At 37.7% G+C, this 144,179-nt stretch overlaps 1 long non-coding RNA gene across 2 annotated transcripts; it reads right to left on the bottom strand.

Annotated features, from left to right (window-relative positions):
- Positions 1-29,286: 29,286 nt before the first annotated feature.
- LOC138816351 (uncharacterized) lies at positions 29,287-114,882 on the bottom strand. Of its 2 annotated transcripts, XR_011368624.1 has the most exons (6): positions 114,824-114,882; positions 100,951-101,018; positions 90,956-91,071; positions 65,014-65,166; positions 31,207-31,257; positions 29,287-29,364 (listed from the first exon to the last, which is right to left on the bottom strand). It is a non-coding gene; the product is annotated as an uncharacterized lncRNA (long non-coding RNA). The 2 variants fall into 2 exon arrangements; XR_011368622.1 differs by lacking the exons at positions 29,287-29,364; positions 31,207-31,257; positions 65,014-65,166 and adding an exon at positions 85,914-86,075.
- Positions 114,883-144,179: the final 29,297 nt, after the last annotated feature.

Below are 144,179 nucleotides of genomic sequence, written 5' to 3'. Positions count from 1 at the left end.
TACTACATTAAAAACAACAGTGACAAAGATAAAAGCTCTGTATCCATATCTTGGGGTTCGTTTCTCTTAGCATCATCTTATATGGTCATATGTATATAGCTTTTGACCTTGTCTGCTTGTCTAGTAATATTATCCTAGACATATACTAGTTATTGCAAATAAGGGAAACCATGGGACCTATATTTCTTTGGGTCTGGCTTATTTCACTTAATATATTTTTTCCAAGTTTTTCCATTTCCTAACAAATGGGGATGTGTCATTCTTTCTGATTGAGGCATAGAATTCCATTGTATGTATATAACGTATTTTCTTGATCCATTCATCTACTGAGGGGCATCTGGGTTGATTCCTTATCTTAGCTATGGTGAATAATGCTGCAATAAACATAGTTGTTCTGGTAGTTATACTATTAGCTAATATATCTAAAAAGATTAGTTATGTTATTTAGCATTCCATTTTTAAATTTTGAAAGGAAGAGAATTAGCAAGGAAGGAGGGAGGGAGGAAGGGAATGAGGGAGGGGAAATTTAAGGTCAGGCAGTACAAAAATGGTTATAGGTTTTTGGAACATGAACAGTAACTTTGTGGCTGAAGTCTGCTACTGAAGAGGCTCCTGATGGCAAACAGATGTCTTCATGCTCCTGGGTCTCTTGAGCTTAAAAGAATCAAACTCTGTGACAAAGCATTACCAATATTTACAGTTAAAAAATTTCTATAAAGCAATATCGTTATATTTGTCCTTCATTCTTGGTTAGTTTATGTTTTGAATTATTTTGGCTATTCAAGGTGCCATAAATTTCCATATGAATTTCAGAAACATTGGGGTAATTCCTACAGTACTCTTGTATGAATCTGCCTGAAGTCACACTGGACATTCACTAATTTTTAAAATAATTGCCACCCTAATAACATTGGATTAAAATTGGAGAGATACCCTTTATATATGGTCATAACTCACTCCATGAAGCTAAATGGAAAGCTTCTCTTCACACCCCTCAAAGCTTTCTCTGACCTGTTATTCTGCAATGAGAAGTCTATTCAACGTTGTCTTCCAAGACCCTAGCATTCCTCCCTAACTCAAGAAATCAATTTTCCTTAGACTTTGATTCCTTTTTCTACTGCTGGACGTGAAAACTCTCTCAAAGAATAAACTATGACAATTTAGGGCTTACCTTAATTTCTATTTCTCAGAAATAATTGTCTTCTTGGTCTAATGTCTTTAAAATTCTTGGTTCTTATATCTTGATTACCATTTGATTGTCTCAGTAGGGTAGGGTAAATTTGACTCTTGTTTCACGTTCTTGTGGGAAATCAAATTCAGTCATTTAATGAAACTTCATAAAATTGGAAGGACTTCATTTTTCTACATAATATCTGCAAACATGTCTTTTCTTTGTATGGATGGTGAGCTCCTTCCATAATTATTTTTTTGTTTGAAGGATTTAAAAACTAAATTCTTCTAGAGATAAATGACTAGAGACTAGTTCTTTAAGCTTTCTTTTGATTTATATAACTCTTCATTTTGCTTAAAATTTTAAATATACTTTTGCTAGGTGTAAAATTCCAGACTGACTTGCTTTTATTTATTATTTCACTCAGTACTCTGACACTGTTTCTTTGTTGTTCTCTAGGTTCCAATTTTCATGATGTGTAGTCACTTCTTATCATTAGTTGTCTATAACCTATATATTTTCCTTATGTATGTGGTTTTAAATATGTGCACATTTATGTCAGTCATATTAAATATATATATAGATATGCATATCAGATATATTCTTTTTATATGTAGATACAATACACATATACATTTGCATAATATTAGTGATAAGATGTTGAAGCTGCTCTTCGAATTATGAGATGACCAATCACTGACATAAGAAAAAGAAATTGTTATAAATAAATTATGTATATGGTGGATCACAATCACAAATCTTCTTCAATAAGATAAGAAGGAGGTAGGAGAGGTATGTCAGAGTCATGTGAAGAGCATTCAAAGGTTATCCCTGCTATTGATAAAAGTAGTTACAAATCTGGGAGTTCAAAAATATTGAAGGTGCTGGAAAGTACATGGGATGATTTCTCCCTTGGGGCTATCATTAAAAAAATACCTTGATTTTTAGCTCAATGAAGCCTACTTCAGACTAATAACACTTTACTCCACTTAGTAGTGATAATTTGTTATCTGAAGATGAAAACTAATACAATAAAAGAAAATGTGGTCCATTTCTTCCATTTATTTATTGATTTATTCATTCATTAACTTACTCATTTACTGTAGTTGAGTAACTTGATGAGCATTTATTACTTTTAGGAGTTAAAAATCAATATTATTTTCTATTTTGTTATTCAACTCATCCTAGATTTGGCCAATGGGAATTTCATCAAACTCACTCTTATGTACTTTGCCTCAACAAGAAGTCATCAAGACACCATCTCAACAAGAAGTTGAGTGAGGTGATACAATTGGTATGGGCAGCTAGGGACAAAGCTTAGGGGCATAGGTTGAAAGGCTGGTGCCAGGCTATCCTAAGAAAATAAAAAAACAAGGCTCTATCTCAAAAATAATTAAGACTAAAATATCTGGGAACATGACTTCAAGTCATATACCTGATGCTTACAAAGCACAAAACCCTGCATCCAAAAGCTATTTTGATTAACAAAGGAGAATAAAATGAATAGAGAAAAATTCTAAGACCAGGAAGTATTACAAAGATAGTACTTCATGGATTTTCTAAAATGGAAAAACAGAGAAAAAAGATCTTCCAATAAGATAAAACAGAGACTAAGCAATCCAAACCTTCAATTCAGTCAGTCCACTCTTAACGGATAACTCCAGAATATAATCAGGTAATTTCTGCGTCACTCTTTTTTTTCATTTTTAGTGTTTCCAGGAAGAGAGTATTTGGGGTGTTCTTAAATGTCACATTTTTCTTTCAGAGAAGGGCAGGTTGCAAGAGACAGTGGAGACAGGGCTTAGCATTTTGCAAAACTCAGTTTGGAGCAAAGCACAGAAATGGAAAGTTTGGGCAGTGAATTTAGTCTGATGAGAGTAATGTAAGTGGAATGAAGGAAAATTAGAAGTGCGGCTTGGACCTAGACTGGTCTTGCTGTGTAAATGTTTAGAGTCTTATCATTTTCAAGTGTAATTTTTTTAAACCTTGCACTGTGTTTACTTGTAGATTTATAGGCACATTCTAATTACTGCAAATGAGGAAAACCTGCAACCTATGTTTCTTTGGGTTGGGCTTACTTAATATAATTTTTTCCAAGTCTTTCCATTTCCTTATGAATGGGGCAGTATTATTTTTCTGACTGAGGTATACAATTCCATTGTGTAGATATACCTTTTCTTGATCCATTTGTGTACTGAGGGTTATCTTGGTTGATTCTATATCTTGGCTATGTTAAATAATGCTGCAATAAACATGGTTGTGTTGGTAGCATCTGTGTGGCCTAGTTTGTGGTCAGTTGGATAAAAGCTCAGGAGTGGGTCCTGAGGACCTGAGGACCAATACAATAGAATAGAAGACCCAGATATGAACCAACAGACCTACAGCTACCTAACTAAGGGAGCCCAAAACACAGGATGAAAAAAGACAGCCATTTCAACAAATGGTGCTGGCAGAATTGGCTATATACATGCAGAAGACTGAAGCTAGAATTTATGTATCACCGTGTAGCAGAATCAATCCCAATGGATCAAAGACATCAATGTAAGATCAGATACCATGAAAATATTACAGGAAGGGATAGGGGCAACACTAGGGTTTCTAGGCATTGGTTGCAACTTCCTAAGTAATGATTCCAGAATCAAAGAAAGGCTGGATAAATGGGATTGCATCAGACTGAAGAGTTTCTGTACAGAAAAGACATAGCTAGCAAGATAAATAAAAAAAACCACAAAATGGGAGATCTTTAATAGGTATGCATCAAACATAAGCCCAGTATCTAAAACATTCTTAGAGTTCAAAAATTAAACTCCCCCAAAACAAATCCTCAAAGGAACAATAACCAAATTAGTAAATGGCCTAAAGAGAGGTTTCTCCAATAGACACATGAAGAAATTGCAACAATGATATTTTTTACAAGACACTCTGTTGGAAATGAGCTTTAAAACTTGGAGGGACAGAGTGGGGGAAGAAGGGGAGGGAAGGGATAGGAGGAGAAAAACAAAAGAGAGGGTAAAAAAAATGCTTGACAAGAAATGTACTCATTGCCTTACTGATGCAACTGTAACCTCTCTGTACAGCATCTTTACAAGAAAATAAAAATTTTAAAATGGAGAGAAAAATGAGGGAAGAGGTGACACTGTTCCAAAAGAAATGTATGCATCGCCTGTCTTTCGTAATTTTAACTCCACTGTGCATCACCTTTACAAGAAAAATAAATAAAAAAGAAATGAAAATCAAAGCCACATTGAGATTCCAACTCACCCCAGTTAGAATGGCCATTATCAAGAACACTAAAAATAGCAGATGTGGGGTGGGGGGGGGATGTGGCCTAAAGGGCATGCTACTACACTGTTGGTGAGAGTGTACACTTGTTCAACCACTCTGGAGAGCGGTATGGATATTCCTCAAAAGACTAAGCATAGAGCTACCCTGTGACCCAACACATGATTTTTCACCTGCAACTGGTTGATGCAGCCTGCACTTTGGATACTTATCCCCGCTTTGGACATTTTACCTGCATAAGTGGAGTTAACTGGAGAATAAAATGAGAAACCAAAAACAAGGAAAGAAACCCAACACTCATCAAATTGGATTTTTCAGATACACGGTACAATATATACCATTGCTTGCAAATGAGCTTGTCATTGTTGCTTGTTATCAAATTATCCTGACAGGAATCTCATTCACAAAACAGTGCATCTCTGAGGGTTGTCAAACATGGATATAATGTTGTTTGTGTGGTGTGATAGGAAGATCTTTCCAGTAGAAATGCTGTTGGAATGTACAAAGTAAGAAGGAAAAAGATTGAGAACAAACCTAGAGCAAGAGAGATAGGGAAAGATGGTGACAAGGGGAGAGAGAAATAAAGAGAGAAAGGAGAGGAACTTTGAAGATCATATAACACTTATTTATATGGGAGACAAATCCAAGCTTCAGACATGGTGAATATGGAAATACAGAGAAATAGAAACAGAAACAAGTTATCTTCAATATTGACAGCAGCCAGGTAATACATATGGCTAGATTCAATTTTTATATTTCATTATAAAGCTTATTCTCAGGAGCAATAGAGCATCCTAACATAGATTCTCAAGTAAGTTATATAAAAGAAGTACTGTTAAACATAGCCCTCACATGGGAATAATAACACCAACACCTGAATCGTTGCCATGCTAGCATGTCAGCTTTGATGATGAGAGAGGCAGAAGAATAGCAGGAAAGAGGGAGAGGAAATAAGAGATGAGTGGAATGGGAATTGAGTCATGTTCCTTCTAGGAAAATACTGATCCCAAACTATCTGATGTGAAATAAAAATACAAAAAACATAATTATAAAAATGAATAAGCTAACAATGCACTCATACTTATTGAGTAGTTACCACATCAGTGAGTGTGTGATTAATTTAAATGTGCCACCATGGGGTTGGGAAGGTGGCTTAGTGGTAGAGCACTTGCCTTGCATGCCTGAGGCCCTGGGTTCGATTCCTCAGCACCACATAAGCAAAAAGAAAAATCCGGAAGTGGCGCTGTGGCTCAAGTGGTAGAGCGCTAGCCTTGAGCTGAAATGCTGAGGAACAGCGCCCAGGCCCAGAGCTCAGGCCCCACGACCAGACCCCAAAAACTAAAAAATAAAAAATAAATGTACCACTATATTCAACCTTTCTAAAAGTAACCTGCCAAAGACCTACAAAATATAAGTATGTCTGACTACACTGTTGCAGAAACTGGATTTTTTAAGAATGGAAATGTCCTCCATGCCCTTACCTCAGTTGAAATCTATTAATAACTGGTAATCCAAATTCAGCTATCACAACTTATCTCCATGATATTGGCTCTTCATATCTCAGCCTAATATCCATGACTTCCTAAGCTCAAAGAGTAACCGTTTCTACAGTCCTGCTTCTTTTTAATAGTCATTACTGACAAACTGTTTTCTCGCTATGACAGGCAATGGATGCTGTGAGGCAGTGTGTGTGTGCGTGTGTGTGTTTGTGTGTGTGTGTACGTGTGTGTGTGTGTGTGTGTGTGTGTGTGTGTGTGTGTGTGTGTGTGTGTAGGGTGGGGACTCATCTTCAGAAATAAGACTGACAAAAAGAAGATGAGACTTGAACTGTTTTCAGTGTCTAGTGTCTGAATGAGGGAGGGGGATTTCAGCAATGGTTAGCAAAACAAGCTCACTTCTGCATAGGATCCCTACACCTCTTTGTAAAATGCTAGGTATATTATGGACGCCCCAACTTCAAATGATCTACATAGAGGTTGTTGGTGATCAGCACAAGAGCTTTGTTGGTAAGTGTGAAAAATGAAAACAAAGCAAGAAATGGTCAAGGCGAGAATAAACCAGACAACTCAATTTCCTTCCACAGGGACTCAAGTATTTAAAATAAAAACAATTACTCATATACATAGAGCAGGTCAGCACATTTTTTCACAGAACAAGGGAAATGCACAACTCCTCAGAGGCAGTGGTATAAATATTTTAGCTGATAGTACATCCAGGACCAAGAAGGTAAAATAAACTAGATTTAAACAAACAATTTGACACAGAACTGCAAAAGGCATTTTGAAATTCTGCAAAATTGCAGATCCAATTTCTCTGGAATATACTTCAGCCTAGCAAAACCTTGACAATTATTCATGTTGGAGAACCAGGCCGAGACGCAGACAATCGGAAAACAAACACTCAATCATCAGGTTACAGAATGCCACAATGTCCAGAAAATGCCTATGTTTGCCTCTTTTTCCTCTGAAGCCTAGAACAGGCCTCTTAATCCTTAAACCTCCCAATCCATATTTATATCTATATATTTATATATAGATATAGATTCCATTAATAATAAACATGGGCTCATGGGGAGAGGCTAGAAAAAAATGCACTGGTTATAATAAGTTTTTGCCTTCCTATTGGTAAGACAAGATTCTCTACATTTGGGGACATTATTCATCATTTGCCTACTGATTTTGTTTGTTGCGAAGTTACTATGTGCTATCTAAAAAGAACATTTCATTTGTTTGGCTGCTTTATTTGTAATAGGATCCTGCAAGAAGACTAGAGTACCATTCAGACTTGCTCCTGTGGTACAGCTTTTCTATGTTTTATGATTTCTCCTTGTCTTCTTGTCTTCAGGACACACTTCTGTGTACAACTTTGGGTGAGTTGGGCACACCAAGTTACCCCACTCTTTCTTTTCTTGTGTCCTTTAGTCTCACGTCTCCTTCCTGATGACTATAAGCTCTGCTCATCATTCACACAGAGCTAGATGGTGATCCATAGAATACTATCTCCAGAATATGTAAATGGTCAACCACAGTAGAAAGACCCTAAACAAGACTGTCTCAGCTCTCTGTTCTAGAGTTGACTGGTAGATGAAATATTTCTAAACTGTACTTATTTTTTTAAATAATAAATCCTGCAGCATCATAAATTTTGTTCCTATGATGGCCACTTCTTTACAATTCCACTCTGAGTTTTGTCTTCTAGAAGATGAGAAGTGAATGTCTTACAGTCAATGATGCTGGCCTAATTCACAGATTATTTTGAATACATCTTGAATTATCAGTTAAAAAATTGGACTTTTAGTAGATTATGATTTTCATTTGCCTTGTGCTAGCTCATCAGTGGGACTGTTTCTATAAGTTCTTCATATTGAAAACATAATAGGAAACTAAAGACTACAGTTTAAAAAGTGGGCAAAGTAACACTGAAAAATTACTGAACTTGAACTTCATTTATTTTTGGACCCTTTAGTTATTGGGTTAGTGGGTTTTTCTAGACCTGGAGCTTGAGCTCAGGAGCTGGGGGCTATCTCTGTACTCTTTTTTGCACAAGGCTAGCTCCCTATACTTGAGTCATAGTACCACTTCCAGGTTTTTCTGTTATTAACCAGAGATAAGAGTCTCATAGACTTTTCTGCCTGGTTGCCTTTGAACTGTGACACTCAGCTCTCAGCCTCCTGAGTTGCTAGGATTACAGGTTTGAGCCACTAGCACCTGGCTGGTTAACAGTTTTGGGTTTCAACTTCCTATTTCTTAATTAGTTGAAGTAACTAAACATATAGTTTCTTAGTTAACATCTGAAGTTCTATGAATTTCATGAATTTTTCATAATTTTATAAATGGTAATGAAGGTGTTTGTCTCAGTTCCATTGCATCTCTAGAGACGTTCTGGAGGTAATTAAATGAAAGTAGTGTCTCCAAGGACACCTTGGCCAATATCTAAGTTACGTCAACAACATTAGTTCGGATAGAAAGTCTCAGATTACTATATTCTATACTTAACACTGGGCAAGTGTTTTGGATTTGATACACATTGCAGATTTGTGATGTTCAGTGAAAGAGTTCTAAATCATATAGCAATAGTTGTTCTGAGATATTGTTATATCTCTGGCATCAAAGATGACAGTCATCTTGGGTGTCTAAAGTTTAATATGGGCTTTGGTTTCTCGTTAGTTTATGTCACACAAAGTATACTTTCATCAGGTTTTCATTTTCTAGGGTTGTGTTAACAAAACAAGTGTAAAATCAGTAATACAAGAAGAAAAAGTCAAGCCAGGTTAGTGGCACATGCCTGTAATCCTACCTACTTGTGAGCTAGAGATGCAATAAGCTGGACAAAGTTCATGAAGACCCTATCTCATGTATGAGAATGTTGAAAAGGGTGACATTGATCAAGATCATTGTATTCATAAACTGCTTTGTTAAATGGCAACCTCTTTGTACAAATACTTAAAGATAATTTTAAAAAAATTCCTAATTATAAAACAAACAAGTTAGATATGTTGGTTTATGCCTGTGGGTCCCAACTACTTGGGAGGTGGATGTAGGAGATTTTTGTCTGAGGCCAGCCTGAGCAAACTGACAGACTGTCAAAACAAACTAAAGCAGAAAAGATGGGGAACATGGCTCACTGTGTCATAAGCAAAGAAAACCACTGGTTAATCAAAGCACTTCACTGTCAGTCCTTCCTTCTAGTCAGAACCTCTTAGAAAGTCCAGTTCTGTCTACCAGATGCATGCCTTTATGCAATGTATTTAGCCTTTCTGACATTCAGGACAATTTTTTTCCTTGTCAATAAGGGATAACAGAAGCTACCTTACATGGCATTGGAGAGTTGTTTTATTTTTTTTAAAGTAGAGTATATCTTTCCTCAAATGTATCCCCAACATCAAATATGGCATCTTGTGCATAGCAAGGGTGGAGTGTTTTTTCTGTGATTTCTTTTTTTCCTCATCATTGCAAGCCAGTTTTAGCTTTATAAACAAATACTAGCTCCAATATTCCATAGGATATCTACTGAAAGAATATTTAATACCTTTAAAGTTCCAATTACATAGCTATTTCTCTCCTCTTTTTCCCGCCATCCCTCCCTCTTCTTCCCCCCCCTCTTTCTTTCCTCCCTCCCCTCTTGGGTGGTCGTGGGGTTTGAACTCAGGGCCTGGGCAGTGTCCCTGGACCTCTTGGTACTCAAGGCTAGCGCTCTACCACTTGAGCCATAGTGCCACTTCCAGCTTTTTTGAGAAGTTTATTAGAGATAAGAGTCTCACAAAGTTTCCTTTCCTGGCTGGCTTTGAATCACAGTCCTCAGATCTCAACTTCCTTAGTAGCTAGGATTACAAGTGTGAGCCACTGGCACATACCATTGTCTCTTGGTATATATAATAAAATGCCCTGACATGAGACTCTATTGAGTTAGTGTATTCAGAAATACAACATTGATTTTTTCATTTGAAAACTATTGGTATTGGGAGATCACTCGGGTTAGCTAAGTTTTCCTTATAACATTGACATCTAGACCTCAGAAAAGAGAGGGTGGAGGCTCCACTGTATGGAATCTCTTCAGTGAAAGACACACCAGTCAATATTCTGTTTTTTCTGAATAGTTCTTTTCTAGATAATTTTTTCTCTAGTCTTCCACTGGGAATCCAGCTGCTTTTAGCCTTATATATCCTTCCTTCAGCCTGGGAATCTTATTCCTCTTTGTGGGTTTTGTTGTTTGCTTGTCATGTTGTTAAAGGGCTTTGAAGACATGCTCTTATTTAATCTCCTCTTTTCAGTGTTTTAGTGGTTATGCCTAAGTGACACACACAATTAGCAAAGACCTCAGTTAATCAAAATCTGCATTCCCATGTTGAACAAGCCATGAACATTAAAATTCTTTTACTTTTAACTGCTCCTTAATACATGTGCTATTTGTTCTATGATATTTAAGTGGTGTCTTGGGTTGTTTTCATTTTTAATCTCAAATTAGGCACCATTAATTCTTGTTCAGAGAATGTATGTTTGAACACACTCAAATGCCTATGGTGTCTTTACATCATTGGCTTTACCTCTTGGATTTTCTCCTTAGGAATACCTTTTATGAGAATCTATTCACACCCCATTTAGTATTTATGTGCACAACTGTTTTTACTTCAGCCTTAGTTTTGAAAGGTAACTTCATGGGCTTCACAGACTTGCCTTATTTTCTAATACTTTCAAAGTATTTTCCCATCTTATTAAATCATTCTCAATCTACTAGTGTTCTATTATATCAGTGTGGTTTATATGCAGTCATTCAAACATTTTATGATTCATTTTATTTTTTAAAGTATTTTATGGAGGCAATGAAAACCATAGGCAAAAACTGAGGATTGGGGCACTAAGAAAGCTGAGTTTTGGCCTCTAGATTGCCATTTATAAAGCAGGTGACTTTGACATGGTGCATATCATCTGATCCCATTTGTTTTCTCTGTGAACCAAATTGTAAATATCTTTTGAAAGAGCTGTAATAAAGTCAAATTATGTCGATTAGTATAAAATGGAGGATATTGATACTTCCTTGGAAAAACCTTGCAGGTTGTGTTATACTTGTTTTATAGTTTCTCAGCCAATGTTAAAATCTTGTATAGTATTCAATAAACATCAAGGATTTACCTTTCAAGGATCTCTTAAATAGTTAAAAATAGCAATCCTCAAAAAATGTATAAAACAAAAAAATAGCAAACCTCATACCCTGTTAGTATGAATGTAAACTAGTACAACCACAACGGAAATAAATATTAAAAGTTCCTCAAAAACATGAAAATACATCTATCATATTATTCTTGGGCACATATCCAAAGAAATATAAATTAATATGAGTATTTGCACACCCATATTTATTGGGTGTTGTTCACAATATCCAAGCTGTGAAATTACCGAAGGTGCTCAACAAATGATAAATTCATTTTGAAAAAAGGTGTAAGTATACCATGGAGTTTTATTTAGCCACAATGTAAAAATGAATGTCCAAGAAAGTGGATGGAAGGAGATATCATCATGTGAGTGAAATAGGCCAAGATCAAAAAGCTAAATATCTCATTTTCACTCTTTGAATGATCTAGAGATAAATGATGATGATGGTGGTGGTGATTATAGTACTAACATTGGGACATAGTATAAAGAGTACCAGGAAGGTTCAGCAGTAGGGGAAGGAAAAAGTAAAAGACAATGAGGGAGAAAACAGGAGCCAAGTGTGTTACATATATGTGACGTGATGTGTGTTCTGTGTAGCAAAATACAACATTTCAAACATTATTTGAGAAAGTGGAGAGGAGGGAAGATGAGTATAGTAATACAATGGAATATGTGAACTTGTTCAGCGTACACTATACACATCTGTAGAATAAGTACAAGCAACCGTGCCCATATTTTTAACAAGTGTTAGTTCAAATACAAAATCAAATTTAAAAAAATATAAAACAATTTCCACTCTAAAGTCTCTGGGGATTCTTGATCTAAGAGGCCAGGAAAGTACGAATCCATGGAATGTTCGGAGCAGTGCAAGACCTGGTGTTTTTGAGTAAGGACATCTGTCAGCTATTGGCTAACCTTTGGCATGGAAAATTACCCAGGAGTACGCTAAAAACACAACATGAATACATTAGGTCGTGTTATAAATATTAGATAAAATAAACAAGCTGCTCTTTTTGCAAGGCCATTTTTAGTGCTTTCATAAATCACAACATGCCTTTATTATGTTTAAATTTAGAAAGTGCAACACCCTCTTGGATTTGGGCAGGAATGATACCAAAAAAAAAAAAAGGTAGTGATTAATGCTGTAATTGCAGCTTAAATGTCTACAAATTCTTAACTCCTGAAGGGGTTAAAAAATGTGTCTTGGTTTTCATTGACAGATATTTTACCTAACAGTTACTTCAAAGAGCTACCAGGGTAGAAGTCAGATGCTCATAACTGAGCTTTAATAGAGACCAGAAAGAAAGCTATCAAGTAGACCCAAAGAGAGGTAGAAGGCAGAAATTTGGAATCAACGTATAACCATCTTTGGAATCCTAGCATCATTCTCGTGTTTCCAGATGAATAATTTCTCTGTGCTTGTAAAACATAGAACCATGTATATTTAAGGGTTGAAAATGACTCTTAGAAGTAATACCATTCAAACTTCTCTTTCAAACAGAGAAGTGCAACCCAGTACTGAAAGTGAGCTTTACTAAGCTACATAGTACATTGACTTTGAAGCTGGGAGAAGGACCCTAGATCCTCTGGTGATCCTTTGTCTTTAGCATTCTACATAAATTACAGATCTTTATGAACAGTGCCACTCTTATTGAATTAAACTCTTTGAAGGTTGGTGCAAAAAATTAGGAACTAGCTGGGCACCAGTGGCTCATGCCTGTAATCCTAGCTACTCAGGTGGCTGAGATCTGAGGATCGCAGTTCAAAGCCAGCCTGGGCAGGAAAGGCCATGAGACTCTTATCTCCAGTGAACCACTCAGAAAACCGGAAGTGGTGCAGTGGCCCAAGTGGTACAGTGCTAGCCTTGGAGCTGAAGAGCTCAGGGACAGTGTTCAAGCCCAGAATTCAAGCCCCATGACCAACAAAAAAGGAAACAACTCAATAATACTTTTAATATTCATAAGAAACAATATACCTACTTGATGTCAGAGATAACAGGATGATACTCCACTCTGAAGGATGGAGTAAAATTATCTGTAATTTGTTTAGCTTTTGCTGTACTACTGAGTATTATTTTGAGTGCTTTGCACACAAAGTCAAGGTAAATACATGTACTTATAAATATGTGAATATCTACCATACATAAAAATATAAAACAGTAAAATATGTATATTGCACAGCAATATACATAGTATAATACGCATAAAATACCTAGTATAATGTGTGTGTATCTACACTTAAAGTTGACGTATTCATTCATGTTTACAACTATCTTGAAAATAGAAGTCACATACTTAGCATTTATAACACACTTTCAGAATTAAGTAGTTGTATACCATTCTATTAAATTTTTGTTATTTTGTTGACTCATATATACTGGCAAAAAATATCATATAGAGTCAGCTGTGGTGACTCATGATTGTAATCCCAGAAATGTGTGAAGTATTGGGAATGCAGTTCAGGGTTTCCTTAGGAGAAAAGTGTAAGACCTACCTGAGATGTAATTAAATCAAAAGGGGCTGAGAACATGGTTCAACTTATAGAGAACTTGCTTAGAAAACACAACCCCTAAATTCATTCTCCAATATAGCTTCCACAATAGAAATAATACAGAGGAATCCCATGTATACTCTACATACTTTCCTTCAATAATAGAAGTTTGCAATACCACAGTTGTATTTGTATTAACAGACTCTATCTATTTTGTTCAGATTATCCAAGATTTTCATATATATACTTATGCATGTGTGTATGCATGTATGTTTACCTACATGTAATACTGTCACACATGTAGTGTTGTTCATCATGGTCCAGAAATCAAGCAAGTTTACCACCATCAGGGTCACTCTGTGTGTGTGTGTGTGTGTGTGTGTGTGTGTGTGTGTGTGTGTGTGTGTGTGGTCTTTTGATGAACACATTCACATTCTTCCCCATGATCCCATTCTTCATTCCTGACAGTCATCCATCATTTCTTCATCTCTTGCATTTTGTCATTTCATGGACTTGTATACCACGCTATATTTGACAGTGAGCTGTTCTTTGACATTTATACAAGTTGTACCAACAGTTCATTTTTATTATTGAGTAATCCTCCATGGCATTGATGTACCACAGTATGTTTATCCAATCTTCATTAAATCCATCTGGATTGTTTTTCCATTACAGCTATTGCAAATAAGAATGTTATGAACACTCATGTACAGGTTTTTATGAGAAAGAAAGTTTCTACACTTAGGCTTAAATGTCCAAAGGTACAATTTCTGAGTCATATGGCAATCACTTATTCAGCTCAAGAAGAAAATGCAAACTTTTCCAGAGCAGCTGGAAAATTTTAGATTTTTACCAGCCATAGATTAGTGGCCAGTTTCTTGAAACTTTACTGGTATTTGCTATTTATTATTTATTTTGATAGCACTTTTTTATCTAATTACATTATTGTATATTCATATAATGCCCTTTATATTAACTTGTTGTCCTATTATATTGTATCCTCCCTCCTACCTCTCTCCCCACTCGAATTGTCAACCTAGGGATCAGAACTCTTCCTCTTTCTGTCTCTACCCACTTCTTGCATCCCACTTCTTTGTCTCTTCTCTTATTTCTCTATGTCTTTTCTTTCTTTTCTTTTCTATTTTTTGGCATTCTTCTCCTCTTCACTTCTATCTCTTATCTTTCCCTTATCTTTCATTTTCTTTTGATACTTTTAGGAAGGATATAAGTAGGAAGAAATAGAATATTGGCTTGCTAGGACTATTTTAACAAACATCACTAATGAATATCTTATCACAAAATTTATCCTCTTACAATGTCAGAAAGCCTAAAATCTAGCCTGAAGACTGAAATCAAGGTGTAGGCATGAGATGTAAACAGAGTTGATTCCTTCTGAGGTCTGTGAGGGGCTGGATCTGTTCCAGTTGTCTGTTGGTTTATCAAAGGCTAACATCTATACCCCTTCACATCCTCTTCCCTCTGCTAATTTATCTGTGTTCTAACTTCCTCTTATGAGGATATCAGTCCCAATCAATTAGGAGAAGAAAAATGAATAACCTCAATTGAGAAGACTCTGTCTCTCAATCAGATTACACTGACAGGTACCGTAGCTAGGAATTTAGCTTATAATAGGGTTCAACCTAGAACTTACAGATTCCTCACGCTCATCTCCTCCTTTTCTACACCATCATTCATGTTTTATTAAACCATTTTTAACCAAGAGTAAATGTAATGACTCCATGACTATTCTCAGTGAATGTTTCTTCCAGAGACAGACTTCTTCTTTTTTTTTTTTTTTAACATCACCACCATACAGGCCTCCAAAGCAGAAAACCAACCTCGATGCATGGACAGTACCCTCTCTACACCCAACGTGAATGTTCCCAACTCTAACTGTGGCACCCATCTCTACACTCCATGCAAATGTTACCCAATGCAAATGCCAAGTCCCGTTCTGGGAAAGGGTATTTCTCAAGATGTGTATCATTTTGATTTTTAGGTATTATCACTCTACTCCCCTTTTTAATAGATTTCAGCTTTTCTCTGTTCTTGAAAGTCTTTAAGAGTACGACCCATTTATGTTTTTATAGAATAGCTTTCAAATGAAACCTGTCTGTCTGTTGTCATGACTTAATACAAGCCAAGCATTCTTGGTGGGAGAACTATATTTTTAAACTGTACTCTTCTCAGCAAGTCACGTCGAGAGACTCATGATGTTGACAAGTAACCAGAGTTCATTCTTCTGCATGGCTCACCTGGTTATGTTACTGATGGACAACTATCTCCATAATTAAGTGGAATTTTCTGTTAAGGGGTGTGTGAATTCCCCCTCAAGTCTTTTTTTTTTTATACTGTATTTTTTTTATTATGAAAATACCGTACAGAGGGTTACAATTACACAAAATCTCAAGTCTGTTTTTTGCCTGAACTCTACTTACTTGTGACTCCTGTAAACTAAGAAAAGCTACAATCTGTTATAAATCCTAATAAATACCCATTTGCTGGAACAGGAATTTGCACTTGCATATGTATATATGTGAATGTAGGTGAACCTATGTGTGTACATTTCTATATGCAATGATGATTGCAAATTGGTGATCATTCTATTTCCATTATGGGTTCTACATTTACATAGGGGGTTCTACATTTACATGGGGGCAAATTCCTTTCATTCATTTGTTGATATGGTTTTTTGCTGGTTTGTTTAGATCACTGGTAACTCAACAAATTCCTCCTAATTTAATGCATTGTTGCAAGTTATTATTGATATTTAGTTTAATGCTTAATGAATCCCATTTGGGGGCCATTAATGATAGTTTCAAAGTGACCTTCATGATTTTTTTTGACATAGTTTATATTTTATTATAGTTCATTATTCTTTGGCCATTTTATTACATGTCCTCACATTATCTCATTGTTTTCCCACACTCCAACATGGAATATGCCATGTCTCTAAGGATTTTTCAATCCTGTTTTTGAAAGAATATATCTAGAAGCCAGGAGTATGTGAGTGTTCAGTGTGCTCAGCACTATTGCTTTGTTTGGAGGAAGTCCCTCCCAGTGAACAAAGGTAGGAGAAACATGTATAGAAATGTACACACACAGGTTCACCTACATTCACGTATGTTCCTATTGACTATGATGTTAACTCATAAGAAAGATTCTCATGGCTGCCTTAGGGGTTTACAGTTGGTGATGACTCTTGCCATTGATATAAATTATGTGCCTTTTCCTTTGAATCTCACTAACCTGTGTGACAACAGTGATGCTACTTGGGTATGGAGTTGGGGTTAGAGCAAAGTATGCAATTTCAGTTTGGTTCACGGGAATGCAATCCAAGAGGATCATATCCCCTCAGGACTCCAGATGGCTCCAGCTGCTTTCCGTGGTGTCCCCTGGCCATCAAGTTTTCCCAGCTGAGGCCAGGTTATCTTGGGGAAAAGTCAGTCTGTGCTTGTGGTCTTTTCCTGGATCACTGACCCATACCATGTGTAAGCAGAAAAAGTGATAATTCTGTGCCGGTAGATTTTGAAATAATGTATCATGAATAATGAACAAAACTTCTAATTCAATCAATGTGCTTTCTAGACATCTTAATTTTTTTAATGTTGGCCAATCATTTTTCCCACAGTGAGAAACTGAATCTCACTATTTTCCAATTATTTACACATTAGCTTCATCATTTGACTTATTTGGCTTAGTGTAAATTATCTTCCAAACATGCTGGCTTCATCTTCTTCTGTCTTTTTGTGTCTTGTCTGATGTCCCACTGCTTTGTGTCCCCAACCACCATTGTCCACAGATATCAATAACTCTTGTCCAGCTACATATACTGACTTCTCTGTGTAGAAAAGGAAATGGGAAGAAAAGTAAGAGTAAAGGTGGTTGAAAACTCTGTTGGTCCTTTTATTTTGTTAGAGCAGCAAAGCAATCTCAAGACCAGAGTTTGACAATGGCTGGTAAATTACAACTCTACAGACATGGCTGTACACCCTTGTATAAGTCTGATTCAGCCAAGGAAAATTAACTGAGAATCTCAATCAGAGGTGAGTTTCTCTATGCATTTTTTCAAGCAAGGCCCTCTATCCTTTTGGCTTTAGCTGCTTGGCTACTTGAGGGTCTGCTATGCATTTTACTGATACTCGGTTCCATCAAATGCCTCCCCATCACTGTCTGTGGGGGGTTTCTGTTTGCTCAATTGGTTTCACACTGAGGATAGGGAAAAGTAGAATGTGAATGTAGTGCACCCTTCCTGAATAACCTTTCAAAATACCTGAATGAGGCTTCTTGAGGAACTGTGGGTTGCATAATAGTGCCTGGGAATGAGTGCCAGAGGAATTCTGTTTTATTACGCACAAAATGATCCTGTTTTTACAACCTTAAGAGCAGCTCTTAGGATACATACGCATTTGGAAATGAAAAGTGTTGTTTATCAAGTGTGTAGTCTTTCTTTTTAATGCAATATTTAACTGAATTTCAATCCCAGTTTCTGTTTAGGAGTTCCATCATACTGGTCAAATCATTTCCTTATCCCCAGCCTCAAATTCATATGGAACAAAATAAGGAAATGAGAGAATTGGTACCTGCAGAAAATGGCAAGTGTCCTTAGACCTTCTAGGGAAGTTTCTTTGCAAAGAAAGGCTCTACATCCAATCATTTTGGTCATTGTATCCTTATGAGTTCTGTGCCTCCTTCATTTGTGTTTATGGGCATTTTTCATTGGATGTCAACTCCAGAGGTTTAGATTCTCTCCATGTCCTTCCCAGGGTCTGTCTTTGTATAGAATCTTCCCAACTGACAACCTCTACTACCCTTATGTCTATGACAAGAGACTACAATAACTTGGATTTTCAAGTAAGAATATCAATTAGAAATGTCCAGTTAACTTTAAAAGAAAAATACAGATTTCCCTAGTGTCATCTTATAGAATCAGCATGCAGTATGCACAGCTGGAACATGCTTATCTTTTATGTCCAAAAGTGCTAATGCAATTTAAGATGTAGCCACCCCATTAACACCCATTACATGAGCCAGAAAACAGCCTTAAAGAGATGCATGCCATAGTAACTAAAGATTTTGTCTGGGGAGTCAGATATACATAAGTTCCAATGTCCCCATCTCATGTCCTTACCTGGGTGAGGTTTAAATCTAACCATCGATCAGGCTGGGAAGGTAGCTCAGTGGTAGAGTGTTTGCCTTGCATGCATGAGGTCCTAGGTTCGATTCCTCAGCACCACATAAGCAGAAAAAGCTGGAAGTGGTGCTGTGGCTCAAGTGGTAGAGCATTAGCCTTGAGCTGAAGAGCTGAGGGACAGTGCCCAGGCCCAGGGTTCAGGCCCTACACCCGACAAAGAAAACAAAACAACAACAAAAACTATCTTTCAACATTTTCTGAGAGATGAAGTTAGCAACACTAAGATTCATCAATATGTTTTAGGCTAGCTGAGACTCTTCCACCAAAACAAGTAACAACAATAAACATGCGCGCACGCACACACACACACACACACACACACACACACACACACACACAATCTCCAGTGTGGTCCAATATGGTAGAAGTCTAGGGCTCTTCTCACCATGTATGTGACTCTTAGAAGATGCTTGGTTTCCCTTTGGATCTGTTTCTCTTCACTCCCTCTTCCCATCACTGCATTACTTTCAGGACCATTTCTGCTTCAGTTGATAAAACAGTGACAGCAAAATTACTCCATGTTCCAACAAACTGGGCAAACTGGACTGTGAATTTAGGAGGGTTTCCCAGAAGGCTGAGCTCTATCTCTTCATAGTCCTCAGTCTCTTGTCTTTCTTTTCTTCCAGTTACATTCTCCATCCTACAAAATCACCAGCGCAGGATATTACAACTGCTTTTCAGATTGTGATACTAAGCAAGTTTATCCCAAAGCACTCAACTTTCAGAACAATAGAGAATGTCCTGTCTCCCCCATACTTTGAACATAGTTGTGGGATAAGAATTGCAAGCAGACAGTCATGGCTCATTTTCTGCCTTGCTTCTGCTCTCGCTACACATGTTAGGCACTTACTTAATGGAGAAGTGACTCCTCTAACATCTGCATCATGTGTGACACAGATTCTCATATGCAGCTCAGCCACCCTCTCTTCCTGGAGCTGTTGTTTCTACTGTGTCTGAAAAGGCAGTCAGCTACATCTAGGGCAAACCAGCCAGCATCCACCACAATGTTTGCATCCAACTTAGTATGTAAATACAAACATAGCCAGAGAAGGCCATCTGAGTTTCAGGAGTCCAAATGTCTAAAATCTGATTCTAAATATGTAACAGTAGTAAAATGACAACCAGGCACTTCCTGTACAGTATCTTTAATTTTTATTTGCTTCTCTCTGTACTCTAGAGGGAAACTGAGGCTCGGAGATTTAAGTACCTGAGTTGAGATTTTAATTCAGATTATGATACTATAAAAAAATCTTAGTTCATATACTATGTTATTACATGTGTATCTATAAAATCAAACAAAAATGTTTAATGCGGGCCTTCTAAAACATAAACTGGTCTAAAATAACTATCATACAGCACACATGGATCTGAAGATATAGTACTTATAAATCAATTATATTTTATTTTATTGTCAAACACTAGAATCCGTCCCTATATAGCATGTCTTGCAATCCCTTTTCGAAACAGCTCATTTTACAAAAGAGATGCATGATTCAATTTCTCACAATCTCATAATGACTAATTGTGTAATACGACTGATTAATTTTGTAAATTCAGCAGGATAAATGGCAGGACAAATAGTACCTTGGACAAAATATAGGTGATTCACTTATTTGAGGCTTCGTGACCCAAGGAGACAGATATAAATATTTGTGGCAACTTCTGTCTTAATAATTCTGAATGCCAATTTGGAAAAAGAAATAGAGAGAGAGGCATAAATGGGTATGATACATGGAAACATATTACAGAAAGGCCTGTCACAGATAGAACTGACATTTATATATTACTTTATAGCCCATAAAATACACATTTACTGGCCCATTTCTTACTCATAACAATCTTATGAGGAAAATCTTATTATCATCATTTAATAGTTGAGAGAATTTCGACTCAAAAGCCAGGCAGGATTGCTCAAAATGATACAGTCAGAACAAGCAGACAGAGTCAGGAGTTAAGAGTCTTCTGTGTCTCAATTTCACGCTTTTACTATTATATAACATTAGAGGAATGCAGATGAATAAACATTATAAAGTTTTGCTGTGATGTATGGAAGTTTTGATAGATCAAATCAGAGTTTGATCAATTGTGGGGAAAAAAACAAACCATCTTCAGGAATTGAAGATCAACCATTTCTTTGTTCAGTTGTGGTTTCTAAAGTTCTCACAGTGTGGCATATATATGTGATTAGTTGTGTGTGAATGAAGGAGGGACAGGTTTCAAATGGTGTGGACCTTCAGGGAAGAGAGTAATTAGGGAAGCATGAACTCTGACCATTTTTAGGTCCATCAGAAGAGTAGACAACCAAGGTTTATTTCTAAGTTTACCTAAGTCTTGTATTGTTAGATGATTTCATTAGCAAATTCCTGGATGCATCCCAAATCACTATTCAGAGATCTGTGACAGACTTGTGAAAACACAGGTGGTGCTTCTTCCCTCTCACCCAGTGGTTTTTATGCCCTGGTATCTTATACTGGCACCTTCTTATCTAACATATTCCTTATTTAGTTACTTTTTAAAAAATCAAAGATAAGACCTATTGGATACTAAAGCCAACAGTATCTAGATGCTAGGTGAAATCCATTTCTCATTTCCAAATTTTCTTCTCCTTTTTTTTTTTCTTGGTGTGGGGTGGGATGAGGACAAGAGGGCTTACTGTGTTGCCAAGAGTTGCTTTTGAAAGATTAGGCTCAGATGATCCTTCAACTGTTTCCTTTAGTATATTTTCTGGCATTAAAATACCCTTTGTAGGCCCTTGATGCATACAAATAGTATATATAAAGTTTATGTATGTATAACTCACAAAAGACATACTCAGCACTTTAGAACTCAATACCTAACCCATAAAATGTGCCTCTCGATCCATATCTGTCTCTAGCCTCCATCCTTTTGCAGCCCAGTGACTTAATTTTTATCCAGGTAATATGTGAAAAGTTCTTTAACATCCTATTGGTGTTATGACACTTAACAAAGAAAGCCATCTTTTGTCCCTTCACAATGATTCCTGTTTCCATGATGCATTCAATCTTAACATTTTGGATTTTCATCTCCCTTTTTCTCAATTATGCATATATGTGTTATACATATTATATGGCTGTATAAAACATTGTTTTATACATTTTAGCCATGTCTGGGGAAGATGTGGCTGCTAGGTTGTAATGTGCCCCAGGACACTTTTTATTCCCTTAACTTTTTGGGAGAGTTCTATCATATTTTTAAATTGAATCAACATTCAAGACATTTATTATTAGGCAGTGTAAATATTTTCAGAGCTGAGCCATAAAACATGACATAATTTTTTCCTTTCTTTCTATTAATTTTCTTCCTCTTGAATTCAACCTAGCCTCATTAATCCATTTGTTCAGGGATTTATTTCCTAAGTCTGAAAATATTTACCAGAACAATACTACTTCTCTTATTATGTCTAAGAACTATTTCTATGGTATAAAAATTCATCTGTACATGTACCTATGTACATGTACATATCCATCATCTATCTCTCTATCATATAAAGTATGTATAAATATAAGTATATATGTATATATATAAACATATGATCATCAATCTTTCTACCTCTTATGTGTCCATATATCATCTATTTGTAGATCTTTCTCCTGGGGACCACTATCCTCAGGTTCCAAATTAATTGCTTTTCAGTCTTTCAAACAATTCTTGGTTCTGAATTATTTTTTCTTTGTTTTCCCAGAACAAGCTACTATTCTCTGATTTTCATCCTTTACTAGTTTACATTGTGGCTCCTTGTTTTATTGAGATATATTTAGGTTCTCAGTAAAGTTTTCCATACTGAAATATCAATCTGTCTTTATTTCACCCCTGTATGAACAAGAACTTTGATACTATTTGTCTTTCATTTTACAATTTTAAAGATATGTCTCCATTTTCATCTAGCATCTGGTGTCCTGTTGAGAATAGTGATGCCATTTCCATCTTCAGTACTTGGTGCATGAGTCCCTTCTTATTTCCTCTTCTCTGAAAAAAAAATCTTATGGTCTTCCAGTATCCTCAGTGTTTAGAAATTAAATTCTGGCATAATTTTACTTTTGTTTATATAAATCATGATGCCATTGTTTCCTCCCACCCTTTGGGATATTGGTCTTTGAACTCAAGGCCTCATGCTTACTAATCAGTTGCTCTATCATTGATGCCTACAACCTCTTTGTCTTCATTATAGAAGCATTGCTAATTTTTCTGGACTTTCTATTCAGTCCTCCAATATTAAAACATCTTTTATCATATTTTCAGAATATTTACCTTTTTCTTCTACTTTCTAAAGTATTCTCTCAATATAATTTTAATTCAATTTGAAAGTATTTTTGAGGGGCCAACACAAAGTTAATTCCTAGTGACTTTTATTTTCCATTCTCAGATTATGCCAATTTATAACATTATGTTCTTGTTTGGTGGATATAAAATTTCATTTAGCATTAATTAAATACTTCTGCTTACAGTTTTACATTGTAAGTTTTGCCTTTCCTGAAGTCTTTCTTAAAATGCCTCAGAATACTGTTATTCATTTATATTTACAAATAAAAGATAAAATAACTAGGGCATAGTGCTGTTTGTTGACAACCTCCGTGTATGGTGATCTATGCTCTTAAGGTCATGACCCTGTGATTATTTTATTGGTCTAATCAGTATGATGGAGATAAAAATCTCCACCATCACAATATTCTGCATGTATTTATTAGGAAAAGAGGAAAGGTGGGTAGTATCTAGCTACCTTTCACCCAATTTTATTTATTTTCAAAGTGAAATTTCATTTTAGCTTTTGCTTGCTTGGCCTCTGCATTTTAGAGTACTTTTTAAAAGTAAATGATCATTTTACCTGCTTCCTGAATCATGAATGGGGATTGCTAATGAATCTGTTACAATCCTCATTGTAGCCCCATACTTTCCCAATTATCTAGTACCTTCTTCTTTTTCTTTCCTTCTCAAAGTTCTATAGTGCAAATAAACTTGGTTTTTTAATTAGAATTCCTTTTGAAAGACACTTGGGTTTAAGGATTTTCTAGTCTGTTAGATCAGTTACTACTTACCCCATCTGCTTTCCATCTTCCAAAGATTTGTTAATGCTTCTTTTTCAGTTCATCTTGTTTCTGGTTTTCTTCATCCTCATACACTTTAATTTCATTATTATCATTTTCATGGTGATTCAGAAGGAAACCTAGAAAAACACATGTCTTAGGTTGCCATTTTAGCTGGAATTCTGTCCTATATTGACATATTATGAATTTGTATAAGGCAAATTACATGAGTAAAGGCTATTTAATTAATATGACTATAGACTAGGATAATAGAAAAGAATCATCAGAATGCAACAAAAAAATACTGAAATGTGTTGCTTTACTATTCTTTATAGGAAACGTTCTGTACAGGCATTTTTTTTTTTTTAAATCTCATGTGCCTTTTCAACAATGCTTAACTAAAGTATTCTTTGAAAAGAGCACCCGACTTCACAAAATCGCTTGTTGAGTTGTTGTTGTTGTTGTTTTTTTCAGGTAAGGGGTAGGTTTATTCATCATTCCTGGCTGGCACCAGGCCATCCTGGCCCCCCACGCAGCAGGGAAAGGCCTGGAAAAGAGAGCATCTGGGCCTGGGCTAGGCCTTATCTAGGGTATGGGCCGAGAAAGGTGTGGCCACATCAAACTCCGATGTGACCTCAGCAGATGCAGATGTGACCTCTTCCAGGTGTGCCAGTTGCCTAGGTAGTGCAGGTACTGGGTGGAGACTTTGCTGCGAGGAGGGTGGAGTCTGCTCGCCATCCAGGAGCAGACCTTACATTCCAGCCTTACATTCCAATCATGAAATAGGGCAAGGATTCTCTCTGGTTACTTCTTGCTGACAAGGGGCATCGACATTAGGGGCTGGAATTTGGTTCCCTCCCAGAGAAGGCAGTGAGCAGCAGCTGTCCCTTGGTGGCGTGAGTCCTTAGCTGAAGTCTGGAGAAGTCTCATGAGGCATTGAGGGCTAGAAAAAAAAATACTAGAGAGCAAATAAATGGCAATAGGAAGAACTTGGGGCTGAAAATGTTGGTAGAAATGTCCCTAGCTACTTCTGACATCTGGCAACTAGATAGAGGAGAAGTCAGGTGACAAAGGCAAGATAGACAGGTATGGACATTAGATGGGCAGGCTTCTTACTTCCACTGACCTCCCGGCTCTAGTTAATTTTGAAAGGGCAGGATGTGACATCATCTCCTCTTACTCCTCTCCATGTTCCCTTGTTCCCCAGACTGGCTGAGTCTAGGTGCTCGTTGCTGGGATGGCTTGTCCCAGTTGGTATTCAAGGAGGTTTCAACTCAAGGTGTGGGCACTATCCCTGAGTACTTCTGCTCAAGGCTAGTGCTCTACCATGTTGAGTTACAGTACCACTTCCAATGTTTGGCTGGTTAGAGATAAGAGTCTTGAGCCATGCTTCCAGCCTGGCTCTTTGCAGTTAGTTGGGATATGGAGTCTTAGGAATTTTTCAGCCCAGACTGGCTTTGAACTGCAGTCTTTGCCACAAAAGCCCTTTATTATTTCCAATTAAAGCAACAAGGAGATCAAGTAGAATAAGTAGAGATTACCTGCTCCTTATCAAGAATTGACCGACAAATATTCTGGAATGACAAAACTTCTTAGATGTGAGAATCTTAGCACAGATATACCCAGTATTTTAGAACCACATAGTCAGTAGTAGAATACACAACACAAAACACAAAAGGCAAAACTCAAAACCTAAAATTTTGACAACGTTTAGACATCTTTGCTAACAAAGCACATCAAATGGTTGGGTCTCAGTTACTAGGGCCTGTGAAAAGAGCAACTTGTTAGCAAGGCACCTTAGAATAGATGGATGGAATTGTAAGCTTGGTTGAAGGTTAAAGGTCAGATGGGGCCAAACCCTTAACCCACCATGTGGCCAAGATGGCGAATTCAAGATGGAGAATTTCTGAAAAATGCAAAGAAACCCTGAACAAATAGATCAAGCCTACATTGGCTAGCATTTGAGAGGGAATCTAGAGGGGGGTCCCTGGGACCCAGCCTGCATTGCACTCTTCCAGGCACAAGCCAAAATGTAGAAAAGAGAAAGGGAAAGTAGGGAAAGTTGGACATGACTGGCAGAGAGAGAGCAAAGAGAGCCTGAAAGTAAACAGACTTCTGACCATTTACCATTGCAGTGGCAAAAACTGTCTACATCTGAGAATGGCATAAAATTAGGCGCTCTGGCTTTCCAGGGAGCATAGGAGGCATTTCAAAGGTGTTTCACAGCTCAGGTGTTATTCGCAGCACCCCATTAAATGTGTAGGAGAGTCAGTCTGGTGAGTGAAGGAGAGCTGACCAGGTAGAAGCGGTGTCCCGACTTCCCCCACAGCACTCTAGAGAGAAATGGCCAAGCCCCCAAAACCAAGCGTCCTCAGCTTCAGAGGTGACCGGCCTTTCAGCTAAAGGCCATAGGAGCTTTCTGGCATGGCACCACGTCTGGACAGAGACTGAGCAACAGAGAACCGTGGAGAGTAGATTCACTCACCAGAGTAGAGAAGTGGTATGGACATGGATGTGAAGGCAGCAAATGGTATCGATGCGCTGTTTCCGTAGCAGACAGACAGGTGCGCAAAAGGCCGTCAGAACTGTGGGTATTCCTCAGAGCAAAAAGGGAAGAACAAACAAAAAAAGAAAAAAGAGGAAAAAACCCACAGAGGAAGCCCACCTATCCTGACTTTAAGCCCTTTATCCTAGTCACGGCACCATTTATGTTAGGTTTTTAAAAAGAGGTAGCCGAGTAAGAACAGCACCACACACGTGGTATTCAGGTAAGGGGTAGGTTATTCATCATTCTGGCTGGCACCAGACCATCTTGGCCCTCCACACGTGGGGAAAGGTCTGGGAAAGAGAGCTGGGAAAGAGATAACTGGGAAAGAGGTGGAAAAGAGCACTTGGTGAGTGCTCTTGGTGAGTGGCACTTCAGGGGGTCTTAGGGAACATTTGGAAGGGACCCTCTGGAATTGCAGATTTTTCTGAATAAATGGCTTTGAGGTTGCAACAGACAGGATGAATGAGAATTAATCAGTGTAACTTAATTGTGTGTGTGTGTGTGTGTGTGTGTGTGTGTGTGTGTGTGTGTGTGAGAGAGAGAGAGAGAGAGAGAGAGAGAGAGAGAGAGAGAAGGGAAGAAAGAGAGAGAGACAGAAGAAGTGAGAGAGAGTGCATTTACTGATGGTGAGATATAATGAATGAGTACCATCAATTAAAAATAATGATATTGCATCATTTGTAAAGAAATGACAAGACCTGGAAAGAAAGATGAAGTAACGTAAGTCAAACCCAGAGAGACAAAGATCACATGTTTTTCCTCATAGGAAGCTAGAATTAGCTTATAAACTTATAAGTAAATACATTGAGTGCTATGGAATGTATACAAATATACTAACTGAAATACAGTAGATTCAAGGGAGAACTCAGTGTAAATCTTCAGACAGGCAAACTCAAAATTCAATATAACAAACAACAGGAAAGGAGTATATGTCTTTATTCAAAGACTTAGAGGAGGTCTTTAACCTTCCAGCATACATTATGAATTTTCATAAGAAACTTATATTGTGTGATAACATCCAAGATTTTTGGGCCAAGGTCCTCATTTCTGTGGAGAAAACGCAAGAGATTAGTGTTCTGCAGAAAATTTCAATAACAATTCCTCCTGGATAAGGATAAAATATTGCAATGCTCAATAGACAGAAGCCTCTTGACGTTGAAAATCTCTGGTATGAATTGTTCGTGGCTTTACTCATTTTTTTTTTCAGATTTCACATTTTTCTCCTTTGCACAGCCACTCCGTGGTGTCATGAAGCTAGCTCACATCCCCTCACAAGAGACCATTACTACATTTTTAGGAATTCTGCAATCCAGCTGCCATCATGTCAATATTTTTAAAAGGACTACAGGAAGAAGAGTTACACCACAGAAACTGGCAAATGCTACAAATCTGAGCTGCCTTATTTGGGAGAACTGGTTGCTGAACATTTAACCACACAGTACAAAGATTTGAACTCAGACTGTACTACATATCAAAGCAAATCTGCCATGCTATCTGAATACAAGGGACTAGCTATCTAGGAAGTAAAACAACAATAACAACAAATGAACTAAAGACTATAAAACATAAGTGATTCTTAATAATTATAATAAGTAGCATTTGTTAGCCACTTGTTACATGGTACGAATTGCTTCAAATGTTTCTTGTGAACTAGCTAACAAATCAAAAGAAAAAAATACAAACCTCAAGGTGATTGATACCAGTAATCTACCAGAGCAAAGAAACAAACTGAAATGTGGAGCGGATAAATATTTTTTAATTATGTTGTTAGATGTTGGGATTAGAAATCTAACTCAGACTATTCAAACGCTAGAACTCAGGCCACCAGCATTTTGCTTGATCTCTTTATCCCCATGCCTTAAGAAAGAGTCGAATAACAGTGTGAGTGGGTGTTCTGATGTAGGAAAATGATTACAGAGAGCTGGGAAACATGGTAGCTTTGTGCAATAAGTAAACGCAGTTCCTCTCCCCTTTCCACCTGCACTCCTTATACCTACACAAGCAAAAGAGAGTGAGCTGATATGAACCATGTCATTAGAGGCCTAAACTCCAATTGTCCTTCTCTCTGGCCTGAAGCCAGATCTCTGCTTCAGTTCGTGTCATTTTTCTCTGAGGTATGCATAAAGTAGAGGTTATTTGTGTCACATCTGTTCCTGCTTTGTGGGTTCACTGGGGGAAAAAATATCACTGACTTTATTTTCCAAGGGAGACTCCTTTTAAGAAAGACCGGATGCAGGGTGGCCAAGAGGGAAACCTGTGCAGGTTCTTAAAAGCAAGCCTTTCAGATTTTGCATTCATAAAGCATACCTTGGCATATGTGCTCAGACTCTAATGACTCCCCCTGACCTCTGTCCAGGTTTAGAATTTCAGAAACGTCACAACACTGCATTCCTTCTCTGCAGAAGAAATCCAACCTCTATGTCTATAATATATACTCATATGCAAAAATCTTCGGCTTGGATTGGACTTTCTATGATTTTTCACTGGAACAGATTTCAGTTTTAAAATACACCCTTGTAATATTTGGGGGGGGGGTTCTGGCTTCTTAATGAAAAGCTTTTCCTCCTACCTAAGGGCCTTTGTTTGAAATAAAGAGTATTATTAGACATCATTATTTTATAATGCTTTATATCACCTTGTCTGTTCCTCCTTTTAAAATACTTATGGCATCCAGCTACACAAAAATTCACATTTGAAAGAATATCCTTTGAAAAAGGATAGACCATTTTCAAGACAATATGCACACAGTCTTCAAAATAAATAGATATGGTGAAGGTAATCTTACTTTTCCTATAATGATACATTAGTGATAATTTGATTAGACAGTTAACAGGTAAAATTAAAACCTCGAGCTGCATACAGCAAGAGCCTTACTTAGGGGGAGCTAAGCAGCTCTTGAATGTCAAGCATGAAGTGCCAACAGTGTGATCCATAATTTCAGGATGTCCTCTCAGAAAATTCCACAGAGAACCAGATATGAAGAGATCCTAGAATTGGAGATTGGAGAAAGGATGAGTAAACTGAACATTTGCCATATATATCATCGAAGTAAGAGTGGAGATTGATCTTCCTTATGACAATGTTTTACTAATTCATGTAGGTGGAAAACATAGGGCTGATGCATTCTTTCCTTTAGCCTTGGTAGGATAATTCTTTCAGGCACCCTGCTATGTATCCTCAAATATTTCCTAGATGCTTTGGGGAAGTAATACTTATGCTTTGCAATTATACATAGCCTCCTGTTTTCTCCAGTACTTTCTATTCAATAAGCATAATATTTAATTTTTCTATGATGACTAATGATACCTTCCCACCCTTTTCTTGCCTTTTCTCAGTCTGTTCACCTATTTGTCTGTCTCTCCTACTTTTACCATTTAGCCAATCTATACTGGCTCTACCATTGAAGATTTGATGTGGTAGACAACACCAAGTTTTCTATCTCCATTCATTTCTTGAAACAGATCCATTCATTGGAGGTCAAAAATGTCTTAAGTTTCTATTTCTAACTCTGTGATCATTTAAAGGATGTAGGTCAAAATATTAACTGATATCTCTACCGATTCTTATCTATAAAATATAAGTATTAAATAGAATAGAATATATGCACAGGTCTTGCACTAGTACCTGGCATGTATTAAGCATTCATGAATTTAATTTTCTTTCCTTTCTCAAATTCTTTTGGCCTGTCTCATCCTAGCTATTTCAGTCAGCATTTTTAGCTTTTGGCATCCTCCATTCTTGGTCTCATACAAGATAAGTAAAGCAAATGAGTACAAACCAACTATAATTTCATTCCTAAGAAGACATGCTTGGTTGGAAAAGAATATTTTCTTCATGTTTCCTTATCTGACTATGACAGGTGATTATAATACATTGCATATCTTCATTTACTGGGCCAGTTATTTAGTCATGTTTATGTCCTACAGCAATTCATTTGAAATCAAATTTATCCTCACTAAATGGGATAGTCTTTACACAATGAGGAAGCCGGCTGAAAGGTGATGGAATACCATCCATCATGTGTGCATTATGTACTTCTCAGTCAGGCTAACCCCAGAGTGTCCATGGGAGCTTCTTTACTGTACACCCATTGTCCGAATACCTTTACAGATTCTGATCAAAAGTGGGTGATGGCAGGTAGCTTTAAGGTGAGGGATATTGTCTTTGACCCAAAGACATCAAGTACAGAAAACAAATATGAAAAACTAAATGGGGCAGTCCCAGTTTTGAACATGGGATGCTTTGGAGAACAAAAAGAAGGAAATAAAGCCAGGATTCTTCACAAGAAAGTAAAGAGAATATGAATAAAAGTAAGTGAAAGCATGTACAATGCTAGCACAGATGGACTTTAGGAGCTTACTTGGGACTAAATTTTCCTGCTATTAGCCAGGTTAGTAATGGGCTGCAGAAGTACCCAGTATCCTATAGCACAGTACTAGGAACCAGAATAAGACTCTGTATGGCTTTGATCTCCCTTTAATACTCTTCTAACTTTATTATGTGTCCATGGGACCTGGAGAGAAGTTTCACATTATGTTCTAAGTAAACAGACCTTGCCATGAAGTTAAGATGTTTACCAGTAATCGCTATTACACAAGGATGAGGGAAGGGACAGTACTGACAGTGGGACAAGTTAGAATACCATACAGGTATTCTAGAGGAACTAAGCAAAGCAACTCACCTTGAACAAAGTGACTAAGACTTTACACTCTGCCAAAATTAGTCTCTGGATGCAAGCTGTACCAGGGCCAGAAATAAGTGATGCAGTACTTTTCATGATCATGTGAAACCTGAAGTTTTGCTAGTGAAAGCTAACTACTTCCCCATACCTGGAGAGCATGCTCTTCCTTTAAGTGGAACTGGATGGCTCCTCTTGGTGCCTATCAGAAAAGAACTAATATTTATGTTCCACATTTTGCACTAAGATACTATATACAATATATAAATTATCTTTGATGTTCTTCCAAACATCTTTTGAACAATGTGTCATTATCTTCTATAAGTTCCTAAAGTTATGAGCCAGTTTCTTCATAGCTAGGGAATATCAGTAGACCGACCATCTTTCATGTACCGTCCTATGCATCCTGCCAACATTTACGGTGCCATCTATGTGGGAGATGAAGAAGAGGCATTACAATCACCGTTTGTACCAGGAGAGAGCTCAAAAAGACTTAGGCTATGGTTTTGTTTTTGAAGTCCGTCCATCGGAGTCAAAAGGTTAACATCTGGGTTGGTTTTATAGTGGCCAGTGATCACTGAGCAAACAGACCATTTTGCATTAAGCTTGGTGCACTCACCCAGTCTTTCTAAAACATTCTTCCTCTTCCACATGGAAGATAGTCTAATATCTGCTTAAGAGGGCTAAACAAAACACATATGTATGTGGTGGATACTAAATAATAGTCATTGTGATCAGTGCCTTTGACATTGGACTTACTCTTTACCTGAGGGAATTGGGATAAATGAATTCTTATTAATGTATTCATGTAAATGCAACATTTTGCTTGCGAAAGTTACTCAAACTTATAAATTCACTATGATAATGTCTGCTTTTCTCCCAAATGGAAAAAAAATACAGTGAATCCAGGATAGTAAACTGGTCCGTGCATATATCAGATTATTTCCTAGAGACAGGAATCCTATTTCTTATGGGTCTATGTGTGTATTTGTGTGTATACATATTGTATATATATACATATATGTATATACATATACATATATAGTTTAAATACATTAGATTATTTGTGCTTGTATCTTCATACTGTATAGAAGAAAAATGAGATTGCTATAATAGTCTTATCCCCATATCCTGTACTAGATCAAATCCAGTCATTGAACTGAAATCTGTAAGTACTTCTTTAACTTATCAGAAGTGCTTCATGATGTGAACTTTCTCCCTGGAGAGAGAGCAGCTTCGGAGGTATACATACCTTTCTCTTTAATGACAGGAGATACAAATACCCCAAAAAAGTAGATCTACTCAGAGACAATAGTCTCCACAGTTCAGGAATCAAGCTGTATGGTAAGTATTCACTTCTGTGATCTGGCTCTTAGGCAAAGAAAGTAGAACTGGCAGCAAAGTAAAAGAAGACTAAATGGGTAGTAGATTCATTGTGAGTCAGTGAAATGTACAAAAAAAACCCTCCAGATCTCTTCCTTATTAAGTGAAGCTAATATTCTTAGAATAAAGAATGAAATCATGGCTAGCACAGAGCTCCTAATTTTAAAGCTAATGCATGTTCTATTAGCTGCCTATGTCAGAACACTCTGATTCATAACTCCACGAGGCCCAGAGCTATCTGTCCCAAGGGAAGCAGAAATAGAAAAGAGAGACAGAAAAAAAAGATGGTTTGTTGTGTCTTTTCCAGACCTAGGCATGTGGAAGTATTTGCGTTCTGTGTGTGACTTGCAATGCTTTAAGTCAGCTTTAAGTCCTCTATGTGCAAACCTGCTGTTAGGCAATGAATGTGTTTCCTCTTTAGGATAGGAGAACCTCCCAGTTCCATTATCATTCTTCTTCTTTGCCTCCTCCAGACAGGTCTTCCTCAACTCTGACACCAGTCACTTCTAGGACTATTTAAAAATACAGATTACTGGATCGGGCTATTGAAAGCTCAGGTTCCATAAAGTTGGACAATGAGATCTGGCATTTGCATTTATAATTAATTGTTTCATGTATTATGGAGCTTGGTGGTGTTTATGGGGTTCCTCAAAGATACCACCATTTAGAGGTTTGTATTATTCTAGCCCAAAGTATATTCGTTTGTATGGTGCCTCTCTAGTCTCATGGAAAAACCTAACACAAATGTATTTTCTTTTTCATGAGATTTTACAAGGAATCCTTTTGCAGCCAGTATCATTTTTTTCTTTTGTAAATGTTTTCCTGAAGATTTATGTAGTGCTAAAGAATACAGCACAGCAGTAATATTTCATTTAAAATAAACCGACTAGATGTGTCTCTTTTGTGGAGGGTCATGCTTTCACCTTAGTCCTATTTAGGTGAATTTCAACCCTTGTTGTCTACTGCTCTTCAAAAAAAAAAGTCTGAATTCTGGGTTTAGTCTGACCATAATTATGCAAAATTAGTACCACGTTCCTTATAATACTCAGAAACTCAAGCCTGACTTCTAGTAGATAGAGATTTTTTTTTTTTAAAGTAGCCAGCTGCTGGTGACTCATGCTTATAATCTAACTATTCAGGAGGCTGAGATTTGAAGATTACAGATTCTTCTCTCTTATTAACCACAAAAATAAACTGGAAGTAGAGTTGTGGTTCAAGTGGTTGAGCACTATCCTTGACGGAACATCGAAGGGTCAATGACGAGGGCTTGACTTTAAGCCACAATACCAGCACAAGTATGCACATAGACACGTGGGATCACACACACACACACACACACACACAGAGTCAAAATATGCTTTATGCATTTGTCATAACTTTACAAGCTTTCCTACTTCCTTGACCTCCTCCCCCAATTTCCACCCACCCTTCAAGTATCAGGTAAGATGATGTTATGTTGTCCTCACTGTTAAACATTTGAAATCATCCTCTTCTCTTATGAACTAATTCCATTTTATCCATGCCTCACACATCAACGCAATCCTGTTGGGCTTCATATTAGAGATGTTATATTAGTGTCCTTGCTGCTAAACCATGAGCACTCTTTATTGTAAGGCATTGAAATTAGCATGTGTTCTATTTTAGGGGCTGCATAATATATTCTGTATTTGATGAATAGTCTTATTAATGGGAAATGTAAACATTTATTATATAACATTGGTAACACATAGCTCTCTCTGATTTAAAATGACAGCAAAAGCAGTCCTACAGACAGTTAAGCTCAAAATAGATGTTTTTTTTAATTGGCAGGAATATGAACTTTGAAGCTTCACAAATCTTTTTATAAATCATTGCCCTCTACCATTTTACTATACATGTCAAATCAACAAAGATCTGGGGTTGGGAAAGGACTTTGCTAGCAGACTCTTTCTTAGTGCAGAGCTGGAGAAAAACTCCAGATGTTCTGCTAAAAATATTAATGCTTTCTCTCCTCTACCTTGTTGGACAATCTGCATTAATATAACCACAGACACAATTACTCCATAACCCATGATGCTTAATTCCAAAAGCAACTAGAGGGTATCATAACTCTCTAAAAGCCTGTTGGGTTTGATAGATCAAACAGCTTTTATGCTTTGACCCTAAGTGTTTCAAGGATTTCAGAAATTCCCCAAGTACTTTTTTATGAAATTCTGGCATTGACACACCCTAACTCATCACATATAAATCTGAATAAATTGGGTATATATGTGCCCAAGGCTGACCTTGGGAGAGGATTTCTCAGAATCGACCTCAGTTTTTGTGTGATCCACGAACTTGATTTAGTGTAGGAGAAATGATACTAACTAGAACCCACATTATTAGCGGGATGGTAGATATTTTAAGGAAACTTGAGATACCTGTGTCATATACAGTCTAGTTTGGGAAAGATCAGTGCAAATATCCAATTGGTTTAAACTAAAGCAACAAGCCAATGTAAGAATAAATTGTATATGGGTGTGCAGGGAAGAGAAACTTGCCATTTGAAACCAACATTTCCTTTTAAAGAGAATGGAACCTGCAAAACAAAAGAGCATATTGAGTATCTCACTACCTTTAGCTACATTTAAAAAAATAGGTAGAGCTGGGTCTGGGAAAGTGGTTCAGTGGTAGAGTGCTTGCCTTGCATGCATGAGGCCCTGGGTTGGATTTCTCAGCACCACATAAGCAGAAAAAGCTGGAAGTGATGCTGTGGCTCAAGTGGTACAGCGCTAGCTTTGAGCTGAAGAGCTGAGAGACAGCACCTGCGCCCAGAGTTCAAACCCCATGACCAACCAAAATAAAAAAAAAATGGGTAGAGCTGATATCAGGTGCATGAACACAATTTGCCCAGCCCTAGAGAACATTGTTCTCATCCAGAGTGCTTTACTTCATACTTTTCTTCTTTGTGGGTATCTTATCAGAAATCATAGGATGTGATTTATTATTTCTGGACCACCATAAGGAAGCAAGAAAAGTGGGTACATTATTTTAGGCTTCGGACAAAAACAATAATATTTGAGGTTCTTGCTTGAATTGGGTTCTACCTCAAGGATTTTCCAAGTCTTCCAGCAACAAAGTCTCCTACAAGGAAAGGGCTTTCTCTCCAATGCAGTAGTTGTCTGTGATGCTTCATCTGCAATATCTCTCTCAATAGAAACCTCTGCCTTGTGCACCAGGTTTTAGCATGGCTGAAAGCACTATGGAAATTGCGTTGTTGTTTTTTCTGTTCTTCCATTAGCATTTATCTTTTCTTTTACTGCCCTAGAGAGGTTACTAATGTGACTCCTCTTATTTTCTTATCTGGGAGTAAGTCACAGCATACTAATGTAAAAGATTAGGGGAGTGTTAAATTATCTCATTTCTTAAAAAAAATGACACATAAAAGGGTATTTCACATGACAGTACAAACCAAATCATATCTGTCCCAACCGAGTAGTGACATTTATGGAGAAACAGAGCCATTTTTGGCTGTTTGCAGACAGGAAATTGTCTTTGTCATATAATTGATATTCCTAAATCCTATAAACATCATGCTCTCTAGAGAGTTATATTTTAGAGTCCAGTGAGGTCACATTTTGTTCACAAATTTTAGGTACTTTGTAAACAAAAAAAAGCAGGAGTTGTAAACATGCAGCTTCTGAACACCAAATATTCTGAACTAGGTGTTTGATTTCTGGTGTCTCTGTGAATACAACTTCAAACCTGAAATGCATACACCTGAAAGATGATTTCAGTTCTTGAAATAATAATCTCTCATGTGAGTCAGAATCATCCAGACAGTTGACCAAAACATGTCTACTTGGATCCAAACCACCAGGATCCTGACTCGGTGAATTTGTATTGGGGAACAAGAAATTATGTTTCTAGGAAGCATTCTGTGATTCAGATGTGCTGATTCACACATCTAAATAATAATTCAGACTCATAATGATAAGAATAAAAGTCTCTTCTGGGGCACATTGTCCCTTTTATAATTTCTTCCAGTAATAGAACATTTTTTTTTGTTTGGGAAGAATTACTTTCCTTCAGTTTCTCAAACTAATCATTCCTATGGAAGCCTCTGGTTTTGTACCTGTGATTTCCTTTGTCTGAAACCTCCATGGCTCATTTTTTTCATTCCTCAGATCAAAGGACATGGCCAATGGAAAACATTCCTCACTTTTTATTATTTTCTGACCCTTTTACTGTGTTGAGTGAGCATCCTGACCGGTCTCTGTTGCTCATCACCTTTTCCTAGTGTTTACCATAGGGCAACTTTCTTGGAATTTTTCTAAAGCTCTAGACCTTCTTTAGTAAGGTCACTAATAAATCTTCAGAGCAACATGATTAGCATAGGATAGTTGAATTATAACTATTAATTGCACAAAGACCTCAGAACTCCAAGAAGTTGAACACTGAGAGCAGAGCCATGTAAATCTTCAGAAATCATCTGGTTCAACTAAATATTTTATTGGTAAGTATTTTGGGCACACTGAACTAAAAAATAGGGCTGACTTAACATAGACTAGAGCTTAGTCCCTTATTTTCCCTAGCTCAAAATTGATAAAAAATATCAGCATGTTCAACAAGAAGACATGATTTGATATCTGGGTAGCAATTTTGAATTAGAAACTCTTTAATATTTATTTGCTCCAAAATTCTCTCTTTAATGATTATGAAGTAAGGATACCTTGACACCTCTGCCTAAATTTGAGTAGGTCATTTTTCTTTCCTATCTTAATTTCAGGATCTCTATGAACCTCTCTTCTCATATCTCCACTTTAATTGTGATTTTCCTAGATGTAGTGTCACCCAATGCAGACATTAGGTAGAGGCTCATAGACAGGCAGCATATCGAGGAATGAACTCAAAAATCCCTAAAAAGCATTGAAGTGAAGAATATAGACAGAAATGGAAGCCAAATTGTAGCTCTGTATGTTTTGTATCTTTTTTTTTTTTTTTTTTTTTTTTTTTAATTGTATTTTATTTTATTTGAGAACATACTGTACAGAGGGGCAACAATTACATGGGCAGGATAATGCATACATTTCTTACCAAGCATTGCAGCCTCCTCCTTTGTTTACCCTTCACTTCCCTTCCCCGCCTCCCCCCTCCCCCCACCCAATTTTACCCCCCTCCCCCCACCCAATTATACCCCCCTCCCCCCCCACACCGAAATTGTAAAGCTGGTTTTGACATGACATTTTGTACTTCTCATTGTTGCAACAGGTCCACCTGAATCCTTAAACGACTTGTTTGTCCCCATCTCCTCCACATGTTATACTAACATCAAATATAGTGAAAGCGGGGGTTACACTGTGGGGGAGGGACATACAAAGCAACAAAGAAATAATCTTATAAATGCATTAGAAACACATGCATGAAAGAAACGAAAACATTAAAATACATATTTAAGGTTTCATTTTCCTAACATCACATTATCTGGCCTTTTCCGCTTGACTCATACCTATACTAGATATTGCAAATAAGGGAAACCATGGGACCTATGCTTCTTTGGGCCTGGCTTACTTCACTTAATATAATTATAAAATTGGAAGTCAAGGTTCTAGAAGTGGTCAGGGAAAAAAACAACTCACTGCTACTTATTGCATACCCTTACTTTTTTCTTATTTAAGTAGTCACTCAGAAATCGACCCAAATGATGCTGTTCTGGAATAATTCCTACAGATGAGGAATAATGCCTTATGATGTAATTTATTCTCAGCAGTATTTTAGTTATATTACAAGTTTTTCTCTTACTAGACTTTTATGGGATTGGTTTGATAAAATAGATAAATACCTCTTATGAATTAGGTAAGAAAACTGAGATTCACAAAGGTCCTGCATTTTACAAAAACTTCACATCTTTCCAAGGGAATAGCTAAAACATTTCAGACCTGGTTTTGTTGAAATTATATACTGGTTTATGGCTTCAACTAGAATTCGTTGCCAGAATGCAAAGGAGACTTGAAAGCATGACAGATAAGAAGCAGTAAAAAGGACCTGGGAATATGTAACAGACAAGTTTGGGGATATGTGGAAAGGGAAGAGGGAAGTCAATATTGTAATGGGCTTTCATCTACATAGAGAAAATGTTAGGATTGAGTAAAACTATGACTATAGCAAGTCAGTTGGAGCTGAATATGAAGAGTGGTGTTCTGGTGATTAGAATTACCAAAATACATGGTGAGATTCCATTAGAGTATTAATCACATAATAATTGAAACTTTATTTTCCTTAACAATAATGTGCTCAAAGAATTTATAGTTTGATAAGGAGAGATCAGGCCAAGTAAGCATTCCATATTGTAAACCCAAGCTGGACACATATAAAGCGATTAATGAGAAACCAAATAGATAAACAAAATAGAGTCAAGCCTAGAGCTTCAAATCTTTTTCAAAAACCATATGTTCCCCCTGTCATCCCCCAGCATGTGAGTAGGAGGCCAAAAAGAAAATGATTCTGCAGTCAAATAGGTTAGAAAAATACTTAAATTCAAATTATTTTGCTTCCCATGACATTTTGTATAGCTTTAAAAATGAGGACCACGGATCTCCAAGAAACTAATCCAGTAGCCACGGATGCACAAACTTACATGAGCCATGAAACCTCTTTTGCATGGAAACATTAGCATCCAATTAGAGGAGTTTAAGTGAGGTAATGATCCCTGAATTTTTTCCCTCATTTTGAAATTCTGTTGTTCGTTCCTTGAGCTCAAAATGGGCCAAGGAGCTTTGAGTTTGGTGTTCATCTTGGAACAATCCACTGTGTTTTCTTAAACAATTTCCTTTCCTTTTCTAAGCTTCGGTTTAGTGTCTCTGGCTAAAGAAAAATTATTGCTAAGACTTTTCACCTCCAATATCGTGTGGTTTTTATGAAGACTCCAGGGCATCAAAGAGGTGTTTTGCCTACTTGACAGCTCTCCTGGGCATTCCTTCTTCTAATGCTAGCAAGTCTCCAACCTGGTGGCTTTGAGTAAATGCATATTGTTTCTGGTTCCTATTCTGTTGGATAGCAGCTTGAGGACAGGAAGCCAAAAAGGACCTCCAATTCTGGAGGTTTCCAAATTACTTTTGCAGACCTCAGCAATTCAGATTGTTTGAAGACACTGCAGAGATGTGCAGATCTGCGGTTGACCCCTCTCAAACAGTACATAACTCTGAAAATCTTGGATCTCCTCCATGAAGCCATATTTCAGTTGCACATTTTAGCCATGCAATTTCAGCCAAAAGCCATAATATAGCACTGCTGAGGATTTTTTGTTGTTGTTGTTGTTGCAAAAATATGTGTTTGGACAAAACTTAGGAATGTAAAATTACAGGAATTGAATGTACCTCCAGTGTTACCTAAGTGCTAGAGGCCAAATGATCAATCATGGAACTATAGAAGTTGATGTCTTCCTGAGATTTCCCAGTCAAAAATCCCATGAAAGACCAGTCTTTCCTATGTCTCTGTGAATTCTTTGATTAGATCCTTGATCACACTTAGGATAATCATGCTATTTCTTTAATAGAGCAATCTAATATCTCTATATCTATATCTATCTATCTCTATCTATTTATCTATCTATCTATATACATACACATACACACACACACACACACACACACACACACACACACACACATCATGAAGTTAAGATGGCCTGGTGAAAGCATTATAACCACCTATGTTTCTTCTTCCCCTTTCTGAAGATATAAGAGGGAAAACACATCTGCTCCTTTGTGAAATTGTCTTGAGTTTTGAAGGCAATAAAAGTCTCTCCCTCAGGCTTCCTACCTAAACATTCCCTCTTTCTTTGTTGGAAGTAATGTCACCAACCAAATAAGTAATGTATGCTATTTGAATTCAGAACATCCTAGAACTCTAAATTCAATGTCATCTACTTGTACACAAATGACCTAGAGTTTTCTTTTTAAGGTTCTGACCCTTTGCTTCCATATTTTATACTAATGCCAATGGCATAGGGTAGTAAAAAGGAACAAGTTAGAAAATTGCAAAACAACTTCTCCATGGTAAGTAATCAGAACCCTCGACTTTATTCTCTTACTTCACATTGTCTTTTCTGCTTTCTGTATACAAATAGGATATGAGATGAGATGTCATCTGAGATGACAACCTTCTGTCATGCGATATTCTTGCTTATCACCCCAGAAAACAGAGTTCTGGAATGAACATAATTTTAGGGAGTTTTCTTACTTACCTAACTTGAGCTATTACATGGTATTAATAAACCTAGTCCATAGTGTGAAAATGTCTCATTGAGCTTCAGATATTGTATTGGAGACCAAAAAAAGAAGACCTTGAACATGTTTCAATATGATATTAATATTGATGGGAGTGCATCTGAGGCAGTCAAAGCAGACAGTATGCTTGGACGATAACTAATTTCCTTAAGGATTATTTTATTATGTGCTTGGTGTTCTGAAATGCCAATATCTGCAGATTCAGGGTGATTACTTTGCCTTTTCCATTTCAATTATTCTTTCAAAAGAGTGATCCTTTTTCATTATGAAGTAAAAAGTTCTGAGCTCTAAAACACAATAGGACAGAACCACAAAACATTATCTTTCTGTCAAGTCTGACACCAAATTTAATCATGTTGGAGGAAATGCAGGTCACTAGACTGGAATGGAGGCCTGGATCTGGAGGTACATTCTGAACCTCACTGATGTGTGGGTTGGGGAGGTGATACTCAGGGATAATTTCAGGGTTTATAATTGGACGGAGCCTGCTCAGGCATGGCCAGGCTAACGGATTTCCCCATAATAGGGGAAAAGTAAACACCCATTTGGAATGAAATGTGAAAGCTGGGGCTGCAATCTAGGGAGGCAAGTATAATCTCTTTTCAATTTGAGAGACGAAATCAACTTGTTCAAAATCTGCCTATCAAAGTCTCTTACTTACCTGGCAAATTTCTTTCCATATTCTATCATTAAACTCCCAGTCATTATTCCAGTATGTCTGGTTCTTCTGTCTCTCAATTGTTTACAATTCTGTTGATAGTAGGTAAAGAGTAGCAAAAGGCAATATGACATTTATAACAGGTCACCTTAAAGTATTGCCTTGATAGGAGGAACGATGACTTGGTATTTAGCTTTTATATTAAACTTTATTTTTCCTCTTAAAAATATTATTCTATAATGTTATGGCTGATAATTCTTGTGAAAACACAGTTCTCCTAAATTACATTATAAAATCTATAGAGCTATATTTTTTCTTTCTGTACCTTACCTGTAAAAAGTTTTATTAAAAAATAGCCACTGTCTGAATATTGTAGACTTTGATGATAGTTGTCTAGCATTTGATCTTTCACCAGAGCCTGAAGTAAACATTCTGGGATTTTAAGGTCACTTAGACTTTAGGGTAGAATATGCTCTCTCTTTTTTTAGAGTTTTGAAATTTTATTATAATGGTGATGTACAGAGGAGGTACAGTTTCATGATTCAGGTAATGAGTACATTTCCTTTTGAAGTGTCATCCCCTCCCTCATTCTCTCCTAGCTTTTTTCCCTCCTGACTTCCCTCTCCCCAGCTATATAGTTTATTTCCAACATAGTGTCTAGTGTCAAAGGGTTCATCCTTTGTCCCACTCTTTCTGTGCTTCCCTTTCCCCTCCGCAAATATGATAAACTTATATATAATACAAAGAGTAGAGAAATAAAAAAACAAATAAGCCAAACAAAAAAAAAAGAAGAAGGAGGAGGAGGAGGAGGAGGAGGAGGAAGAGGAGGAGGAGGAGGAGGAGGAGGAGGAGGAGGAAAAGGAAGAGGAAGAAACAGTACAATACTTCCATTTCTTGGAGTTCATTTTGATCATTTTATTTGATCATATACATATGTAGTTACTGAGCCCTTGTGATCCTCTCCTAAGAATATCCTCCTTTGTTCTCACTATGTGAATGTTTAAATTGCTGTTCAATTAATCATGTCCAAGTATAATTATTTGTCTTTTACTATCCATGGGGTTCATTTGTAAAGTTATAGGCACACATAATGTTAATTTTAATTAAACTTTAAATACTTTCTTTTACCTATCTGCAAATTTTAAATGGAAGTAGACCAAATACTGTAAGTTTATCAGCAAGAATCAGCAAATCAATGTAGGTAATGTGCTTAATACATTGCCTAGTCACTATTAGGTTCTTAATAGGTATTTCCAACTTATCTTTTCTGGCTTTTCTTTATGTGTTTATAGCATATATACCTAAATAGTTCCAGTTAAAAGGAGTATAACAATCTATATCATGAGGACAATTACCTTGATTATTCTCCTTATTCTGAAATGTGTAACTTTAGCACTTCCACAATTCCTCAGAGAAAAGTATGTGTTCACATCTTTCATGCTCATAGTCCCTACTCATATAATCTCTAACAATCATATACTTACTAAGTGCTGTACTCAGGAGACAAGTCTCCCATGACAGAACCTTTGTATAGCATCTGAGTTTAGTATCCCCATAACAAAATACTCATTTGTGTTGAAGGCTTAGTTCTTAATGATGATATTCCCCAAATGAAATATGATTGGGAGTTGGGGATGTAGGTCAATGTGAGAGCATATGCAAGGCCTTGGATTTGTTCCACTGAATGGCAAAAAAATTATGTTGGCGTGGTGATGATATAAATGAATCTTGGATGTGTTGGCCAATGGGAGATGGAGCCAGGTTGGGGGAGGTAGGTCACTAAGAAGATGTCTTTGAGGGTTTATCTTGCCCTTGTCCTATCTTCTCTGTGTCTCTTTGTTTCTAGGCTACCATAATGTGAGCAGCTTAATTCTGCTAAGGCCTTCTACTACAGTATCAGGACATACAGAAACAAGGAGCTAAGTGAACACAGGGTGAAACCATTACCAACATAAATATTTCTAGCTGGGCATTGATGGCTCATGCTTGTAATCCTATCTACTCAAGAGGATCACAGTTCAAAGCCAGCCTGGGTAGGAATGTCCATGAGACTATTAGCTCCAATTAACCACCAGAAAACCAGAAGTGGAGCTGTGACTTAAAGTGGTAGAGTGCTAGCCTTGAGAGAAAAAGCTTAGGGACAGTGCCTAGGTCCTGAGTTCAAGACCCATGGTGGAAAGAGAGAAAGAGAGAAAGAAAGAAAGGAAGAAGGAGAGAACAAAAGAAAGAAAGAAAAAAAGAAAGAAAGAAAGAAAGAAAGAAAGAAAGAAAGAAAGAAAGAGAAAGAAAGAAAGAAAGAAAGAAAGAAAGAAAGAAAGAAAGAAAGAAAGAAAGAAAGAAAGAGAAAGAAAGAAAGAAAGAAAGAAAGAAAGAAAGAAAGAAAGAAAGAAAGAAAGAAAGAAAGAAAGGAAGAAAGGAAGAAAGAGAAAGAAAGAAAGAAAGAAAGAGAAAGAAAGAAAGAAAGAAAGAAAGAAAGAAAGAAAGAAAGAAAGAAAAGAAAGAAAGAAAGAAAGAAAGAAAGAAAGAAAGAAAGAAAGAAAGAAAGAAAGAAAGAAAGAAAGGGAAGGAGGGAAGGAGGGAAGGAGGAAGGAAAGAAAGGAAGAAAAGTATTCTCTCAGGAATTTGTCACAGTGACAGAAATTCTAAGTAATCCACATAAAGACATTGAGATCATATTTTTTATAAGATCTACATAATAAAAGTATTTGGTACAGGTAGTGAACTGGGAAAATATCCAGTTCATTCTCTACAGTCCATATGGGGATAGCCAATCTCACAAAAGGAAATGAATCACAGAAACTGTGCAGCTAGTTATTATATGAACTAAGACTAGAACCCAATTTTACAAACTTTAATTCCTTTCTGCCACACCATTCTCACTTTTATATTACATATGTCAGGACACAATTCATTAATTTGCCTTGTGTTGCTTTGTTTTCATGGTTCACATCTGGGGTATACTTTGTTAAAAGTCAAGCTTATATGAATACTTAAAGCAAATTCCATTTGGTTATTTCTTCATAAAGCAATCAGAGTAAGAAGTATATTTTTATGAAAATAACATTATTTTTACAGAGAATAAAATCATTTCTTTTTTATTTTCAGCTTTAAATTGTTACACAAAGAGGTTTCAATTCAACATGTCAGTTTATGGGTACAATACATCTTGCTCAGTGACACCCCTTTCATCATATTCCCCCCTCTCTGCCAACTCAACCCATCCCCTAACTTTTTTTAGTTCCATTATATTTAAAATCAGAGTAAACAGATATCAGATAAGAGTAAACAGATATTTTGTTTCTAATATCTATCCAATGACTACAATGACTAACACTTAGGAAAGGCTGAGTCACAATGTCTGTCCTAGAGTGAAAGAATTTAGAGCTGATGATGTGTTGTAAATAGAGAGACATTGCTTCCTATCTATTCCCCTGACAGATAGCTGGATCCTTGCATGTTCTGGACCCTCATTATACATTTGATGCATTGAGTTGCGTCTCATCCAAGAACTCACAAAATGTGGGAACATCTATATTGGTTAATTCATCAGTGTTTTGTCAACTTCAGGTGATAGATTATGCCTAGATTATGAAGAGCCACAGTGGGGTTATTAGCTGTCCTGAATTACATTGATAAATGCCTCATGCTACCTTTTCTCATTGGAACCACAAAGGCCATCCACTACTATCATCCCCATCCAGAAATCACATGGAACACTGAGTATTGTCTCTCATGACCATATGTACCCAAGTCATCTCCTCCAGCCCAAATGTCCTTTCTTTGGGTTCAACAACTTTTAAATGTGTAGTAAAAATGTTTGGTCTTTTTCTTTCATAGAAAAATCCCTTTGATTTACCATGAAAGATTGTTTTCAGACTCCCAAAATGACAGGGTAAGTTGACCAGTTACAAACATATCATTCTAGGGTGTCTGTCAGAAACAGTCTCATTCCACAGCATTTCAGTGTGTGGGAAAGGAAATAGCATGTATGCAATACCTACTCTGTTTGGTCACATTATATTGATTAACTCCTGGGATCATCACAACAATCCTTTTAAGTATATGCATATATATATATTTTTTAAGTACATGCCATTATTTATAGGTGATAAAACTGAGACTCTATGGTTCAGATTCTTCTAAACCAACCAGCAAGGACGTGGTAGAAATGGAATTTGAACTTAGGTTTGTTGCATTCCTCAGGCCTTTCTCCTGGCATTGTCCAGTGGTCTTCTCTCTCAGGATGTGCAAGTGTGGTCAAATCCTTGTTTCTTTAATTTTCCTGTGAATATCTCCCATGAACCATAAACAATGTAGCCTTCCAGTAACTACTCCATAAACTTACTAGAAGGGCCACAAGTGGCCTGTTCAATGTGGATCTTGCTCGGTGATCTGAGTTTAAATATGATTTCAAAGGAAAGTACCATGAAACCACAGATACTCTGTACATGATCATAAGAGAAAACCCCAAACCGAATGCAATGTTCAACATTTAACATTATTCTCCTTGTGATGTTTTCTTTGTTATAAATGCAATAATACCTGTCTTGTCACTCCCTTCTTTTGGTCACCTTTCCTTCACACAACCAACCCTTTCTGGAAATTCTGCCCACAAATAACTTTTCATATCCTATCTTCATTTCAATGATCAATTACTACGATGACTATTAGTCAGTCTTATCCATCATCCTACTTGGTCAACTTGAATGACTTGAGTTGCCTTCACTACAAGTCATCCTCCACAGTACATTGAAAGGTCATCCAGAATGGTATCTGAGCAAAGTCACCTCTCTGCTCAGAGAGTCTTCAGGGCTGTCTGAGGGTAGGAGAGCAGTCATCATATCCCCATTTAGCAGGATATTCTAGTCAAGTAAGCAGCATTGCTTCTCACCCTAATTTCACTTTGTCTTTCTTATGAATGCTTAGGTAAACCAATTATTAGAGGATGGAATTAGGCTGACTTATCTTAACTAAGTGGAGAAAATCTGTTGAAAGACTACAAACATTAAAAATTAACTTCTCAGAACTATTCGGGGACCAGTGGAATATACTAACTCTAACGCGAGAATGTATGCATTGTGGAATTACAATTTTCTCCAGTTCTGTTGTACCAGTCAGTAGTCAGTATGTGTGAGTTTTGCTGCCGTGAAAGGCATACCCCTCTCACAAAATCTCAGTGACTTCAAATAATAAGCATGTGTTTCTCATTTAGCCTGTCTGTTCTTGTCCAGTCAGCTTCAAAGACACAGCTTCTTGTCATTTTCACCACAGAGAAAGATTGATGAATGGCTATAGATCTGGATCATGATTGGCCATGAAGACAGAGGTGAAGAAGATACAGATGTACTGAGTCTCTCACTAGCCCTTAAAGCTTCTTCTCAAACCCATGTCATCTCTGCTATTTCCCACTAGACAAACAATATACTGGGCCACACCTGCCTTAGAAAAGTTAAGGAGGTATATCCTAGCACATGTAATGGACAACCTTAAATAAAACTGAACACAATCACAACACCTGAATCATTTCCCAAGCAAGAGTATAAAAAGACAGTAACACCAAGTATACTTGATATCACAGTTTTAGCCAAATGACCCAATTCAGTATTAATTCATTAGAAAGAAAATTCTGACATTTTGAACTAATGATTAGATAGGAAAGGTTAATTTATTTCCTTCTTCAAAGCATCTGAGCTATGCAACAAGGACTAGAAGCTAAATGTTTTCCCACTAAGTCAGATTGGCTCTCAAGCCTTGTTGCCTATGTCTAGCAAAAGTAATTTCCCAGTGCAACATTTATAGATTTGAATCAATTTTACCTGAATCACTGGTCAATCTCTCTTTGAAAATGCATTTTTTACTTCAATGAACACAAATTTCATCTTTATTCTATGGTTAGGAAACTTTGAGATTCTTAGTGCATAAGTTTCATAATAAACATGTCTCTGACTCTTCACTCAGCCTGTCTGTCCGTACAGGCACATTGGTTCCTATTTGGCTGTCCTACCACCAGACTCCCCAAAGAAGAAATGAAAAGCAGACAAATGTCTTAGGAACAGGAAGGGCCTCCACGTGCCACCCCTCATTCTTGGTTTAATTTTAATCCATTTCCCTATTTCTAGGCCAACTATTTTTTCCCTCAAAGCCCAGTCCCATTTCTCTCTGGAGGAAAGACGAGGTATTTCTTGAATTCATTTAATGTGTTTTTCCTTTTCTTCAGTCATCTTTGTTAGTAACGTCTTCCATATGTCCGTGAGCCGCTCTGTTAAAGAGCTCTGCCCAAAGTCCTTATTTATTCTGAGCCGATTGGAACAGCAGCCTTAAGTCTGGTATTCCCTCACGTTTGACAGCTTGAATTACAGACTTTGGGTTCATTTAACGTAATCCATTCATGTGGAATGGCTGTTGTTCCTCTCATAGTAGTTGGAAAAAATAAATATTTACAAACCCCTAAGACAAAGGCTCTTACTGACAAGGGCTCTAAAGCAACAACTCCCACGTCAGGACCCTTTCCACTTGGAGATTTCCACTGACAGAGTCTCAATTCTCCTGGGTTGTGTGCACTTCATTTATGCTAATGGGGCCTTCACGAAATGGTTGAACTATACCTCTTGTACATCCAGAAAGGAAAGGGATCAGAGTAGGAGTATTGAAGACAGCATACAGTCAGCTCCTTTAAGCCTAGTCAGACACAAAGGCCCAGAAGTGTAGGGAATGTCAGGATCCAGGGGAATTCCTAGTATTTGGACCTCTTCTCTTTGAAGGCACTGTAAAATTACTTTGTATGCAATAATTTATCAGTATCTCGTACCTTTATCATTAGTGTAGTAAAAATAAGACTTGGAGGGAGAAGGAGGAATACTGGGAGAACAACAAAGGAAGGCAGTAACAGTGCTCGACAAGAAATGTACTCATTACCCTACTTATGTAACTGCAACCCCTCTGTACAGCATCTTTACAATAAAATAAAATTAAAAAAAATAAGACTGAGAGATAAATGGGCTCATGCAATACCAAACAGCTAGCAAGTGGAAATTACAGAGGTTTGATTACAGACTTTGTCTTTTTGCATAAGATTGGAAGGGCTAGCAAGTATAATATATGTAATTTGTTTGGGTGCAGATATACCAAGTAATGGTGTAAGATTCTACATTTCTGAAATGTTTTCCCTTAACTACATTTAAAACTTTCGATAACTGCATTAGATTGCTTCCATGCATGCAAGATTTTCTTAATTCTATCAACATTTAACTCTTTCTATTCACTCTCTTAAAGATCTATCCATATGTATCCATTTAGATTGTTTTCAATTATATATACATGAAATAAATAACAATTCCTTGAAAGAAGAAAGATCAGCCTTAATTAATTTGAAAGTATGTAGTGAGGAGGAGGTAGGAATTGGAGTGGTAGCTCTTTCATGTTAGTAACATAGGGGCCTTTTACCTCTTTACTCTCATCAATGAGATATAGACATCAATTTCACATGACAAAATGTCTGCCTCAATGAATACCTTGCCTCAAGCAACAGGGAAGAATAAAGAGGAAAGGAAGGGCTCATAACTTCCCCTTTAACAGGGACCATCTTTTACATACAACTTCAGCTTGTCCTTTTAGTTATAATGCTGTACCATGTCACAAGAATTGAAAGGGTGGTCGGTGCAATCTTTAACATCAGTGCTGATGCTGCTCAGCCGAAAATGTCACTCAGTATTACTGGGAATAGGAGCTGTGAAAATAAGTCTAGTTAAACTATATTGGGACCACCAAAACTAGAAATTATAACTATTTTTTCTAGAATTTATGTCTTAGCTAAAGATAAACTTAGCAGAAGAGACATGGGAATCAATTAGAAGTCTGTGGTGGAATATCACATTTCAAAACCTAGTTTCAATATCAGACTAAGGAAGAAAGAAGAAACACTGACTTTTACCTTAGACAGACATAAGTTCAATCCTAGTTCTCTTTAAATGGATGGTTATAATGCAAAGATGTGTTCAAGTATGTGTGTGTGTGTTTGTGTGTGTTTGTGTTCATCTTCTTGAAAAATGAGGCTATGAAGCCTCTATACTATACAAGTTATTATATCACAATACACAATGGATAACAAAACAGGAACAATTTTCCCCTTAAAATCTAAATGAGTCAAAGGGTCCATTGGCACCACCTGCCAGAGAAAGCTCAGGGCTCCAAAGAAGCAGTGTACAAGATCTAAAAGAAAGTGAATAAGTAAGCGCAGAGGTCACACCAGTGCTTGTCCTTCTCCAAAACAAACATGTTAACTTAAAGCATGGAAAAATAAAGGAAACTGATGATAAATAAAACTCTGCCACTAATGGAGAGGAGACAGAGAAAAAAGCAGAGTCCCGTGGTCAATAGAAAACTCTAGAATACACTGTTGGTGAGAATGTAAATTTGTTCAAACACTCTGGAAAGCAGTATGGAGGTTCCTCAATAAAAGTAAACACAGAACTACCCTATGATCCAGGAATTTCATTCCTGGGCATTGGTCCAAAAGCTTACTATCCAAGATACATGCCATTAGCATGTCATTGCAGCAAGCACTATTCACCAGAGCCAAAGTATGGAATCAATCCAGATACCCTCCCATGAACAAATGGATCAAAAAATGTGATATGCATGTGCAATGGAATTTTACTCATCCATTTGTATCATTTGCAATGAAATGGAAGGAATTGATAAAAAACTAGGTTAGGTGAAGTAAGTTAGGCCCAGATAGACATATATAAAACTAGAATTTATTTATAAACATATAAGTAGATATATCAGGTAGTTTACAAATGTACTGACAGGAATATGGGCTGAATGAATGAGAAGGTTGCTAGCGGGGACATTGATCTAGATGCACTGTATTCATAAACTGCTTTGTTAAATAGCAGCTTCTTTGTACAACTCCTTAAAGGCAATTAAATATTTTAAAAAGCAGTTTTTGAAGAAACTGAAAGTGTTTTGTGTCTTTAGTGTTCATATAAAAAATGCCCCAGCTGTAGACATGGATTGCGTGCCCAATATAAAGTCCAATATAAAGGCAAAGGCCAATGTACACAGAGACTTGAGCTCTAGTAGGAGATCATCCTGTTGGACCGGATGAGGATGCCTGGCCCACAACTGAGGACATCAAGTTTGGCTACATCCTTGAGAATCTGTGGTCACTGATACATTAACCAGCCTTGGAAATCACCAAGTTTTCATTGGAGTCACTTCCCATGAATGTGGCCAAGAAAACTATCAAAACAAAGGAAGAGACAAAAAATGAAGAAAAATCCAAGTCATTCATTGGAAGCCAAGCATTCACAAAGAAACCCATGGGATTTTAACTCTTTCTCTGCTGATAATATTCTTGTTCCATTGGTATAATGTGTTAGACTTAGACTCAACATTGATGGGTCATGATTAATATTTAAGCCCCATTTCTTGCTGTGGACCCTAGGTGCGTTCTGCTATGTGTCTAGTCCTTACTGTTGTAGTATTGTAAAAAGAATATCTTCCTTATAAGGTGGTTGTACAGATTAAATTCAATGAAGTACTTGAAAAAAATCTGCAAACTGCAGGGCACAATGTTCATGTAAGGTAATTTGAGATGAGTGCAGAAGAGTTTCATAGCAGTCTTCTTTCCAATTCTGACAATTCATTATCCATTCACCTTCTACAGCCTGTCATTCTAATTCAGCCAATTTATTTATTGCACTATCGGTGGTTTCAGAACAATAGCAAAGTTTTATTGAGTTCATATAGCCAAGTAGTGATACCTTATTGCTTAACGCATTCCCTTTTACATAGCATCTATGGGAATGGAGCTGAGAGCGATTGCTAACACAATAACTATTGAGAAGAATACTAGAAATTTTTACATTCATGACTTGAGGAACAGTGATCTTTTTTAGGGCACCCTACCAGATTTGACAGCAAAACACAACAAAGAACTTCAAATGATTGTGAAATTTACCAGAAACAATAAGAACTCAGACCCTTAATCCTAATTTTAAAAGTTTGGAATCAGTAAATGTGACATACTATGTGATGATGACATAATAATGTGTAAATGATGTTAACATTATTATGGCATGATCATGTGTTAATGATTAAAGATTTTAATTAGATCATGAAGATGTTAAAATTTAAAAAGACTCTTCTCAATCAAATTATTCAATATACTTGTAAATTGATAGGCAACTTAGTGACATGCTTTCATGACATTCCTCCAACAATTTCCATGAAAGTAATATCAGTTTACAATATACCTAGTGATCTATGGTTTATCTACATAGCCACTATTATAAGTCATCAAAATGTCACCCAGAAGAAGGATGAGAATGGTACAGGTAGAAAGTATAAAATCAAAAATTTTGAAATGGAAATAGTTGGTGAGTGATGGAAATATTACAGTGTACTATGAACTAAAAGATAACCAAAAGGTCGGAACTAAGTTTTGGGTGATCTTGAGAAAGTTAGAAATAATTTGAAAGTACTGTGGTTTGAATATTTTTGTCTGCTCTTAAAACTACCACTGAAATTAAGCACCAACCCAATGATTTGGAAATATATAGGGCCTACTGGAAGATGCTTGTATTGTTCCACTTTTCTGTCCAGTGAACATAGAACTGATTCATGGCTTTGTCATCTACCTTAGGTGGTTTGAGGGTACATTAAGACCCTCAACAGATACTGCCACATTAATCTTGGGCTTCCTAACCTCTATAATTTAAGAAAAGAATTGTCTAGCCTTATAAATTACTCAGACTTATATCTCCCATTATAGCATCACAAAATGTACTAAAACAGTTAAGCCAGTTGTCTCATCAGAAAAATTGAACCCACTCACAGTGATATTCCAAACAAAAGGAAATAGATGCCTTACAAGCAAGCATCAGCATCCTGTATGACCTCAGGGCACTTCTTCAAAATTTTGTGCTTAAAAGTTTTCATCTGAAAAAGTAAACCTACTAGAACCTGTGCTGTTAATGGTATGAATATTAAATGTCTTAAATATTAATCTGCATCACTACTTAATGATTAGTAATATTAAGGGTGAAATGGTAACAACTAATGTCTATATGCAAAACTTGATATATCGAGCACAGCGCATTATAAATACTATATTTATTCAAGAATACTTTCTTTTTATACTTCACCATGAAATGGCAAGATGAAGCCCATTTTATAGATGGAAAAACACAGCATTAGTAGTTTGGAGATAGTTGAATCCCACATACACCTGAGAATATAACCTCAGCTTTCTGAATTCCAAAGTATCATTCCTTATAAAGTATTTCGAGAATCAGCCAGAACCTCTGGCTTCTCAAAGAACATGCTATTCCCATTAAAGCTTTCCTCATTCCAAATTTCAATCCCCAGACTGAAAAGGAAAGTTAACTGCTATAAACTGACAGTTTGGAATTCATTCCACTTGTCCACGTTCTTGAGTTTCATATATATGTATATGGAAGTTAACTATATTTTCTTGAATGTGATTTACGAGGACTTTCTAACAAGGTTCAAGAGGATCATTCCCCATGTAATCCTGGACTGTATGCCATAATGTAAACATTGGAAGGAACGTTTGAGAAAGCAATTCCCCAAAGGCTCACCCTCATTGAAATCACAATATCTTGTACTTGAAATGTTGGCCCCCTAACATTCCACTTGTCTTAGAATTGAAATTGACTAAAGTTATTATAACTTTGTGGCTTATCTGGTTTACGTTAAATACCTAAAGGGAAATGAATACATTCATGGTGTCAGTGGGAGAGTAAACTTGGTGTAGGCCCTCCTAGCCCTGGGGAAGGAAGCTTTTCTCAAGGAGAGATAAGTAGAATTACTTCCTTTTACTCTTCTGGGAGACAGATACGGAAGTCTAATGACTAAATAGGGAATGACAATGAAACAAGGCTAATCTCAACAGGACCTCCTTTCTGGACTACCCTGATTTAAAGTTATGTTCTATGTTGCTTACTATCATAAACTGGTAAATTCTCAGATTATGGCAGTGTGAGGCCACAAATATCAGTGGACCTCTTATTTGCCCATCAGAATCTTCAGGTACCTTTCAAAGGTTCTGTATCAAGTTGCCTCAAATGGCAAGCATTGGTAAATCCAAGTCAAATTGGCTTCAACCATAAAGAGGGTTTACTGACTCACGCAATTTTAAAGTCCAGAAATAACACTCATCTAATGTGGAGCTTAATCCGTTGGCTCGAAGAAAAATGTCATCAGGCCTTAGTTTTTCTCTTTATTTTCAGCCTTGCTTACCTACTGCTGGCTTTTTTTTTTTTCATTTATTTTCCCTCTGTCCAGGAGCTTCAGATTTCCATATTGACAAATGGTAGAGACAAAATGTAAACAAAGACCTCACTGTAGGACACATTGAAGATGCTTGCTCAAAATAAATTGTAGAATATCTTCTTTAATTCCACATACTGTGATCCAGGAACAAACCACTTTTAGCATGGGAATGAGGTTTAAAGATAAGTCCAATAATCAGGACATACCTGTACAGGGCTAGGAATCAGGCTAATCCCATCAAATCTTTAAGACTCAGACAGCTCGAAGTTGACAATGACTAGATAAAGAAAATGGAGTACAAATGCATCATGGAATATCATTTATCAACAAAGAAAAATGAGATCATGTCATTTTTAGGAAAATGGGTAGAAATAAGTGAGGTAAAGACAAATATCAAATGTTGTTGCTCATATTGAAGAATCCAGAAAAAAATATGTCATGGTAATGAAAGGAAGATTGCTCAGATGGTAAACAATGAATGAGGGGGAAGGGAAGCGAAAATGATGGGCGTAGATGTGATTAAGGTACACATATATGTAACATTTTATATATATATATATATATATATTAGAGTATACATATACGTGGCATTATATATGTCAAACATTATAAATTACATATACGTATATGTATGAAAATAATATAATAAAATCCACTTCAACTGTTATGAAGCAGGAAGAAAAGGAAAAGGAATTAAAAATAAGTTATATAAATGAAATGGATTTAATCAAGTTACATAGTATATATATAAGTGAGTTTAGGTATAAAGACTATAATGAAATCTTTTGAAATATTAATTTATGATGATACAATATGAGACAAAAATAAATGTGGAGGTTGGTGGGCTAGGTACTGAAAAGAAATTCAGAAGGCTTTCAACTTGTGACCTCAATCTATTTTTCCCCATTATCTCAAGGCACAGAATTAAACAGAAAGTTCTTTTTTTCATTCTTCCATAACATCACTCTATTTAGATTTTACCTTATTTAGGGTACAGCAAGAAAATAAGTCATATTTTACAGAAATTAATAGTTTATAAACGAAGGAACTGCATGGAAGGAAAGTGAACTAAAAAGGTGTCATGGTAGAGGGGACATCACTGAAAGCCTTGGATGCCAAGGTCAGTATCAAGGTCATTATCCAGCAGCTTATAGTGAAGGTATTGAGACTTAGACTCCATGTAACAAGGTAGCATTTTTGTTCACTTTGATGTGTGTCTATCAACTTATTTTTTTTTAGTATGAAGGAAAAAGCCTTCTATTGACTTTCAAATTTGCACATTTAAAACAAAACTAAATTTTGTTCCTGAAATGTCATTTCTGACTCTTCTGTGCTTTGGGCTCTATACAATAATCCATTAATAAGCGCTGTATTCTATTTCCACGTACACCATTGAATCCATCCATCAATCACTTAGTCCAACAGCTACTAGATGGCTTTGATAGTCACCCCATTGTAATTGCCAGTCCTAAATCATCTACAAGACAATCTGGCCTTTGACTCCTCCAACTTTTAGTTCCTCCCACTATTACCTTTGTATATGCCATTCACCATGTTCAGGCTGTTTATAAGGCTGTTTATTTCATGTTTACATCTCAGATAAAATATAATTGCCTCAGAAAGTTTTTTTCCATCATTACCCTGGCTAAATCATAATCTCCTCTTACTCTCTAACGTTTTCCTTGTTTACACATTTTAGTGTGTGTTTCTCTAATGTCTTTACTTTTACTGCTTGCGTAAGTAGGTTATGGTGTAAGTTTACAGAGTAAGGATTGTATTCGCATTCTGTATCATTCCCTAACTTTGTTACCATGTCAGAGATGGATTAAGTACCTATTGAACAAAAGGAATTGTACCAAAATTCTCTCCCAATACTGAATTTCAAAAGATGTTTATTGAGCCTAAGCTCCCTCTGAATATGAAAGAGAGTAGATGAATGTAAACTCCTTTACTACCTAAATAATTAATGGCTTTTTAAAATATTCATTTTTTATTATCCTTAAGTAGTTGTATAAAGGGGTTTCAATTCAACACAGCAGTTTGTGAGTCAAATTCATCTGGATCAAGGTCAACCATTTCATTATTGTCCTCCATCTCCCAACCCCACTTAACCCCTCAATTTTCCTGGTGTCATTTTCACACTGGACATTATGATTGTATTCTCTCTTCCTTTCTTCATTAATCTACACCTCCCTTTGGCCTCACGCTCTGACATCCAAGTTCTAGCTTCCTGGTATTCATTTTGTTAGAGAGTTGTTCCAATGAGTTCCACCACTGGAATTCTTCCCTGCGCTTACCATATGTTAATTAATACATTCATGTAATATATGCATTTGACCTTGTCTATTTATATTATAAATGATTCTTAAGAATTTGTAGCAAGTGCATTTATTGCCTTACCTATATAAATATACTCCCTACTCATCACCTTTTCAATAAAAAAGAATTACTATATTGAATCCAAATATTGTAAGTTAAAACAATTTGTAAGTTAAAACAGTACCAATGCCATTTTAAAAAAATTATAAAGCCTATCAGTGAAAACAGGAATCAAGTGATAATTTTGAAATAAGGGAATAAGGATAACAGAAACAATATTTTAAGAATTGGTCACCTTAATATTCTATTTGGTTGTCTAAATGTACGCACCTGCAATTGCACATTATAGTATCATTTTGGCAGCCAACTTGCAATTTTATGATTTCACCAGTCATGTAATTTCAATAATAAAAAGTTTTGTATTTTTACATCTCAGAAATAAAGTGGGGCAAATATTCTTGAAGTTCTTAAAATTTCAACAAAATAAACTGGGTAAATCTTTCTGCTTAAATACCTTTGAGTTTGAAAATTCTCCAATTTACTTTCTAATGATGATCGAGTCTCCTATATTAAATCTTATATTTTCAACCTTCAAAAAAATAAGAATTTGTAGGATTTCAATCTCCTTTACTTAGTGGGAGTTATTTCAGATAGAACTGAATACATTTGAGGCATATCTTAAGAAACAGTAACAGAATATGTGTTTGTTGGTTTTTTTTAAAGGACAATTTGTGACCTTATATGGCAAACCAGATTTTGCCAAACAAAGATTCTCAAAACCACAGAGTCCTTGTGGTCTGTGATATACCACTACAATTTGCCCAGTGACACTGAACAGAATTTGCTGGAGGGTGAATGTATTGCTTCCAGCTCTTGTCATAGCTTTTCTTACTTCTTACCCTAATCCTTTTTCTTAACCCTAGGGTTTGCCAAGGTCTAATTCCGTATCCCTCTACTTTTATGCTCTACTTCTAAAGCAAAAACAACCCATCTCATCTTGGCAGTTTTTTCCAGTTCTGTTAGCCAATCTTAAATCCAAATTTCTAATCCCAGGTTCACCTTTTAATCAGCAATATTTTTCAATTAGCCTGCATCATGGATTCCAAATTCTGTTCTACAGACTGGATTTGTATCTGAGCCTCACAAGTCTACATCAATCATACCTGCCTTAAGCCTCAGTTGCTTTCTACATAACCTTGTATCTTTTACCTTATTATACTGCCCTGTTAGCACATAAAAAGAATGTTTCTCTGTCTCATTTTGCACCATTGAAAGGAGTGTGCACTGCACAATTTGAGAGGGTGCCATTGATACTGCAGCCTTTGTGAATGGTGCCATCTGGAGTTGTAACTGGAAATATCTCTGAGTCTTTCTCCACTTTTTTCCATGTTTTGTGCCAAATGAAAGCCTCTGTACATTCAGTGCGTCAGGTAAAAGTTGTTGACACACTGTTTTTGCCAAGAGTGAAGACCAAAAAGTGTTAGAGAATGTCACATACACACCCTAAATCTTCTTTACTTGTTTCCGTGAAACACTTGTCAGGTTACCCATCTCAGATAATTTGCTCCATTCTAAAAAGAAGGTATTTAGATTAAGTATTGTCAACCTATCTCTTGCTTCCTTGTCTAATCCACCTATTGTATGGGTATAGAGCTCATGGAAGAAACTCAAAGCTAAATACAAGTCACTTCCTGAGGGCTCTGCCCAGAGATTGGTCATGGTGGTTGCTGAATTAAAAAATTGGAACATAAATTTCCTATGCTGATCACTTAGATAATATATTTACAATAGTGATTGGCAGAGGATGCACAGCCAGAGGCCCTCTGTGAACAAATTCAGGAACAGATTCCATGCCCTTTAGCCTGAACAAAGTTGGAATCAGTCTTCATAACAGTAAGAGTGTCCAAAATCCAATCTGATTCAGTGCAAAGGATTCTGTGTAATGCTAAGCAGACACATAACAACAAAGCACTGTGGAGTTACATTTTACATTCATGTAGATTTTACCCACTTAGGTTTCTTTCTTCTCATAAGTTGGATTTTATGAATCTAAACTAACTAAACTACCAGGATACGTAGAATAAAATGATACATTTGTCTGGTTTCTCATCATGATCAACTTTTGCAATAATTTCCTCACACTTTTAGTATGCTATCTATAGATGACATATTAAATGTCATTAAAAGAATTAACACAGCTAACCTTTTGTTACGTTTTTCATTTTTATCCTGTTTGGTGTTCTAAGTAAATATTTTGGCAAATGATAGATGTTTTAACTACACAAGTAAATGAATGAATCATTGAGAGTAAGGTGTATTACCCAACTAGTCAGAACTTTGGGGATCTGTCTTATTGTAGTATTATATGAATAAGCTCTGAGCATTCTCGTGGTCAAGCCAGAAGGTATTGCAAAACAGATAAGAAGATCTCCATGCCTGTTAGACAGACATTCTGAGTGTACAAGGAGATAGAGAGAGATTAAGGAAAGAAGCTTGTACTGAAAAGCCTCCAAGAACTTTTCTAGCAACAACTCTCTAAGTTAACTCACTCTATGGTTTAGAATATATCTGTCTCTGCAATGGAATCAGTCTGGGCGGCCTTGTGGTGAAAGAAATGTCACTGTCAGCCTTAATGTGACCCAGCAGAATTATGCATTCCACTTCCTCCAGTACCTCATAGCATCTTAACATTAGCCCATCCAGTTATGTTTCCAGGATTATCCATATTGACCTCATTTTCTCACCCCAAATCTTTCCTCCTTTGGTTCTGTTCTCCTTATCTTCCAATCTTTTCCCAACATTTATTGCATATCATCCATACTCCAGGCTCTACCTCAGACAACATGTCAGCCACCAGTGTTACAGAAATCAGTATATTGTATGCCAAATATTGATCCTCACAGTTAGTGCTTGGATGTCTATGCCTGTACACTATTTTGCCAGAATAAGCTATATGAGAATAGGCTCTATTTTAATACCCAGTACAAATGTACAATATATGATATATCATTGTTGAACTAATAAATCTAGTTAATGCCTTCATCTGGGAATATATGCTTAATAAAGGAGTCGGTTGGCAATGCAGCATCCTCCCTCAACTACTAAATAGTTAGGAATTATATTGTTACTAAGGACTCTCAACAAGTCCTGTAAGACTCTAGCATGTTTAACTTAATACATGCCATTCCTTTTCACATTTTTACCACATTAAAAAAAATACAACATCACATAAGAACAGTTTAGAAAATGTTTGAAGTGGTCCTTTTTCAGCAAGATAGTAAGAGGTGGGGAATTAATGGTGACTGGATGTTAGGATAGAGGGACATGAACGCTACAAGTCTTACCTAACATTTCCTAGCTTTTCATCTTTTCGTTTGAGTTCAAGCAAGTAAAACCATGTGTAAGCCATTTTCCAAAAACCTGAACTGCAGTACCTGTCTTCATTCCTTTGTCTCTGCTGTTTTCCCTTTTACTGGTCAACCTTCTCCTCCTCTCCTGGATTCCAGTGTTTTCTGCCACGTTCTTTCCAAATTGTCCACAATAAAAAAACTTCTTTTGACTGAACACATGCAATGATGATAGTCAGTATACTATGTGGAAATGACCTTTGTAACTGTGGGCAAGGATGGAAGGGGAAAACTGGAGAAAGGGAAGGTTGACATTATCCCAAATAAAAAGAAGTGTACTCATTACCTGACTTTTGAAGTGATAGCCCCTCTGTACAACACATGAATAGTAACAATAGAAATATTTTTAAAAGTCTTTTTAAGCCTTGGGCCAGATATCTCCACTTCTTGAGGAATTCCAGTCATTTTCCTTCTTAATCAAATTCCCTCCTGCTCATTCTCTCAAAAGGAACTCATTCTACCTTTAGTAGTTATTTATCAGTAGTTTTTCTCTCTGTTTTCACAATCTCCATGGCAGACGTAAGTTCAGCTCTATGTATCATTATTTGCAAACAGAAGCTTGTCAATAAATGTGGGTGCTGGACTGGAAGCTTTATTTTTTGTTTGTTTGCCAGTGCTGGGGCTTGACCTCAGGGCCTGAGCACTGTCCCTGAGCTTCTTTTTGTCAAGGCTAGTGCTCTACCACTTTGAGCCACAGCGCCACTTCCAGCATTCTCTATGTATGTGGTACTGAGGAATTGAACCCAGGGCTTCATGCATGCTAGGCAAGCACTCTACCACTAAGCCACAGTCCCAGCCTGGACTGGCAGCTTTTATTTTCTATTTGATTTGCAAGGTTCAGCAATGCCCCAGAATTTCAGAGACAATGCCTTTCTAAAAGTATGACTAGCCATAAGATGATTGTGCAAATAACCAAATACCATTTTGGAAACTATCTTATACAATTTTCCAAGCTCTTCTTTATTATAGTCAATAAATGCATATATTGATGTGGTGTTTTCAAAGAACAGGATTATTCTGTTCATAGTTAATCCTTTGCAAATAGGAGAAACCCACGGCATGTGCCACCCCTTTATTTTGACATGAATATTCAAAACTTAAGAGGACTTACTTTTCTTATCCTGTGTTTATGTTCTAAAGTTATTATGTTTTTTTGAATATTTAATTTGTAGAAAGGGGATGCTATGAGCGGGGTGCCACTGGTTCAAGCCTGTAATCCTAGCTACTCAGGAGACTGGGATTTGAGGATCACAGTTCAAAGCCAGCCCTGGCAGGAAAGTCCCTGAGACTCTTTTCTCCAATTAACCACCAGAAAACTGGAAGTGGTGCTGTGACTCAAATGGTAGAGTGCTAGCCTTGAGTTGAAGAGCTCAAGGACAGCACCCAGGCCCAGAGTTCAAGCCACACAACCAACAACAACAACAAAAAGGGATGTTATGGAGAATATATGGTACATCTAGTTTATATATATACACATATATAGTTTATTTTCTATAATAACAAAAATGAGAAGATCTTTGAATTTTCATGGATGTAGAACCCTCACAGTCCCATTACCATGTTAATGGTTCCATCAGGTCTTATCTCCTCCTATCTCACAGTACGGATTAAACTTCCACATGAGTTGGGATTTAATTGGGTAGCGACATTAAAACTATAGTCTCTCACCCTAGTCAACCAAAATGACATCCTCACGTGTGAAATACATTCATTCTATTTCAGTAGCACCAAAGTACTAACTCATTGCAGTCTCAATTCAAAAGCCTGAAGTCCAATGTCTCACCTGAGACTCATAACAAACTCTTTTCTTCTGTGAGCTTGTAAAAAAAAATCATCAATTTTTAATATATAATTGTGGGACAGGCACAAGATTCACCACTCCATTCATAACAACTAGTTTGAACTCTCCACAGATTAAAAAATGGCTTCTATAACTTGAAACACCGTAGTATTTGCTTACCCCTAAGTTGTTTTTCTAACAGGAGAAGGGCATATGTAAAAGAAAGCATCCAAACACCCAAATCTGCAAACAGATTTGAACAAAAGACATCTTAAAGAATATTTACTATGAAACGGAATTTGAAGATATTTTCAAGAGAATAAATGATGTTCTCTAAATGGCATGAATCTTTCTTTGGGATTCTTAGCTTATGACCCCAGCAGGACTTTGGAACAAGAGGGCACATTTTTCCCCAGTTTTAAATAAAAAGGCATATTTGTCCTACTGCCTTTATTTTCCATTAGTAAGTTAAAGTTTACAAACTGTTCTTGGATCCTCCCAGTAGGTTTAAGTGGTTGGCACAGGAATAAAAAATAGCGAGCATTTAGAAGATGCTCTGTTTTCAAGAGAAGTTCTAAGGTCTGTTGTTATCATCATTACAAAAATAAGGGAAATGAGGTACTACTGTTTTGGTTTAGAGATGAGTCGCAAATCCAGACAAGCAAGACCCATACTTTATAGGCTTAACCAGTAGAGTACATTAAACTTTCTCCTGCAGCCTCTGCCATGCTGTTCTGAAACAATGGTTCAAAGAGGTGATATGTTGACCCCTACCTAGCCCAGCAATGCAACCCCTTGTTCTATGGGTGCTAAGGTCAATCCTCAGCACACATAGAACAATGTGGAGGGTCAGAGGCTTCCAACACACAAACCTTAAGGCTTTCTCAATCTAGTTAAGTCCCTACTGTGAACGTAGCAAACTAAACTTGGACCTTCTCAAAGAGCCACTTTTTAAAAATAAAAGTGTCCCTATAGTTTCCATCTGCAACTTTATAAACAAGAAACAATAGCCTGAAAAAAAATGGCTTATCCAAGACCTCTAATCTAATCATAGGAGAGCTAGATGACAGATGACAGTTAAGTCTGGCCTTTGCCCTGCCATTTCTTTCTGTGGAAACCATTTCTAGCTTTCACCTAACTCTTCTTGGTTGTTAAATCCTCATTCTGATCTAGGGTGGACATAGAGATTCCCTGAGGTCGTGGACTAATTCTAACCTCAAGTTTTTCATTACAAAAAAAAAAAAAAATAAGATAGCTGGGTACTGGTGGCTCACACCTGTAATCCTAGCTACTCCGGAGGCTGAGATCTGAGGATCATGGTTTGAAGCCAGCCTGGGCAGGAAAGTCCATGAGACTCTTATCTGAAATACACAGAAAAAGCCATTAAGTGGCACTGTGGCTCAAATGGTAGAGTGCTTGCCTTGAGCACAAAGAAACTCAAGGACAGTGCATAGGCACTGAGTTCAGGTCCCAGGACCAGCCAAAAAATAAAAGGGAAGGGAATATTGTCAACCTGCTACAGATAACTTTCAAGAATTAGTGAAGTAAAGAACATTGTAAGGTATTTATGAAAATACACAAACACACATGAAAAGGGGCATGGTACAAATAAACATAAACCAATTTGGAGATTGCTTTATACAAGGTTCCAAGGTATTTTACTCAGTAATATATATCTTTGATGTGGTGGGTTTTTTCTTAAGTAGTGTATTCCACTGTTCTTATTTAATTCTTTGCAGCCTTTTTCCAGAATCACAGTGCCCTTGTATTTCCATAGGAGCAGACTTTCCACATTGCTGAGATATTTAGACTACATCATATATTCCAATATTTCCTAAACTTTTCATTGCTGCCTTTCTGAATGACACCTCTATACCCTAAAGTAGAATAGACACTAACATACAGACTCTCTATCTATCTTCAGAAAGTTCAAATCCCACCATCAGTAGCCCAGTCAGGAGTAGAGATTGTGGCCAGCAAGAGCCACTCAAGGCAGGCTAATAAGAAACTAGCAAAAATTACAAGATATACAAGAAAATAATGGATTCTGACCTAGAAAAAATAGAGGGTGGTTTCAAGAAAGAGATCATAAATATATGGATATGAGAGCTACCTAAAATTTTGGAGGATGATGATGCAGGCTAAAGATATTCATTCCAAATAGAAGAGCTATGTGGGTTACAGGTAAGGTATTGCAAAATGTCAGAGCATGTTTGAAGAATAACTATTAAAGAAAGGATACTCTGGTCTCCTGTAGTGTCCAGTGATAGAAAGCGAGCATCTAGTTCTCATAAAACCTTGTACAACAGGGTAAGATATGTGGACTCTTGTGTTTTGCACAGGCAGGGCTTGAGTACAGCTGATTCGTTTCTCTGATTATAGCGTGGTATTGTGAGGGCAGGAAAATCTCCTGAAAGAAAGCAGTAGTTCACACACACTGATTGGGTCAGTGAGACTAGGTACACAAAATCACATACAGTAAAATGTGGGCCAAAATTAAGACAAAGGAGGTTGGCTTGCAAATGAGATAGAAGGAAATGGGCATTTCAAGCCACATTCGGAATGGGTGAACAATGATGAGAGGCAGGCTCAAAATACAAACTCCTGTGGGTGCGAGGTTTACTCTATGTGTGTGCATGTGTGCATGTATGTATTAGGAATGTGCAATAAACAGGGAGAGAGAGGCAGCTTTAGTTTATTTTGGCATAAGGACCATTTCATGGAGAAGGTCTGGACACATCCGATCACCATCAATTATTCGCCTGGCAACTTTTCCAAAGCATCATATAAGTCTGTGTATTATCTACTCCTCCATAATTCGTTTCACTTCTCTGTCATCCCTAACTCAACCCTAAAATTAAACAAAATCGTAATTAATTTTGTGGCACATAGAAAAATAAAGTGCAGGGAAACGTTCTTCATTTCCTGCAGGGCAATGACTCTCAAACTGCCTGAAGAAATGGAAAATGATTTTTACCATCACAGGGAGAAGAAAAACAGCAATTTCCAATTAAGCTGTTTGCTCTCTGTGTTCAGAAAAAGGAATTGGATTGCTTTGGAACTCTTTCTGTAAAATAGAATTAAAATTATGGTACACAGTAGAAGACAGGAAAATGACATGATGCTAAGTACTGAGCAACAGAGACGTAAATAAAAGGCCCAGCATAGGGTGTTTTAGTCTTTTTTTTCCTGTTTGCACTGTTCCCAAATTCTGAATATAAGTTTGTAGATTCTGGGCTGCTTATGGATGTCAGACATAAAAATTATTTCAATTATATAGTACAGCAAAATATTCCCTCATGCTTCTCATGACCCACCCACCTTTCCTTCCTTCCTTCCTTCCTTCCTTCCTTCCTTCCTTCCTTCCTTCCTTCCTTCCTTCCTTCCTTCCTTCCTTCCTCCCTTCCTCCCTCTCTCCCTACCTTCCTCTCTCCTTTCCTTCCTTCCTTTCCTTTCCTTCCTTTCCCTCCCTCCCTCCCTCTCTTCCTTCCTTCTTCCTTCCTTCCTTCCTTCCTCCCTCTCTCCCTCCCTTTCTCCCTCTCTTCCTCCCACCCTCTCTCATTCTTTCTTCTTTCTTTCTTTCTTTCTTTCTTTCTTTCTTTCTTTCTTTCTTTCTTTCTTTCTTTCTTTCTTTCTTTCTCTCTATTTCTCTCTTTCCTCCTTCCTTTCTTCATTTTTTCCTCTTCTTGCTTGCTTTCTAGGAGAAAAAAATTACAATGAAGTCAAAGAAAATTATATAAAATGTGTTTACCTTTCACTAGACATTTACAGATGTAAACTCGTTACATAGCTTTTGGTTAAGTACAATTACCGAATTTATTAAATAGGCATGGATATGATTCTAAACCTAGCATACAGACCTTACCTGAAATTTTCCAGCTGTCTCCTTGATAATCTTTTTCAGTCTGAGAGTCCAATCTCAAGTTCCTTGGATCCTCAGTGCCCTCTCATCTGGGATGGATCTGCAGTCTTTTATTTTCATTTTAATATTTTTAGTTTCCATTTGCTACTGTGGCCTCTAGAAAAAAATACATAGCAATTACTTGATATAACCTCCCACCTCTAATATTGAAATTCAGATAATGTGTTTTGGACAGTATTATAAGAATGACATTATTTTCTCAGTGCATTGCACTTAGTAATAGCATGCATGTTTGATTACTGACCACATTAGATTTCATTTTTGGTTATGGTAGGGTTCTCTCCGTGGTTTAACAATGGAAGGTAAACTTTTCCTCTTTTGTGTTTAGTGTTTTTTGGAAGAGATTTTTATATAGATATGTTCAGTTCTATTTTATACATAGACATACTGGAGTTGAAAGACTTGTGTTTTTATTGTCTTCCTTAGTAGATGGTGGCATTCCTGCCATGGATTTTGTCTTAGTCAGCTTTTGAGAGTCTAGAAACACTGCATGGTGCTTTTGGAGTGACCAGGGAAATGCTAATTACACAAGATGAAGTCATAAATTCAGGAAAAGATATCCAGCAAGAAAAAAGTCAGGATTGTTCATGAATTTAGGGATTCAACAAGCATTGAACATTTATTGTTAATTTGGTATTGGAAATATAAGATACATGAGACATAGGCTATGCCTCCAATAACTAGAATATGAAGAGCATAATTTCACCAAAAGTAAGTGGTATAGTATTTTTTGTTCTGTTCTGGGGCTTGAACTCTGGGCTTGGACACTGACCCTGAGCTCCTTATTGCTAAAGTGGTTTTGCTCAAGGCTAGCTCTCTACCACTTGAGCCATAGTGCCATGTCCAGCCTTTTCTGTACTTAATTGGAGATAAGAATCTCACAGAATTTCTTGCCCTGGTTTGGCTTCAAATCAGGATTCTCAGAGCTCAGCCTCCTGAGTAGCTAGGGTTACAGGCATGAGCTACTGATGCCCGGCCAATAGTCTTAATAGTCTTAAACTACTTTTGAGTAAGTGTAATACCTTGGACTCTTGGGGCCTTGGAATAACTGAGCGAGTGATACCATTTGCTACAGGCCTTCATTGTGAGACTGATTCTATTCCTCCTACCTCTTTCTTCTCACTGGTTTTCCTCCATTCACACATAATGTAACACATGTGGATCTTTAGATCTCATTTTACACTTCATTTCTTCTGTATAGATGCTCCTGATTCTGGCAGGGTTGATGAGTCTTCATTTGGAGTTTACTATCACTCTCTTTGTCCCCCAATTCTCGTGTTTCTTACATGGTTGCTTTTTATAAGACACACTGTACCTTCACAGATTGTACTGTTCTCTACATAATATATGTGCCTGAGGGGGAAAACTTATATACTTCTCTCTTGGAACAGTGCTCTGTATAGAAAACATGGTGGAACATGATTATGTCTCATTTCCTTGTTCTGGCAGAACAGGACAGCCACTAGGAGATAGACTAAAGTCAACTTCATCCTGCACTTAGCAAAACCATGTGATTTCAAACCATGTGCTTCATCTCTCTGCCATTCACCTCCTTTGGAATTTAAGGGAAAAGTGGTACTTACTTCAAGGTCTATGGTCAGAATTAAATGGACTACAATCAATGTAAAGCGCTTATAAAGATCAAGCAATACAAAAGCACTTGTTAGTTACGAGTTAACTATCATTATTCTGCCCTTTACCAAACATCAGGACTCCATACCTCAGTGCAAGATCTTTTTAATCCCCTGACCCCACAAGAGGCTGTCCCTTTTGTTCCATGAATCCTTCCATTCAATCTTCCCCAGTTTCACCTGTCAATTATGTGTCTGCCTTCTGCTTCTCCCTAGAAAGTCTGATTTCCAACATTGCACTGAGCTCTTCTCTTTTCTAGTATTCTTGTCATAAAGTTAGAGAATATGTAGACCCTCCTCCAGGGATTAAAGCTTCCTTTGGATTTTGACAACAAAAAGTGTGCCACTAGCCAGGTGCCAGTGATCCTAGCTACTCAGGAGGCTGAGATCTGAGGAATGGAGTTTGAAGCCAGCTTGGGCAGAAAAGTCTCTATGAGACTCTTATCTCCAATTAACCAAAAACTGGAAGTGAAGCTGTGGCTTAAAGTGGTAGAGCACTAGCCTTGAGCAAAAGAGCTCAGGGACAGTGCCCAAGCCCTGAGATCAAGCCCCACAACCGACAAAAAATAATCATAATATCAATCCATACATCCCAGATCCCTGAAATATTACATCAGAAGTCATGGGAAGACCTAGATTTACAGTTAGAGATAGCTGAGTTAAGAAACCAAATCAGCAATACAACCAGCATTAGAATTAAACCTGCTCTCTAAAACTGTGATAGTTTGTCAAACTCATAAATAGGTTTCTAAAAAGAACAAACCAGAAGATTAAATTTTCAGATGAGTGAGTCAAGATTCTCTTCTACTGTAGCCTTATGAAAATCCTTAGGATCTCTAGGTCAATTTTGGTTCATGTTTTGGGACCTATCTCTAAGGATTGAGAAATTAAACAATCAAATAGTTAGAAATTCCAGTACAATAGACATACTCTATACTCATTCTTTTCCTCTTTCAGTGCTGAAACCATCATGCATTTTTATTTGATGGTAGATATATCAACCTGTTATGTAACTGAAGTACATATAACTAAATGCACATACATACATATGCACATATGAATACATACAAATACAATCTACACCCATATTAAAATCCAAGCTTCCAGTTTGTATAGAATAGGGTCTTTAGGTGACAAAATTAGAGAAGATTATAAATTCATAAAGTGAGGATCCTAACCCACAAAGAGGATGGTCTCAGAAGGATGGGAATTCTTTCTTCCTTTCTCTTTTCTTTCTTTCTTTCTTTCTCTTTATCTTTCTTTCTCTCTGTCTGTCTCTCTCTCTGTCTCTGTCTCCTCTCTGTCTCTCTGTCTCTGTCTCTGTCTCTGTCTCTGTCTGTCTGTCTCTCTTCACCATGTGAGGAAACATGGAAAATGTGGCTATCTGATGATCTGCAAGTCAGGATAATAACCCTAGCCAGAACTCCATTTGTCTATGATTTCAAATGTATAGTCTTGAGAGAATTGTGAACAAAACAACTTTCGGTTGTTGAAGCTACCTATCCAGAGGTGATTGCTATGCCCATATGCAGAGAGATCCATTTTAAGTCTTTAACAAATGCAATCTGCAATTGACTTCTCAGGATTAGGACATGAATAGGCACAGACTTATTTTCCATCAAGTGTTCTCTAATTCTGCTACAATCAACATACATGAGGCCGGAAGGTAATGGCAGGTAAGAGTTGGGAGAGGAAAGAGAGGGACTCAGAAAGAATATTAACTGAATAGTTGTACTCTCATGGAGATGACCAATGTTTGAAAGGGAAATCATCATATAGTTCAACGATGGAGAGTTTCTTGTAGTCCAGCAGCAAATGGGCATGACTGTACTCCTATACTCCCAGTGGTACAGAATAGCTCCCAGGGGGACACTGGGATTCCTCACTTTGGTCTAATTTTAAGTAAATCAAATGAGGCGGCACATTGCCACATCTCTCTGGAAACTATTCCAAAATTGAGCAGATCTCATCTTTTGAAAATGTTTCCTGAGTAATGGAAACATGAGGAAGGGGAATATTCTACAGACCCCAAACACATCTCTCAACCACTGTGGAATGCAGTCTACCAGACACACTTTTATAGTGGTCAGGATGGACGTGGGAAAGACTCAGGAAACAGAATGATAAGTTCTGATGTCTTTTAAAATAATTTCCATTGTTAAATACTCCCAAGGATTAAATGACACAGGACTAGGCACACTGGGACAGGCTTAATCCCATTTAAACTCATAATGTGTAGTTAGTACTGGCAAGGACCAGGTGTTAACAGACTGCATTGCTATGTTTCCCATAGGTCTTACAAGTGTGAGGGATGAACAAATTCAGTTAGGAGTATTCTACATTCTACTCATCAACTTTCACACAAGCCTCAGATAAAAAGCAGGGCTTCCCTGAATCTTAAGACCTTAGTCACATTTATCTGTACCCCAGATTTACACACATTCCACAGCTGATGTGAAAAGATCTGGAATTTGTAGTAAAGTTTTTCTTTCAAATCATCTTTGTTGGGGCTGGGAAGGTAGCTCAGTGGTAGAGTGCATGCCTTGCAAGCATGAGGCCCTGGGTTTGATTCCTCAGCTCCACATAAACAGAAAAAGCCGGAAGTGGCGCTGTGGCTCCATTGGTAGAGCACTAGCCTTGAGCTGAAGAGCTGAGGGACAGTGCCCAGTCCCAGAGTTCAGGCCATGACCGGCAAAACAAACAATCAAAACATCTTTGTTTTTTGGGTTTTTGTTTTTGTTTTTGTTTTTTTGCCTTCAGCATCTTTGTGTATTTCTTCTGTCCTTCCATACCTTGTTAAATAAATCATTTTTATTTATCTCCAATTCCTCTGAAAAAGCTCATATCCCCATTCTCTCTAATGTTTGACCCAGAACTCTCTGGGGAATATAAATATGTATTCAAAAAGCAGTAAAATAAATGATTTCTAATTGGTTACTAGTTTATCTTCAGTAGCCAAAAAACAAATATTTTCAGTGGATCAAATACCAAATTACTTTCCCTATGCCATACATCTTATAGTCTTAAGCTTTTGGTCTACCTCCTCTGGCTCTAGCCCTCCACATAATCACGCCTTGGATTTACTTTCCCAAATTGTTATGGTTTGGATATGGAGTGTCCCCCTAATGGTTAATGTATGGAAATATTGGTCCCAAGGTTAGCAGTGTTATTTTCAGATATTCTGGAAGCTTTAGAATGTGGAACCTATTTGAAGAAGTAGGTCATGTAGGGGATTGTCCATGGGACTGATATTGCATCCTGAACGTCTAATCATCTTTCCTTCTGCTTCTTGTTTTCTTCAAGGTGAACACACTCCTTTTCCATGTGCTTCCGGTGCTATGATGTCTTACCTCACAATGGGATCAAAGGCATGGAGCCAAGTCATTGCAGCCTGAAACTTCTGAAGCTATGACCCCGAATACATTTTTTTTCCATTAAATGACTTCAGGCAGGTACTCTGCCATGGCCATGAGAAAGCTGATTAACACACAGGAAAACAAATGGGATGCTGATTCAGTGCATTCTAGTGAGGGATTATTAACTGATGCATAGAAACCTTTGTTCTTGGATCTTTCCCTTTGTGAGGTCATTCCAATGGGCTTATCAAGAGTTTTTTTTTTCATTAAAAGGATAGTTTTATCCTTGTGAAAAATTCTGACATTAGAACAAAATATGAAGCAAGCAAGCAATTCTCTATATTTTTTGTTGCTTCTCTCCCATTCTGTTCTTCGTTGAGTAGTGGTGCTATTAGCTGTATCTATGAATAGGTCCTGTCCTAAGGTTAGCCCCTTACTTATAAGCCACAAATCATAGGGACATTATTAACCCCTTTCTAATGTTACTCAGCCTAAGTCACCTTGACTGACCTTTGCTTTGAAATGAGGACTCCAAAGCCTCTATTAAGTGCAGGTGTCAGTTGGAAACGTGATGTGGAGTAATGGAATGCCATGTGAGTATTTAAGACAATTGCATTAAACCTCTTCTTTTTTTTGGATCTGAAATGTAGGATTTGTTTTAATATTTTTAATTGTCTTTAAGCTGCCATTCAACAAAGCAGTTTATGAGTACAATGCATCTTGATCTATGTCACCGCTTCCAACATTCTCACATATTCAACATTTCTCAACCATCCTGCCCAGGCCACCCCTCACAGTTCTTAATTTTGTAGGATATTCATTACAGTTTGACTGTAATATAACCAAAATACTAGGACTTTCTGGGCTGTTGAATAACAGCTTAGCATAAAGAATGCTTCATAAATATTTAATTATTCATTGATAATGCTATTTATTATGGCTTCACTGTCATCCTTACTAGCAACTTGTTTGGATTTTTGTAGTCAGCCTTCAAATGAACATATTGTAGGACAGCTAAAGTTCTTGTGTGTGTATGTGTGAGAGAGAGAGAGTGAGAGAGAGAGAGACAGAAAGAGAGAGAAAGATCTATTAAAAAGAGATTTGTCATGAAGAAATGGCATGTACGCCCACATGGGACTATGGAAGCAGGCCAGTACCAAGATCTGCATGTTTGCAAGTATGCAGGTATGCACGCTGGATACTCAAGAGGAAAATAGTTCTAGGTAAGCACATAATGACCCAGTAACTGTCTATGGGTCAGGAGAAACAAAAATCCCAATTGGAAAGCCAACAACAGGAAGACTCTTTTTCAGGCTAACTGTCAGTCTTTGCTTTCTACTCAGTCCTTTAGCTGATAGTGTGAAGCTTACTCAGATCAAGGAGGGAAATCTGTTTCACTCAGTCTAAATATATCTCATCCAAACATACCCTTACAGAAGCTCTCAACATAGTGTTTATCCAAATGTCTGGGCACTGTATGGCCTCGTCAATTCAAATATAACATTATAATCACAATCTCATAAAAAGAACAAGAATTCAAAGGACAGAGTCAGGAAGAGAAGTAACTGGAGAACCCAACCCAGTGGGACAGACTTTAATAGGAATCAAAGATGATCAAGTTCCAAATTAAAGTAGCAATGAGATGTACAAGACGCTATGTTGAAAATGAACTTTACAACTTCAGAGTTGGGGGTGAGGGAGGTATTGGGGAGGTGGGGAGGGAAGGGATGGTGTGGGAAAAACAAAGGAGGGGGTAACAATGCTCAATAGGAAATGTACTCATTGCCTTACTCATGTAACTGTAACCCCTTTGTACAGTATCTTCACAATAAAAAAAATAAAAGAATAAATTTTTTTTTTAAAACACCATATCCAGGTTGAGGTCTAGAGTGGAAACATACAAGTAGAGGGTAAAGGTCAAAGGGCCTAGACAACAATCCACTGGGTCCTGATCTCTGTATTCTAGTCCAGCCCCTTCTCTGCCATCTGTGCATCCTCTTCCCTAAGGGCAAACTTAAACTTATTTTTTTTTTCAGTTTAAGGGGTTTGAGGTTTTCATTTTATTTTTATAAGTGGATATTGAATGGAATAAAGCTTCAAAATTGACAGTGTAAACATTTTTAGAGTTGAGATTTTTCATTCCTATCAGGAGATATTAGACAAAAATTTATGACCTTGAAACACAACAAATCAAAGAAAGGTTGGACAAATGGGATTGCATGAAATTGCAGTGCTTCTACATGGCAAAGGACATAACTAGCAAGATCAATAGAAAGCCCACGGATTGGGAATAGATCTTTACCAGCCATAAAGTGGACAAGGGTCTCATATCTAAAATATACCTGGAACTCAAAAAATTAAATCCCCCAACAACAAATCTTCAAAGAATCAACTGCCCAATAAATAAGACTTAAAGAGAAACTTCTCTGAAGAAGAAAGAAGGATGGACAATAGACACATGAAGAAATGCTCAACCTCCCTAGCCATAAAAGAAATGCAAATAAAACAACATTGAGATACCACCTCACCCCAGTTAGAATGGCTAAAATCAAGAACTCTAATAACAACAGATGCTGGAGGGAATGTGGACAGAAGGGAACCTTACTGCATTGTTGGTGGGAGTATAAACTTGTTCAACCACTTTGGAAAGCAGTATGGAGGTTCCTCAAAAGACTCCACATAGAGCTCCCCTATAACCTAACAAAAGACTCCACATAGAGCTCCCCTATAACCCAACAATCCCACTTTTGGGCATTTACCCAAATGTTCACAAACAAGATCACACTAAAGCTACCAGCACGACTATGTTTATTGCAGCATTACTTACCATAGCTAAGATATGGAACCAACCCAGATGCCCCTCAGTAGATGAATGGATCAAGAAAATGTGGTATATATACACAATGGAATTCTATGCCTCCATCAGAAAGAATGACATTGCCCCATTTATTAGGAAATGGAAAGACTTGGAAAAAATTACATTAAGTGATGTAAGCCAGGCCCAAAGAAACACAGGTCCCATGGTTTCCCTTATTTGCAATATCTAGTATATGTCTGAGTCAAGCAGAAAAGGTCAGAGAAGTTGATGTTAGGGAAATGAACCCTTATATTTGTATTCAAATGTTTTTTTTTCTTTCATGTGAGTGCTTCTAACACATTTATAAGATTATTTCTTTGTTGCTTTGTATGTCCCTCCCCCACAGTATAACCCTTGCTTTCACTGTATTTGATGTCGGTATAATTTATGGAGGGGAAGGGGAAAAACAATTCGTTTAAATAGGGATACAGGTGGACCCATTGCAACAATGAGATGTACAAGTCTTTGGAAAACAAACTTTACAACTTTGGTGGGGGGGGGAGGATTGGGTGCAGGGGGTGGAGGGAGGAAGATGGGAAGGGATGGGAAGGGTAAACAAAGGAGGAGGCTACAATGCTTGATAAGAAATGTACTCATTATCTTGCCCATGTAATTGTACCTCCTCTGTACAGTATTTTCACAATAAAAAAAAGAATTTATGACCTCTTTGCTCATGATAACTATGGGGGAAGGGTGGTCTCTAGGAGGAAACAGAGCATGTCCATGGCTTCATAGAGACCTTAGAAGAGCTTGTCTTACCCAATCCTTCCCCTCAGGAAAGTAATGACATCTTAAATTTCTACCAATAGTTATCCCCATTTGACTGTCTCCAGAAAGGGGAACTAATGAAACCATGAGCTCTTTCTTGAATCTGCATTTTTAATGCTTTACTAATGGCCAAACTACAAGGCAATTATTGTCATCTGTAGTTGCCAGGTGAGACTATGGATCTCTAGAAAGATGAGATTAATTTTCCTACTTTCAGAAGGCATTAGTCATATAATTGCTGTCTACCATGGAACAGAATCAGAGATTTTGGAACCAGTCAGAATAGAACTTGAGTCCTAATCTTTTAGTTTTAACTAAATATTTATGGCCTCAGAGTTGCTTTTCTCATTTGAAAAGAAAGAAAGTTGAAGAGACAATACCAAACCAAAAAAAAAAAAGATTTTATAATGGCAGAGCCTGTTTTTGTGAATTGTATTCCATGGTGCCTTAAGTAACAGTAACTTCTCAGTTAGTGATAGATACAGAATCACATCATAGATTCGTATTGTTTCTCTGATCCTGACATCAAAGTCTCCCAACCTTCCATACTCTCTATGGTTTGGACATGCAACATAGAAGCATAGCTTATCTATGCTTGTGGTCAACTCTCTTTGACTATGAAGATGAATTTGCTATGAAGATGAATCTAATTCAGACAGATAGGTGATTCCTACAACAGCTACAGCCTTCATTCATTTCAGAAATTCATGTGAGAAACAGCTCTTTTCTTCTGCCTCATCCTGCCACCTCATTGGAGCATAAATAAAACTCATTATGTACCATGTTTCAAATACAAACCAAGCTTTAGCCAAACAAACAGAGGCATTAGTGTGTCCTGCTCATCAAGATTTCTGCCCCTGCTAGCTTGCAGGGGGATAGATGATTCTCATCAGAGTGACAAGGGCATCTGATGAGTGGGAGAGAATAGAGTCCTCTACTCATTGTGTTTCATTCACTCACTGCCAAGAAGAGAATCCCAGTCAAAAGTAAAAACAATCCTGCCTCTGGTTGCACCTAATTGTCCAGCAGCAGAAAGGAACGTGATGTGGGTGACTGCCAATGTCTGAAAGCTGAGCAGATGTTTTCAATTACTCTCCCTTTTGTAATTCTACCCTACAAATAAGAAATTCAAACCTGGAAAATAATAGACTTACATGAACCTCACAAAAGGACATGCATAGCAAAAATGAGACAGAATGGATAAAGTAAATGCATTTGGAAGCATCCAATGGGAGTATTTAGGAATTATTTTTCTATCAGAAAACAATTTTACCCCTAGATATCTTCTAATGGTGGGTTTGGGGATTACATGGTCTGGTAAATATATTTCCCTTAGATGATAGAAAAATGGAAAGGTTTTCTTTTCTTTCTTTTTCTTTTTCTTTTTTTTTTTTTTTTTTTTTTTGTTAATGCTATTCCTGGGGGATTAAATCTAGGATCTCACATTTTTGCTTGGCATTTTTTGCTCCATTCTGGCTCTTCACTACTTGAGCCACAGCTCCACTTCTGATTTTTTGCTGGTTATTTGGAGATACGAATCTGACAGCTTTTGTGATTGGACTGCTTTGAAACCATGTTTCTCAGATTTCCCTGAGTAGCTTATGATTGCAGTTGTGAGCCATCAGCACTAGCTGGAAAGTTTTATGATACGGGACTAAACACTGCTAATACTTTTCTGATTTTAAAACAGATTAGGTTGACATTCAGAAAGTATTGATAAATCATATTGAAGTAGGTATATATATATATATATATATATATATATATATAGTGAATTAGTAGAAGTCTATAAGATCTTTGTAGATTATTTGTAATCAGTTATCAAAAGTAAAATATAGTAAAAACTATAAAATGGAACTGTTATGTGAATTTTTCACATATGTTTTTCATATGGAAATTGAGATATGGAGCTGTCAGCTTTGGTAAGATTAAAGAATGAATCAAAGACTACATGGAACCATGGGATATTTGACATGTATAGGTAACTAATCATATTTATTTCTCTTTCATATAGTTGAATGCATTAACTTGAAGTATGATTAAAACAATTTCATCCCAGCTCTCACATTTCTATAATAAATGGCACATGAAATAAAGAGAATGCTTGTTGCATAATATAGACCATCTACCATCATTTTCATTCGTCAGTCCTTCTCTAACATCATAATGTCCAAAGAGTCAGCCTACCAGAAGTATTAGAGAAATTGACCATTTTGGAAAACAAACATTCCCAACAGGAAAAAGTAAAACATTAACAAAAAGCAAATTGTTCATATTTGCTTCTTGAAAGGAGGTATTCTGTTGCCTCTTCCTGGGAAAATACAGCCAGGGGTAGTGAACTTAGATTGCCCAAAGTGTTTCACAATGATCTCCTTGATATCAGACAATCCCAAGTTTTAGGTGTTAGCACAGCTATCACCATCTGACTTACATTGCCTATTTGGTCAGTATTCCTTGCAAGCAGCAGCCCAGATTGGATTTGAAGGCTTCACTAAAACAAAATACTTAGCATTCAACCCTCAAGAGAAGCAAAACAGCTAGCATTAAATATACATAGCTAGTCTGGAGGTTGGTCTCTCTGGAACCACACTCCTTGATCTTTGAGAGGCTGTTGATAAACTACACTTCGCAAATGCCCTTTAGATATTGCAGGTTGGGGACTAAGTATTCCCTATGTCTTTTTGTTTCTACCACCTAGTCCTCTCGATTTGGAAATCCTCTACAGTGTTTGGGCTATGAAGGTTAAGTTTATGGTCAATTTGGCTAAGACACACACCCATCTAGATCTTACCTGGGAAAATTATTTTTAGAGGTGATGTACATTTAGATCAGTACTCATTCAGCATAGCAGATTATCCTACATTATCTGATTAGGCCTCATCCAATCACTTGAAGGTCTTAAGAGCAAAGATTTTCATTATGTTTCTCTGGAGAATGCTAAATACTTCAGATACCAGATCTCCATCCATGATTGAAGAACTGAATGGAAGAAGCATCTCTGAGTGGAATAGGGAAGTATTATGATTCATTAGGATTGATGCTAAGAATAGAAACCAGGCCTTGAAGATGATAAATAAATAGTCCCCAGATCCTTCCACTAGGATACTTAGGAGCTCATTCTCAACTGAGAGAATTTTTCAATTTTCTCAATAATTCAAAATATTTCTGGACATTTTATGAGATAAATATATTTGGGGACTACAATAAAAAAAACAATGCAAGGTCTTTTTTCCATCCTACTTCCCAAATGTTGGAAGTGACATGAACCAAATATGCGAATGAAAATGATAACTTTCTCCAGTGATGGAGATGGTAAGAAGAAGTCTTCCATACCTTCAGAGATTTAACACTTATAACCTAGCTTCACAAATATTTCTCATGAGATTCTAACTTCAATACTATAAACTAGATTATGACTTCATTTTATAGACCCAATAGAAGGCTGGGAGATATCCAATGATTTTTCCCAAGACCTCTATACTCATAAATACTAAACTTCATGTCTAACTCTTTACCTCACTGCCCTTTTCCATGGCTTCCTTTTGATAAGTAGACAGAAGAGCTAATCCGTAAGATTATTCCATGACTATATTATGCACTCATGGGAATCGGAACCCTTTTTGACCAGGAAATACAAAGGAAAAGGCCTCTGCCAAGACCAGACCATCCTTTGCCTGCAGCTATTTTTGTTCATTGAAGCCTCAAGAACGCTAGAACATCAATGGAAGCATACATTGGGAAATAAAAGACGTGAGAAAAGTTCTCAAACTGGCTAGTTTTCATTTCCTGTTGGCTTTTCCAACACATTCTTGGCACCAGATGAGAGTAATGTGGTAATGTGGTAAAGTGTTTCTGTGAGATCCTGACCGTTTTGAGACCGGGGACAGTGAGATACCCCAACCCATGAAGCCTCAAGGGTTTGTCTGGACAGCCTGAGGTTTTCCCGGTAGCCACTGTGCTGGACTATGGGTCATATCAAGTATATTTGCTTTTCAGGGACTCTCATAGCATTAACACAATATGACTTTCTCTTTTTCCCTTGCTGGCTCTTATTTGAAATGCCAGTAAAATAGGTTTGCTTCATGTTTACTTGATCTCTAAAGAGAACGAACATGCCCATTCTTGTCTTGTCCTAACAGACATAATTACCCATCATGCTATGCACTTCATGGGATTAGTATCAGCAACAAGAAGTCACATTGTGTCCTACTTTAAAGAAAACAAGTGGCCAAGCCTTGAACACAACACAGGAGGTAACGTTCACATTTGAAAAGAATTCTCATGTTTTTATATAAAACCCGAAGTGTACCTACTATGAGCCAAGTGTTTTGTAGATGTGATCTTTAGTTCTTAGGATGACCCTGCAAAGCCTTGGAGAGAACACTGATATTTAATGAAAGAAGTAGCTAAGATCACATAGAAAAAAATATTTAGCCAGGAAAGATTCTCTAGCAACTGTTTCTGCTACGACCCTGAAGTATTTGCCTTCAGATCATATATAAAACATATTATTTGTAAAAAAATGAAAACTCTCTCCTTCTGTCCTTTCTTCCCTCCTTTCTTACCTATCTCTCGTTCTTTCTCTCTCTCTTTCTTTCTGAACCCTCCCTCCCTATTCTCCCTTCCTAACTGAAATGGGATTAAAATGACATTTATGAAAAAAGAATCTATCTCATTGGGAATGATAGTATGGTTAGCTTTTAGGACCTATCCAGAGCTGTCACTTTCTATTGGGTATTTACTATTTATGAAATTAGAAATGCATCATTTGTTCTAACTGCTCTCCTATGTTGCCTCTAGAATCTTCTTGTTACTTCTTCCATTAGATACACTTTAAAATGTATTAATTTCGTTGTCTTTAAATAGTTGTACTAAGGGGTTTTAATTCGATATGTCAATTTATGTCTACAAGGCATCATGATCAGTGTTATCCCTTCTATCATTCTTCCCCTCCTGTCTATCCCAACCCCTTCAAAATGCTTAAAAGAAAAGTCATCGATTCTTCCAGGGAGGATGTACAGAGCATATACCCTAGTCGTGGATATAGGAAACAGGGCACTGCATTGGAGAAGAGACATTAGCTTTTTAGAGAGGCCTTCTGAGAAGACAGACTTTAAGTTAGCAATGTCAGGGAGTGTACTAAACCCTCTATTGTGTGCACAGGTCCTCACACTGCACAATGGAAGACCTGACCCAGCACTCAGGAGACAGAAAAGGCTAGAGTGGCCTAGTGCTTAGCCAAACCAAGATTCCCTTTGATTTTTATACTCTCTTTCATCCCAAGAGAACTTCAGTTGTGGGTGATTTTTAGATTGTTCTCTCAGAACCATAGGCATATGAGGTTTATACATACGTAACTTTCTGTAAGAGTCAGATGTTGTCTCCATCTTCCCATAGAATAGGGTAGAGAACTGAAGACCCCAACTGCTAAGTGACACTTAGAAACCTTAGACCGAAGAGCACACAGAACTTGGGAGAAAACCGGAGACATCTTCAAGTACCAGTCCAATCCAAGAATTGAGATGCAGGTCAAGAGCTAGCGAGAGAATGCCTTGGTGCTGGGGAAGGGCTGGGGAGGGCGTGAAGAAGGCAGGGCTGCTGGAGTCTTCAGAATGGAAAGGGAGAGGTGCCGACTGCAGCCGGGTGGGAAGAGGAAACTTTGGAGATGCTTATGGATGAGACTTGAAGTGATCCAAGGCTCCCAAGTGCCCAGTCCTTTAGTGAAAGACAACTGAACCTAAACCTCACCTTTCTGACAATGCTGTTGCTTTCCTTGTGGCACCCCATGAATCTGCACTCTCCTCAGAGCTGAGCAAGGTTATCACATTTTTATGTAAATATCTCTCCAGATCCTATATGATTTTATGACTTTCCATTTTAAAAAGCCCATCTCATTTGACCTTGGCCCTGGAAAATGTGAGCGATTTCATAATTATTTGTAACACTTTTAAAATAAACCTGCCCGAAAGCTTATTAGAATTTTCTCCAGAGGTATACCACAATGTCCATTCCAATACTTGGTTATTAACTTCAGCCCACATATAAAAGCTGCTTAGCCTTTGTGAATCTGATAGAATAAAAACAGCATATCCTATTATATTTTTGTTGTATATGATCGTGTCCCCGCCCCCCTTAAGTCAGAGACCCTTCCATGTGTGAATCAACTCTGGTTGTTTCAACTCTGAATTACTATTCTGTGTTTAACATATAATATCTATTTTTCAGTCCAGCTGTTCTTTTTGAAAATTTTGTAGGGGGAAAGGAGAGGGTGATGGGGGTGGTGAATATGATAGAAGAGCTTTCTCTGCAAGTATAAAAATAGCATAATGAAACCGGGTACAGGTGGCTCACAACTGTAATCCTTGCTACTCAGGAGGCTGAGATCTGAGGGCTGCAGATCAAAGCCACCTGGGGCATTAAAGTCCGTGGGACTCTTAGGTCCAATGAATTACTCAAGCAGGACATGGCAATGTGGCTCAAGTGGTAGAGCTCTAGCCTTGAGCAAAAAGAAGCACAGGAACAGCTTCCAGGCCCAGAGTTCAAGCTTCAGGACAGTCAAATAAATAAATAAGTAAATAAAATAGCATAATGAAACCTATGAAGGAGGGGAGGGGTAAGAGGACTAAAACTGAGCAGGTATCCATGGGGAAAATTTAGTCAAAGTATACTATATGCATGCTGCAAATATCACGATGAAACCTTTTGCATATTAAATTTATAAAATATTTTAATTTTTTTCCTATTGGCATTTACTTATATGTAACATTTATACAGTATGCATTTATACAGCGCCAGGTAACACTTTCAATGTTTGGCTTGCTACTATTTATTGTATCTTTATGATAAATCCTAGAGAGGGACAGAGAAAGACTGCGTCACTGATATAGAGTCAGAATGCAAAGATCTTCGGTGCTTAAAATTTCTGTTTGGTACATCCACTGACTCTCACTTCTGTTGAATTATTTTGTTGAATTATTCTGCATTGTGATTAAAGACTAAGAGCTTATCATCAGAAAGATTTTATCTGAGAAGTAACCCTCTGGACCAGAGATGAAAGCATGCTGTTTCAAAAAGGTTTTTCATTTGCCTATAGTAGACATTCTGGGAATTCCACTGGAAATTTGCAGCAGATTTATTGAGATAGAATTTATATGCCATAAAATTTACTTGTTTAAAGTATACAATTCAAAGGTTTTTTGGTATATTTATGGATTTGTACAACCAACAGCATTATCTGATTGTATAATCTCTTTATTATGTCCAAAGACAATCCTGTATGCATTAGAAGTTATTCTCATTCTTTCCAGTCCACTCACTAATCTATTTGATATCTCTGTATATTTACCTACTTCGAACATTTCATAGGAGTGGTATCATACAATGTGAATTTTTGGGACTGTCTGCTTTTACTTAGCAAAATATTTTGTATTATTTTCTCATCAAGAGGATTAATGAGAAATGCTTGTTTTATAAAGTAAATCTTCAAAACCACATAATATGTGAGCTCTAGATACCCTTTCTTTTGCCTAGAGAACAAGCTATGCGTCAGTCATGTTTACAGATTGGCTTGGTGCATTTTCAAAGCTCAAAACTCAACAAAAGGGATTTCTCCTATCCAGGGCTGTTCTCCTTCAAGCAGTGGTATTGCACCTAGCAATCTATAGGAAGTTACCTCTGGTCTAGAGATCTTTGTCATCTCCTTCCTTAAGCAAGTAGGTTTGTACATTATTTTCACAAAAGTAATATTCACATTTTCTGGGCTCATTGATATCTTTCTAACAAACACATTGCAATTATTAGTATGGACGGCACATTATAATAACAGAAACTACTTAAAGGATATAAGTAGTAGGTTACTGAACCAGTCATGAATCCAACAATTGCTGACTACTCACTTGTCCACCATTCTTTTTTTGGGGGGGTTCTAGATATTTATAAGTTCTACCCTATAGATAGAGAGATAGATGATAGATAAATAGATAGGTAGGCAGATAGATAGATAGCTAGATAGATAGCTAGATAGACAGATAGATAGATAGATAGATAGATATTCAGAGTTGAGGATATGAGATAGAAAAGTAACAGGTCATGCCCAGAAAGCTACAGAATGATCTATCAACTCTTCATGGGTCTCTCCTAGCTCAAAGCACTGCCCAGGACAAGTCAGCTAGATGTCTCAGGGCTTTACTTTCTTGATGGGTGGCTCTCATTAAAGACAGAATGCTATAGTGTGAGAGGTCAAATTCAATCGTCTTGAATAAGAGCAGAGTGAGAGATGCCAAACTCAAGAACTTTTACCCCAAATCACACTCCTGGTTGGTTTTATCCATCTCTGTCCTGCTTTTCCCTCGTCTGTCTCTCTTAGAAGCATTCTTTCAGGTGTACCAAATACAGTATTCCTCATTGAAAATACTGCTCTAGAGGAAGCTGACCCAACATGGCAGAGTGAAAATTTCTGTCTCCAAATTTCACACATTTTCTTGTTAATACCATTAGAAGGAGGAAAGTAAGATTCAGAGGTTCCTATCTTTATACATTTTATATTATTGTATTGTAAGGATGATGACAGAAGGTTTGCATAAATAAGGTCGTGAGTACATTTCGTGTCAAACATTATTACCCCTCCCTATTTTTCTCCCACTTTCCCTCCCTCCCACACCCCTCCCCCAAGGTTTAAAGTTCATTTCCAACATAGTGTCTTGTATCCCTCTTGCATTGGTTCAGTCTTTGTCCTTTGTCTCACCATTTTGTTATTCCCCTTCTTTTCCCCAAATCAGATAAATGTATATACCACACACAGACATGGTACCAAAATCAAAAACGGTGACAATATGGAATAAATCAAAGGGGGAAAATGAAAAAAAAAAACTTTACACAGTACATTAAAACAACTAAAGAAAAGAAAAAACCCTTGAATTTCCATATCTTGGAGTTCATTTTGATTAGTATCATTTTATATGGTCATATATACATAGCTATTGAGCTATTATGGTCCTCTGCTAGGAATATCCTAGACATATACTAATTATTACAAATGAGGAAAATAATGGGGCCTATGTTTCCTTGGCTCTGGCGTACTTCACTTAAGATGATTTTTTTCCAAGTCTTTCCTTTTCCTTATGAAAGGTGAAATGTCATTCTTTCTGATGGATGCATAGAATTCCATTGTGTATATTTGCCACATTTCATTTGCCTAGGGGTTGGTTCCATATTTTAGCTATGGTGAATAATTATGCTGCAATGACCATAGTAGTGTTTAGTGTGGTAGCTTTAGTGTGGTCTTGTTTGTGATTTTTTGGGGGTAAATACCCAAGAGTGGGATTGCTGGATCATAGGGGAGCTCTATGTTTAGTCTTTTGAGAAAAGAGATTCCTATTGGAATTCCTATTGGGACATGCTCAAATCTAATATTCTAAAATCTTCTAGTTGTACACATTGCCTTATAAAGATCTTTTATAAAGATGATGTATTGAGAGGTTAGAGTTACTTAAGTCAAATAATGAGTACATTTCCTTTTGAACAGTGTCACTCCCTCATTTTCTTCCAGATTTTTCCCCTCCAGATTTCCTTTCCCCCAAGTTGTATAGTTAATTTCCAACATAGTATATAGTGAGTATCACTGCTGAATTGGTTCACACTTTGTCCCACTGTTTCTGACTTTCCCTTTCTCTCCCCAAATCAGATAAATTACATTGCCTTTTGAAAGTTGTACAGGGAATTAAATCTGTAACAATGAGCTTACAAAGATTTCTCAGAATCTCCCATTTAGAACTGTGCTTATGTTTTTTGTTGTTGATGGTGGTGGTGTATTTGGTTTGGCTTTTGTTTTCCCTTACACTGATCTCACTCTGTTACTCAGGCTGGCCTTGAAGACAAAAATCCTTCTGTCTCAGTTTTCTCCAGTAGCTAGAATTACAGTAGTAAACCATTGTATGTGGCTGGACTGATATTCATAATCTCAATTTCTCTAAGTTATACCAAGGAGTGATTTTGTTCAGTGTCTTTTTTTCCTTTTTGAAAGCTTAAATGAAATATCACGAGACTTGTTTTTGTACACAGCTTAGTGCTCAGTATCTGGTTGTTTTTCATTGAAAAATCAGGATAAAGAAACTCTAACCAAATAAGGCCTCAAACGGTCCAAATTGTTTTCACCAACCACAGTGTTTCCTTAAAGTAAAACCTCTGTCTGAAAAATGCTAAAAAACAACAAATAATCTTGACATCGACTGTAACATTTTCTTCGTGGATCTGAAAGATTTTATTTTTAATGGTAGCTTGTGTACTCAATAGGTTTCTTAATAAAATCCAGCCCCACTTCCCAAGGAAGAGAAGCCACAGAAGCTAGAAATACCACATTAAGTCAGTAGTGACCCAGCTAGCCTTTCCTAACTGCTAACTAGGCAATTCTCAGGAGCCCAGGAAGGAAATCCAAAAGGAAATAAACATGAAATAAATCAAGCATCCAATTGGTTTTGGGTTCTTTAATCTTTTTCTTTCCGTCTGTTTTGTTTTTTTATTTGTCTGTGTATATGTGGAGTGTGTGTGTGAGAGAGAGAAAGAGAGAGACAGACAGACAGGCAGAGAGAGAGAAAGAGACAGAGAGAGAGAGAGAGAAATAAAAAGTGTATTTTTTAACATCATCAGGACATTAGTATTCAGAGGCAGGAAAATGCCTCTTGAATGAGATGTTTGTAGGGAAAATTACAAGGGAGAGGACGTTGACTTTGACCGAGCAATGCCCTCTGAGGATTGGGGTGGATCAGAATGGTTTCTCATGTTTTTTTTCTGCTCCCCTAATGGAAGTAAAATAAAAACATGAAATACAGGGGGTGGAACAGCCAGCAGGAGGATAAATACCAAGGAAGCGATGTAAACACACAGCCCCCAATTTCCCCAGCGAGTAAGAGAATGAGGAATGTGTTATTTATCTCTCTTTGCAATCTGCAAGGCAGTGTATGGAGCTACCCCCTTTGGGAATATCTTCTATAAATAATCAAAGAATTGTAGGACAGGAGTTTGAGGTGAAGTGAAAAAGAATCCAGTAAACAAAAGTTCTCCAAATTCCAGATCTTTGCACACCTCTTCCATGAGACCCACGTATTATTCTTCCCAAGCAGTGAATGAACAGGCCCCTTAAAACCAACAGATGTCACTGAGGAGGCTTAGCCACCAGTGTTAGGATAGAAAAATCATGCTATGGTTCATGACTTGATTGCCTACATTTACAGATGAATAGGTCATGTAGGCTCTGGAATTAAAACCACAGTCTCCAGTCCTACATACATTATTTGTTAACTGAACAAACTTGGGACCATGCTTTGTTTTTCTCATCTATAAAATGGAAGAAGACCAATAATAATTCTTACTTAATGTGATTATTATAAGAAATAAATATGCAGGTCTTCACACAATAACTGCAATATATAAATAACTGTATAATGCCGGAACACTGATCTTGCTTTTGTTATTTTTACTATTATGAATATTTGTTGATAAAGAGATGCAGAAGTCAAATGCATATATTAGAGCATTTCGTTGTTCTAACACAGAAGGATATAGGTCTGATTTAATAAGACTTGTAGAATTTTCTCAACCAGGCCCTAGCTCATGTCAACCAAATGCATCTCCTTAAATGTTAAAGAAGGAAATATGGAACTGTTTCATCTTCATATAAAGAAGAGAGATGTAGTTGCCATAACAAATAAAATCTATCATCTTTGATAGTATTTGTTGACTATGAATCAGTGAATACAATATATTCTTCTAAAATAATCTTGGATCTCTTTAAAAAGAGACAGGGAAGGTTGAAAAGGCAGAGTTTATGCCATCAGTAGGTACTGGAGGAATACGTGGTCCTGAGATGAAGGAAGGAGGTAAGAGAGGAAATTCTATGTGAGCTAAACACATGTCACGTTTGACATATCCCCGTGTCAAGAATATTCTTTAGCACAGAAATGGAGGAACAAATGGTGAACAAATGTAGTAGAGGAACTAACTACATACTATGTTGAAAATGAACTATACAACTTATGGGTGAGGACAGGAGGGAAAAACTGGAAGAAATCCAAGGAAGGGATGACATTGTCCAAAAAGCTGTACACATTACCTGACTATGTAACTGTCACTCCTCTGTACATCACTTTCATAATAATAATAATAATGAAATTTAATTTAAATAAAAGAATATTCTTTAGCCTTTAGAATTTCTTTTAAAAAATGCTTTATTTTTAAAGAAAGAAAAATTTCCTTCTTTCAAAGACTCCTCCAACTTCCTTTTGAAGCATGTGCTTTCACTTCAAACTGAATATCTATGAAGGCATGTTGAAGAAGCAGAATGGTGGATGAGCATATTCTGAATGCTTAGAGTCTTCTCTGATATGATGTAAGTTGGCTCTGGGAAAATAGAAGTTGTTTTTTGTTACTTAGTTTTGTATCCTGAATGTCAAGCACCCTGTCTAGGTAAAAAGTTGGCAGTATCATTAAACGTTTTGTCAGTGAATGAAGGGAAGAATGGATGGATATTTTGATGGATGAATGGATGGATGGATGATAAATGGGTAGATGGTGGAGTCAGGAGTCTCACCTGTATAGAAAAAGGTGATGTGCTGAAGATAAACAGATGGATAACAATATCCTGTTTCTGTTTCTAAGAAGAATGACCTTGTCCCTGTCCTTCAGGGCAAAGTCAAAGTTAACAGTATTCTATATGTTTCCTGATATTGAGGTTATACCTATAACTTTCAAGTCATTCACATAGAAGTGTTCGCATTGTACTAACTACTGCCCATGGGAAAGAGCACAAATGTGATAATGCATGAAAAGATAAGAATAAAATACTGAGGAGTTTTTGTCTTTGTAATACAAGTATCCATTGCACCTATGTGCAAGGTCTTAGGGGAGGCACAGATAAGTAAAACATGGCCTTCTTGAGTGGTAGTGATGAAGCATGAAAGAGAAGAGAAAGAATGAGGATATAAGACAGAGAATAAGGAGAAAAGATTTAAGGAGAAGAGGGAAGAGAATAAAGAGGAAATTATAGAGAAATTGGACATAATTTAGAGTATAGTAACAAATATGTTATGCATCTTATCCCACTTAACAGATGTTGAGACTGAATAACTATAAAGTTTTTGGTCAAGCCTATAGGATACTAAGTCAGATCCCTCAAGGTCTTGATACTGGATCCCAAGTATCTCCTTGCTTGGTGGAAATGCATAGAAGAAACACAGGCAGTTTTGATGACTTGTCAAGAACACAACTGTGTCATTTCCGTTTGCAGGCCAGGAATTATTCCTCTGGGGTCTCCCTCTCAGATCCCTGACATACTTTCCTTGCCCCTGCACTTTCCTATAAAGAAAAGAAAAGACACTCTTCTCACAGCAAGCCACAGGTAGAAAGACTATTTTCCCCGGTAGGTACGGGAGAAAAGAAAGCATGCAGAGGCATGGAGTACAGACAGGGCAGGGAGATGGCAGGAGACGATCAAATGGAAGCCCGGAGCAATTTGGCTCCTCTCCTCAATTCTTCCTTCCTTCTTTCCTCTTGCAGCTTTTAAGTTTCATTCACTATTTCAGTGGGATTTGGAGATTGAACTGAAGTTGCAGTAATAGAGATGCTGCAGGCAAATTTTGATTCTTCAGCTTCCAAGGAAAACAATTATCCTAATCTGGTTTGCCATCCCTGTTTTTCTTCTGACAGTGGAAATTCACTGGGCTCAGAGAGCAACATGTTTGAGGAGGAGACATGTATGAAGTTTCAGTCACAGTGGCTTATGTGATTGTACTTTTCCTCAATTTCTCTCTGTTCCTCACTCAGGCTCCATATTTCATAAAGCATCTACCCAAGGCTTCACATAAGTAGTTTTCGTTGAGCCCTTCCTAGGAATTCAACAGGATATGCTAGCTTCTTATTCAGGTTCCACAATGACCCACACATTTTTTTATGCCAGAGACATTAAATCACTTGCTCAAAGTTATAGCTGGTAAGAAGAGCCAATTTTTAAAATCAGTTGTCTGACTTCAGAACCTACATTGTTCAACATGTCTCTCAACCATAAGTGGGAGCTGAGGGTGGTCACGGGAGGTTTGCATTTCACACAGGGAATTCTGTTTGGCATATGAACCATGGTTTGGAAGTGAAGACTTGATGCTAGTCTTCCTCATGTCTACAAAACACTAGGAATATCTTTTCCTGACCTGTTCCTCTTCCAGGATGTCCCCACAGGGTCAATTAAGTCTGATTTCTACTCTCAGTTCAGAAGATGAAAACAGTGATTTTCCCCCTCCCCCGCCCCAAACACTGCTCTTCTCTAAGGAACAGAACTGGTCATATTTGAGTCTCATGCATGTCAATGATTTCTAAAGTGTGCATTTTGGTTTTGGTGGTGGTGGTGGTCATCATGGAGCTTGAACTCTGGGCCTGGGTGCTGTCCTTCAGCTCTTCAGCTCAAGGCTAGCACTCTACCACTTGATCCACAGTGCCACTTACAATTTTCTGGTGGTTAATTGGAGATCAGAGTCTCACCTACTTTCTTGCCAGGGTTGGCTTCAAACAGTGATCCTCAGATCATAGCCTCCTGAGTAGCTAGGATTACAAGTATGAGCCACCAGCACCTGGTAAAAGGGTGTATTTTTATACCCCTGAAATATAAATCCTCAGACACTAACCTATCTATTCTCGAAGTTGTTACCAAAATTACACTAGACAATTAAATAGCTCACTTTCTGATTCTGAGTTTCAATTTCTGGAAACCATTAATTCTGGGGATGAGATCAGTTTCAAGAAATGTTACTCAGTTTAGGTTGTAGAATCATTGCATTTGTGTGTGTGTGTGTGTGTGTGCGCAGGTGTGTCTGTGGGTGTACATGTTTATGTGATCATATAAGTGAGTGTGTGAGTTTGTGTTTGGATACATGAATATGTTAATACTTATGTGTGTGTGCATGCATATGCATGCACATGATTGTGCATGTTTTTGTGTGTATGCATGTGTACACACACATGTGGATATCTGCAACACTAATGCAACCTACTGGTTAGAATTTCTAGGGGTAAGGTATAAACTCTGCTTTCAGAAGAAGCAGCCAAGTGATGCCAGTGGAAACTGAAAAAGATCATTCAAAATCTGTTGATGTTCACAGAAAGTACCAGAAAGGAAGAAAAGGAAGGAATAGTTGGTAAAGTATAGACATTGGGTTTTTGTGTTCTTCTCCAAATAAACAGACTTTGATTTCTCTCTCACTTTGTCTATATATGTGTACATCTATGGATGTAGAGATAGATAGATAGATAGATAGATAGATAGATAGATAGATAGATAGATAGATAGATAGATAGATAGATAGATGTAACCCACTTGACCTCTAGAACATTAATAAATCCATGCTGTCTTAAGCCTGTAAATGTGTAGTAATTAGGTACAGCAGCAATAAGAAACTACCACAGTGGCATCTAGAAATTTTTTTGTCAGTCCTAAGGCTTGAAGTCTGGGCCTGGGTGCTGTCGGTGTGCTCTTCAGCTCAAGATGAACACTCTACCACTTGAGCCACAGCACCACTGACGGCTTTGAACTGCGATCCTCAGATCTCAGCCTCCTAAGTAGCTAGGATTACAGGCAGGAGCCACCAGCGCCTAGCTCTACTCTGTCTTTGAGGAGTCAGAAGTGACCCTCCATAGGTGCCACTTAAATCACTTTAAATAAATAAGTATGGCAGACACTGGCACCAAACAATCTATGCAATGACGCATGCCATTAGGTGCTAAGCACTATCCTTTTTTTAAATAAGTTTTTTAATTGTAAAAATACCATACAGAGGGGTTACAATTACACGGGCAAGGTAATGATTACATTTCTTATCAAGCATTGTTGCCTCCTCCTTTGTTTGTCCCCTACCATCCCTGCCCTCCCATCTCCACAACTACACTCCCTCCTACCCCCACTATGTTGTTTTTCCACATAATATCTTGTACATCTCATTGTTGCAATGGATCAACCTGTATCCCTATTTAAACAATATGTTTTTTTCCCTTCCCCTTCCCAAATTATACCAACATCAAATACAGTGAAAGCAGGGGTTATACCATGGGGGAGGGACATACAAAGCAACAAAAAAATCACCTTATAAATATGTTAGAAACAATAGCAAGAAAGAAAAAAACCACTTGTGTCCTTATCTTGGGATTCATTTCTCCTAACATCATCTTATCTGACCTTTCTGCTAAGCACTATCCTTATGCAATTGTGTCTCCCAGAATAGCCACTGGCACATGTTGATGTGGAACAAAAATGTTTGGAACTGGTTCAGTCATTTGACTTTTCCACCATGTTGTGCATACACAGTGAATACTAAAGGACTGAACCAGCGATAGGAGGCTTTTGACAATAGTATATCAACCCTGGAATGTAGTGAATACAGAGAAATGAACTTGACTTATGATGCAATTGATCTAATCAGGAAGGATTTGCTGAAGGAGTCTTTGGAAGCTGGAGTTTAGAGTGGTAGTTGGAGCCTCATTGCCTGCCATAATGGGGAAAAGGCACATGCATCTTCCTGATGACACTAGTCACAAACCTTTAGGCCTTGTGGAAGGGACTGGACCTGCAGAGTTAGGAACCCTAACACAGAGTCTATAGTATGCACAGACGGGTTAGCTATGAGTACTCAACCAAAGGAATGCTCGAGTCTGGGATGATTTGCTTATAGGGTCTGGTTATAGTGGAAGTAAAAATGGAGAGCTCCTGATGACTCCCTAGGCATCTTACAAAAGAGGCGCCCTACCTTCAATCACCTACCATATTTCCTCTAATGCAAGCTTTAAGGACACTAGCCAATAGGTCTGCATCTTCCTGTTAGTACTTTGGTGTCACTGTATTTGATTTGGGTACCCAGCATCTTGTATATACACTTATCTAATTTGGGGAGGGGGAGAGGGAGAGAAATAACAAAATGCTGAAACAAGACACAGGATGACCCATTGCAACAATGATATAAGACGCTATGTTGGAAATGAACTTTACAACTTCGGGGAGGGGGGTGGTAGTGGGGGAGGCAGGGGCAGAAAGGGGTAATAGGAGAAAAACAAAGGATGGGGTAACAATGCCCGACAAGAAATGTACTCATTACCTTACAAATGTAACTGTAACCCTTCTGTACAGCATCTTTACAATAAAATAACATTTAAAAAAAACCTGAAAAACACAGACCTTCCTGGAGGAGGCGATAAAGAACAAATTATTAACATGACACTTTTGAAATAACTAACAGAAAATGTACCCTGTGTCCAGGTGAATGCAGATTCTCATCAGAGTGTATATCTTCTTTAGTGCAGTAAGATTTCTTCATGGTCTACCCTTGTGCAGTAGTTAGCCTACACACTATTTGCAGCAGCCCTGCAAAGTAAGTGAGAGACATCATTTCCCTCTTTCTCAACATACCATGGACATTCACAGAGCAGCCAAAGAAGCCATAATTACTTTAATATTTTAAATAGTTGCATAAAGGGGGTTCTATGGAACAATGTTCATTTATGAAATAATAAACATGGGTCAATGTTACTTACCCTTTCTAGCATTCCCCTTCCATCTATCCTAACCCCTCCATTCAAGTTCCATTTTCACATAGGTACATTGAGTGTTTTGATTGTATTTGCTTATTCTCCATCTCTCCCTTCATCCAGCCCTCTCTCCTAACTCTTCCTTCCCCTTTAAGTCACACAAAACATCTTTCTGTTATTCATTTCAATCGGCTAAAATTGACTGTCACTTTACATTCTTAGACTTTAGCAAGCAAGACTAGGCCTTGAGACCTAGGAAGGAAATATGAAAATCCTCTAAGGTACAAATAGAGAATATGGGAACGTTTAGTCTCCACAGTAAGTTTGAGATTTTATACTGTATGTAGGTATGTAAAAGAAAAGTTCTTTCTACCTGTATCGGGAGATCAGTGCAATCAACAGGTATAAGTCAGCTACACATTATCTTTTAAATACATTAGTAGGACCTTTGTCAGAAAATACAGAAGGAAGAGGCGAGATAAGAATTGCTTAATGGCTTGTTTTCACTTCAGTTGTAGCAAGTTCCCCTTTTATTTGATGGATTTCTTTAGGAAATTTTACTGTATGAAAATTTGCACAGCCCAAAATCTTTGAATGCTGTCAGTGTAAGAACCCTACCTGTCATTAACTACACCTTTTGCTGTCCCAAAATGTGTTCTTGTGCTCCTCCATCTGCTCATGTTGGACTGAAAAATTCTTCTAAGAGCAGATATTTTATTTTATTCTTCGGTGTATCTTCCAGGGTGCTCTATAACTTAGATATCTCTGCATGGCTCAAAAAATGAACCCTTGACACCCCCCCCCAACCACCAATGTGCTCGGTTCTAAGTTAAATGGCAATTTTTTGTCTTCAGGTAAAGATAAGATCTCTCTTGGATAGGAGGATGGGTATATTTTAATCCTTTCCTGAAACTACAACTCAAATTTTGACCTATATTGTCTCTAGCTATAGGATTTGAAAGCAGCCTGGGTAATGATAACTCATAATGACTCCAAGTTCTTCCCAATACTGTCACTTTCAGCAGGAAATGGTTGATTTGGGGTTCACATGAGATGGAAATTATTTCATGCTAGATGTCTCCATTTTTACTAAGCAGATGCAAAATGACTCAATGTGCAGGAAACATTTAGTGCTAAGTGAGCTGACATCGATTCGGCTGGAAGGTCAGAGGTCCAAGAGAATTGTGGGAATTCAGAATGACAGAGAAAGACCAAAGTTGTCACATCAGATGAAATCAGCATGCCTGTCTTTTAGTCACTAATTCCTGTGGCATGCCATGGTGGAAGGAAATCAAGACGCTCTGTCCCGAGGCTGCTCGTGGAATGGCAGAGGCAGCAGGTGTGGAATTTTGTTCTTGTAAAAATCCTCCCATTGAATTCTCATATGATAGTGTAATCTGGTCTGGGGTTTGCCACGAACCACTGAATGACATTGTGCCAATGGTTTCCCACTTGTGCACCTATTTGTTCATCTCTGTCATATAGGGACACAAGTTGCTCCTTTTCATGTATCATATACATCTATGCATCCATCCTATAGCCATAGACATTATGATATGTCATAGCTCAGATCTCAGCTTCCAGAGTAGCTAGGGTTAGAGGTGTGAGCCACCAGTGCTCTGCTGTTGTTTTTTTTAAACTTTTTTGTTTGGTTTATTTTGTTTTCTACCACAATGGACAAAGCACCAAGGCTTCCTCTTTGTTAAGTATTCCAGGGAGATGATTGTCTGCACAGATGGCTATTCTTTGATATCCAGATCCCATGAAGAGATTACCTTACATGGTAAAAGAGGCTTTGCCAATGTTGCCACCACTAATGTGTTTGAGATACAGAGAATACCCTGGATGATCTGGGTGAACCTAATCTATGTATGAGTCCTGAAAAATAAGAGTGGATAAAAGAATGGATCCTGTCTGCATTGGTAGACTCGAAGGTAGTAAGAAAGACTTGACCTCTTGTTAATTGTGAGTGTAGAGGGCCCCTTAGCCTGGCCCCACATCATAGCAAGTAAAAGCCAACTTAGGCATTTTAACCATGCATGCATTGGTCTATTTATATTACAATAGTGAAGTACATGGATAGACTAAATCTTACAAAGAAAAGAAGTTTATTAATCTCACAATCCTATAGATTCAATCACAAGGCTGGTATCACTCAGCTCAGATGAGGACCTGGTGGTGGATAGAGGGAATGTGTATGGAAGTGGGAGGTCACAGATACAGACAAGGATCCAGCGTGCCTCAGTCCCACAATCCCTTGGAGGATATGTCCCCAGGGATCTAAAGCCTGCAGACTAGGTTTTACTTTGTAAATGCCCACCACCTGCGTACAGAAGATTAATGCCTCCAACATAGGACTTCTTGGGAGACAAACCAACCCCAAACCCTAGCAACGAGTTGCATTGTTCCAGATAAGTTGGAACATTCCTTCAAATCACCCAGCCTTCTTACAGCTCACATTTAGCAACCTGAGAGTCACACCAAACTGCTGACTTATAGGCTATATGAATAGGCTATAGGAAATATGAGGGTTTTTTTAAAAAACTCCTGTTTATAGTAACTTACTAGAGCAGTCATCAAAAAGTAATGTATCAACAATAAATTAAAAGCATCAAATTAATGTCAGGAGGAGATGAGCCGGAAAGTGGCAGAGAAGGAGAGAACATAAAGCCCTCTGCCTATAGAGTAGCAGAAATACAAAGACATTGTAAGATCCTAAAACTTGCGGTAATACAGATCTAGACTCTGGCTGTAAGAGCATTTGCTTTGGGGCAAAGTCTACAAGAAAGACATGTTTTATTTTTGGAATTGATTTCAAATTTTTAAAAGCTTAGAAATAAAATCAAAAACCCTGGCCAAAAGACAAATTAAATGTGACAGGGAATCTCTAAATTGCTTATAATCTGTCCTACTCTCCTGGGTTGTGACACTGAAGTCTGAGCTAGATTACATTGGATGAGGTTGCCAGACTTGGGAAAAGACAAACACTAATTAATTCAATGTTATTCAGGGGGGAATTTTTTTCCCTCTAGTTTGAGAGGAAAAAAAAAGAACCTGTTGGCTCAATTCTTATCCTCAATTAAACTACTCTGAGCTCTAGTCCTGGAGCTGCTTTGAATCCAACTGTCCAGGGATCTGAGAGGTCTAGTGGACATCCCAGGAGTAAAAAGAATGGCATTGGTACAGAGAGTAATGCACGTGATCTGAAGGCTCAATGGCCCTGAGCCTGGCCCAATTAGTCTCTGCCTACCTCTCTTAGTCTACATTGCTTTAACTCCCATTCACATCCCAATCTGTGAACCCTACTCATCCTTCATGAATCAGCTTACATGGTAGCCCTCTCTGAAGCCTGCCATGTGTTCATTAAATGAAAATCACTCTCTAATTCTATCTTTTCTAAACCTCTCCTCTGAGAGGCAAATTTATATGCTCTATCATCTGTTTGATGCTCATCTTTTCACTACTGGCCACAGTCAATCCATTCATAAGTTTTAAATGTTTTTTTTTATTTATTTATTTTTGGATGTACTTGGAACCGAACTCAAAGCTTCACCTGCAAGTATTGTATCACTTGAGCCATGCCTCTAGCTCCTTTTTGTGTTGGCTTTTTTCAAAGTAAGATCTCACTTTATAACCTGAGAAAGGCATAGTTGGCAAGCCTCCTGTGCATGCTTCTTTGTGTCTCTGAGGATTGCAGGTGTACCAATGCACACAGCCACTGCTTCTCCTGGAGCTGAAATAACAAGGGTGAACCACTGTGCCCAACCATTAGTTGAGATTGAATATTTGCGATGCTGGATTGACCTCAAGCCACAATGGCTCTCATATCTATTTTCCAGGTAACTATGATGAGAGGACTGAAACACTGTAACTTACTTCATTCATAACTTAGTTTTTCTTCTTTCAATATCTCTCCCAGAATCCTCACTTGGATTTGAGTAGTCTCCTAATTATTCCCTCACTTCCTCTAAAGAAGTCAAAGATATTTTAAAAATATAAATTATGTCCACCATGTGTAAATGTCCTTCAAAGCAAAATGAAGCCCTCTGTTACCTATAGAACTTCCCTTTTTGTTAAACATCCAACCTTAGCCTAAAAGTATGCTTCTTTGCAAGTTCCTAAGTCCTATTCTGGAGACTTTACAGAGAAATTTTAATATTTCCTCTAGATTATAACTATTGTATACTAGTCTTAGGGTTTGAACTCAGGGCCTAGGGGCTGTCACTGAGCTTTTTTTCCTCAAGAGTAGCCTTCTACCACTTGAGCTACAGCTCTACTTCTGGCTTTATATGATTAATTAGAGATTAAGAGTCTCATGGACTGGGAGGCTCATGGACAGCATTGACTGTCTTTGAACCACTATCCTCAGATCTCAGCCTCCTTAAAAGCTTAGATTACAGGTGTGAGCTACCAGAAACCAGGTCCAATTATAATTTTTCCCATTCATTTATGCATGCCTAGAGTGTGCGTTTTTCAAAGTTGGTAGTACAGAAACTCCAACAAAGTTGGGGTACAGAACACTCAGTTTGGGAAGACTTGTTTTACAAGATTAGACATCAAACTGGGCGCCCGTTGCTCATGCATGCAATCCTGGCTACTCAGGAGGTCAAGATCTGAGGATCATGGTTCAAAGCCAGACTAGACAGGAAAGTCCATGAGACTATTATCTCCAATCAACCACCAGAAAGCTGGAAGTGGTGCTGTGGCTCAAGTGGAAGAGCACTAGCCTTGAGCTGAAGAGCTCAGGGACAGCACCCAAGCCCAGAGTTCAAGCCCCAGGACTGATGACATAACAAAAGATTAGACATACAAAAAGGTTGAGTAATTTAGTACCCTCAGGGTCCAGCAGAGAGGTATCAGATGTGCCCAGAATGGAATACACATCCTCTGACTTTTAGACCAGTTCTCTCTCTATGTCACCTCACTAATTCCTGGCCATAAAGGCATCAAGCCACAGTCTTCATCTCAGGATGTGACATCACCTCTTAGTTCTAAGAGGTTCACGTGTCATTTCCTTCACCAAACACCCAATTTGGTACTAGTTTCCATTCCAACTAGACGCTGTCTGGAAATCATGAAAGAGTGGAAAGTTTTTACACAAGACCAGAACTCTAAGTTGGTCAAGGAGAATGTGTCCAAAGCACTTAGCTTGTCTGGAAAACATATGTAGGTACTCAATGTGTGTGTTTTAATGATAAAGGAGGGATGATTTCAAGACTAGTTTTCCTACCCAAAGGTATCACTTTGCTATATGCACTATGGTGATATGTGAAATGTAATACGAAATGTGAAATTGTCTCAGGAGATCTTTGATAATAAGAGAGCACTAATATTATCTGTTTCTTAATGAGCACATGCTGAAGTTTATGAACATGGGAAATACCATTACTGAGGTTCTAATGATGACCTCCAATTGCCTCATGTAGGATGAATTCACATGATTCTGAATTTTCTCTATTCTATAGTTGTGGGATCTTACAGAATGGGTTTGGTGTGGGAAGGATGGGGACAAAGAGGTTCCAAGGATATTTTAGTAAGAGAAAGCATCATGCTTAACTGGTATGTGAACATATGTCAGACTCAAAGAAAATGGCCCTGTGGAAAAGATACTCAGAGTCTTGCCCCAAGTTTTGCTTCTACTTACCTCCAACAAGTGGCTCAAATTCTCTAATGCTCTGATTCCCTATGTCCTTGAACTTCACTAGAGCATATCCTGTGAGTTATCATTTCTTGAGATGCTGACACCAGGAATCTTCAAGATGAATTTAAGAGATGTTGTAGGACACATTGTACTTACTGTTTTATGATGCATTTTGGCCATCAAGAGTTGTGATAAGCCATTGGCAGTGAAAATCATTTTTGCATAGAATCACTGAAGTGCATTCTATAGTAACTAGGACCTACAGAATTATTTGGAAAGGACTGAAGCACTTTCAAACATGTCTTAGCACTCATTTAACCTATGGTCTGAAAGATCCAGACAATTAGTACTGGTCCAAGATGATCTTTTCTTACTTACTTTTCAATTACAAACAAGTGTCATCCCACTCACATCCTGACTTTGTGGTGCTCAGGAAATTCAGTCTCTAAAAATTATATTAAGTGAAGTAAGCCAGGCCCAAAGAAACATAGGTCCCCTGGTTTCCCTTATTTGCAATATCTAGTATATGTATGAGTCAAGCAGAAAAGGTCAGATAATGTGATGTCAGGAAAATGAACCCTTAGATATGTATTTTAAAGTTTTTTTTCTTTCATGCATGTGTTTCTAATGCATTTATAAGATTATCTCTTTGTTGCTTTGTATGTCCCTCCCCCACAATATAACCCCTGCTTTCACTATATTTGATGTCAGTATAACTTGTGGAGGAGATGGGGAAAAACCAGTTGTTTAAGGATACAGGTGGACCTATTGCAACAATGAGAAGTACAAGTTGTCATGTCCAAAATGAGCTTTACAACGTCGGTGCGGGGGGGGGGGGGGAAGGGGGGAAGGAGAAGGATTGAGATAGGGGGGGAGGGGGGAGGCTGGGAAGTGATGTGAAGGGTAAACAAAGGAGGAGGCTGCAATGCTTGGTAAGAAATGTACGCATTATCCTGCCCATGCAATTGTAACCCCTCTGTACAGTATGTTCACAAATAAAATAAAATAAAATTTAAAAAAAAAAAAAGAAATTCAGTCTCTAGTTATAAAAAGTAAAAAAAAAAACAACCCTGTGTCCCAAAAGGGGTTGGCCTGAAATACCTGAACCATTTGGGACCAGAAACTCCTCCCATCTCTACAACTGTATGATAGTCTTCCTACCAGAAAGTTGTCTCTACTTTACCTGTCCTTCATTCTAGCATAAACTTGTAAGTTTCTTTGACTAACAAATTATTGTATAAGCGGTTCTATCCTAGCTTTGGCCCTGTCCTTAATAGGTTCCATTGCTTCTTTTTTTCTTGGCACAGATTGAACTAGACTTACTAGAAAACTTCTGGAGAGGGGGAGAGAAGGAAGGAGGAGAAGGAGAGAAAGAGAGAGATATCATGAATGAAAAACTGAGACTCTGAAGCAGATACCTAGCCCTGTTGATCCAGATGCTTGACATTCATGTCTCAGCAAGGCTCTCGACTAAAAACAACTCCCTTATTTTATTTTACCCTAGTCAATGCCATATGGTATTGACTAAAACCTCCCAGCTGCTACCCAAGTCATCAATTTGAAGAAAAGAAATGTTGTTTTATGCCACTGCACATCAGGAAGAATTGTAGGTAGCAATACATAACTTGAAAAATAAGCAATTGCAACCATAACAAAAATAAAATGCATGGCTTTAGCTTCTGAACCAGGTTATAGGCAGAGACCAGGAAGGTGGGCAGGAAAGTCTTAGCAGAGAATGGCATAGAAGCATGGAAATTGCTGTTGGAGGATGCTGAGTAACCTGTGTTATGAGTGGAAATATTATTACTTACAATAAAGTGGAAACTTTAAGAAAAGTGAACCGAACAAACTTGTGAATTTTGCCAGAAGATTTTTCAGTAAAAAATATTGACTCTTGTCATTTGGTTCATTTGTCTGTCTATTAAGGGAGTGGAGTAATAAATTAAGACGTGTCTCATTTCTAAGCACAATTTAAGGGAAAAATATTTCCAACTCAAGATTTACAAGGTTGGAAATGAAGCTGTTTTGAATTTTTCAAGCACCAAATATGGCATATAATTGGAAAAGTAAGAAATAAACCCCCAGCAAATATCAAACCTGAAGTATGGCCAATGAAATGATCCAATCTACCATGAGATTATGATACATCATATTTTTTTAAGTTACTGACTTTAAAACTTTCTCAAATAGTCCAAAAGTCTTCAAGAATTTGAAGGGCATCATTTTAGCACACATTAAGAACTGAAACAGAGACAGAGCCCTGATTTGAAGAGATGTGTAGGTAATTATTATTATTATTATTATTATTATTATTATGTGTAGGAATTATCTCATGGAGTAGACAATAATTTGGTATTTAGAGAAGCTATGGAGTTTTGTTGTTAATGATCTTTTAAATTTAATTACCTTTGTATTCTTTTGAATAATTGCGGATGCAAATTTACATGTGGTAAGGATCATCAATTTTGGGGTGCTACTGCTTAGCAGAGTGAGTATAAATAATAATGTGCTATGTATCTTTTTTTGGGGGGGTGTCTGGTTGTGGGGCATGAACTCTGGGCCTGGGCATTGTCCCTCAGCATTTCAGCTCAAGGCTAGCACTCTACCACTTGAGCCACAGCGCCACTTCTGGCTTATTTCTTTTTGCTTTTGTGGTGCTAAGGAATCGAACCCAGGGCCTCATGCATGCAAGGCAAGCACTCTACCACTGAGCCACCTTCCCAGCCCCTGTGCTATGTATCTTAAGTGACTTAAAAGTGTTTTGAGCATATTTACCATAAAGAAACGACAAGTGCTTGTGCTGTATTCATGAATATGGTATATATCTCCAATTACATAAGTCTCAATATCACTCAGTACTATTCTGTAGCCTTCAGTGTGTTCTTTCATATATCTTCAATATATCCTTCATATATATATATATATATATATTTGGTCATGGAGCTTGTACTCTGGGCTTGGGCACTGTCCCTCAGGTCTTCAGCTCAAGGCGAGTGCTCTACCGCTTGAGTCACAGCGCCACTTCTGGTTTTTTAGTGGTTTATTGGAGATACGAGTCTCATGGACTTTCCTGCCCAGTCTGGCTTTGAACTGTGATCCTCAGATCTCAGCCTCCTGAATAGCTAGGATTACAGGTGTGAGCCACCAGCGTCTGGCTCCTTCAAATATTTTATAATTTGTTGTAATTGTAAATGGTACATTTAGAAAACCAATTTCAGTTGTCTTTAACTAATCTATACTTTTTGGCTGGTATTGAGAAATCAATTTAAGGTCTCGTGTTCATTAGTCAGGTATTTCTTGATCCCTGCCTCCATCCCCTTTATATATTGGATAATTTTAAATTAATGTCTCATTTTATGGCTGGGTTGGCTGGGGCTGCCACCATCCTTCTGGTAATTCCCTGTATCTCTGAGGATGACAGGAATGCGCCACTAACCCAGCCATTATGCATCCTCCAAACATTATACTGGCATGCCAGGTGCACTCCACCATACACAGTCCTTGGTTGAGATGGAGTGTAGAGAATTTCTTTTTTCTTTTTTCCTGACTTTGAACAGGGATCAAGATCCCTGCTGTTCACCTCCCATATTACCAAGATTTACAGAATTGAGCCACCTCACCTAGGATGACAGGAACATTCTCCAGTTTCAGTAAAATACAAAAGGATATGAACTAAGTTTTTCAGTGAAGCACAAAAGTACTGAAGAATGAAGAATATTAGTGAACAAAAGTGAAGAACAGATGTTATTCAAAATGAAGATGGTAACACAGGTCCAGAGAAGGTCCAGGAGCAGACCAGAGAAGAAATCTACCTGGGCCCAAATAGTTCATTACATGAAAAGTTGAACATTTAGAGTACGGTAATGCCTACACCAGAAAGCCACAGTAGTGAAGAAGTGGACAAGAGTTGGAATGCATAAGGAAAAGGAAACAATTCTAGTGTATCAGGTGCTGAAGATGGAGCTTAAGGCCATGGATAAAAGAAGTACAAAGATCCCAAAGAGCATGAAAAGGCTCTGTAAAACACATAATAAATCAAGCTAAAAATATTGCTTAGAATTTATTAGACTGTACCATTTTCTGGAAAGGTTCACCACTTCCCTTTATTGCCAATCCAAGAAATATTTTGCACAGGACAGAATCTGAAAGAAAAAGAACATTATCATGATTTGTTTCAGGAAAACACATAAACACAAACATATTTTAAAGACTATGTTTAGAAAGTCTCTGAAGGATGACAGTAATATTTTTATTTTAACTTATTTTTGCTTCTCTTTGACATATATATTTAGCATGACAATTTTCTAGTGGAGAGAGTATGAGTAAAATTCCAAGCAGAGTTATTATACTCTGACATCTCTCTTCAAGGTTCCAAGGTAGAAAAATATATATACTTTTGTGCATTCAGACATATATATTATACTACAGGTGTCCGGAGGTAATAGATTGGATGTTCATTCACTCACATGCATGCACATGTATCAAGTATTTATTAAGCAGACATAAAATAAATCCATTTTATGTTTAGAATAACCAGAGACTCTAATGTTGGGATCTATATACTGTTTGATTTGAGATAGATCATGTTATTTGTGTGATCCTTACATAATTTTCTCAGAAGTGAAAAATAATCAGACCTGTTTTATAGGATTATATAATAAAAAGTAAAATGAGACAATTTTTGCAGGTATAAGTTCAAGGACAAACACATGTGAACTAGCATGAGCTTATCTAATATATATATATATATATATATATATATATGTGTATATAGTGTATATAGAGTTCACTTTCTTTAAAGAGAGAGAGATGAGGGGCTGGGAAGGTGGCTCAGTGGTAGAGCGCTTGCCTTGCATGCATGAGGCCCTGGGTTTGATTCCTCAGCACCATATAAGCAAAAAGAAAAAAGCCAGAAGTGGTGCTGTGGCTCAAGTGGTAGAGCACTAGCCTTGAGGTGAAGAGCTGAGGGACAGTGCCCAGGCCCAGAGTTCAGGCCCCACGAACGGTGAGAGAGAGATGAATGTGATGAAAGAGCTGAGGATTTCACTTTACCTGCACAGGTAGATAGCAGAGTGCCATCACTATCCGTCAGCCATGTAAACAAATACATTCCTTCAAATGTGGAGCTGGAATTAAAGCATTGTGAACTGCCAATCACTAGTGGCTCAAGCCTGTAATCCTAGCTTCTCAGGAGTCTGAGATCTGAGAATCACGGCTCAATGCCAGTCAGGGAGGGAAAGTCTTTGAGACTTTTATTTCTAATTAACCACCAGAAAACTGGAAGTGGTGCTGTGGTTCAAAGTAGCAGAGTGCTAGCCTTGAGCAAAAGGGCTCAGGGAGAGTGCCCAGGCATTGAGTTCAAGCCCCATGACCACAAAAATAAATAAACAATAGATAAGAATGAGAACTGAAGCACTGTCAACAGATGGGTATACATCACAATCTTTCTTTGTTGTTCCCTTGATGGATAGTGTTATCAGATCATGGTGGGGGTTTTTTCATTGAGCAAAAATGCAGCCTCAAAAATCTAAGAGTTTGTTTGGTTTTTAGAGATAGAAGAGAATGATAAATAAGGTTTGACTTATTGACAACTTCAACCAAAAGATACTGACTGCATCATGCTATAATGATGATGCTAAGATTTTGTTCAGGCTTTTCAAGAAAGAGAACCAGTAATGATACCCACTCTGTGTTTATTACTGTGGTCTTGCAGAAGGATTTTTTTTGCCTCTAAACATCTTTTCAACATTAGTATAATAACATACTTATTCAAAGTGATATTCACTGTGTTAGATCTGTGAAACAATTCAATTCAACTTAGCAAAAGTAGCCAGAGAAATAAGCATGAGGCACTATGGGAAAGGAAAGGTAGTATCATAATTGCTTCAGGGAAGAATATGTATGCTTAGACGCTTCAAAACAGGTAGCATAAAAGAGGGAAGATGTACCATTTTAACGCAGGGGTTGTTTGAATGAACAATAGAACAAAGAAAAATTTATTAAAAATGTCAGGATGAGTCATTTGTACTTTCACATGAAGGAGATCTAAGGAGTGGGGGATGGCCTGATCATTCTACTGATGTCTTTGTGCCACTCCCCACAGGCGGGGAATCAGGAAAACAATTGAGAGTAAAGCGACATGATCAGAAGTATATTATCAATATATTGGTGTGCCAACTATGGTGGTGCATGTGTGCCTGTTTTCTGAACTCAGGAGGACTGTGGTTCTAGCAGAGATCAGAAAAACTGTGGTTCAAGGTCAGCCTAGGCAAAATGTTCATTTCAACCAAAAAGCCAAGTATGGTACTGGGCCTCTGTGTTTCTAGCTGTACAGGAGGCATATGGTAGGAGAGTCTTGGTATGAGATTAGCCTGAGCAAAAACACGAGACCTTATCTGAAAAATGAGTAAAATCTGAAAAGGGCTGAGAAGGACCCAAGTAGTCAAGGGCTTTCTGCTAAGCATGAGTTCAAATCCTAGCAGTGCCATGAAAACACAAATGCACTGGCTTTTAACCTCTCCTGAAGCACTCGATTGGAAGGTACAGGGGGTTGGAAACCTCTCTCTGGGGGTCTAGTTCTTGCTTTAGACAAAAATCACTGAACGGCATTGAGAAGAAAAAATTTCCCTTCTAGAGTTCAGTCTTCTCAACTAGAAGATGGTTGAGGTGGTCAAAGTGATGCCATTTGTGCTCTTACAGATACAACAATGCACACCAATCCTTTGGCAGCTGAGTTTTTTTATTTGTTACTCCATTATCCCTTCTGAATGATTCAAGTATCTCTAGATTCCCTATCAAGCACAAAGAAAAGACATGGCTTAAGCCAAGTTACAAATGTATGCATTATCCTGCCCATGTAATTGTAGCCCCTCTGTACAGTATGTTCTCAAATAAAATAAAATAATATTAAAAAAAAAAGAAAGAAAACACTGAAGAACAATGTCAAGTCACCAGTTGGTTTCTAAATACATACTTGCCCCACTGAAATTGGGAAGAAATGTTACTTTAATATGATATATGAAATAGAGGTATGCTGCTTAAGAAAATCACATTAGTGGTCTATACCTTTCATGGGTCTAGCTGCAAGAAACTGCATGTTTCTGTAGGCTCGTGGTTTTTAGGTTCCGCCAAGAAAAAGCAAATGAACAAACAAAACCTCACAAAACAACCCCTCACCTGGGTCTTTCTTATTCTATCACAATTCCAGTTTCATTTACTTTTTTTAAATCCTGGTTATCTTTTCTACCTTTCATCCTTCCTTTTTCCCCTCTACCTTTTTCCTAGCTTTCCTTCATCATGTCTTCTGTGTATAAATTGCCTTTCTCATGCTGTTATTCTGACAGAAGTAGCAATCAGGACATATCTTCTCTTCATTGGATAACAGACTTGACATTACTCTGAGCGGTCCCAGAGACCGTTCTGCAGAAACAGAACACCAAGATGGGGAACAGAAGAGTTCTCCATTCCTCCCTATTCTACAGTCATCTTGCTGCCACATGTTGAAGCTCTGTTGGAGAATGGAGCCAAGTAGAACTAGGTGCATAGGAAATGGAGACATGGATTTCTGATGACAGCTTTTGATCCCATGACCAGCCATGTCTGACAATGTTCTTCCCATCAGATGTTCTACTTATGTGAGACAATATATCTCCTGTGCTACTTTTAAGCTTGTTTGAATTCAGACTGTCATTTGTAATGTAAAGAGCTTTAGGAAATATTTATATATGAGAATCTCATCTATGACTTTATTTAAGAAAAGATTCTTTCCCACTGTTTTCCTCTGCCAAAATATAAATTTGGGAACCACAAATCTCATCCAGTGTAATCAGTTACAGAGGAGGCAAGTGAAGCAAAATACAGAATCATTTTCCAAAGGTACAGTTATACATGGCAGAACTGACACTGGTTCATCCATTGTTGCCTGTCTTCACTCAGATGTACCTGTCCATGCATGTAATATTAACCCCTGTCATTTCTATCCAATGTCACTGTTCCTAATATCAAAATATAATATTTCTAAATGGACCGACAGGGAGGTATTTAAGGAAGTAGGCTTATCTGTCTCTACAGAGGCCTAGCAAAGGCTTCCCACATTTGCCACACACAAAGATGTCTTGAGCAATAGAAGAGGAAAATTTGCTTAATCAAGTGGACATTGTGGAAACAACCCAGTAGATTTCTTGGAAGATCTCTGACCCAGAAGGAGTTGTATTGCTCAGGCTCCAAGACTCTTATCATCATTGTACTGGAGCTCCACCTCCTGGAGCTGCTGGAATTAGAGTTTATCTTTTCTAATTAAACAAGATCTGGTAATAGCTTGACTTTAGGACTTTTGAGCCAGTAGTGGGTCCATAATGAATGACTTAATTCATTACTCTTATTTGATAGATAAGGAGAGGAGATAGGCTAGAAAAATATATCTTCCTATCATTATTGTATGAATTAAGAGAAAGAAATCTGAATTCAAATGTACAGATACCTTCTGTTCCCAATGCTTAATTCTGTAGTTATAAAAGTCGAGAATTACTCAAAGAATTGAGGGGATAATGGGGAAAACTTAGGTCAAAATAGGCAATTTTATGTTTTTTGCTGGTTGTGGGGCCTGAACTCTGGGCCTGAGCGCTGTCCCTCAGCTCTTCAGCTCAAGGCTAGTGCTCTACCACTTGAGTCACAGTGTCCCTTCCGGCTTTTTCTGCTTATGTGGTGCTGAGGAATCGAACCCAGGGCCTCATGTATGCAAGGCAAGCACTCTACCACTGAGCCACCTTCCCTGCCCATCGGCAATATTAAATTAAGATAGCTGTCAACATTCTCTTAAAGGTACTATCCCAATTCTGTATGAGTCAGCTTTAAATGTTTCCTATTCTGACATTACCTCACTAGAGCTTAAAGTTCGAAGGAGAAAAACATACCCACCTAGCTTGAGACCCTTGCCTACATATAATAAGAACATTTAAAAGTTCTTGATCAGAGCTTCATAGGAAATACCCTGTAGAGAGAGGTATTTCCCAAAGAAAATTGTAATAGTATTCCCAAGTAAAAAGGGGAGGGATGCTAGGGACACACACACACACACACACACACATACACACACACACACACACACACACACACACACACACACACACACACACACACACACACACACACACACACACACACACACACCAACAGATGTCCACTACTGGAACAAAGCCAGAGATATTACTCAAGCATTTCTAAATTAAGAACATGCAACATTTAGAACAAAATATGTGCTCAAATATAGAAAGCACCCTATGCATTGAAGGTGAGTTGGTTTTAAAGCACGGAAAGCCATGAGTTCACCACTTTTGATGATCTGATACCTCTCTTCACCAGCATTGTTCTTTCTATGGCTTGCTGGCATCCAAATGTGGATTCATTTTTTTTCAGCTACTTTGGGACCCAAACACCATGTCAGTGAACAAATGCCATGCAATTAATGCCTGGACATGGCTGACTATATATATATATATATATATATATATATATATGTATATATGTATGTATGTATGTATGTATGTATGTATGTATGTATTTTTTTCAATACAAAAAGCTCCTAAATCACCATAAATTTATATTGGTTTTCATCTTCCAAGAATGGAGTCCATTATTACCAGTAAGGATCTTTTTAGGTCAGTATTTCATTCCTTTGGTACTGTTGATATTGTGGGAATTTTCTTCTCCATTGTAGGGAATTTAGATACAATCCTAGTCTCTTCCTTCTAGATACCCTGAAACAACCTTTGAGCATGACAACTTTGTACCTTGCCAGTGATGATCTCTATGAGATAACGAGTAGGGGACAGTGAATACATTTGGAGATCAATCCAGTTTAAGAAACTAATCCCATTTTATAATACAACAAACTGTACGGAAGTGCTCTCCTTCCTAGGGAAGTGTTTTTATTGGGATAGTGAGTTGTGTTTAGGTAAATACTGACTAGAGAGGCTATAAAAAAAAACAAAGAAAGGAGGAGACATCAAGATAAATGGCTTTTGTTTGCTCAGTCTATTGGTTTTTATTTTGTTTTATTCTTAGATATGAAATATACAAATTTCAGGTGTTGGATCATGTCATTGCTATTTATCTACCAGGTATGCATTTCTCTTCAGCTCTTTTGTTTATAAAGAGTTGAAGTAAAACTCAATTGAAAAGTGGGTGCCTGTGGCTCATGTCTGTAATCCTAGATACTTAGGAGGCTGAGATCTGAGGATCATGGTTCAAATCCAGTCTGGGCACAAAAGTTCCTGTGAGACACTTATCTCCAATTAACCACTCAAAAACCAGAAGTACAGCTGTGGCTCAAAGTGCTAGAGGGCTAGCCTTGAGCAAAGGAGCTCAGGTACAGAAGCCAGACCCTGAGTTCAAATCCCATGACTGACAAACACAAAACAAAACAGAACAAAAAACTCAATGAACACAAAATGAAGTGCATATGGATGGAAAATGGAAAGGAAAAATCTATATTATTTATTGTTTGTTTATTGTGCTGTTTGCTGATACTGGGGTTTGAACTCTGGGCCAGGATCCTTTCAACTAAGATTTTTTTTTGCTCAAGGCTAGTGCTTTATCATTGAGCTACACCTGTACTTCTGGTCTTTTGCAAGTTATTTAGAGATAAGAATCTCAGAGACTTAATTGACAAGTGTAGCTTTGAACAATGATCCTCAGATCTCAGCTTGCTGCATAGCTAAGATTACAGGCCTGAGCCAGCAATCTCTGGCTTCTTCCTGACCTTTTGCTGTGACGTCTTCATTCTTCCTTGTGACTTGAGTTTGACATTGACTCAATAAGGCAACTCAAACATCTTCCTTTAATTAAAATCCTTAGGGATTTAGCTACTAATCTAAAATTTCATTTCTTTCTATAATACCAAATTCTACTTCCTGGAAAAGAAAAGATAAGAAGAATGCCCAGTTCATCATTTAGTATGAGGCAGCAATTGATCTATGTATGGACTGGCTAGTGTATTTGTTATTGTATCTTTGAATACATGTAATGAATGACTGATTAAATTAGCAAAAACAATAAAGAAAGACTATTCTCTAATAAAAAGAATCCCTAAAATAGGTTTCTCCTGAGATTTGATCTCATTGATAACCCAAGGTTTGAGGTTCTTGAACCTTAAAACTTTACATCATTGTTATGGCAGATCTAAGCATCTAATCGAAATGCGTAAGTAGACATTTGTCTTATTAGGTTTTCTTTCGAAGAATGAAAGGCCTTTTCCAGAACTCACCAGAAGTCTCACAATTATGCCCATCAGTCTCACACCTCATTAACCACAACTATGAAATGTACTATGTACCAAATGCTATCAAGAGGAATGAGCTGACTATGATTGTCTTGGACTAATGTGGTTTTAGTTCCAAGCACAAAATGGAGACAACTTTTCTACCTGTACAAATATTAGATTGTTACAATAACACAGAAAAATGTGGTTGTGGGTGGTAATGGTGCCTGATTGGCTTTGGGTTGAGTGGGCACTTTTCTATGGTCTGGGAAGATGTGATCCCATGGTACAATCTTGTTGCTTGGGTAACCTCTTGTCATCTTTATCATGGATCTGGTACCCATTCTAATTGCAAAATTTTCTAATAAGCTTTTCATGTGATGGACATGAAATTTCCTGTTGGCAGACTATGGACAGGACAGTTTCATTCAGAGGGGGTTTAGGGAGATGTTAGTAACAGGACATATGCTCAATTAAAAAGTTTTCTCTTCTATCCATTTTGTGTTGTCTTCATCTTTCCTGCTTGGTAAATTATTTTTCTTCTATGTGTTAAGCCTTTGGATATAAAAATGAAGAGAATATAACATAGAATCAAGGAAACCAATGTTATAAGGGCACAAACTAGAGGCTCTGTTAACCTCTGAAAATTAAAGTTGTCTAGCAATTCCAGATAAGAAGACATGTTAGCAAGAAAGTTTCAAAGTGTTGTAGCTCTGAAAGAAATGTCTGAAAGTAGGTTTATAAAAGAGGGTGAACCCATGGTTTCCCTTATTTGCAATATCTAGTATATGTCTGAGTCAAGCAGAAAAGGTCAGATAAGGTGATGTTAGGGAAATGAACCCTAAGATATGTATTCAAATGTGTTTTTTTCTTTCATGCTATTGTTTCTAACACATTTATAAGATTATTTCTTTGTTGCTTTGTATGTCCCTCCCCCACAGTATAACCCCTGCTTTCACTGTATTTGATGTCGGTACAATTTGTGGAGGGGAAGGGGAAAAACAAATCATTTAAATAGGGATACAGGTGGACCCATTTCAACAATGAGATGTACAAGTCATTATGTGGAAAACGAACTTTACAACTTTCGTGCGGGGCGGGGGGGGGGGAGTGGGGGTGGGGAGGATTGGGTGGGGGGGCAGGGGGAGGATGTGAATGGATGGGAAGGGGAAACAAAGGAGGAGGCTACAATGCTTGATGAGAAATGTACTCATTATCTTGCCCATATAATTGTAACCCCTCTGTACAATATTTGCACAATAAAAAAAGAAAAAAAAAGAGGGCGAAGGCCGGCTTAAAATGTCAATCTTTAGTTACATCTAAAGTAGCAATGCATTCCGTTTACATTCTCATACTACCTCCTTGTGCATCATGCCCTTTTGTTCATGTTAGCAGAGTTGATCTTTGTATCCATCCTGTGAGTCCCATGGTACATGAGGCTTTCTGCCTAAGGCCCAGATTGATGGTGATAGCAGTTCATTTTAAGTGTCAACTTTATGGATTAAACAATATCTAGCACCACACAAAAAAATTACTTTTTGGTGTGTCTGTGTAGATATGTCCACAGAACATTATCTTGTGAATCTGCATAAACCAGTGAAAATGCATGGGTGATACCATCTAATGGATCAAGACGTGGGTAGAAGAAATGCTTTTCTTCTTCAGGAACTGAGCTAAATTTTCTTTTTGACTACTTTGAGCACCAGAATTGTGGGTTCCTTGCTCCTTTGAAATCCAAGACTTACATAAGCACCCTCACCCACACACCTCTGAATTCTCAAATTTTTTCAGTCTCAGACTTAGAATTACACCACTGGTGGTATTAGTTCCTATTGGATTTGTCCTGCAACCTGCTACCAGCATCTTAGGATTCCAGTTTCCCGATAGCCTAGGCTGGAGACTCCACAGCCATAATTGAACCAGCCAGTTTCCTAGTAAATCTGTACTTGTCTATCTCTATATACATGCTATCTCTATATACATGCTATCTCTCTCAAGAAGCCAGACTCATACCAAGATTAAATCTATGTAACCTAAAATAGGTAGAAGGTAACAGAACAAACACAAGAACAGTGAATTGAGCCCAGGTTGTCTGGCTGAACACCAGGCTCTGCTCTGTGGCCATGTGCTGCCCATTGTCCTGTAATTTTTCATAATAGCAGTAAAGTCATAGGTTATGAAGTCTAATGATTACATTCAAGACCTATTTAGGTTAGGATCAACCTTTAAAAATTTGATTGTTATAAAAATGCAAATTGACTTCTCCCAGGAACACAAATTAAGTCAAACAAAGGTAACTCTCATAGGCACAAATTATGAAGAACCTACCATAATAAAGAGATAAGAAAGATCTTTAACTAGTATGCCATCTCTGTATGTGTAAGTTGTGTTTCTAAAGATATTGGAAGATGTGCTCACTTCGGGAGCACATAGTCTACAAAAAAATATATTGGAAGAAAGTTTGCTCTTTTAAAAAGGTTAAATATTGCTGTCTGTCATACTGTTTACACTGTTAATTTGCTTTCCACATCCTTTTAGCCAGATAAAGCAAAGGTAAACTTCAGAATAGGCCCTGTACAAATTATCACCAATTCTAAATTAATGAGCTTTTTGCTTTATCTGAGTTGCAGAAAGACTAAACAAATGTACCGGGATCATATATTTTCTTTCCATCTTAAAGGCTCTATTTCCCCCTTTTAACACTATTTCCTCTCAGGAAATTCAAGAGTCCACTAGTTTAAAAAGTTCAATATTTCAGCATGAAATGGACAGCTAGGCCTCCCTCCTGACTATCTTGATACTACCCAGTAGGTGACTAAGCCTTACTTTCTGACTTAATTTAATTTTTCTATTTCCCAACTCACATTTGACATCAGTCAACAGTTATGTGATTGTGTACAATGCTTCCGCTTGCTCTCACATTCTGGGATGAGATAAAGGCTGGTCAGTGAGAGTGGCACTGTATATAGTTTAACTAGAATAGCAATGGCTTGCGCTCCCTCCCTATCATGAGATCCAGGTGAGGCCAATTAACTCCTATTTGGCCATGATTCTGTACTCCCATTTATCCCGGGAGCTTGAGCCTACTCTTCCCAATTCATGAACTTGGAAATGGAAAACATTGGATACAGATGAATCCTGCTTTAATCTCAATTCTGCACCCTGAGGCAAATCACTTCCCCTCATTAAGACTCAATCTCCCCGTATGTAAAATGAGAGTCTCCGATATGATTAAGATCTCTTCAAAATATCAAAATGTTTTACTTCCACTTTGCAAATTTTTTGTCAAAGCAGTGGTCTGTAATTGCCCACATCATTGCGACTATGCCAATATTGTTCAAGCATTTCCCAGAGCAGTTTAGAAAGTTTCATTAGCAACGACTCTCTGCTAAACCCCAGGCCACAGGCAGAGAATCCAGTTTATGGCATTCTCTTGCAGGATGTCTAATGGTATCCATCATGTAGAAAAGCAAACATTGGTTTTGTGAGACATTTGCCAGAACAAATGCTTATTTTTAAAATGTATCTATACCTTCCACCATGACCAGGCTGAATGTAGATGTTCATGAGCTATGTATTTTTCCCACTGCTTCCATTTTGTTTTGTTTTTTTTACCACTTACCAACCCCATCTGGAGCATACAAATGATTATTTCAAAACATAATAAAACCTGTGTGTTTTTGTTTCCTTTTCTTTTTCCAAAGAAAATGCAACAAAAAAAAATGACAAAAAGATCCAAGTTAAAGACAGGTATATTTCATAAAACTCATCTGTCCTTTTAGAAGGACTATTCAACAACAACCAGAAAGTAAATAACAAAAAAGAACAAAGAAAAGATGTGTGTGTGTGTGTGTGTGTGTGTGTGTGTGTGTGTGTGTGTGTGTGCGCACTTGCGTGTGCTAGTACTGAGGCTTGAACTCAAGGCTGTGGGTTCTTTCTCATCTTTTTTCACTCAAAGCTGATGCTCTGCCGTGTGAGCCATGCCTCATACCTTCACTACTTGCTTTTGGCTAGTTAATTAGAAATTTAAAAAAAGTCTCTTGGTAAGTTTTCTGACCAGACTGACTTCCAACTGTAACCCTTAGTTAGATCTCAGCCTCCTGAGTAGGTTGGGTTACAGGTCTGAGCCACTGGTGCCCAGTCAAAATAAAAAAATTTAAACCTACCGACTAAGCATTACTATCACCACAGTGTCACAACAGAATATTTATGGCTTTAATCAGCATCTGTGGGAAAAGAACTTTGATTCAATAGATTCAGACCAGAGATTGTTGCTGTTTTCATTGTTGTTATTGGCTTGGTTTAGCTTCCCTGGTATTTCTACCTGCATGTCCCACAAGCACTTCTAACTGAAAATGTTCAAGACAGAATTTTTACCATCATCCTTTCCCCAAAACTTTAGTGAGTTACTTCAGCAAATGGCAAAAACAAGCTAAAAGTACATGGTATGGTTTTTATTGCGCATCTATCACAAATAACTTCCTAAGTGCTGCTGACTCTCACTGGAATTATTGCTCAAATACTTTCACTCATGAGTCCTTTCTACATGAACATAGGACATTTAAGATACTGGCCATTAAGAAAAAGATGATACTGATCCCAGATACATGGCATGAATATTATTCTTTTGAGTTTTCCAGGATGTAGTCTAAGATAGAAAATGCACAATACAGTGGACTGAGATAAGGAAATAGCATAGAAAATTCAGAAAGTAGAAAGAATCTGGAAGTCACGGAACAGATACTGAAATTAGGAAGATTCATGTAGAAATTCACAGGTATACAAAGTATCTCTTTCTGGTATTTAGTTGACTACAGGGATGGATGTAAGTAAACCACTGGAAATTGGAGAAAAAAATCAAAAGAATTAGAAGTGACAGTATACACTATTCATTCTGAACCAAGTGGAATGCAATTTTTCTCTATTCAAATGAGAAAAGTCTGTCATCCATATACATCAGGCAGAAAACACAGAAGGGTCATGTCACATCAAGTTAGAATAAATAAACATCATTAGACATCCACAGGTAATATTTATAATGTTCAACCCCCCAATCAAAAATTGCCATATAAAGAGGAATGAATGAATCAATGTAATGAAAAATTACAATGGAAGAATAAATGCAATGAAAACAAAAATCAAACACCCAGAAGCAACCTAGAATTGACACAGATATTAGAGATAGCAGCCACATTAGAACAATCAGAAGACACGCAGGAAGACAGTAAAGCAACATCTTCAAACTACTGAAACTATACTTCAAAAACTGAACATTCTCTTAAAATAGTGAACATGCTTCTGTAAAACACCAAAATGACTTTTTTGCTAAGTAGAAATATCTTCATTAAAAAGGAGAAAAATCAAGGATATTTTCAGGTATTTGAAGCAGAAAAACATCACCATCCTAAAATCTGCATTAAAACATATGACAAAGAATTCACCTCACAAATCCTTATCAACCTCTGAATCGCATCTCTTAGGCCCTTGTAAGTTCTTTACCTAGTCTCAATAGACCCATGTTAAGGAAGACACCCAGTTATTTGAAAATATTGAAACTTAAATTCTTTCTGCCATCTGTAGAATACTATGGTAATTTATTTTTGCTTTTATTAAATAAAGTCTTATAACTCACACCTATATTCCTATTTGAAGATGAGCTAGCTGTCTTCCCTCATTCTTCCTCTTCTTTCCCAGTCCTACTTACAAAGCAATGCAAAAATCCAAGTGATTAGCTGAGCCAGATACTGACCTGAAAGTTTCCATTTTCAAATTAATTCTTAATTTTGTACATATGTGAGTCAGGGTTCTTTAGAGAAACAGAAAACAGTAGGATATTTGTTTGTTTGCTTTAAAGAATTGCCTCATGTGATTTTGGAGGATGGCAAGACCCAGTGTCTGCAGAGTTAGTCCAAGATAGAGACCCAGGAGAACGAATGGATTCGTTTCAGTCTAAGATCCAAACGTCTGAGAATCTGGAGAGTCGCTGGTAGACTTCCCATCCAAATGCTAACAGGCTCAAGACTCTTGAAGAGCAAAGTGCTTCAATTTGAGTATGTAAGGAGGTAAAAGCAGATATCCCAGTTCAAATGTCATAGGGTAGGAAGAATTCTTTCTTGGGAAAGGTTAGTCTTTTTTGCTTGAGACCCATATACATTAAGGAGGGCAACTTGTTTTAATCACTTTATTGGTTAATTTATTTTTAAAAAATTCATACGAAAGCTAGCAAAATTAAAACAGTTAACAGATGTTCACCTTCTGTCAAACTGGCACTTATGTTTTCCTCCTCAAGATTAACTTTATTTCCAAATAAAGACAATAACAAATTCATAATATTGCCTAATAGGATAGAAATGTCCTGTATACAACTAAAATTACACCAAGTCTTTGTCTACAAATGGAATTAAAGTACATGAGTAATGTTAACTCTTCTGGAAATGTTTTCAGTACCATACATAAATCAAGTAGTTGAATCCTATGCTATAAAACCAACCATCTTAGTGTAGATATAAAAACAAGTGAAGGAAAACAAAGATATTGTATAATATAGGTTATTGTATATTATGTACCTACATACACATGGATATTCATAACAATTTAAGAAGAAAGTATCCATGACAGTTACAGCCCTCAGCTTTTGAGTGGTCACAGGGTCATGGCTAGTATCTATGACCACCTGCATCCCCCACTCACCTTACATTGCTTCTGCCTTCAGTGAGCACCTCCATTGGTGCTATGTGCATCTATTCTGATTTCCATTCCAGAATGGGATTCCAGAATTACAGGATGAAATAAGGGACTAGATGAGCTCACTATGGGACAATCCAGAGTGAAAATTCTCTTGATCAAAACAAATCTCCAAAAGTTCCTACTCAATTGGTAGACTCTAACTCTATGGGGGTTCTCCTGGGATTGACATCACTGGAGCCAGTGTCTAATTATTTCATTTCCCCAGTATTAGTGACTTCTATTTGATCTTTTCCAAAATACTAATGCTCAGTTTATAGGTCAGGGGGCCATCGGACCTTTTGAGGGTCACTAGGATTAATATTAATGGTACACATTTTAGCAGTGTCCTGCGGTCCTTTCTCAGGGGACACAGCCTCCTCTTCATTCATACAGTTTTATGTGTAAGCTAGTTCAAGTTGTGGAATGGTGGAGGAGCTGTGATTCTGTTTTATTTGTTTATGGTTTAGATTAAGTTTTGTTCATTTTATCTAGAAAGTTTCTGCTTATACAAAATGATGTTACACCTACAAACAACCCTGGTACATAAATCTACAAGGGTAATAAGTTTATAACTATCTGCTTTATTCTCAGAAGCACCACAATCATTTATCCAATGCTCCAGGTCTATGGAAAATCAGACTACTCTGATTGCTGCTTTAACTCTGTTGTCCATTGGAGTAACCACACCCACTTTACCTTCTATAGTTCAGTTCTTCCACTTAGCCCCTGATACCCTAGGGTCCAATTAATACCATTATATGTAGGTTTCCCAGTGCAGTGACTGTTTTCACCACAGTGTCTGGCTGCAGGGAGAATCTATGACAGAGTTCTTCAAGAATGTAGAGGCTCTCTTCACACATTTATTTTCTGTAAGCTGTGGTAAAAGGTCTTTCTTCAGAATTCTATGAAGTGGATGAGTAGGCATTCAATGACAGAGCTATTTTATCATTCTAGTCTCCTTATGTCTTAATCCCTTCCTCTAAATTAATCCAAAGCAGATCTGGTATTTCTAACTTTCTTGGTGTGGGCTGAATTTTAACCCATGTTTCATCCCACCAACCAAATCATTAGTCCTTCTGAAGTATTTGAGCTACAATATTACAATAGAATCTCTGTTTAGGGAGTTCACAGAAATAATTTGGCTGGCTGTAAGCTTTGTGTTCCTTCCACTATTATCCCTCACCCTTACCATCTATTACTACACATGACCTTGGATTCCTGTGTATATAAGTTTAAAACTTCAAGAAGTTCCTTTGAAAGATAGTATACTTTTTCATAGATCACACATTGTACCTCACCTGCTAGGATTTGAATCTAGTTATAATCCTAAAGATAAAGAGTGAGGGTAGATACTGAGTCAAATCTCTGTTGTCATGCAATCATGCCTAAGTGAATGAATTCTAGTTTCTTCAGGCAAGTTGATGTCCCACTGGTCAGTGGTCAGTGAAGCTGGTCTCACCGTCAGGATAAATGAACTTCTACAAGCAAAATATTGTCTAAATTTAGGGGCTTAAAATTCTTACCCTCCAGACATCCTCATTCAAACTTTCAGGACCCCATTCCTTTTCAAGAAATATTTTATTTTAACCTAATGCTTTCACTTTCACTATGAAGCTGGTAGTTCAACAGGCCTTCTCATTCAGCCAGTTGAAGCATAGGATTTGGGGGTCTGATTTCCAGCAACCTCAATATTAAAGATAAGAAGGGTCTCTTTCAGTGTCCGCATTGAAGATTTTGGGGTCATTCCTATTGTACTTACATCGAACATTGGAATCCTCAGTATCACTTCATCTAACAGCTAGGAACAACCATCCAATCTCATTTTATTCACTATTTTGATCAAAACATGTTTAAAACTATCATATAAGGTTATGAAGATTATTCTAAGTTTCTTTAAAGTGGTTGATTATAAGAAGCACATATATCGAGTGGCAACATTTTAAGTATCTCTATTGTTACATCATTCCATGGACTGTCATTGCTCTCATTGTTCCTGGAAATTGACTGAATTATTAACATCTTTAAATTTAACCAAATTAGGAAAAAAAGTTTCCCAAACTCAAATTCAGAAACCTGATACTTAAGATTCTTTTTGTCTACAAACAACCTAGGTACGTAAATCTACGTTTGTCAGAATTCTACTTACAAAAAGAGCTGAAGCCTTTAAATTTGGAAAGACACACAGGAAAAGATTTATCATAAGAGATTACCTCACAGGATTATGGATGATGGAAGTTCCCAAGATCTACAGAGTGAATAAACTAGCTAGAGTAGAGATAGAGGAAAGCCAATTGTTTAGTTTCAATCTGAGCCCAAAGTCCTGAGAACTAAGAAATCAAATGACTCCATTCCAAAGGCCAATGTTGTAGTTAGAATGCTATGAAGCAGGAAAAGTTCTGTTTCTCAGAAGATCATCCTTTTAGTTTGTTTGAGGCCTTACATTGAGTAAATGAAGCCTACTTACACTAGAGAGATCAATTTTCTTCCCTAAAATTACTAATTTAAATGCTAATCTCATTTTTAAATCCCTTTCCCAAAACCTCAGAGTGCTATTTGACCAACTAGCTAGTTCACATCAGAGTCAACTAAGTGAAAACATAAAAATAACTATCACAATACTACTAAATTTTAGTAAGTGGGAAGGGATTTTCCATCCCTTCCATCATGAAAGGGCCATGACTTTCTTAAGGTATAATATTTGAGCAAAAAAAGAAAAAAAAATTAAAGCCATTCATCCAGTTATAAAGAAACAGCAGTGTCAACTACCAAGAGTCTAAAAGTGCTTGCCAGAGACTAGGAGCTACAAGGATTCCAGAAAAGGTAGTACAGGAATGAGTGTTGGAAGTAGTGATAAGACAGGTCACAGATGTAGCCAGAGGTCAGATCATGAGTGTCCTGACACCAAAAGGCATATGGATTGTGTTCTCTTTATAACAAGTAGGCATTAGAAGAATTTAATCTGTGAATTTATATGAAATGCTCTGAGAGAAGTGTGGAAGGTAACAATGAAAGTAAGATGGTCCGTGAAGAGCCTGTTTCTATCATCCAATTTCATGTCCTTAACTGGGCAGTATAGTATACATGCTTCCTCATCATTCTCCTAGTCCTGGCTTGAAATCTGCTTGCCACTTATACAGCCTCATCCCCTGTATGCACTTTCCTTCTTGGTTCTGGAATGCAATATGGAAACTGGCATCCATCAAAGTCTTTGGCCACCCTGATCTCAGAGGGCAGATACTACCCTCAGGATTTCCTTTGCAGTATCAGAAGCTGTAGGCTCATTAGCCTCAAAATATGTGAACCAGTACCACAAGTCAACTTTGATTTAAAGCAAAGGAGTTGGCATTGCTAAAAGGTGAGGTCACTGGAATCGGAGCCTTGATGAAGTTTCTCAGAAAGAAAACATTGTGCTGTGTTTGTGTCCTCCCTCACATTCCTCCTTCCCTCTCGCTTCACTTCCCACCACATGTGGCTTGGCTGTTCCTCGGGCCCTAGTGACTAAATGAAAAAATCATTGAATTTAGAACATGTCAAAGACTCTATACAAAACCAAGGCGAGATCCGCTTTAACCTGAGCATAGTTTTGCAAAGAAAAATACTCAAACCTTGATGGAAGACGGAGACTGGGAGAGAAAGTTGCATTAACATGTTGAAGAAAACATTTAGTGTGTGCTCATGGAATTCACTACCTAATAAAGCTGATTCTCTAGCAGTGAGTCAGAGATTGGTTGAGGTAAAACCATAGATGAAAACTACCCTCACAGTTTTTACATAGGCATCATTTCCAGGACTATCAACAAGGGCTGAGATGAAGCAGTCTGGATACTTGAGTTTCATGATCAAATAGATCTTTGATAGAAAGTCATAGAAGGCTGAAATGGTTTTTTTTTTTTCATTCACTTGTTGTGCTTTTGTTGTCTGTTTTTGCCCACCTCAGAAACTCCATTAGAGTCCAAATTTTACTAATCTACCCAGTTGTGTGTTATACCTGGCTACTGAGCTCACAATAATGTACACGGGAAATTTGTACCTTGTCCATAATCAGTATCTTTCTAGTTGGATGAAACAACTCTTGTTTCTAGATTGTGAGAAAGTCACTGTGATAGTGCCTAGCAGGTATGAACCCCAAAGAAAAAAATCTACCAAGTCTTCCCTTACTGGTGTGAAAAGAGATGAGTTGAATGAAAGGAACTAAGAAAAAAAATCCTTCAGACTTAGGTGACAAGGGTTCTACTCAGTGTGTACTTTAAAAAAATAAATCATACTTCAGAAAAAAAATTATCTTGGAACAAATGTGTATCCCTAAATAAGGATCTTGACTAACTCATGGCTGTAAAATGGCATGTTTTATTATTATTTTTTTGTGGAATTAGGAGCAGCTCACGCAGAGGAAAAGGATACTGGATGGAAAGGAGTAGTGGTGTGTGAGCTGATATGTTCAGCATCTCCATCTGGTGGAAAGCTTTTTTTCCTTAGAGAACAAACCTGAGCGCTACAGTGGAGAGAACACAGGCTGTATGTCCTCCATGTGTTATTATTTACCGAAGTATAGAAATGTACCAAGCAATGGAGATTATCTATCCTGGATTCAGGGTACATATCCTAAGTGGAGAGAGAATGTGAGGTTTGTCCTTCAAGAAAGCATTTGCCATCATCAGCCATCCAGTGGAATTTCTCATCTTGTTGTTAACTAAAAATGACAGGAAGTCTGGGAATGTGGCTCCGTGGAAGAGTGCTGGCCTTGCATGCATAAAGCCTTGGGTTCGATTCCTCAGAACCACATAAACAGAAAAAGCCAGAAGTGGTGCTGTGGCTTAAGTAGTAGAGTGTTAGCCTTGAGCAAAAGAAGCTCAGGGGACAGTGCCCAGGACCTGAGTTTAAGCCCCAGGACTGGCAATAGAAAAGAAAAAAATCAAATAAATAAAAATGACAGGTGAGGGAAAAACAGGAAGAAAATGAGGGAGGGGGGGGACACTATTCAAAAAGAAATGTACTCAATACCTGACTTACGTAGCTGCAACTCTGTATACCACCTTTACAATAAAAATAAAAAATAAAAATGAAGCCTGAGACTAGAAGGTGTCAGAAAGAGGACAGACCTGTTCTGTCTTTTTGTGATACTGGATTTTGTTATCCTTGACACACATCCTGTGTCTAGCAGTGGAAAGATATTTTAAATCTTACACATCTCAGGATGGGGAGAGTACTGGAAATCAGTTCTTACATTTGAAGGAAGACTGAGAGCTAGATCAGCATGGCCTACGTATCCTGAACTGGTGTTCATGCTGTAGAATCTCAGGGAAGCCATTTTCTAGCGGCAATTATAAGTTATCTGTCTGTGGAGCATGCTCAGTTTTATTTTCCTCAATCTATTAGGAATGGCCCTGCACACTCGCACAGGGTAGCTAACAGGAATGCTGCTACCTCACTGAGAATACGGAGCTGGGTGGAATGGCAGTCTGGTGAGTTACCACTGGCAGCCTGCGAAGTTAGATGATGTCACAACCAAGGGGCAGATGGCGTGGAGAAAATAAGGAAATGACCCTGCCTACATGTGTTGGAGTGTAACCTGGAAAAGTCTTCTGAATGGCCAAAGGGACAGTGGGTGGGGTGGATAACCAGTTTTTGGCAATTAAGCTGCTTGAAGCTGATGCTACAATAATTTTGCTCTCAAAGTAAATGCGGCTTATTTTGGAGTCGTGAGCTACATGTCCCAAGGCTCCTGTAGAGAGGAGGGGGAAGTAGTGTCGTCATGAGGGAGCTCATTGTTGGAAGGGTTTCAGGGTCTCTCAGGAGCCACTCAGCCCTTCCTAGTCCCCACCGTGAGCCAGGCACAGAGGCTTCATTTTTTAATTCCTATTTTGGAAAATAGGCTTTTCCTAAAGCCTAGCAAGAAATCCACTTGGGAAGGAACATGGAAGGCGATTTTGCAAACTTCTGCAGCAAGGAAAACATGTTTTTTTTCTTTCATTCTGGAAGGAATGATCAAGTCAACATACACATACAGGAAAAGGTCAATTTCCTATTATACATATATGACATATTAGGTCAGCTCAGGTACATTAAAACCAACTTACACCTACTCAGCAGGACCGTGAATTTTGAGATTGATTACCCCCACTCTCTTTTTATAAAATCTTTACTATTCTGTTTGAATTTGTTTTCTCATTACAGAAGTGATGTTTAATGCATGAAGGGTATATGTGCCAAGGCTGGGAGTTTTTGCAGCTACCTTCAGTCTTACTCTTTCCATCAGCTGAGGCTCAATACGCCAGCTACCTCTTCCAAGTCCCTGCTGTGTGGCCTTTGCTGCCTTCCACACAGAAATGGAAAGGACTGTGGTGATGCTGGTAGGGATAAGAGACAGATCCACCTTTGCTGCCCCACACTTGTAGTGGATTCCTGAACATGCATGGCACAAAGTGGGTGTATTAGGGTCAGGTACCTGCGCCCTGTGGAATTTCAGAGAAGGGCATGTTAGCAGCATTCCTTGTCCCAAGTTGCTAGTGTTTAAGTGACCCTCTTGTCTACCACTGAACAAGGTAGTCAGCATATCCCAATGTTAAAGTTATCATTCTTTTTTTCTCTCTCTCTTGTCAGTCATGGGGCTTGAACTCTGGGCCTGGTCTCTGTCCCTCAGCTCTTCAGCTCAAGGCTAGTGCTCTAACACTTGATCCACAGTGCCACTTTCGGTTTTCTAGTGGGTCATTGGAGAAAAAGAGTTTCATGGACGTTCCTGCCCGGGCTGGCTTTGAACAGTGATCCTCAGGTCCCAGCCTCCTGAGTAGCTAGGATTATAGATGTGAGCCACTGATGCCTGACAAATTTATCATTCTTTAGTGCTCTCCTGTCCCAGTGGGTTGTAGCAGTGAATCATGAAAAAACAAAAGCACTGAATTTTCCATTCCTATTCCAAACATCCCACATCCTCATCGTCCTTCTAGTGGCCAATAGTACGAAAGGGAGTCAGGTGAATATGACAATTTGGGAATCGGGACATTGGACACTTAAGGGGGTCTACTCTTTCCTAGGGAGTAGCCTCTTGTCAAAGAGAAGATGCCATTAAATGGAAAACACAAAACACCATGAGATATGAGAGGGACACTACCAGAGAGAGAAGAATACTGTATCGTAGAACCTTTCTGACATGATGTTATGCTTTTTGAATACGGATCCTCAGAAATGACAGAGCCAAGCTTGGTTATATCATAGTTCCTTGGCTTTCCAGATAACCCCTGCATTCCTGCCTTTAGCCTTTATCTGGCCAGCAAGGCAAACCGAGACAATTCTCACAGGCAATTGCCAGGTCTTAGAGAGTCAGAACTGAGAAATTTGGTGGGGTAGAAATGGGATGGGTCTTCATTGAATGTGTGAAGAGTTGTCCCCAGAGTTTAACTTCAACTAGCTCACTTTCTAAAAATGGGTGGGAGGGGCACTATACAAAACCTACCTAGACACAAATCTCCGGTTCTGTGAACTCAAACATGGCTTAGACAATGCAGGCTTGTTTCAGTTGGTTGATTGCAAGCCAAACTTCCATCTTGTATTTGCAAAATTCTGGAATATCAGAGAGAGAGAGAGAGAGAGAGAGAGAGAGAGAGAGAGAGAGAGAGAGAGAGAGAGAGAGAGAGAGAGAGAGAGAGAGAGAGAGAGGAGAGAGAGAGGGAGAGAGAGAGGGAGAGAGAGAGGAGAGAGAGAGGGAGAGAGAGAGGGAGAGAGAGAGAGAGGAACATAGCAAGAGTTGTAGAGTTTTCCCCATGCAGCATTTGCACAGGAGGACAGGGGACCTGCTCATAGATTAGAACCAATTGGTCTGTGGAAGAACTTGGGAAAGAACCTCTGAATCTCAGTCCTTGATTGTTTCCAATAAACCTGAGTTCCTGATACCTTTCCCTAATTCTCAAACATATTAAATGTCCCAAAGTTAGAATTTACTGTAAAATTGTTACCACATATAGAATATCTATTATATGCCAGGTACTTAGCATACATAAATCTCTTCTCCTTGCTTCTTCATCCCTCTCCTCTTCTCTTCCCCTCCTCTCCTCCCTTCCCCCCTCCTTCCCCTCTCTCTTCTCTCCGCTCTACCATCTCCCTCCTCTCTTCCCTTTCCTTCCCCTCTTACCCCTCTCCTCCTCTCTTCTCCCCTCCTGTTCTCTCTTCTCCTCTCCTCTCTCCTCCCTTCTATCCTCTCCTCTCTTCTTTCCTCTCTTCTCTCCTCTCCTCTTTCCTCTCTGCTCTCTTCTCTTCCCCTCTCCTCCCCTGTTTTCTTTTCCCCTTCCCTTCCCTTCTGCCCTCTCCTCTCCCCTCCCCTCCTCTCTTTTCCTCTCCTCTTTTATTTTCCCTCTTCTCTTTTGGATACTTCTGAGGTTTAAACTCAGAGCCACACTATAACTTGAATCACACCTCCAGCTCTTTTTGCTTTGCTTTTTAAGATAGAGTCTTGTGTCATGCATTACTATAACCTACCTATCCTTCCTTTACATGCAGGAATGCAAGTCGATTTGAGCGTGTTTAGCTTGTTGGAGAGGAAGACATCATCTGTCTTGGCAGGATAAGCCTTGAAATGTGATCCTCTTCATCTCTGTACCTCAGGGGATTCCAGGCATACTTCTTGCTCACACACAGTTTCATGCCATGGAGTCTTTTAAGGTATTCCTTTCCTTTCCCTTCCTTCCTTCTTCCTTCCTTCCTTCCTCCCTCCCTCCCTCCTTTCTTTCTTTCTTTCTTTCTTTCTTTCTTTCTTTCTTTCTTTCTTTCTTTCTTTCTTTCTTTCTTTCTTTCTTTCTTTCTGTCTTTCTCTCTCTTTCTTTCTTTCTTTCTTTCTTTCTTTCTTTCTTTCTTTCTTTCTTTCTTTCTTTCTTTCTTTCTTTCTTTCTTTCTTTCTTTCTTTCTTTCCTTGAGTTTAAACTTCAAGGTCTTCTTATTTACCGGGCAGACACTATAACACTTAATCCATACCTCCAGGCATTTTGCTCTATTTTGGGGATAGTGTTTTGTTTTTTGCCTGATCTAGCCTGGACTGTAATCTTCCTATTTGTTTCCCATATTTGCTGATATGACAGGCATGCATTACCATGCCTAGATTTTTCTTTGAGATGAAATCTTTTGCATGTTTTCTTTTCTTACTGTTTTTTTTAAATTTTTTTAAATGAAGGCTGGTCTGGAAACTTGTCTTCTTAATCTCAGCTTCCTGTGTAGTTAGAAGGAAGGGCACTTGCCACCATGCCCAGGTATTGGTTGACTTGTGGTCTCGTGAATATTTTGCCTGGCTTGACCTCAAAGTATGATCTTTCTTATCTCCTCCTATCAAGTGGCTAGGATTATAGGCATGTGACACTAATAGCTTGCCAGATCTGATAATCTTGAAAAAAACATATCAAAGCCCCCATTCTATAAGTGATGATATGAAAGTAAAGAGTACACATTGCATAACTAGTATATGAGCTGGGATGTAAATTCAGAATAGTGTACCTCTAGCCTGTTGTATGAGACTGGATAGAACCCTCAAGTAATGTCCTCTCAATAGCTACAATCTGACTCCAAATGAGTTCCAAATACAAGGAAAAGTATCTGCATAAGGGACAAAAGAAAAGATACCTACACAAAGAAGGTGAAGGGTAGGAGGGAAGGTGGAGAGAGGGGTGTCAAGTTTGCTTACGGGCACTACAAGTCAGGGGAGAAGCCTGAGATAGACTTTCTCTCAGGGCTTCATTGTCACTGACACTTGACTTCAGACTTCTGAATACCAGACTTGGGAAGGTGACTTGAGCCACCCAGTTTATGGAAATTTGTTACAGCCTGCCAACTAGTGTCTGTGTTTACCCTCATATTCTAGAGCTTTCCTATGTACTTTTTTTTAAAGCTTATTTCCTAATCTTTAATTTTACCTCATAAAAGAATATTTTATGGATGATGGATAGAAAATAATCTGAATGGAAGTTCATATCTGATTGTTATTTTGAAGACTGTTCTGAATAATTTGACTTCATTACATGAGCTAGAGTTCTTAAAATGAGTTTCTTTGGGGAAAAAATAAAGAGAAGCACCAACAGTGAATTGCAAACTTTTGTTCAGTTGCTTTTTAAGAGGAAGGCTGGAGGAAGATAAAAAAAAAAAAGCAAGAGAAGGAGAAATAGGAAGAGGAAAGAGGAGGAAGAAAGATGGAGGAGGAAGAAGAAAAGGAAGAAGACAAGGAGCAGGAGGAAGAAGAGGAGGAAGAGGAAGAAGAAAAAAGAAGAAAAAGAAAAAGAAAGGCATGGGACTCTGTAGTGATTCATATCCTGTGATTTTAATACTGATGATACAGAATAGAAGTCTTTGTTTACCAAGGTTTTTATTGATGATACAGTACAGAAGTTCTTTGTTTACCAGCATCTCTTTTTTCACATGAAGGGCTCATTTTGTTCTCATATCCTGCCTATGTTTTTCATGTTATGTTATGCATGAGAAGACAGTGAATCAGGAATTTACCTGTCCAGGATATCATAGTTATTAAGTGTCAGAATAATAAACTCAAGATAAAAACTCAGCTCAGTGACTAAGAATGCCTTTCTCAATATGCAGTAAGAAAGTAAGTGGCCCTTCTTGGTACCACCCTCTTGTTTTAATGATGCAGAAGAAAATTTTATGTTGAATTCTTCTTAGTAAAAACAGAAGAGAAGACAAAATAAGACAACTGGATGGATTCCACTCCAGGCTCTTGCTTTTCTTATATGGTCTAGTTTAAAGCATTTTCTAGATAAAGGGAAATTGTTGGTGTGAAGCACTTTGGAATTCAATGGGGAATAAAGTCATAAACCAACCAGATGTTTGGAAGCAAAGCCTCCAAACATGCTCAATAATGTACCGGGTTACCTATAACTCTTCTGAGTACCAGGTTTGTAAGAGAAAAAAAGAGAAAATTAGTTTGGGCCAATGTTCGTATTCAGGGTGATAACTGAAGTAGATGGGGAGGGTATATTTTAAAGGCTTATAAATTCATAATATTTCCTTCCTTACTATCTTTGAAATGTAGGTGTGTGTTGGAATCATGTAACAGGCAACTAAGATGGAAAGGGAACCAATAGCTTCCCCCAGATTACACAAGATGAAAGACTTAGTGCTCAGATTTTAAGCTGGAGGTGCATGCCACCATTCCATCAGCGGCCACGATGAAATCACACTGGAAAGGCCACTTTAACTCTTACCTATGGATCTGAATTTTATTCTCTTTAAGTAGTCATGCAAAAGGTTTTCAATTCAACATGCCTGTTTATGAGTATGTCTCATTCGATGTTACCCTTTCATCTTTCCCCGATTTTCCTACTTTCATTTACACACACACACACACACACACACACACACACACACACACACACACACACACACACACTGAATATTATGACAGCATTCTCCCACCTTTTCTCTCTTTATTCATCTACCCTCTCCCCTTTACTTCATTCCCCCTCCTGACCCCTCAAATACAAGTTTTGTGGTATCTTGTACGATTCTAAGTCGTTCAAAGGAGTTACATCACTGGAATGAGCCTCTGCATTTGTCATACTTTAATTAATACAGTGTATATGTGTGCATGTGACCCTATATATGTAAACATATATATTCATAAATTAGATCTAACTTCCACATATGACAGAAAACATGGATCACAAACAACTATTACAACTTCATTCCCCCTTTTCACATGTCAAATGAGGAATAACAAAGTGCAATTAAAAAGAAAAAGAGTCTTCCAAGGTCACACCGTTACGTGCTGGCCCAGATTCCAGCCTCCAATTCCAACCTCCTGCTCCTTTGCACAGAAACTATTCTCCTTTATCTCCTCAATCTGATTCTATTTCAATCTAGGAGAGGTTAGGCTTAAGAGGAATACAGCCGCAAATGCTGTTGTGAGAAGGTAGGGGAATGGCAGTGGGAGGAGCAGGTATACTTATAGCACCGGCAAGGTGAAAATATCAAGAATTTTCTTCCTTTTACTGTAAGAAAATGCCAGAAAAGAAACCACTTCAAGATGCTGCTATCTTGCCGTTGTGTGTGTGTGTGTGTGTGTGTGTGTATGTGTGTGTGTGTGTGTGTGTGTGTGTGTGTGTGTGTGTGTATGGCAAAATAATGTCATCTTATTACTCAAATTCCAAGAGTCTGTAGCCATTATTCAGTTTTGCATTCTGTAAAACTTAATATGCACAGTGTGCGTGTAAGTGTGTGTGTGTGTGTGTGTGCATGCATGAGCACAGGTATGTATGTATGTCTGTGTCTGTGTAAACTTGTTATTTGGCATTGTAATCAAGTTATTTGGCTTAAATGGTCTGAGATTCCTGGTGTTTGTTCAGTTTGGATTTGTAGTTCTGTGCCAGCCAGTCTACATGTAGTCCAGATCCGGTCCATCTCTTCCAACCTGGAAGACTGCCTCACTCCTACCTAGACCATCCTGACTACTTCCACCATGGTAAAAGTAGACTGGACTCCTGTTTGACTCCATCACACACAGCTGATTCCTGGTGAAAGATTGCTTTGGATTTGCAAAACTAAGACACTTGTGTGACATTCTTTCTGTAATTTTAGATTGGTAAATCTTACCAAGGCTGACCTGAAAGTCTGGCTATGTTGTTACACTAGTGAAATAAGTGTAAGCCCGGAGAGCCTCTTGTGAACTTTGGTTAACTTAGACATCATTAGGGTCACCAGAAATCTATACTATATCTGTGCTAAAACTCTCATCACATCTACCGAGTTTTGTCATTGCAGAATATTTGTTGTTCAATTCTTAATAAAGACCAAGTAAGTTCCACTTATTTCTATTTGATCTCCTTGTTGCTTTAATTGGAGATAATGAAGGGTTTTTGTGGCAAAGATTACAGCCAGGTTGGAAGCATGGCTCAAGAAGACTCATCTCTAATTAACTGGCCAAACACTGGAAGTAGTACTGTAACTCAAAGAGGTAGAGCACTATCCTTGAGCAGAAGGGCTCAGGGACAGGTGCCCAGGCCTTGAGTTCAAACCTCTGTGAATACCAACTGGGACAAGCCATTCCAGCAACAAGCACCTAGACTCCTGGGACTCAGCCAGTCTGGAGAACAAGGGACCATGGAAATGAGTAAGAGGACATGATGTTACATCAGCCACTTCGTGTCTGCCTTTTCAAAATTAACCAGAGGCAGGAGGTCAATAGAAGTAAGAAGCCTGCCCATCTAGTGTCCGTGCCTGTCTACCTTCTAACTGGACAAGAATTTACGTTCTTGCCTTTGTTACCCACTCTCCCCTACCTAGTTGCTGGATGTCAGAAGTAGCTAGGGACATTTCCACCAACTCTAGGACAACCTGGAATGCAGGAGAATGCAGTCATCCAATTTTTAATGTTCTGCCCCAAACCCTTCCTCTTTCCGTTTGCTTCCTCTCTATTCTTTTCATTTTTGCCCAGCCCCTCCCTGCCTCATGAGACTTCTTCCAGACTTCATTCAAGGACTATCACCAAGGGTCAGCTGCTGCCTGCTGCCTTCTCCCAAAGGGGACCACATCTCTGCCTTTTACCCCCAAGTTAGCACCCCTTGCCAGCAGGAAGTAACCAGAGAGAATCTGCGCCCTTGTTCATAATTATCAAAAGGCTAGAATGTAAGGTCTGACCAGACACAGCCAAGAAGGCCCTTTGCAGACACCTCCCTACCTCCTGGCTAACATTCCACCCAGTATCTGTGTTACCTAGGTAACTGGCACACATGGAAGCAGTCACTTCCTCCTCCTGCTAGGTTACATGCTGGGCCACCTCTGGCCATACCTCCCATCCCATCTGATGGCAGGAGGGTCCCAGGCCCTGAAGTCACATCCAGATCCAGAGTAGCCACACCTTTCCCCCATCTGAGCAAACCACTTCCCATCCCAGACCTAGATAAGTCTTGGCCCAAAGGGTGGGTCACCCCTTTTTGCCAAGCCTCTCCACCATGCAGGGCTGGGGCAGCAGTTTGGTAAATGAACTTTTTTCCTGCCTTGATATCACGTGGTGTTCTCTTCATCGACTACCTAATGAAATCTACTTATGCCTATATATATATATATATATATATATATATATATATATATATATATGTATATATATATGTATGTATATATATATAGATATATATATGTATGTATGTATGTATAGGCTAGAATATCCTCCAATTGATACTACTAGGAAAACTCTGTCCTTGTAGCAGCTACTTACATGAGATGAGAGACTTGATCCCTTGCCTTTCCTTTTTTACATAGAGACTTCCAACTCTTGGAAGTCTAAGACAATGCTGGCCAGACAAGGGCAAATGAGGTAGGCCACAGGGCCCAAGTTTAACTACCTAAAACGATCCTTTCTCCAGTGTTCCTTCCTTGCTTTTCTCATTTCTATTCTCCTCTTCATGGTTATGTTGTTGGCATTTACATGTACTTTGAAAACCCGTGATTCCTTTGTCTTGAAAGTGATTTTCAATGAGCTCAGCCCCTGGTGGTTTTCTTCATAGCCCTGTGCTTCTTATCATAGGCAATTTGTGACTTGGGAGGGGAGAGGGTAGACCTCATGAAGAAATGGTACTTCCACACTGGAAAATCAGAGCTAATGATATTTTCACGTACATTCTGAAAAACATTTAATCTGGAAGGAGACTATAGCAAGCATAGTGGGGTCTTAAATCAGCCTAATTTGCTAGATAAATTAGATAATTAACAAAGATATTCTTAAAGGGTCATTAACAAAGTTACAGTTGAACATATGACAATTACACTACGTGTTTTTCTCATAAAACAGACAACATGATGACTGCTAATTAACCTAAGAAATGACAGAGTATTTTTCCTTCTGTTTTTCTCCCAAACAGAATGGTGGCACTGTGATAAGAAAAGCCTAAGAGATCAACTGACTTTTCTTAGCCAGCCCTATTAATTTCTCCTATTTATTATTTGTGTTACGTATTTATCCAAGCAAAATCCATCTGACACTTTGATAGTAATAACGTCAGTAGCTTTGTTTTAAAGTATATGTTGCTATATATATTTCTGGTACACAACTTGATGTTATAAGATACATGCATAGTAAACTGGTTACCACAGATGAAGAAATGAACATACTTATCATCTTGTAGATAACCAAGCTTTTGCCCCATGATAAAAGCAGTTACAGTCCACTTAGCAATGTCTTCAAATATTACATATTTCACAAAATCTTTGGCAAAATGATTCCAGTATCATTTCCTTGTTACAGAGATGTCAAGATGTTTTTCATACAACAGGTGATCTAGACAATATTTTTATTATTATTTTATCTAGGTCAATTTTTTATTGCCTATCAGTCTTTGTTAAGCAAATACATAGTGCCAAGAATGAGACTAGGAAACTTTTTCTCATTTAATCTTTCCAACAATGTGAAGTGGTGTTAATCCCATTTGTTATGAAAGAAGTCTGAGGTTTAGACAGGAGCAAAATTATGTGAATTGTAATCATTTAAGTGGGGTTTCAGCTTTGTACTTCTGAGTGTACCATAATACATGCAAACACATATACAATCAAACACACACACACACTTATAAACGTGTATAAGCCCATTTATATTTTGCACAAAAATTCTGATGTCATAAGATGGAACATGAGAAATGATCCATTTAGATTGAGTCCTTCCAGAATCATGATTTTAGAAATCAATACATACAAAGAATCACATATTCATTGGTGAGCCTTTCCAAATATTTGAGTGTATTTGTTTTGTTTCAGTCATGGGTCTTAAACTCTGGGCCTGGGCGCTGTCCCTGAGCTCTTCAGTCAAGGCCAGTGCTCTACCACTTGAGCCACAGCACCACCTCCATATTTGAGTGTCTTTGTGAAGCACACATTCCACCTAGCCCAGGCCCCCTCATTGCAAGCTGTGAATCTTTATGAAGAACATTGAGAATAAATGGTAAACTATGAATATTAGTCTGAATTGAGGGTTCTTCAATAAACCCTTCCCATTGCCAGCTTCCTATGATGGCTTTTTTCCTCTAAGTGCCTTTTGTTGTGGGTGAGTAGTGTTCCTCCAAAATACATGTACACACAAATCACCTGGAAAATATGTAAAAACACAGTGGGTCTGGAATGAGACCTTGGCAATGCATTCTGCAAAGCTCTTGAGTAATGCTGATGCTGTATGAGCCACTCTAAATATCCAGCAAGAATTTGGAAACTGGTCCTGTCTTGCTTTGTGTCAAAATGACTTATTTGGGCCTAGTGCTGGTGGCTCATGCCTGTAATCCTAGATACCCAGGAGGCTGAGATTTGAGGATTATGGTTCAAACTGAGTCATTCAGAAAAGTCCCCATGAGACTGCAGCTAACCACTCAGAAACTAGAAGTGGCTGTGGCTCAACTGGTTGAGCACTAGCCTTGAGCACAAAGAGGATTAGAGACAGTGCCCATCCCCACAGCTGACAAAAAAAATTACTTGTTTGGACTCCCTTGACGATCTGATTGCAGCTTAAAAATTGTTTTCAAAATGAGAAGAGCGCAGCTGAAATAAGGAAAGCAACTCCTTTTGTAATAGCTCCACAAAAAATAAAATACCTAGGCGTTAACTTAACTAAAGAAGTAAAGGACTTCTACGATGAAAATGTTAAGAACCTAAAAAAGGAAATTAAAGCAGAACTTCGGAGGTTGAAAAACCTCACATGCTCTTGGATTGGGAGGATCAACATCATGAAAATGTCAGTACTGCCAAAGGCTATCTACAAATTCAATGTGATACCCATGAATATCCCAACCTCATTCTTCAATGAAATAGAAGAAGCAATCCAGAAATTCATATGGAACAATAAAAGAATAGCAAAAACGATCTTCAACAGAAAGAACAGTGCTGGAGGAATAGCAATTCCAAATTTCCAACTCTTCTACAAAGCCATAGTAATAAAAACAGCCTGGTACTGGCAAAGAACAGACCTGAGGACCAACAGAATAGAACTGAAGACTCAGAAATGAACCCACAGACCTATAGCCACCTAATCTTTGACAAGGGAGCTAAAAAAATAGAATGGAAGAAAGACAGCCTTTTCAGTAAATGGTGCTGGCAAAATTGGTTAAACACCTGATGAAAACTAAAGCTAGATCCATATACAGTACCCTGCACCAGAATCAACTCCAAATGGATCAAAGACCTCAAAATAAAAGCAGACAACCTAAAAGCATTATAGGAAAGAATAGGAGAACCCCTAGGGACCCTTGGCACAGGCCAAAATTTTCTTTAAAAAGACCCAGAAACACAACAAATCAAAAGACGGTTGGACAACTGGGATTGCATGAAACTTCACTGTGTCTGCATGCAAAAGACATACTTACCAAGATCAATAGAAAGCCCACAAATTGGGAGAAGATCTTCACTAGCCATACAATGGACAAGGGTCTCATATCTAAAATAAAAATTAAATCCCCAACAACAAATCCTCAAAGAAACAACTGCCCAATAAATAAGTGGGCTAAAGACTTAAAGAGAAACTTCTCTGAAGAAGAAATGAGAATGGCCAATAGACACATGAAGAAATACTCAACTTCTCTAGCCATAAAAGAAATGCAGATCAAAACAACATTGAGATTCTACCTCACCACAATTAGAATGGCTATAATCAAGAAATCTAATAACAACAGATGCTGGAGGGGATCTGACCAAAAGGAAACCCTACTGCATTGTTGGTGGGAGTGTAAACTTGTTCAACTACTTTGGAAAGCAGTATGGAGGTTCCTCAAAAGTCTACATAGAGCTCCCCTATGACCCAGCAATCCCACATTTGGGCTTTTACCCAAATGTTCACAAACAAGGCTATACTAAAGCTACCAGTACAACTATGTTTATCACAGCATTATTCCCCATAGCTAAGATAGGGAACCAACCCAGATGCCCCTCAGTAGATGAATGTATCCAGAAAACGTGGTATATTTATACAATGGAATTCTATGCCTCCATCAGAAAGAATAACACCACCCCATTTGTTAGGAAATGGCAAGATGTGGAAAAATTATATTAGGTGAAGTAAGCCAGGCCCAAAGAAACATAGGTCTCATGGTTTCCCTTTTTTGCAATAACTAGTATAAGTCTAGGACAAGCAGAAATAGTCAAAAGCTATGTACATATGACCATATAAGATGAAGTTAAACAAAATGAACCCCAAGATAGGGACACAAGTAGTTTTTTCTTTCTTGCTATTGTTTTTTTAAACATATTTATAATACACTATGTGATTTTTTTTGTTTCTCTTGTATGTTCTTCCCCCATGGTATAACCCCTGTTTCCACTGTATTTGATGTCAGTGCCCTGCATCTTGTATACATATTTTTCTAATTTGGGGAGGGGAAGGGAAATAACAAAATGCTGACATAGGGATACAGGTTGACCCACTGTAACAATGAGATGTACAAGACACTATGTTGAAAACAAACTTTACAACCTGGTTGGGGGGAGGGAGGAGTTAGGGAAGTGGGGAGGAAAGGATGATAGGGGAGAAACAAAAGAGGAGGTAACAATGCTCAATAGGAAATGTACTTATTATCTTACTTATGTAACTGTAACCCTTCTGTACAGTACTTTTACAATTAAAAAAAACATACATAAAAATTGTTTTCAAGAACTCACCTGACCAATCAATCTAAATCCACATTTATTCACTCTGTCATATTGCTAGTTTTAATGACCTGTGCGGGGTTTATTCTCTGATTTTCTGTTTGTCTCTCCATGCATATTTTAAAGTAAAAGCATGATCTTTTCACCGGGCACCCAAACATCAAAGTATTACCTGATAAAAATAAGTAAACTGTTTCCTTAACTGCCTATGAGGTTATTTTCCTTAAGGCGAACGGAAGATTCTATCATAAACATGGCAGAATAAGTGTGATATTTAGCCCACTACCATTCATTTAAGGTTAGCATTTTCTGTAGTTCACAGGTACAGTTAAAGTGAATGGAGGGTTGCTAACAAAGTGAATATTATTTTAAACCAAAAGTCTGCAGGTGACTGTAATGGCAAATATATGTAAGTATAAAATATGCATGCATTAAATACAAAATAAATAGTACATACACTTTTTTCTCTTTGGCTCCATATTCTACCTGCACATTTTTAAAACTACACATACTCTTTAAGTAGTTGTACAAAGTAGTGGCCACTTAACAAAGCAGTTTATGAATGCAATATATCTTGATCAATCCTACCCCGTCAACATTCTCTTCCAACGCTCCCTTCCCCACCCCTTCCCTCACTCTTCTTGATTTTGTAGGATATACATCGGATTCTTGTCTGCATTTCCACCAACCTTCTCTTCTTGTTTACCGTTTTCCCTTTGACCTTACCTCACCCCTTTCAAGTATCCACTCTCTGGTTTTATTATGCTGAACTTGACTTTGACTTTCTAAGGAATTATATTATTTGAAGTATCCTTTGAATATACCCTATTTCGGTGGATACCTGTGTATACACTTGCATACCACCCAACATATTTACCTATAAGTTTATAAGCTAAATCTAGCTTTGGTATATAAAAAGGAGAACATGCACATTAAAAAAAGTTCTTCACTAGAATCAGTTTAAATATAATCTTTTACTCAGACAGCAGAAATCCAGTATTGATTTTTCTCTATTGACTAATCATACAGTGCAGTATAAATATTTATGATGGCTGCATATAATAAAAAATAAGTTAAATACCACTGAGGAAAATGGAATGTAAATAGGAAAGGATTTCTCATGAGTAATACATCACTTTATAGTCCTGAGATATTCTGAAAAACAACCCAGCAGCCCTCTGGAATCAATGTTTTGATGACAAGACCTTCATCATCACAAACAGACACTTGTAATTTAGTCTTCTGTCCTCTTGGGGCTCAACCATGTCAGGTTCATCTGGCGACTTAGCAAATGAAATACAATATATATGCAAAGCCTTTCTAAAGTAGCCAGGTGCTTAAATGCAACTCTTCCAATATTGTGTAGCATTTTATAGATTTCCCAAATGTCAGAGCTGAAAGGGGGCCTGAAGATCATTATTCAGAGGTTTTCACCTCATGGTGAAAGGAAAGGAGGCACAGAGAAGGAAAGGGTTGGTCCAGAGTCACACAGCAAGAAATTTATATGGCTCCCAATTGTTTTATTAATACAGTAGTCTCTCCTGAGAAAGTCTTACATAATTCTGGAAACAAGTGAATTTGGAAAGGGCAAGTAATGGCTAAAGTACAGATAGATCTGGTTATGTTTCTCAATGTATTTGCTTAAATTCTTATTTAGACAGGTCAAAATTCTAAAGGACACAGTGAGTATCAGTACATTTTTTTTGGAGTTATTACTGACAGAAGCCATTTGGTATGATTTCCATTTCTGTATTATTTAGGTCAGAGAAATAGTGGCTAACACTGATGGGTTTCAGGTTTAAAAGCAATGATGCTCTTAAACATTAGTGACAGAGAAAAGTCAATCTTCCCCACCATGTCTCTCCCCATCCTCAGTCTTTTTAAGGCAAATAGCTCCTATTACAGAGACAGACCCTATTTGCATAATTTGAGAAGGTGGCGATAGGGAGACTCCAATAGAAGTAATTGACATATATCATCATTGTGTAATGCATAGACGTTGATAGTGAATAATATGAGTCACTTAAATTTTGGGTTACAAAGCTGTAAAGTGTCAATGCAATGATTTATGGGAAAGACAATATGGTCATAGGATTTTGAATGTTGCATTTTCTTTTTTAAAAAACACCATTCAGTTTCCTTACTGTTATTGTAATGAGGTAAACACACCTCTTTTCCTAGTTGTCACCCCAAAACACAATTCCCACATGCAAATGTATCTGAAAATTGACCTTGATGAGAAAACAATTTGGGATCATGTGTATCTAAACTGACTAAAGTTCCTCTTATTCAAAACCCCCATGTTGTTCCTCCTCATCTGCAGATGAAATATGTCAAACATGTTTAGATATATATATATATGTGTGTTTATATACATACATATACATATGTATCTGTATGCCTACATGTGTGTATATGTTTAAAAAGGGAAGAAGAGATCAGCAGCTGATCACTGGGTATAGAGTGCTCTCTCTCTCTTTCTCTCTCTCTCTTTCTCTCTCTCTCTCCCCCCCCTCTCTGTCTCTGCTATTCCAGGTAATTTGAGTATTCACAGCAAGTCAGCAATGCAATGCAGTTTGAGATTTGACAGAACTCCCTCAGCAGTTCTAAAACCAGAGTTTGGATGATGAGAAGGATTCCTGATGTTTGAATTGCCTTTGCATCTACAGTTTTTAGGGCTTACAGATTTCTGCATGCTAGCACTTAAAGTTCTCTGCAGCCATAATATACCTCCGTGGGATTTAGGATGAGATCAAAGAAACAGGAAAAAAATTGCTTTTCCCAAATTCTTACCAGGAAAAGATCGATGCATGTCAAGTAGTTTTCAATGTCTACAGACCCACTTCTGTCTACACACAAGGCCATTTCCATCAGTAAAACCTACACTTTGCTCATCGAAAATCCATTCAGCTGCAAAAGGAAGGAAACTCTGCTGTGAATCTTAATAGTTAGAGACATGAGCCTTCAAAGGAACTTTCATAACATTTTCTTTAGGTTTCTTTTCCATTGGCTACAGAATTTAACTATACTATGTTTAAAGGAAAACTTTCTCTGCATAAACCCCTACATTTACTTAAATAACTGGAGTAGGTGCCAGAAGGTGGAATGTTTCAAAGAAGGGATTAATCATTTTAAAAGAAGCCTTGACAAGGTCACTGGATGTGATACAACATTTTTTACCTAAGATCCAGATTGCATAGATAGATAGAAAGATAGATAAAAAAAATAACTATTGATGCATGAGATATAAGTATGAGAGTATATTAACAAATTTAAGTGGTCATCCACAGGAAGATAGTCCTTATTATGTCCACAAAATTATTGTAGTAGGAGATATACAATTATACAGTGCCTTTCCCTGGGCCAGCTACCTGCCTCCAAAACACTGAAATAATTCCCAAGCTGCAAATGAGCATGAAATTTACCTCAGTGAAGAAACATCAAAATAGGAATCATCAGATATGTATTCTTATTTTTACTTTTACTGTTATTGTAGAGTTGCTTTACTGAGGGGTTAGTTACGTGAATCAGATAATGAGTACAATTCTTTTGAACCTTATCTCCCCTTCCCTAACTCTTTCCCATTTTCCCCCCTCCTGTCCCCACCTGCAAGACGTACAGTTCTGATTAGAAACACTCTGCCTACAGAAGCTACAAATAAAACCTTGATTTCTCTGAATGACCCTCATTTTCTACGTTTGACTTTGAGGCACGCTGTTACTTTATATCACTCTAAAACGCAAACAAAAAATTAAAAAGGCAATCCATAAGAATGAATAACAAAACATAAGAAATGGATCTATCTATGCATGAAGTCAACAACTTAGATGCATACAAAAGACTCATTTCATTTGACAATAAAGCTCAGTGTAGCAGAAATGTATATCAATGACAAAATGAACAACAAAATAAAACAAAACAAAATCAGAAAAACAACTTGCTCTCAACAATCTTATTGGTAGTAATGATGGAGGGTAACTATTGGCTTTTCTATTCTACTAATATTCATTTTTTTCATATATATTTTTATTGTAAAAATACTGTACAGAGGGATTCCAGAGTAGGGTAATGAGTACATTTCCAACCTCCTCCTTTGTTTTTCCCCTATCATCCCTTTCCTCTCAACCTCCCCAACTCTGCCCTGCCCCCCAAATATTCACTTGTATAGCTGAAAAAATTCATAAATAAGTAGTTAGGAATCAACAGATGAAACCATTGTAAGTCAAGATATTAAATCTGTAAATTGGCTATATTTTGGCTGGAAATGGTACAAATTTATGAGATGAATTGATATTTTCTAATTTTCTTCATAAATGGATAAGAAATGGTAACTCACCAGTACTATGAATGTGTAATCTTAGCTCCAGTAGAGTAGAGGTCTCAGAATGTTTGCTGTCGCTAAAACAAGTAGGGGTATCTTGGAGAAATAATAAGTGACTTCTGGAGAAATAATCAGTGACTTCTACCTGTGAGACAACCTTGTGACATGTTAACACTCATGAAAAACAATCTAGCAGTAGAATAGCACCAGAAGGACTAGTAGCTACCACTGTATAAAATGGAATGGTTTGAGTCATAAAGATACTAATAACTGAAATAGAAGGGAAAAATTCAAAGCAATTAATCAGTGAGTTCATAAAGATTCTTTTAAGCAAAACCTCCAAACTCATTTTTGGCCTTTACAGATTCTAGTTAATTAGGAAAACTGTGAAGCCTGGAGGAAGAACCTGAGCATCAATTTATCTCTTCTGAGAGAATTCTACCTCAGGAAGGAAATATTCCTTTATTTTAATAAAGCAATTATTTTTATTCAAAACATGGGAGGTACATCAACATTTGGGTACCCGTGATGAAATAACGACTCTATGTGTTCCATGGACTCTCTAATCTTAGGCAAAATTGCTAAGGAACTTCAAAATGCATGGGTTAGACTGAAAACACTGAAATAATATCAATTTAGCATTATGAAAAGGGACAAAAAAATCAAACATTGTCTTCTGATGCTATTCAATAGAAAATACCAAAAACCAAACAATATTCTTGTTAATATACTCAATGGAAGCTGACCAATTCATAAAAACAAAACAAAACATAGGAGTAGAGGAAAATACTGAGCAAAGACACAATCCAATCATCTAGAATGAGAAATATTCTGGAAGACAATTTGCCAGGTCTCTTCAGCAAATAAATTATCCTCATGCTTAGGTACACACACACACACACATACACAGATGTGAACCCTAAAATAGTTGGTCATCTCATTCAGTGTTTGTGATGATTTTATAAATATATGATGAAACTATATTTCTTAGATAATCATAGAAATGTAAATAATCAGGGGAGTTATAATTTGAAGAAATCAAGGAATTATTATTTGGGGCGAGGTGATCTTTGTTAGAAATGGCTTGGGATGCTGGGGTGTTGTACAGGAATGAAGATGACAATCGGAAAGGAACTTGGCAAGACTAAGTTTACTTCTACACAATAGTGCACCAGCAGCCAAAAATCTGAAAAGCAAGCCTACAGAGCAGGCAGGCTGCTCCCTTTTTAATCCCTAACACAGCAGGCCCTGCCCCTCTGCTTGGATTGGCTGAGCTTATAATTAAAGTGCATCAGGAAAAGAATGTATAGAACTAAATGAAATTAACAAAGGCCAAGCCATCTAGCTAAAGGGAGCCTTCAGATAAAATGACTGAAAGAAAGGAAACGATTTACTTCAATAGAAAAGAGGCGCTTTTCTCACATCTTGGCTATTGTAAGTATACTTCATTAAAACAATGATTCTGAATCTTATTCATATTGTGTTATGTATGATTGAAATGATAACATGTCTAAGGTTGACTTTAAACTAGAATCCAGTGTAAGTACATCTTTTAAGGTGGAATGAAGGGATGGAGGGGGAAATGAGAAGATTAGCATATAGTGAAAGGAGTTGGAGCTGAGTTTTCATTATATTAAACTAGTTTTGTATAGGTCTGAGAATTTCTATTACAACTGTTTTAAATAATAAAATCCTGCTTATTACAGATTGCTTAAAAGATTAAAGATTGTAGGCTATTAATAAATCTTTGAAAGCAAAGAAAATAAATCCAACTCAAAGGAGTTGAAGAGAAAGAGACGAAGGAAAATAAGAAAATCAAATGTGTTTGTTACTGAAAATTCAATGGATGCAGATGGCTCAGAAACTCTAAAGAGTTAACCTCAGCCTTTCTACTTCCTCCTCCCTCTCCCTCTCCCTGTACCTCTCCTGCTCCCTTTCCAGCTCCCTCTCCTGCTCCTTTTCCCTCTCCCTCTCCCTCTCCTGCTCCTGCTCCTCTCTCTCTCTCTCTCTCTCTCTCTCTCTCTCTCTCTCTCTCTCTCTCTCTCTCTCTCTCTCTCTCTCTCTCTTCTCTCTCTTTCTCGTCTTTTCTTTCCCCTTCTGGCTCCAATTTCTTCTATAGATCCATCTCATTTCTCCCCTCTAGAGCCAAGATTATTCCATGGAAGGAGGAAGTTAAATCCAGTGATACACAATCCTACTTTAGTCACCCTGGGAAAAATCTGAGGGCCTCTCCCTCTATGTGGGTCTGAGGGCTTCTCCCTCCATGCAGATTTTACTGGTTCCAACTACAGAGAGTTGAATTAAGAGTAATGGCTCATCTATCTCTAGTGCATCTAACAACCCTTCCCAGTTCCTTTTATTCCAAGTTTTGTCTCTTTCATCTTTAATTTCCATTTTCATTCTTTTTCCTGATCTGGAAAAACAACATTGCCTCAAACATTTTACTATATGTCCTCTTCTATGTAAGTGTCTTTATAAACTACTTAGTGTGGTTTTTGCATATGTATAAACATGGCTGTATATATCCCATCTGAAACTAATCTCTCTCTTTTTGCCTCAAAAAGAACTATTTCTGTTGGAGTATATTTACATACAGTAAAATGTACATGTCTGCATCACAGAGTTAAATGAATTTGACAAATGCATGTTCCCATGTAATGGACACCCTAATCAAAACATAGAACATTTCCATCACCCGGAAAACTTTCCTTCTACCCCTCAACAGTAAACTCCCAAATTATATGCAACCACTGTTCTGATTTCTATTACCACAGAGTAGTTTGCATGTTCAACAAACTTCACAAACAAGAAATCATATACTTTGGGTTCTTATATGCCTAGCTTCTTTTAGTCAACTGAATATCAATGAGATTTGTCCAAGTTTTTGCATGCAGTAATTTTGAAACTATTACATCTTGTCAAACAATATCTCATGATAAAATAGATCATGTATGTTTTAAGATAGGCTAGTTTTCCTTGTCAGCTACTTCATAGCCCTCTGCATTATGGGTTTGAAGATCAAACCCATGGAAAAAGACTCTATCACTGAAACCCCCAGTCCTGAAAGAGACTGAAAGAGCTTATCCCATTTCCTGATCATGGACACTTAGGATGACTCCCAAACTTTGCTAGCACAAACAATGCTGCAATAAATATCATCAAAGGCATTCCCTTTGGGATCTATGTGAGAGTTCTCTAGAGATTATGAATAAACTTGGTTTCACTAAAATGATTACTCTCTGGTGTGTTCATATAAGTTTGTCGTCTCTTCAGCCACACTTGATGACACCATTTGCCCAAGTGATGGCCTTGTATAACACAGTAATACAATAAAGTGCATAGTATTAAGCTCTTTTGAATATTTAGAGCCAAACTGTCCAATAAAGTTTTAGTGATGGAAAAAAATTCTTTATCTTCCCATTGTTTGAAATGGTAGCCATACATAGTTATTGGGTATTAAAATATGCCAAATATAAGCCAGGCTCCTGTAGCTCATGCTTGTAATTCTAGCTATTTGGGAGGATGAAATATGAGACTCAGGTATAAAGCCAGCCCTAGCAGTGAAGTTCTCGGGGCTCTTATCTGAAATCAACTATCAAAAAACCAAATGAAGAGTGGTAGCTCAAGTGGTAGAACCCCAGCCTTAAGCCAAAAAGTTAAAGGAGAGGCCCCTGGCCCTGAAGTCAAGCCCCAGTACTAGAACAACAACAATATGTATGTATGTATGTATGTATATATGCATATAGCCTAGTATAAAATATATACATATATAATATAGGAATATATTACATATATATGTTTGATATAAAAATTAATAGCACTAAAATATTGTAAAATAGTTACATTTCAGTAGCCACAGATGAATAATGGCTACCATATTGGACAATGCACATTTATAGTCAGTTGGAATATGAGATTAGGCTTAGTTTCTGAGACTAGTGGGATCACCAGAAAGAAATTAAAAAGTATGATAAGATATATTTAGTGTTCTAGATCATTCCATCTGGGATGAGCCATAGATAGAGTGGGGCAAAACAGAAGTTTGATATATCACTAGATAGTCTATTGTGGATAATCTGGAAAATAATGGCTTTGGTAGAAAATTGTGAGAACAGAGACAAGAATTGACATGCAAATGTTGACAGGACATGGAGGCTGATTTGAAACATGTGATCAGAAAAATATCAGCACCAGTTTTCAGTTTTGTAGTTTAGAGGACAAGATACATGAGAGTACATAGTTTCCAATGAAGATGTGTTCCAGCAAATTCAATGGGAAAAAAATCATCTTTCAACTAGGAATGGTAATGACAACTTAGTCAAGATCCTTTGAGTTATGCAAAGACTATGTCTGGGGCCAGTTTGTCTTGGGGTCTAGAACCCCATCTGTTACCAATCATGCCAAAGGTTGCTTTGATCTCTCACTTCCCACCTTTAGCTCAGTCATTTGTTGACAAGAATTTAACACAAGTGGAATGGAGTGAACTGGGGAAGCACGAAAATATCTGTGAGATCTGAGTTTGACACTGAAGGAAAAGTCTGGGAACGGGTGTGTATTCATTGTTTAATGTTGCAGGCAATTAGTGAGCAGGAGCAGCTGCTATGATTGAACTGCTAAAAATGCCAAAGTAAGTGAAGCAGAACATATGGGATAGGTTTTATCTCTAAACTCTGCTTTGAGGATAATATTGATATAATTTGCCTATCATATTTTCCCCCTTTGCAATGATTTGCATAGCACTCCTTAGAAATAGGCTCCATATGTGTTTTAGTAATTTGGTGGAAGAGGTGTAAACTCAAGCTTATTTGAAGGAAAGCCAGCCTACAACAAGAGCCATGAATCTGCAACTGGAGCCAGGAACCATTTCTCTTCTTGAAAAACATTGGTCCACAAGAGAAAGAAGAATGGAAAATTAAGAGTTAAGGAATCTTGACTACCTCCTGAGCACTGTATTAGGCACACAGGGTTGTATTTAGTAAATACTCAGATATTTACTCTCCATTCCATTTTTTATAAATGCAAAACCATGGCTAAAATATTGGTGGTAATAAGCTCAAATTACACAGCTAGAAAGCGCTACAGCCGGTAGACTGAGTAGGTTTACAGGACTCTTAAATTGGTTCTTCAAGTCAAAAATTCTACACGTGGATTGAATCTGTGGATTTTTTCTCAAATGTGGTACCAGATCCATTAACATAGCTCTAATGTAAAAAGTATTCTATAAATATAGCTCATCAGAATCATTAGACCTACTGAATCAGGTCATCCGGAGATGACTTAGAATCTTTATTTCAACATAAATTCAAATGATTCTGATGCATACTCATATTTAAAAACCACGGGATGTATCAAATGTAATTAATCATATAAGAATGAGCTTTCCAGGAAGAGTATGACTTGGAATATAAACAACAACAACAACAACAAAGAACACATGCATCTTGCAAAAGGTAATTGCAGAATACATGGAGGGGGATATTTCTGAACTATCTGTAATTAGTTCCGTGAAAGAAATGATAGGTTAGTAAAGTTAAACCTTGCTTCCAGTCCTTGATCTGAACCTACTATGCAGGTGGTCATTGAATAAATCATTTAACTTCTGCACATTTCTTTTTACTTGTTATTCATGATCATAATGATGGTGGGTACTGATGGTATATTTTTATGGTCCTGTAGAGTTTTCAATGATTTGAATTACTTTAGAGGCAGATGGGAGGCAGTGATGGGCCAAAAGTGGAAATCTTTGCTTAGAAACTCTCCAATATATTTTCCAGATTCACAATAGAAGAGATTTGCATGTATAAATAAGCTGAATAGATTCCAAATTATAGATGACCATGGCATTGGTCTCACATGTGATTATACTGAAAAATCATTTAGAAACTTCATACAAGGTTCATTTATAAAATATTTCCAGGCCTCACTTTAGACTCATATTCTCTGCCTCCATCCCACATCCCATATCCTTAATACTCACACACATGCACATTCATGCTCTTTCATGCTCTCTCTCTCTCTCTCTCTCTCTCTCTCTCTCTCTCTCTCTCTCTCTCTCTCTCTCTCTCTCTCTCTCTCCCTCCCTCCCTCTCGCTCTCTCTCTTGCAATACAAATTTTGGAGCTATTCATTTGAAATGTGTGTTAGTTGTTTTGGCTATGATGAGACAGAACATCATGGTAGAGAGGACATAGAAGAGCAGATCTACTCATCTCATGGTTGTCAGGAAGTAGAAAGAGAGAGAGAGAAAGAGAGAGAGGGAGGGAGAGAGAGAGGGAGGGAGAGAGAGAGGGAGGGAGAGAGAGAGAGAGAGAACACTCTTCAAAGATACAAGGGACATGTATACAAAGGAAAATATACCCTTCAAAAGCAGTAACCAGTGACCTGGTTCTTGCAATTAAGTTTC

This window comes from Dipodomys merriami, unplaced genomic scaffold (genome assembly GCF_024711535.1).
Source record: "Dipodomys merriami isolate MVZ:Mamm:240054 unplaced genomic scaffold, mDipMer1.0.p SCAF_11, whole genome shotgun sequence".
Classification (NCBI taxonomy): Eukaryota; Metazoa; Chordata; class Mammalia; order Rodentia; family Heteromyidae; genus Dipodomys; species Dipodomys merriami.
This window is presented reverse-complemented; position numbering and strand designations above follow the sequence as displayed.